Below are 114,756 nucleotides of genomic sequence, written 5' to 3'. Positions count from 1 at the left end.
TACAACAAAACAGTCCGGATTCCTGAGGACATTTTCTCTTCCAGATGCTTTCTAAATATAGCGCATGGCAACCCTTTACCTAGCACAGCATCCTTGCTCCTGCACTTAGGGAAATTCAAAGTCAAGCAGAAGAGGAGAAAAAAGGAGAGAGGCAAAGATAGGACAATCATAAGGGGGGAAAAAAAAGTTAAAAGAGCATCTAGTATTTAAAATCCACGTCTGCATTAAGGTCACCCGAACAGTGATAAAGGCCGTCTATTCGTATTTTAAAGCGCCTGTCTTTTCCACAGGGACTGTTGTTTGCCTCCTGACCCATCGACACCCTATTAATACAATTTAATTCTGCAGTTGCTTCTGTTTAAAGAGTGTTTGGGGTGAATTGTTTCTTTTGTTTATGATCAAACAAACGAGCTCTGGTAATCTTATGTTTTATCTCCCTAACATATGGAAAAGCTATTTATCCCAGCCAATCACAATAAAGTGAAGAAAACCCCATTTTATGGAAAGGTATATATCACAAGTTTGTTCATCATTAAAGATATGATTACCAGTGAAAACCCTCCGAAAGTGGCACATTTATGATTCCGGGAACAGATGGGGACATCCATTTTCCTTGCAAATACTTTTGAAATTGCTCTACTGGTAGCAGTATAAAAATGATATACAGATGCCAGTGCCAACGAAGCCGGGACAAGAGGTCCAGATTTACACAGTAAAAGCTTCACATGCGCTCTGTCAGTTTTGATTGATCTGTGCTATACCTCAGAAACTTGTTGACTGGGAAAGGAAACAGGGCAAATAATTCACCGCAACAAGGCAGATAATTCACCCGGCCAACCGCTCCGCGCCGCTTCCCCGGGCGGTGACATACGAGTCCTCATGCCGCACAAAGAAGCATCATTCTCCGGCGTGAGCAGCGGCCGGTGTCACAGGGAAAGGGGGGGGAGAAGAAAAAGGGGGAGGAAAAGAGAGAGGGAGAGGTGGGAGCAGCGCACACAAAAGGAGAGGCGAGAAAGGAGAAGTTGCTCCCGGGCAATGGGCACAGCCCATTTTCCGCGCGGAGCCCAGGCCGAGCCATTGAGCCCCAGTTGTCATTATCATATTGATTAAGTTCATCAGAGAGCAATTTTAGGTTTAACGCCAGCGGATTGGGAGAGGGAGCAAAGAATTATCTAAGAAAAGCACAACATTCTTACCGCAGGGACGTTTCCCTGTTCCAGTTCATTGAGGGAGTTGATTAAGTTTAAATGAAGCAGACACTGGATAAAAGTAAGGGTATTGACCACTGGGCAGCGCGGCCCGCGCTTGAAAAGGCCTGATACATGCAGAAAAGCAAGATTTGCTAAATGCTCTAATCTTCAATCAAATCTTACATCAATACAGACAAAGTTTGGTAATGAGAGATTCAATGAAGCATGCGGGAGAAAGAATTAATCCTCTTGGTCTAAACTGGGTTCAACTTTGAAGCCTGCTCCGAAGGAAAGACAGTTATCTAAATGCTAAATAAGAAACTTATTGTACTTTTCATGGCATGCTAATCTTTTGTCTATTTCATCTCTATTATTTGTATGCTCATAGGCGGCAGTTGTCATGGTGATTATATCAAACCACTTCTGTGCAGATGCCTGCGAGGAACCAGGGCCTCCCTCCAGCCCTCCGTCGGGGCCAGCCCGGCCCTCCCCTCCCTTCCGCGCCAGAGCTTCGCACCCGCGCACGGCCTCGCCGCTCGGCCGGGGCTGAAACCGGCTCCCCGGCTCCGGCAGCGTCTGGACGGCACCGGCCTCCTCCTCTTTCCCTTTTCACCCCGCCTCGCCCAAACCGGCGCACCATGAACAGATGTTTTTTTTTAACTCCCTCCCTTCTTTCTCTTTTTTTTTTCTTTGCGAGCTTGCCTTGATAAGCTTTTGATGTCACAAATCAAACACTCTCCAGGAGGTAGATAATGGGGAGTGTGATCTCCTCTATTTGTACATAGACAGCGTTTTTGCACAGGCGCTGCCTTGAACCGGTGTCAAACTCCCCGGGCTTTGCTGGACTCTGCCCGTCGCTCCCAGCCCGGGGAGCCCAGCATCGCAATGGGAGTGAGGGAGTGAGACCCACAGGGAGCCGCAGCTCCCCCGGGCTCGGGCAGCCCCTGAGAAGGGGAATTAAGATTCATGTTATGCAAATGCCGAGGTGAGCGCAGACACCTGATTGCGACAGGTTTGGAGGAAGAGAAGAAAGCGGGACGGGGAGAGAAAGAGCCCATTGGTGATCATCTATATATTTATTTACTTACTCTTAACCGCACGTCGTTAACACTTGCAGGCAGCCACCGGCATCAGGCACCGGGCTCTGGCCCACGGGCAGCGCTGCGGGGCAGGCTGGGTTGGGGGGGGGAGCGGCAACCCCAGTACCCCGCGGCTCAACGGAGCTACCGGGGTAAGGGCTCTAAATCCGCACGCTGTCCGTCAGACATCCTAATTTCTCCCCCTGAGGTACCCGGGGGTTTTGACACAGCTCCGGAGGGGAGGCAGGCAGCACAAATAGGTGGGTGAGGGAAAGAAGGAGCCTTCCCCTAGCTTGTTCCTGCGACATCATAATCTGAGCGCACAAGGGTGGCACCCGGGCTTTTATGTCTTTTACAAAAGTTGCCAAATTAAGGCCGGATTAGGGCTCCCTTCAGGATTTGTGGGCTCTTTAGAGGCTGGGAGCTGCCCATATAGCCCGCCAGTGCTTATGAAAAGCTTAAAAAGTAATAAAAAGGGGAGTGATCCCGAGAGAAAGTAACATGTATAACTCTTATTAAAGGAGCAGCGAGCGGGGCTGTGAACTTGAATAACTGTTTGAACTTTAATTTGTTCATTAACAGGATTTGCCCCTGACTGTGAATGTTATTACTTCTCTTAAAAGCGAGGTGCAAATGCAAAGCCATAATGAAAGAGTCTGGCAAAAAGTTAAACGCCTCGTAATTACACCAGCCTCATTGAAAACTTGAAGTAATAGAAACGTGAGGAAGACGGGAGCCGGGCTGATGGGCTTCCCGCTCCTCAGCCTCTGGCAGCGCGGCCAGATTCGGGCACCGGCTCCCATCCTTGAGCACTCCCGACAGCTCGCTATAGTCCAGTGCAAAACTGGGGTGCTTAAACAAGTTTAAAACACCTTTAAAACATTAAAAAAGGGGGCTGGGGAATCTATGTTTTCCTGAGTAGGGGAAGCCTGGTTTATCCTCTAAGTGTTGTAAGTGAAACACGGCGTCTGAAGCCTGATTTAATCTGCATGTCTGTATCCTAAACAGGGCACATTAGCTCCTCTCTCCCCATCACACCGACAGTAGATAAAACTCTGGAGAACCAGAATAAAACAAACTACTGCTCCTCTCAGAAGGTATATGACTTTGTACCAATGCGTTTGCCAGTTAGCTCCGCACTGCCTGCCGTTTCATCTGTCACTTATCGCTTTCCCGGGCTTGTCAACTGAGGCTTTTATAGATTCGCTTGTGATCTGCATCCTTCCTCAACAGGAACATGCAGCCAGGTCTCAATTAAATATACAGATACACGAGCTGTTAGCAAGGCTTCACCCTCCCATCCGGAGCGATGATTGCCCTGTCACTTCTTCTTTAGACTTAAACCGCCTTAAAACTCGCCTCTGGAGCGCAGCGTTTGTGAGCCGGGCGCTTGCTTTTGTCTGCCCCCCTCTTCCCAACGACGGCTTCTTTGAGGTATTAACTCCAGCGCTCTTTCTCTCCCGGGGGCCCTGAGCCAGCATCGCCCCACAGCCCTGCCGGGGCCCAGGCGGGCTCAGTAACGCACCGGGGATGCAGGGCAAGGCCCAGAGTTCGCCGGTACAGCAGCATCACCTCCCGAATGCACTTCCCAGCGCAGGGGGAAACGGAGACACCGCATCGAGCCGGGTCCTGCAGCCATGTGTCAGAGCAGAGGAAAAGCAAGAAGGGGCTTCTTAAAAACCGGGAGTGAAAACCCCTCTACTGGTTTAAAATGCTTTCCTGCTTCTACAGCGGCATTCACATTGGAGAAGTGATGTTATCGTAACACTATCAACTAGAAACGTTTCAGTTACACCATTATAAATAAAGATATGACCCGTTTTCTAGGTCTAATGATTTTCTTTTTATATTCTTTTCAGCATCATTAAACTCATTTGAAAACAAACAAACAAGTGTCGTCTCCTCCTCCCTCCCCCCTTTAATACGATTGGTATTCAGGGGAAAAAATTCAACATGTTACTCACAAAGTAATGATATTTCTTTAACCCTACTCGTCCGTTCCAGCGTGGCCAGTGTCAGCACTGTCACCCCAGGGAAGACCCGCAAAACCCATCTACCACCTGAGAAGCAATGAATGCAGCCTGGCCTTGAACAAGAAGACATCAGGCAGGAAGGGGATACCACTTTCTGTACGTTAAGTCATCAGAATCGTTTTTCTAACCCGGAACTGGAAAGAAGCTTCCTAAAATTACCAAGTCCCAAGACAGCAGATCTTGGAGCACACCTTCCTCTGCAGCCAGAGATGAAGTACAGGGAGAGCACGTTTCCTGCAAGGAACAGGACAAACATGGCTACATTTGGTGCCACATCAGGTGCCCCTTGGCTTCATCTCACAGAAACTCTGCCCACAGCAACTCTTTAACAGTGTCCCTGAAAGCAGAGTCCCAGCCTTCACACCAAGCAGAAACAGTGTTTCTGGCAAGTGCTGCCATGTGAGAGTGAACCCAAGCTATAAGGTGGTTGGTAAACAGCACGAAAGTGTCCTGAGAACATGATCCACACCATAGTCTTCGTCTTGTGATGACCACACACCAGTACAGGCTGTTCTGCTTACGTAGATGTGCTGTGACAGTGATTGCAGGATCAGGGCAGGAACTGCTACTAATTTGTTAGTTTCCCTCCGTCTAACCCCTAATGATTGCTTTAGATTTGAAGAGAATTACATCCAAGGCTTCATCAGACATGGATTGTTCAGCTTCACTGAGTGGACTTGATTAACTGCGAACTTGGAGCTGGACATCGCCTTCATGTGAGCACTGCAAGCCTACCTATTTCTGCTGGAGCCATTGAGATCCACAGGATGAAGGCCACTGAGGCTGCTCAGAAAGCAACTCGTTATGGGAAACACGAAAGCAACACCCTCGGCAGCTCATAGGCCCCGAGGATGTGTCACCTGGTGGTCAAGAGCACATAAGAGTCAGAAAAGATCTTTACAAATATGAGCAGGCATCTATTTGGTTTTCAGGAGGCATTTGTCACTCTTAGCAGGATGAGGTGCTTACCACTCCTAGCAGGGCCCCATGAGGACTGCTGAGTTAGGCCACAGGATTGTGTCACCAGAACACAGGAGGGTTTTGCGTCAGCTACAGCTTCTCCAGGCCAGGGGAGGTTTATGGTGCACCTTCAAGCTTCTGCTCCAGCACATCTCTGGTACCCTCACCTTTGAGGACAACAGGAGTTTTGCTTTAAGTTTACACTGGCAGATCAATCCTTTATGTATTTCTGATAATATAATGCATATGATCCGACCTGCAAGATATAGGGATTGTAACACTTTGATAAATCAGCATTTTACACAGCACATGCTGCTCCTGCGAGCTAACCCCAACTTCAGAGTTGATAATTGCCAACATCATAGCTTTGAAGCACTGTAATGGTGCAACAGCAATCTACTGAGCTAGAACATATTTATCAAAATAAGTATATAAATACCATACAGTGCATCTGAAGTTGATTTATTAAACAGTCACAAGTTAAAGCCCTAATATATTAGCAAAAACAACTAGACCTTTAAAGCCAAGAAGCCCTCAGGCTATTGTGAAAATCACTGATGTAGGAAAAGAATCTCTTTCGATGATAGTGCAATCACACACACACACAAAAATACCACCAAAATGTTTCTCCTTTCCTTTGATAAAAAACAAAAGCTACCTTGCAGCAGCTGCATGAAATGCTTCCTAGCGAAATGTTTGCATTTTAACTTTCGGTTGCTGGCGATTTAACTTTATATTGCTGCTTGAAACCGCCTGGTTCTTCACGGAGAAGATGCTACTGCTGCTAACGAACCCAAGCCCGCCGTCCATCCAGCGGGCTCCCGCAGGGGAAGGGAGAGAGCCTCTTGTGAGGGAGCTGCTCTGGAGCGTCTCCGTCGCCTCCTCCTGTTCTGCTTCCGAAGAAACGGGGAGATGGAGCCAGGGAATGCTTTCCCCGCGGAGCTCGGCGGGGCTGCCCGGCACCCACCGGCGCTGTCCCCGGGGGTGAAGCACCACCCGGGCTGCCCGGGGGTACCAGAGGGGACCCACATCACCGCGCTGCGGATTTATCCCAGCGCCCGCCCCAAATACAGCTGTTGCTTGTCAATTCATTTATTTCTAAATACAATTACTAACGCGCCCGGTTGCACCATTAAAAATAACATGGTTTTAATGGGAAAAAGCCGGAACCGCAGCCCGCAGATGACGGCAGCAACGCGGCGGTACCTGCGGTTATGTCCGCTGTCATCCGGGACCCCGGTCTAGCGCAGACAGAGATATTAATCTGTATTTGGTCGGTATAATGATATAGATCTCTATATGATTATCAAACCTTCGCAGCAGGTCCCGGAGGGGCAGCCTCGCCTCCTCGCCGAGCAGCGGAGCGGGGAAGGGCCCGGCCGGGGTGTGGCGGGCAGACGGCCCGGCTTCGAGACACGGGCAGGGCAATGCAGGGCCGGGCAGTGTATCGATATGGCTATCGGTATCGGTGCCGCTGCACAGCCCTGCGGAGGACGCGGAGCTGCCGCCGCGCGGGAGCGGCGCCCTCTGGCGGCAGCGGGAGGAGGAGCAGCCGTGCGTGCCCCCGCCCTGCCCGGTGCCCGACGAGGCGGGACCCGTCCCCAGCCCCGATGTCCTCTCCATGGGCGACGCTTGTGCCGCACCGTCCTGAGGCCGAAGCCATCAATTCACCTACAGGGAAGGGGGGGGAATCGGGCCTCCGGGAGGTGCGTCCGACCCCCGGAGCGGCACCGCGTCCGCCGAGCGCGCCCGACCCGGCCCACCCCTGCAGCCTGGCTGTGCTCTGCCCGAGCACGAAGCCACCCGCTTCCCCTCCCTCCCTCATCAAGAGCCCAATTTTGTCATTTGGAAACACTAATTATCTAATCACGCCACGCTGCCGAGTGTACTTGTCTGCCCAATTAGCTAGGACAATTATTAAGATTCGGAGGCCTAATTATGTCTCAATTTAATGCTGGCAAACTCATGGATAGAGCAGTAATTAAAATCCTCTCCTTGCCTCTGCCTTTAGGGCAGCAGCTGATGAGGACCTGTCAGGGGTTGTGCTGCACCGAACCAGCCAAGCGGATTGTGCAACATGACCCCGCATTGTTAAGTGTGTCAACATATTAACCTGAATTCCCTTCAGCTCCCATAATCACATTGGGTAGGAGGAAGAAAAGGGGCTAAAACATGAAGCATTTTATTAAAAAAACATAAATTCTTTTTAATTAATGCTGTAAGAGATCTGACGCTGCTTGAGCTACCAAATGCTGCAAGTCATATAAGGCTGGTGCTTCTAATTACCCAGCAAAGGAGAGTTTGCTCTTCTGTTAGAAAGGCTTCCCTCTCCTCTCATTTAAAGAAAACGATCTTTCTTTTGGGTAGTGTGTTTTTTAAAACCTAGCTAGTTGGCTCCCAGTGATGAAGTTGATTACCAGCTTTTTGTTTGATGATGGGACACAAGTGAATATTGACTTGTGCGAGAATCAAACAGACGACCGGAGGCGTAAATAAAACGGTCAGGATTTAACACTTGAAAGAAGTTGATAAAAGTTGAAAATTAAAAATCATAATATTGGGATAATTTCTAAATATTTATTTTTTTGCGCAGCTCTCAAGTTTGATGGGAAGTCAGCACCGAAACACCAGCCAGAACTAGAGTTATCCCTGGTGGCTGTGTTCCTGCTCCCATCATGGATGAGGAGCCCTGAGCCCAGCATCTCCCAGTGATGACCAGTGCAGGAAGAACGTTGGTCCTGCTGGATTTGTCAGCAGAATCATTCCCTTCTGGCATGTCCCTTTTGGGCTGGAAAAACACAGTGTTGAGTAAGGTGGTTCCTTTGTCTCCAGTTAGCGAGTTCTCCAGTGTTTGGGACTATTGAAACAAACCTTAATTCCTGGAGCAGGAAAGGAAAGGAGGGAGAAACAGGGCCTCATCTCCCACTGTGCGTGCCCTACATCTTGGCAATGGCCCTGCTCCCAGCCTCCTCAGATGGCAAACCAAAGTGTAAATCTGTGTTCTGGCTTGTTCCAGTGGCTGTCAGCGTGTTTTCCTCTTGTCAGCAGCAATTGACTGGTCAGGTTCACCCTTGTACAGCGATTGTAACAGCTCATTGACAGACTAGTGACCCAGCCGGACCCGATAATGGAAAACTATTGATTTCTGTGGGCTCAGCAGATCTAAAATGAATGCCCAATATAATGTCATCAGCTGTCTTGGACTCAGATATCCTTTAACTTGTCTAAAGAGACCAAGTATCAGAGACGTGCTGCCTACTCTGACAATTTACTTGATAAAAATAATACCGGATACAAACAAACATCGAAGTGGCCTCTCTCAGTCACCCCTTCACAAGCAACAAGCAATGAATGCCTGGGTAAAGGCTAAGAAGCCACAGCCTAGATGTGGCCAGGACTCCAACTGTCCCTTCAACTGAGGAGGCCCATAACAGCCCCTCCAGATTTTAAACACAGAAGAGTAAGCATGTAGGGGAGTGACACTAAACTCTGCACCCATCCACCAGCCTCCAGAGAGCACATAAAGCAGGAGGCAGAAAGGCTGCTTGTCATAAGCAATACCAGATATGAGTTTAAACAGCAAGAGAAGCAAGTGTGGCAGGTTCTGGGAAAATGCTTAACTTTGGGGGATAAAGCAGTAGTTCAGACATTGACTACTTTGGTCTTCAGGAGCCAAAGCATGGCTTGTGCTTCTCACGTAGATCACCCCACCTGTATGAAGCAGCTGTCACTTCTGTGTCCCTGTGGCTGATGGACAGGGCTGGAACCTCACTTAGGCACATCAGGAAGTCAGTGGGACATTTACTAGTGCAAGATCTATAGGAATCACAGTCAGCCTGGTGTTGGTTTTCTGTGGGATACCAAGTGCTTGCTGGAGAAGTTTCACTGTGCCCCAAACCCCTTCAGTAGGGCTTGGAGCCTTCCAAAGCTTATTAACAAGGTTTCCCATAAGGAAAACAGAGGAGGAGAAAACAGAGGTACCTACCCTGGCAGATGCCAGCACACATTTAATTCAAGCTCTAATACCAGTGGAGATTTGAACAGCTTTGTGATCCCCATGAAAAAATTCAAGTGACCTTGGGGAAACATTCCTTTTAATGATTAACAACTGGTCAGTTCTATCACAAAGATACCAGCCCTTCTTGAATGTGTTCTCATCTTTTGCAGCCTTCTGCTCAGTGCCTTCTCCCCATACGTGCCTTGTACCCCTCACATCATTGTTCTGTCCATGATATGCACACGCGTGTATTGTATTGCCTTTGCCTTCCCCTGACAACAGGCCCAGCACTGTGATGTGCTACATACACTTGTCAAGAGGGAATGACTGCACAGACTACATTAACATGACTGCAACTGAAGACATTTCAGTTTCTACATGCATTTCTTACACACTTCCTTGGCTCCCTCTCCTGCAGATGGCTCTGAACCCACCTCCCTCCACTCAAGCTTTTACTTCAATTTCCATATGTTGCTTTCAAGCATTTCTCTTCTTGGCATCCCCTCAAGGCCTGATCCTGTGAGAGTGAGTGTGCCGCACCAGAGCAAGGCTGTAAGAATTGGTGAATCCGCTTTGGGTTTTGCTTTTTTAATGATCATCTTGCATTAAATGAAATGTAAACTCTTGCAGCCATTGCTTTGTTTATCCAAAACAACCCTTCCAAACATTTCCCATTAGCTAGAATGAGGAGCTGAAATCCCTCCTCTCCGTCTCACGAAACTGTCACAGAGAGTCTTTCAAAGTCCTCTTGGGTGATGTTCAGACCCAGATGTCTTATCCCTGGAGAGGCTCACTTCAGTTTCTTGGAATCCCAAATCTTGTGTTAAGCCAAGCATAGATAACATCTCCACGCTATTCCCTGCCTAAGTACAATGAACATGTTCAGGCCTTTGGATAGCAAGTTCCTGAGGCAGGGATTATGCTCTGTAGTATTACTGTTGTCATATTTTCCCTGTTGCAATGTTCCATGTACATTTATGTCATTTATAAAATACAATTAACAGACATATTGAAATCCACAATGGCCCAAAGAAGGGAATAATAGAAGTAGAGTAACCATGTACATTTGCTTCCTACAACGATGCAGACTGTGGTGACCCACTCCCAACCAGCAGATGAGCAGTAGAAAAGAAACTCAAGCCTGAGTATTTAAAAAGTATGGCAAAGCTGTTCATCATTCCCTCTCACTTAGCAGAGACTTCACAACAGGGTTCAGCTTCTCTGTGCCTGAAGATGTGGACCCCCTCTGTCCTCACAGCACACCTCACCTCCTTCCAGTGAGTACCAACAACTAAGGTTTAGCACTTCTACAACCTGCTGGCTCAGTCACCAAGACAGCATCCAGACACAGACATCCAAAATGAGTCACTGGAAGGCTTGTACCAAGTAATTGTTCTTCACTGAGGGAGACCACTCTGACTTGTATGTAACTGCACTTCCCAAAGATACTCACCATAGGACTCGCTGCCCCTTGTTTTCAGTGAAAGGCATCAGTGAAACACAGACTGCCACTTTTTTATTAGTTCCTAAATCAATGTAAATATGTATTTTATAGCATTCCATATTTCAATAGTGTGTGCACATACTCTCAGGTCTAAGCCTCTTGTAGCACCTCAGTGTGTGTACAGTGTGTACAACTCTGCTGTACTGGGAGTTAACATCACTAGGAGGACTGTAGTTCACCAGTATGGGCTGAGATTTTATAAGCAATTGTCATCTGACAAAGCCTAAATTGTGGGTTTTAACATCTACAAATAGGTTTGGGCAAATAATTGATCCTGCTGTAAAGCAACTGAATAAAGCTAAAATAAAACACCCATGTTGAGAGAATCTGAAACATTTTCCAGTTTCCTTTACTGAAACAGAACAAATCCCCTAAATTTTTTAGTGAAGAAAGTGCTTTGTTTAATCAAAAATGTTGCATCTTGAGCATTTGCAACAGAAAATACCCCCTAACCCACAAAGGAAATAAGAGGTTGGATTTGCCCCAGCTGCTGTCATTCCCTTTTTATCCACTAACCCAGTAATTAGGGCAGTGACCCAGGATGTGGGAGATCCATGTTCAATCCCATCTCTGCCTGGAGGGATTTGAACCTCCATCTCTGAGGAGAGAATTAGAGCTGTGGTGCCTAGGGGGCCCTTCTCTGCTGTCTCTCCTGGACAGGTACTTTGTGTACAACATTATGTGTGACTCAGGTGTCCCATGCCACCCTGGTACTGCCCAGTTCCCAGCATTACTCCTCTACATCTGCATCACAGTGATGCTGTGTGACAGGTGGAGGGGTTTCAGTAGCTTAGATGACTCTCAGGTGCACTGGATGTTTAAGGTACACCCATGATCAGATCACAGAGGTGATCCCAGATCTGGGTATCAATTCCCTAACTGAGAATTTGGGTCTTCCTTCCCATATACATATTGTAATGCCAGGGCTTTCCCCCAGGAAGTAAGCAATATGCTTAAAAGAGGAAAAAAAGGTCTAGTTCAGATAAAAATCATATTTCTCTAAGCTGAAATCTCTTCCCACTTTTCTAACCACACTTTGCCACACTTTTCAACTACCCCCCTAAACAATGTTTGTCTATTATTGCAAATTGCCTGGGATGTTAGGAAGGACTGATGTTAAGAAGTATTTCCTAATATGATTATACTACTTTCTTGGTCTCTATTTTGTACCTTTCTACCTTAATTAGTTTCATAAGCAGCTTACATTAGCCCAGGAATTAGTTGTACCATATCGAGTATAGAACTGAACATGTCAAACCTTCAGCCTTGTGCATAGCTTTGCACACAGTAGTTCACTTGCATCATTTTCCTATCACCAGTGAAATCTGCCCAAGTACTTATTTTTAATTAGGAAATTTGGGACCTCAATGCTACATTTTTGCTAATTTTTAAACTATTTTCATTATTTTAATCGTGCTATTTAAAATTATTTTCTACTCCATATTTTTATTTAAAAGAATGAACTCCTTTACTCAGCATTTGCTTTCTTTTTTCTAGAAGGTAAATGAGTTGTCTGGCACTTCTCATGTGCAGACTCTGATTACTGAGAAGTCCACCATTTCTCGGTATTCCACAACCCTTTATTAGGGCTGACCTCTGGGGACTCTCCAGACAAGTGGCCACATGAAGTCACAGTCAGAGAAGGGGATTCACCTGCCCAAGTGTGAGGAGGGCTCCTTTGTAATGAACATTAAAAACCTCTCTACTTTCATCTTGCTTTAAGAGCCTCTAGCACAGCATATTTACAGAATAATAAAACAGGGCTTCAGGCCTTTTATTCCCATACATCAGTAACAGGATTCTCATGTCAAACTCATGTGCTCTGTATATGGTATAATTTACTGTATCTTGCTTCTCAAAGCTAATAGTCTCAAATATAACTAAATGAAGTAAATCTTCTGATACTGTTCTCAAACAAGAGTTAAATCCCCAGGCACATAACTGGCTGAAAATTTCCCAGTGACCACTTCTGTCACCTCCTCTACCCATGAGATAACCAGTCCCCCCTGGCATGCCACTTGTGCGACTCCTTTATTGTTACCTAGGACAAACCATCATTCTGATTATTACTACTTATTTGAATTACCAAGAAGAAACTTCAAAATGAAACCCCTATTACCAAAAGCTATGCATGTACAAAACTAAGAAGCTTCCCTTCTCAAAGAGCTAATACTCTAAAGAGACTGGAGGTGGGAGGAAAGAGCAGGGCATCCACAAGCACAGTCATCAGAGCTGACTGTGTGCACAAATCAAGGGAAACCACTACTTCCAGAATTAGCTTTACCTCTCCTCTGCACTGATTTTAGAAATGATAAAAAACCTGGAGTTACTGGGGTTAGAAATGAAAACAGAAAATGAATGGCTTGTTCTGGGGAATAACATGAATTGCAATCCATCAAGGTAACCTTAGACCTTCATCTGGAAAGTAATAAACATCTGGGATTTTTATACCCACTTCAGTCAGTGGGAAAATGCTGCTGTAAATTATCTGTATTTCATGGGCATGTGTGAATGGGCATGTAAGTGTGTGTATATAGAGGTATGCTCATTGTTCTATTTAATTTTTGTATCAATCAAAAATACATTAGATGGCACAGAAAAAGAAACAGCCTTTCTTCTCATGGTATTTTTAATCTGCAATTGTGCAAGAAAGGAAAAAAAACAAACCCCAAGGTCTCTTGCTATCCTGAGTCATAAAAAAATGTGAGGGTGGTTGGTAATGAAGGTTCACAAACAGATCCAGAAGGGAAGGAAAGCCACGCTCATCCCACTCCCTTACTTCTCCACCAGTTATCCCAAACGCAGTTTTGATGTGATTTGGGATCATGGCCCAGGAGTCCATCCATAGAATTATGGGCAATGCATTAGTGTGGTCCTATGGGCATCCTTCTTTGAAGCAAAGCATAAAATGTTAGTGCTTTCATTGGTTAGTGACAATCCCTGCTAAGAACTCCCCTATTCCTATCCCCACAAGGGGCACTCTTAATTTAGTCTCACTTTCAGCACCAGATGCTCTAATTACATCACCCTGATCTTCTGTGAGGTGTATAGGAGGAACAAATGCTACCTCTATAACAGTGAAAAGTAGTATTTTTAATCTCATTCATGATGGTTTCATTTCAAAGCTCAAGAATCCATTCTAGCAGGCCCATTTTATGTTTTTGCATGGCCCAAGAGCCTCAGTGAGGAACCCTTGAGATGTATTCACTCGAATCTGTTTACAAAAAGTCCCAGGCACATAAGGCCATGAACATTTCTTGCCCATCTGCTTCATAAATTTTTCTGTAAGGCTTATTGCAGAACACAGGGAATGAGTTATAGGTGGTCAGCTGTTGCCTTGTGGTTTTGCTGCAGTTGTTGCTCAGTGTGCTGCAGGTAGAGCTATACCTGCATCAGCCTGCTTGATACAGCCTCTGTCCCAATGCGACTGTTAGATCCAGCATCCAGATAACTGTATCTGCATCATCTTAACGATTCATCTACCCTGGTTATATAGAGGTGCAGGAAATGACCTTGAAGTCTGTAAGTTATTTTATTGGAACATTATAGAAACCAGATGTTTTCCCCTTAATCATGAAGCCATGTTTAAACAAAACCCAGGACAATTAGAAACCCAATGCCCCAGAGACTGATTATCTATCCCTGACAATTCTCAAGCTTCTCCTGTTTTGTTCTCATGGTTGATATTTTATCATTGCCTGCCTCCAACCTTCGGAGTATAGTGAAAACTCCTAAAATGCAGCTCCTACCAACCTGCTTTAACAGCAGCAGTAACATCCAACGTGACAAGTGACTGTTCAGCAATATCTGAACATCTCAGTCGCTCAGAGAGAGACAGAAAGCCCGTTACCTCCATCAGCTGAGACACACAGCTCTAACACACTCAGCGTCAGCCCTCATTATTTACTCCAGGTCATACACAGTAGAACCCAGAGAGCTAATCTGATTCCTGTCTTGATGCTACTCATTTCAGAATATCCATTATACCTGAAAATCAACGTATAAACCCAGTGAAATACAGGTTAAAGGAAAAAGAACAACCCAAATGAGGAAAACAAGCTCACATTCTCAGCAGCACCATTGCCACCCAGTCTCCACATTTGTCCAAGAACATTTCATAAACAGGATTTGGGGCAAACGAGAGGAGGACAAACAAGATGGGGTACCTTCTGCTCCACAAGCATCACCAGCCTTGCAGAACTTCAGGTCCTCTGCCTACTATTTCCTTAACAAAGGGGAATACATAGGTAGCCCTTAAGTGTGGGCACTGCTGAGGCTTTTAACCATTGACCTCATTAGACCAATTCACTTCCAAATTTCTTCATCATCGGAAGGTTACCTGTGACTAAGACTGATTTCCTTCAGGAATTTCACATGATGAAAACTTCTGCTACATCAGCCCAAGTGGGGCAGGAAACATGTTTTTACTTTTCTTGTGCTGTGAACAAGCAAGCAGAAGATACAAGTCAAACATATTTGGGTGGAGTAACTGTACTCAGAACAGAGTATTCACAGAAGAGCTGACAAGACCTTTCTAGAGAGCTCCAGCATTAGCTCGCATCTATTTTACTGACATATTTAGGCAGAACTTCTTTACTGTAAGAGTGACAGAGCACTGGAACAGGCTGCCCAGGGGGGTTGTGGAGTCTCCTACGTTGGAGGTATTCAAGGCCCACCTGGACAAGTTCCTGTGTGATGTACTCTAGGTTACCCTGCTCTTGCAGGGGGGTTGGACTAGATGATCTTTCGAGGTCCCTTCCAACCCTTGGGATTCTGTGATTCCTCTCTGTTCAGGTGAAATGTTAAGATTTCTGCAACTCAAGTATCTCATTTGCCTTTAAATTGTGCCTTTTGTCCCTGTAGTTTGTCCTTTACATGGGTGAGCAATCCAAAATCCACCTACATTTTTAAAACAAACCAACCCCCCAAAAAACCCCCCAACAAAACCAAAACCTCAATGAACGCCAACAACAACCACCCCAAACGCACAACCTTCATTTAAAAAATTAAACTGGAATTAAAACTATTTGACTTACAGAAGCTGTTTATAGAATTGTTATGTCTGTAAAGCATCCAGCTACTTGTTCACTTCACAGAATAATTCTGGCTACCAAAACTGCGCGGCCCAAACAGACCCTTACAAATACAGGCTATGTATTCATGCGAGGAAAAAAAAAAGCCTATTTTAAGCATGGTGCTGTCAGAAGGAGGGAGATGTAAGGGGACAATCCCCATCAGAGCCAAAACAAGGCTTGACACTAAAAGCAGAGAGAAAAGGGACTGAGATCCACTCCCAAAAAAGTTGCTTCCTAGAAGTCAGCTTGGGCTGGGACTTCAGCAGAAGAAGCTGACCTGCCTGCTGTTAGTGGTAGTCTCTGAGGACCAGCAAAAGGCATACAGATCCATTATGCTTTAAAGGACAGCAACAACCACACCAGACTTAGAGAACATTTAGTAGATGGCACAGGAAGTTTGGAAGTGAAAGCAAATAAACTGCCCCCCATTAGTTATGCACTGATGAGAAGAAACCAGACACCAAAAATACCAGAGTCAAAATATGGGCAACAGTAAAATAAAAGCCCTTAAAAGCAGAAGTACTCTTCAAAATGGAAGCTGTGGAGGAAAGAAAGCCTAGCTCATGCGTCCTTGCCATCACTGGGCTTCTGCAACTGTGCATGAGAAGTGCTGTATCTTCCTTGAGCCAGAGTGCAGTGCTTTGCCACAGCCCATGCCACCTAGCACATCCTTCACCCACTGCACTTGTGAACAGTGATATATGTGAAGGAAACTTATAGGCATGTGTCCAAAACACACTATATCTTAGGCTTTAATCTCTTTTAAATGACATACTCCCACATGAGACAGAATTAGGGCTGTATTCATGCCTTTGTTACAAGATGCTGTGCCTACCTTACAGCAAGTTCAGCACGTCCCACTGGACTTTGTGTCCCTCACTGCACTGCACTTGTGGCCGAGCCAGATGGCTGGGGTGGAAGCCTCTTCAGGAACACATCTCTATAGAGGAGGATGTCACACTGCACTGGGTGACCACGCTGTCACTGAATGCAACTCCGTCATGGTAATTAAATCACATTAAAGCTTCTTTTATTACATACCCCCTTGTGATTTTGCCTGACTACATTCTAATTACCAGTCTTGCTGCAGCACACCCGGGTTCCACAGCTCATTCCCCCTCCTGTTTTATGGGAAACGACTTACCTTGCACAATCCTAATGAAAATACTGCAGCAAGATAATTATCTCCTTTTTATCTTGCATTTTCCATTCTATAGTGTGTAAGCCATGTTTTGCATGGGAGAAAACAGAATGTTCAGGCTTACAGGCTTTGTTAGAAGCAGCAGATACATCTGTTAAGGCTCTCCAAAGTAGTTCAATCACATCTACTGTTTTCTTACCTAATACCTGATCTTGAAGCAAAGATACATTTTCCCATGTCAGATGCACTAGTTTCTCAAAGATACTATATTTGGCACTTCTTATTCTAATCCTATTAACTTCTCAAGGAGAGTTTTTTAAAGCAGGTGCATTTCACTAACATACTAGTATACTTACTAGCATAATAGTAAAATTATACTTTACTTGAATATACCAGAAAATACTTACACTAGTAGCTTCTGAGCAATGTTTCTAGCAGTAGGCACAATTCCTCTCTCCTATCCAATTAGCTCTCAGCACTAATCAGATCATCTGAACATTAACTGAGTACTTCAGGAGAGCTGAAGAAGTAGAATGTGGCTTCATTCGGTGTGTCCACAGCACCACCCTTGGCCCTGGCTTGTTTTCCAGTTACAGAACTAACGGTACCTAAACACCACAATGGTGCCAGGATAGCCATTTTCAGTCTGTTAAGGTAGGGAAGACATCTGAGATCTGGAAGACGACAGCAACTTAAGCACCTACTGCTTCAAAAGAGACTAAACCAAAAGACACTGTAATTCTGGCTGCCACAGTAGCAGGTATCATCCACATCTAGACTGTAGATACTTTCATGTAACATACCTGCTGCTTTTAACTCCTAAGGTAACACGAAGGAAATGTAGTCTGGGCCATCATACAACTTCCACAGCATAGCACACATAACATGTTACAGCAGGAGAACTGAAATGCAGGGCTCCCCTTTCCTTCCCATTTCTTGGGGGAATTCTGTGCCAGCTGCTGCATATTGCAGTGAATTATAGAAAACCTGTAGGCTGCTGATTTTGTTTGCTGCTGGCAGTGGAGGGGGCTATTCATGTACTCTTGGCTCATTTCTACACCTAAACCTGAAATCACAATTTCCTAAGAATTTCATGTTATCTACTACATTCACCACTTACTAGTAAATGAGCTAGGATTCTCCAACGTGATTTTACCAGTTTTTAATAGACATCCATGTTTTGCATTGCTCAAAGAAGCTAACCAGCTGCTTCTTAACAAAAATCATTCAAGCAAATGCTCAATTTTCTAAATACTTCTATAGTTTCAGAAAGGCTGTCAGGGAAAAAAACCCACAAAACAAAGAAAAAAAAAAAAGAAGGAAAACCCAAAAGAAAGCAAGTGAAGCAAAGCCAGGAATCCATGTTTATGCAGACAAACCAGAAAGAAAGTACAAAATGTTCCCTTTCCCAGATGGGCTTATGCCCATGGGCTGCAGAAGGAGATGAGGGAGTTGCAGAGCACTAGGTACACTGGGTTTTTCAGAGTACTCTCAGTCCAGATGGATGTGGAAGGCATTGCCCATGAGCAAAGTCATCGCCAGTCCTGGGCTGGTACCAACCCTATAACCTGGGACTTGTGTTCTGTGTAATTCTTCTTCCAAAAACCTAAACATCTTCTCCTCCCCCATCACTTAAGTACAGGCAGCTGCTGCCTCCATATAAAATAAATCAGAAATCAGGCCATTAGCTATGCTTTTAAGTATACTAAGCAGTACTCTATCTGTGTTCACAGTGATATAGCTTATGGAACTTTCAAAAAAAGCATCACTGGTAGCTAGAGGTAAAATAAAGTCCTAGAGAACAAGAGAGATGAAAAACGAAGAAGAAAAAGCAAATGTGGATATAAGCAAAAACTGAGGAAAAGGAAAACAGACCAAGCTAGGAATGAAGATAATGAAAACGGTCAGGTTAGCAGCCCAGTGAGACGCAGCTAAGTACTATCCCCAGATGGGAACTGAGGCCTGAGGGCAAAGACATGAGTTTGGGATCCTGGAAGAACACTCACATTCTGGGTCAAGGTCTTCAGTCATTCATTAGCACTCATGGTCAGCTGCAGCCAGAGAACACTGAGCTTAGTACTGGAGATTATTTCAATAAGAAGAGGATGTTACCAAATGATGGATGAAAAATAGTGATTTTTTTGGAGGCAGTGAATGGTAATTCCTGCATGAACAGAACCCAGAATATTCAGGTCTCAGCATCAAATTTGTGATGGAGGAAACATGGGGGAAGAGCAGCTCAAGCTCCTTCATGATTGGACCAAATGCCTATGAATTTGTAGCACTTAAAAAGCACCAGTAAATGTACTTCAGATAGCAAAGGGAATGGTGCACTTTCAACACAAGAAATGGGATTTAAAACCTCTTTTCCTTGTCACTACCCATTTCTTTAACAATTTGGTATTAACATATTCCTTGGCTGCTCACCTAAGAACCATATTTGCCCTAACCTCCCCTGTGCCAGGAACCCAAATGCACCCCTGAAGATTTGGAGGCACAGCAAATGCAGCCATCAGCTGGATTCCAGGGACTACAAAAACAAGTGCCAACCTCAGGCTTATACTGTCTTCTCCTGTTTGCAGCTTCTGTTTCAACCTATGGATTTTTTGTTTGTTTTTTAAAAACCCCCCATTTTTCCCTGCTGCTTTATCCAAATAAGGGCCTTTTCTTTCTCCTACTTTCACACAATAGTTTTATTCAGGAAAGAGACAGATGAAAGTATAATTACTTGTCAGCAAGACTTGTACCTGTATGACATGGAATTCCTTGTTTGGTTAAAACACAGGTTAATGGTGTTGGCTTGCTTGCTGCTTCGACAAGTCACTTCTGTTCTGAAGCTGTTTCAAAGAGCACAATGGGATTCAGAGCTTCAGCATTAGCTGCTGCAGCAGTGAGGATGGATTTGGAGGAGTTTCACAGAGAGCTACAAACATGATTCACAGCTGCTGCTGGCTTAAAGATACGTAAACAAAAGTTTAACTGTGAAGTTTCCAGTTTCCCAAAAATAAGCTGTTTAAGAAGTGGTATATATATTTAGGAATATTCACCATATATGTAATGTAAGCACAGTTCGTGTTGCAGGTCTTTGACACAAAAACCAGAGAGATTATAGAATCATAGGGTTGGAAATTACCTTAAGATCATCTAGTTCCAACCCTGAAATCATTTCTTGTTCATCCCTCAGATCTTATATGAGTTAAAAGTGTACTTTTAAGTGAAGATACAGGACAGCAGTGCTGTAGTTTATACAACATGTACAGTACAAGCACTTTGCAAGCTGTGAGAAGGCTCCAGGGCTCCCTCCGTTCCCCCACTGGACAGTAAGAGTTGTAATCATGAGGTCTCTGGGCTCAGTTACCACAGATGCTACTTGCTTGAGTTTTAATTGCAGTAAAAACAGCATGCAGAGCCTGCACAAGAAAGGTCTTTCAGGGCTTTTATAGCAAACTTTGCCTCCTGCTAGAGAAAAGCATCCCTACAGGGATGCATTTACTCCATTTATTTCTAGCCAAAATAGCAGCATGTCAGCCCTTAGGTAACATGTGCAAACCATCTTCATAACCAGCAATACAGACCCCTCCACCTCTGTTCTGGCAGGTTGGGGCAGCCTGTGCTTGGGTGCAGGCACGTGCCAACTACTTGGACCACAAGGTTCTTCTACCTGGTACACTTAATTTTATTAACAAGCTTTATAAAAGGCTGTTAGCTGACCTGTATTACAATTTTAATCATAGAATGATACAATCAACCAGGTTGGAAAAGACCTTTAAGATCATCAAGTCCAACCATTACCCCTGCCAAGTCCACCACTAAACCATGTCACTAGGGGCCTCATCTACATGGGTTTTGAACACTCCCAGGGGTGTTCGCCTCCCCCCTCCCAATAGGGGACCAGGGCACTAATGTTACAGGGATTTTCTGGTTTGCTTTTTTCAATACAAGTTCATCAGCCTATAGTGCAACTAGAAATAAGAATGAGCAGTGCCAGTATGTCAACCCTAGCAAGACAGTGTGGAGGGAACCCCCACTCCAGCCCTTGTTTAAACAAGTAAACAGAACTGCCAACATTCTTTCATGCCAAATTTGACCAACCCCCTGCATTTATGTTCTCTGTGTGTGAGAATGACTTCTCACTGACTTCTCAATGACTTCTTTCATGCTGTAGCAGAAGGTGCAGAGCATAAGGTAGGTTGGGTTCTTCCAAGTACACTGGGTCCAGGAGCACACAGAAGGCACTGTGCAGCTCGCACTGTAGGAACAAACTACTTTTAACTGGGAAAGAAGGTGAAAAAAATAGACTCTGCAGGGTGAGAAGTGGGAGGATATGTGCAGATGAGACCTTTGCCATTTGTTATCTGTCATCGGATTTGGGCTCCTGTCTTGGGCAATAGCCTACTTCCCCAATCCTCATTCTGATCCCCAACACTGCAATGCAAATAGCATCTCTCTGCCTCACCTCTGACTTCTCAGAAGGCTACAGCCAACAAACCTGGCCTCTTCGCCTCGCCATGCAACTATTCAGGTTAGGGTGGAAGTCCCCAGGTTAAGCCAGGCATGCTGTGCAGCTCAGCTCCAAACAACGGGAAGAACACCAAGAAGCCTGCAGTGTTAAAAAGGAACATTTTATTGCAAGAGATTACAGACCTGGCACTATGGCCACGTTTCCATTACACCAAAATTGCTACCCATGGATCAGGCAACAGCACCTACAAAGCACGGTGGATTGAAATATCTAAAATCATAATGCAGGCAGGATTTTTACGGAATTACCATCCTAAAAGGATTTAAAAAACAAAGTCAAAACTATATAAACCAATGTTATTTTAAATATTCAACTGGTGTTTAAGCATTCAGGGCATTAACTACCGCGACGAAAAGTGGAAAAGTCTGTTAACCATAGTGCTCAACTAAACAGCTTTTGCACGCAGCCCTTACCACTTAGTTAAAAGAAAGTACTTGATATTTGCTGTTCATTTGCCCCACATTTGTTTTTCAGAGTCAGGTAGAAGATTTAGTGAGAAACCCTGTTTTAAAGCACTAACAATACACAGGAAATCCAGAACCACAACTGGCCCAAAAAAAGGCATTGGAGTCAGAACAGCTCTGTAGGAAAAGATCTCCCCTTCTCAGTCCCATGATGCTGACCTTTTCAAACTTGGGATGGATGCACTTCTCTGAGCCCCAACTCGTAACTCGCATTCCTTCTGGGATCCACTTACCTCAGAGACCTTGGTGATTTCCCTGAATGTGGCTGAAAAGGCAGGACTTTGAACAGACATATAGCGCAAACACGGAAAGTCCGTCCCAGGACATAAGCCCCAACTGTTACAATCCCCATCTTTGGCTTGTTACAAGCTTGCTCTCCCTACCCAATGGCTATTGTCTGGTCTGTGCTTTTCCTCCCATAGAGTCAGCAGCTCACTTCCTGCACTAGGGCTGGAGATGAGCCCTGGGAATGTGAAAGTTGGATCTATGGGCTGAGCTGGACTGCCTCAACCTGTGGGAGCAGCCCGCCTAATACAGCTCACAGAGTGCACAGGAAGCAGTACATGGCAAACGGCAATAAGTGCCCATGGATCTTTGTGAACCAACATTTGTTAAGCACTTGCCTCCATCTCCAAGTTTCCACACATACAGCCTAAACACACTACCAAAAACTGCTACACCACTGCAGCCTTCATCCCAAAGCAACCTACCTAACGGGAACAGACCAACACTTGTGTTTGCATGTGCAGTTCTGTTAGTCCAGTCCTGTGGCACAGACTGCCACAGAGCCTCTCAAGCCACGCATCTCAAAACATGAGATTTGTATCACAAAGCAACTGATTTAATTAACTGGCTTCTACCTGATTATTTAGAATGTCTGTAACTCTGGAAAGGGGGATTTTTTCCCCCCTCTTTGTAGGTAGTGATAGAAGATCTGTATTTCTAAACAGAAAACAAGAAAACAGCTCCACAGAGGACTACAGGTTAAAGAAAGCTCAAGAGTAACTCAACTACCAGTAGTTTTTAAAGACCATTCAGTCCACATCAACCATATATGCAATTAATTTAATAATCAGAAGAGTTCTAGAACTTCTGTATCTATTTCAAATTAGATTGTCAAGGATCTGATGAAAGCCTGCCACTGAAAACTGCTGCTCCTCATCAAAAGAATCTCATTTGGAAACTAATCGGCTGTAAAGCTCCCTGTTCTTCAGACACAACCTTGCATTTTAGTGTTACACAAAACAGTTCATTATTGGGATTTAACGAATTAAGTAATTCAGAATTAACTAGGGGTTTTGTCATTATGAACCTAATGGAGATCTTTGCTAACGCAAAATTCCGCATGGTATGGCTTCACCTTACAAGCATTCTTAACAATACTAGATAAATATCATTTGCACTTAATTGATTTATCTGTTAAAGAGCCACAAAATATGGTGCTCTCATAAGCACCTTTTTTGGTGAGAAGGTAAACAAGCACTCTATTAAAGCATTATAAACATTCAAGGTGATTCGATACTTCCCTCTATCCTGTTTCCACACAGTGCTGTCAAACTTCCATTTTCACTGTGTATAAAAGAATCCCACAATCACCCACTGATTTTAAACTTGTATTAGTCTGCATACACATAATTTGTCTGCAACACACTTCAACATCCCAGTTACCTTTCCTAAAATCTCTAGTTTTTTCTCCAGTACTGATGCAGATCTTCCAGCTAAAAAAAAAAAAGGGAATAAATTTTGACAATAAAGCTAAAATTATCTGTAGCAACTTGTATGGTAAAACATCTGACAGCACTGATTTAATGAAAGCCATGACAGATCTCGGATGGCTTTGTCTCAAGACCCTGTCCTGCACAGCTGAGCAGTTTCAGCCCATGTATTTCACCAGAACATTCACAAGCCTTGTCTGTTAACTCTGAGCTGTGCACATACAGGAAGACAGACATTTCCCTTCACATTTTCCACCAATCCAATGTAATGTGTCTGTGAACAAGTCAGTTTATTGCAAGTAAATGTATTTTCATTTAAGATAATGAGAAGATTCTAATCTCAAGCAAGACAAATCAATTTCACAAACTTAATTCACACAATGCAAATAAATGCTTCACATTATAGACATTTAGATTTTCTTTAAACCTTTTTATTTAGAGATTTTTCTGGTAAGGAGATATACCATAGGAAAGCAATTTCACTGGCAGTGAGGTATGTATATACTCTACCAAAATACTCCTCTTGTTTTAACTGCTTTTAGCTTTATTTACATATAAAGAAAATATCAATGCATATCCTTGGCTTAACTACAGTATCTGTTACCCTATATGAGTAAAATGAAATGTTACTTGCATACAAAATTGATTTGTAGAGGAATCTAATTTGAACAAAAATCATGTTCTGAAGACAGTTTAAATGAACAAACACAATTTATCATGACCAAGACACCTGCACCATATTTCCATCCTCACAGCACATTTATTTCAGTAATTCTGTAAGTAGGTCCTTAGCATGAGCATAGTGTTACAGTTTTCATACATATAATCACATCCAAAACAAGCTCTAAATTTTAAGTTGTAAACATTCTCTTCATATGTAGAAACATTTCAACCTGTGTTCGAATTCTCTAAAATGATCAATCTTTTAAACAGAATTATAAATGAAAAGTCTACTCTAACCGTGTAGTGAGCAATGCTTATTAGTACATTTCTACAGTGTTAAATAAAATAGTAGAGAGGCAAACTTCTGTAAGCGAGTCAGACTTTAAGTAAATCATCATAAAGAAACAAACTTGTTAACAAAAAAAAATGCGTTGTAATAAAGAAAGTTGGACTGAATCTAGTATGTTACAAAAACATAAGGGTAAATACCATCTTTGTTGACAAGTAGGAGGTAGCATGGATGCACCACTTTATTGTCAGTGAGAAATGCAACTGAAGTAAAGAATATTTCCTTACCACAAATTTCCAGTATTATGTACATATTTCTCTTAGAAATTTGTTTAAACAAGTTTCCCTCCACTTTTTTAGTACAAAAAGCCTCATGTGATTTAAAAAAAACACTTACACACCTAGATAGAATAGTACTAATTGCCCTATTTGAATGAAACAGTCTCTTGAGCTATGAAGTACATGATATTTAATGCCCTAAGTTGAGTAAATTGTATTAGCAGTTCTTGGTATTATACAAAACACTACATACATACAAACAAAATATAATAATATCTTATTTTACTATGTAATTCTTTTTTGGAATAAACAGAGCCTTGATTTGGGTAACACTAAAGAGAACATGGATTCTGTGTTTTATTAAAATCTGTCTTTTAAGTACCCATGTGCAACAATTTAAAAATGGCTGTCGTACATGTAATGGTCTTGTATTGATAGTGAACACAGTAACCGACAAAAACATAATAAACCTTAAAAACACATCTTCCACCCTATATAAAATATAAAGACTACTTACTGTAACTGTTAAGTATTCAATTTCTTTTGATGTTACTGTAATCCACTTCCTCTATTTTTCTGTCTTTAGCATTTATAAACATAATTTAGTGTAGCAATTTATTTAAAAAAATGACAAAGTATTTCAAATTTACATCCAATTAAAATTTAAAATGTTTCCTTGTTCTATGATGCTGCTTCTGCCATCAGTAAAGAAAACGAAGTTTCAGTAATTGAAGCAGGCTTTTTAAGTAGTGATGTGACTTCAACCATGCCAGCTCCAGTCCGTGGAAGATTTGCGTTGACAATGTGTCGCTGCAAGTGCTTTATCCAGTCTTCTTGAACAGACAAAGGTCCTCGAAAGACCAGACCACAAAACCTATGCAGACATTAAAATTATTCCATCAAGATATATCTAGCTCTACTGAAAAACTATAAAGACAAGACATTTAAGTGGAAAGTCTTAATTTTCTTGAGGCTTGTTTCTGTGTGTTTTAGCTGAAAACATTAGTAATTGAGTTCATTTACAGTAACTCTGAGCACAAACCCCTGCAGTTTATACAGCTTACACTCTTACATTTTTAACACTAGCAATAACAGTCTGTCCTTACATAAGGTTTCTTTTGAAGGACCGAATATTACTCAGACATGACCAATAAGATTTTAGCTAGAGAAACAGCTGGCAACCTAATGCCTGAGTATGATTGATTCAAGTCCTCTTGCTTAAGTTAATTAAAATATGTGACTTTCCCCCCTCCCTTATTATCCAATTTAATACAAACACATTTACAGGATATAATCTTAAATTTTCTTATGACTAACTTAGTGAGCTCTAAAGATTATTTTATTCATTCAATAAAATAATCCTATGTACCTGCATCTGAGTATGTAAACTTCATCAGCACTATGAGGTAATGGCAGCATTTTTTTCTTGCTTCCAGATCTTGATCTTGACTTCTTTTGCTTACAGTCTAAAGCTAGGAAGAGAAATTTCCGTATGTGAAAGTGATACTTCAATAAGGGTTAACCAGATATTTAGTAACCAGATATTTAGTAAGCATCCCCTATAGCAGTAGCGAAAAGACATTTACCTCCTTGTTATTCTACATTTAATTATAATGTAAATTGAAAACAATTAGAGTGTGCTCTAAGAAATTTACTGGCAAAATACATGAAGATTTTTTAGCTTAGCATAGTGCTTGCTCTTTAGAAGACTAGGTAATTTGACATTTGACATTAAACTGTTGTTTTAGTATCAGCAAGCACCTACTACCCTATTAGAGAATGCAACAGAAGCAAAGCACCATTGGTAATTCCCTTTCATGCATAAAATGCTGACAGAATCTTGGAACTTGTTTTGTGTTTCAAGGACCATTGTAAGACCACTCATTTTCAACCAGCTACAACTTCATAAAGTTGCAGCTTTCAGCTAATACAATCAAGAATTTCTAGTTTGAATAAACCACCTGCTATTTGTTTTCAACATAAAGCAAAAGTTCATTATTTTAAGTTTCAAATGAAGCTTCCCTCACTCCTGTCTGAATTTGAATGCATCTTGTAAGAATTATGTGCTAATCCTTCACAGTGGGACAATCAACAGGGATGGCAAAGACACTTTTGAAATTCAGTCTAAGCACTTGAAACTATGTATGAAATTAATGTGTGTGAACACGAAACACACAGCCACTGTGTTCAGTTAGCATTGAGGTCTGTACCTCCCATAAACATGCGATGGAAATCTGTAACAAAAGCTAAGTTTTACTTTAAGCAGCAGCCAAAGTTAGGGGATGAGGGAATTAATATTGTTATGATGGAAAGAGCTGATAAATGTCAAGAAAAAATCAAGATGTTTGGGACTGCTTGAACTGAGAAGTAAATCTAACTCTACTTTAAGACACTGACACTGAAACTCCAGAGAAACCTGAAAGACAGTAACAAGTGGTATTCTTGATACCACAAAGGCAAAATGCTATGCTACTAGAGCATCTTAACAGTAAAAGAAAAATCAAGTAATTGCTACACTTGTCTAAGTTTTGATCCCTGTAATACAAAACAGAAGAATAAACCTCAGTATTCTGAAGCATAAGACATCATCTGGTGAGGCAAAACATGCTGATTTAAAGAACACACATCCTGCATTTGTTATGTCCCCCAAATGAACACCCCTCAAGCTTTTACCCTGTAGCCAAACTGCTAACTTGTAGATACTCTCGGTATTTCCCAGTTTCATATCCAGATCTGAAGATTTCTATATTACCTAGAAAACTCAGAATGAATTTCTGAGGTTTGAAGGTACCAGAGAACTAATCAAGTAGAAGTCAGATATCAACCTGAAGAGACTTCCTTCAGAGCCTGGGTTAAGCCATCATTAGGAAGATGAGGCTCAATGGCATATTTTCTGATAGCAACAATGAAAGTCTGGATATAAAGGCAGTAACCTGAGGTGGCAGGGGAGAGAGAGAAATAGAAACGGCCAAGATAACTTCTGGAAAAGTGAACAAGCAATAGGTTCTTAATGTTTTATGCTCTCATCAAAAGCTTATTCTTTATATAATTAGGAAGAAAAAAATCCAACTAACTTTCAGGCTATAGGAACTACCAAGTAGTATAAATACTTGACATACTGCAACATCAGTAACAACACTACCAGACATGTAAGCACATAAAATACTGAAACCCAGATACCCATTCTCAGAAGTGAAATACTTGCAGGAGGGGCAACATGTCTGAAGCAGTTATTACAGCAAGAGCTTTGCCATTACTGCTCATTTTTTTCAGAACACTGTGGGAAGGAGGGAACAGAAGTCAGTATCTGAATGCAAACACATCCATAGTTGCATCTGATGTCAGTTAGCTGATGTCAGCTGATATGAGTAAAAAAGAAGGGTAGTAGACAGCAGGCTCTTTCTACAGCAGCCTCCATGCATTTGAAACAAGAACTAGCTTATTTCCTTCACACTGGCAAATATAAGACATTAATTCCCATCAAGAAATTAGATTCTGCTCACATACACCCCAAGCATTCCACGGAGCTTTCACTTTCTTGCTAAACCTGAATTGGTCTTCTGCAACAGAGCTCCTGAAACGTAATGGATTTGTATGTATGTAATATTCTAAGAAAAAAACCCTGTAAAGGTACTGTGTAAGCAAACAGACAGTGACGCAAACAGAACTACCATATTGTTTGAGAGGTAGTTTCAACTTCCTTGAAAGGTACCTTTTCCAAGAACAATGAGAAAACAAGGAAAACAAAAGAATGGGCATCTTCTCTGAGCCATTTAGGACTGAAGCTCCAGATAAAGCAATCACAAAAACAAAGGACAGAAAATGTCACTGTAAAAGATATCAAGAAAAAAACATTCAGATCACTCAATGCACTCTCCCAGTAACTTCCGTAAGACTGTAAGTAGACTTTGCCTGAGCAAGAAGCTGTTACCAAAAGACAGCAAGTACTAAGAATACTAAACCTGTGTTCTGCAGGATTATTTTTTGTTCCCTTTTTCTTTTATATCTAGTGAACGTATTCCTTCACTTCTTAGGGGGCACGAAGCAGTGCAAGTACATTTTGAAGTTACTCCCATGAAGCAGGAAATTAAGTGAAGAAAAAGTAACAGCTGGGTAAAGCTGATTGAAAAATGTAATTCCAACACCAGTTACCAGAGACATGTACCAGTAACTGTCACATACATCCACTGTCTATCCAGTGAGTAACAAGTGAAGTCACATGCACACATTTAAGTACTCTGTTGATACGACGCTTACAAGCAAGCATCAAGTATGTCACGCTATTGCCTCACCTGTAAGAAAGCCATGTTCTGACCAAAAAGTTACTGTTCTTCCAATCCTTTACTGTAAAACAAAGCATGACCTTCTCAGAAAATATGTTTTTATCACTTTCAGGAAGAGCCCAAGGATATTCCATTCTAGTAAGCAGCATGGAAATTGCAGCAAATTGCCAGAGAGACACAGGAATGACCTACCATTAATGCCTACTTTGTGGCTATCAGAGCTCCTAAACTCTCCTCATTCTCCATAAAGGTTTCTTTTTGGAAGAAGTATCCAGTCTCCTTCCTTCAAGCTTGGCTGCCCAGTGTTTCCTAGTTGCTATTCCAAAAACTATTTGTAAACAACCAATTATACCACTTCATCAAACCTGCTCAAAAAAAAAACCACACGCCAAGTAAAAAGATTGCACATAAACCCCTTCTTTAACTCTGTGGCTGCTTATCAATAAAGACTACAAGCAGATGGAGATGGGAGGCTTAAATGAGCATGCCTAAGACAACATGAACTAGGAAAGTCACAATTATGGGTCCTTCATGTCGTAATATTTGGTTTGTAGTTCACAATTGAAGGGCATCTATGCTAAATTGCACAGAATCATGCTCCACTTCTTGATGTCCCCCAACACGGAACATTTCTCATTTCAGGAAGACTGAAGCTGGGTCTTTATCCAGACTTCATTACTTTTGCCACAGCATATGTAAGCTAACACAAGCAGAATAACTGCACACATAAATGGATCAATTAACCATTTAAAAACATTGCCAATTAAAAAGTAAATGAATAATGAATTATCAATCAGTTGCAATCTATTATCATCAATACTGCACAGTAAAATGTATTTGAAAAACCCCTCCAGTAATTTACTACCTGAAGGATTTTATGGGGTACTAAAAATCAGCTTATTGTGCTAGTTAATCAGTTGTAAGTGGAGCAGCACAGAATACAGACATGCAAAGCCAGTGGACCTCAGATCTCTGCTGTAGTTGCATATGCTTCCACGGTCAACTTTCCAAAGCTACACTTCTGACAAAGCAGTATTAGAAATTATCTGGAAGCATAACGGCTGCATGAACTGCTACCTCAGTCATACTATTGGCTCAAAGGCCAAATTCCTCGCTTCATATTCTGTTGTCCTCTCCCAAACTTCTGGAAAAGCAGTCTCCATCTACGGAAGCAAAGACTGAAGGAAAGAATGGTGATTCCCAGAAGACAACAGCTGGAAAGAAGAGACTTGAGAATGTGAAAATAGCCAGCAAAGAGAAGATGTAAAAAGCCAGGGTGCAAGAGAGTATCAAAAGACTCAAGGGAGAAGGGGAAGGGGCCACAGAGGCCTAGAGAGAAGAAAAGGAAGCCTGGATATACAACCGTACCAAGAAGAGTGAGATGCACTGTAAAAATCTTGCATAAAGTCTGCCAGTGCTCTAATCAGAAGAAAGAGGCAAATCTGCCACATCCTTTGAGAAACACTGATGTGCTGCTCTTAATCGAAACGGGTATACAAGACTGTCATCTACTAAAGACGAGCGATTTAATAATTATGTTGTTCAAAATTGGACCGCATAACAACAACAACAAATTCATGTTCCACTCATCTGAAGATATCTGAAGACCATGATGCAAGCAGATACACAGGTAACTATCCAAATGGACCTAGATAAGGATTTGCTATAAAGTGGATCCATACTGCGTAACTACAGGCATTAGTAGGCAAATTAAGTTTAATAAACACTAACGTAGGAAACGCCAACAGCCTAGAAAATTGCACATCTGGGATTTTTTCTTGAGTCCATTCTTAAGATCTTCCGTTATGCTTAACTATGTGTATTGTATCGCTAAAACTGTCAAGTTGTATTTGGAGTAAAAAGACACCCCCCCCAACTAAATGTGATCCGATTACTGACTGAAGAATCAGAGCATCTGCTAGGAAAGCAGTGTAATAGGCAACATCGAAACCATATGCAGACAAACTGCAAAACTGAGCAGAAGACTAGTACGTTAGCTAATGTAGTGCTGGGAAAGGTCTCCCTTTGGTGATGTGCAGAGATCACTGCACTTCTGTTACTAAACACTAGTGCCTAGACAGCTTCTGTAACAACTGCCAGTTAACAGAACTGCAGTTCATGTTTGCACACAATTACTGACCTACAGCAAGAAACTGAGATAACTATTCAACCAACATGATTTCTCTTTTTGGTATTTATGTTTACTTTAGAAGATATAACAAAGGCTTTGTGAAAGCAGAAGGAGCCTTCTGTATGAACATATCCTCATTGCCTCCATATAGGTTTCAGGCTGAAGCCAAACCAAAGACATCTTGTTCTCAACTCAAATAAACTTTTAATAAAAAAACCCTGAGATTCCCCAAGAGCAACACTCATAGCAAAGTTTAAAAGTAGTGTGTGCTAGTGAAATGTTGCATTAAAACATCTACCTTCACTAAAGTTTATAATATAAAGTGGAATATCAAATAAAACCATTTTTAAAAGCTTATTTTTCTGGTCTATGAGCCTTGCATTGAGCTCGCTCAAATGAAAAGTCAACAAGCAAAGCTTACAAACTTTGCAGAGTTATAGTAGTTTTAATAGTAATGACTAAGTTAACATTGGTTGCATGAAGTTATAGCTAGAGCTTAAGCCTAAGTCACTGGCTTCAGTGACAGGCCTTTAACCACATGATACAGGCTATTTATCTCCAAGTTTATCCACATTTATTTATCAGCTCCAGCTTCTGCAATCAAAAGATTTGGGTTGTTTTAAAGTCTTGTTTCTAACTTCTTTTTTTCAGCTTTGTTTCTAACCTCATTTTGCTTCTAACAAACTTCTAGGTCCAATGATACAAGCCTCAGGAGTTTTCTCTTAGTTCTTTTAAAGAAAGTGGCCACTGCTCCAATGACTATGCTACTACTTTGCTAGAAAAATACATTTCTTAAATAAAACAAATATCCATGAAAGCACCTTAACAAGCTTCCTTCACTTTTCCCATTTAGCAAAAGGGAAGCTGAGTCACAAGGAGCTCGCTCAGGATCCAGTTTCTGTGTATTATCCTGTGTGGCACAGTGTGTCCTCCACTGAAGATTTCAACATGCAGCTATTGGAAAGTATGTCACCAGTAGGTATATAAGCAAAGTAACTTACCACAGGGATAATATTAAATCACAGCAGTGGTAAATGATGTCCACTATCATCATCTTTCTACTGACTAAATATGAAAACTTTCAGAATCACTAACTAAAGGCATATACTCCAACACAGTGGATATTACTGCATCTGCTGACTTTCTTCTAAATCTATTACACTATATCATTAACTTGATGTAACATAAGACCTGGCAGCCACAGGCCCTGTCTGTATTTCTTTTACCTTTCTGCAGAGAAAGCCCCAAACTCATTTTATTTGTCATTCTTAGCATAATGAATTACATCTGCAGTTAAAATCTGTGCCTGTTGACACAGAAAACTTATGGTTGCCCTTCTTAATTACTGAATATCCCTGATTTCTTGCCTCCAAATCTTCCTCTCTGTATTCCACCTCTGCTCCACAATTTGCTATTGATCATACAAAGTCTCACTGATCTGAGCAATAATCCAACTGAACTCAGAAACTGCCTACACAGCCAACCAAACTGCAGGCCTCTGGAAATCAGGCAAAATATGCAGTATTCAAGCAATTTCAAAGTGAAGTGGTTTTTAATAAAAACCATTAATAGCAGTGCCAAATGCTGTACTGCACTCACTTCACGTCAGACCAGGTAATTTTGGGGTTGTGAGTCAAACAAGAAATAAAACCAGCTACATACAGTATGTTGCCAGAAAAACACAAACTGTAAAATTACTTGATTTTCTTCTCTGAACAACAGTATTTTAGTAATTTCATGTGCTAGATTGTAAAAATTGCTTGTTGGTTTGTTGTGGGGTTGGTTTTTAATTCCCCCCCTCTCATCAGTGAGGTACTTTTAAACACTTCATTAGAAGGCTGGTTTGGAAGTTGTGATATTGTAGGAGAATGAATTTAAGCAACCATCTCTCAGTTTTGCTTACGTACCTTAAGTGCTGGATCCAAAAGAAATGAATAAGAATGAAAATCAGGCATGAGAGTGGACAACAGCAACATACCTTTGCTTACAAGTTGCTGAAGTTTTATGGCAAATCAACTGTTTACCAGTAGAAGCTTCAAAATAATTCTGAATTAACATATGCTTTTGTCCAGTCTGATGAGGAAAATGTATCATAGACAGACTTGCTTTTACATCTGTAACAAAACATACCTGTCCCAGTCAAAAGTCCAGCACTCTTCTTTCGTGCATAAGCGCGTAAGTGGTTGGACAGGCTAACAGCACTTGTAAACGTCGTATTGCAATGCACACACGTTCTAAGCTTCACAGGCATACCTATCATTCAAAAGAAAACTATAATCCAGTTCTCTCTTCAAAAAATGAAATTCTCAAAGCGTTGTAAAAGATGTTCTGCAATACAGATGGTTTAAAATATATTCACTGCATTGACGCAATTGTTTAGTATATTAGAAGGATCCAAGTTAACTGTTATTAGTTTTCCATGTAGTGCTTTAAGCCAAACCATGTTATTTGAAAAAGAACAGAAAGGAGGCAACTTTAAGCCCAGTAGGCTACTCTGCAGTTAACACCTACTATCATGTTCCTACAGATCTCCACATTATGAAGCTCTAGTCCCAAAATACAATCCTGCAATTTGAACAGCACAATTCTTATGAGAAATTTCAGAGCTTGCAACATTTCTCATAAAGGGAATTTAAGCAGTCTCATTGACAAGGCAGTAATTAAAAGTGTTTTACCCACAAGACTGAAGGGCTCAACACTAGATTAGGCTGCTGTTGAAGGCTTGGAGGAAAAGGTGGTAAAACACAGCACTGAACAGCTGTTAAGACAGAACAATTTGTTCAGTGCATTTTCTGTTCATTACTTTAGCTGCACCATCAATAATGAAAGGTAATGATTTGAAGTTTTTTGCTAAAATCTTTGTGCTAAATAAATGATCAACAGAGTAACATGCTATTTATCACAGGAATGCAGTGAAACAATACTGAACTCCTCACTTACCAGACAAAGAAACCAAGAAACCATTACAGCTTAACCCCTGCTCACCTTCACGGTAATGTTTCTCGCTTTGTTTTACCAAAGATACATTGCATTGGTCAACTAACATTTCAAGTTCTCTACCAATAAATTATTAGAAGAATAAATAGAAAAAGCTAAAACTACTCAGCTGGAAACCCTGTGTTTGCAGGAAAGAAAGAATGCTATTCTCCAGCAGCCCACAGAAGACATGTGTTTTTTCAGGCAAGTTACAGAAGAGGAATATTTGGCTGGTAAAAACCTTTGTACAAACTAAAACCAGAATTAGAAATATTTGCCTTTTTTTAAGGAAAAACAGAAGAATTTCAACTTGATGTTAAGTATTTTCGTATTAACTCAACTGGCGCAGTGCATTAGTTGTCAAATTCTGTTACCTCAGCCAGAGATAACTACAGGGCCCCATTCATAACTGTTAGTACTATACAAGCACGTGTTTATTTTTACCTGGTTGTTCATCACAACCAAACAGGAACTAGCTAGTATTCAGCAGTAAATATTAAAACAGAAAGCAATACACAGTGTCAGGTTTGGCAAGCTATTCCTTTAGCATTGTTTTTCAAATCATTAAGCCTGTCAAAGATACACTTCCTTTATTAAGCAATTTCCTGTCTTAAAGGACAACCACGGATGTCCAGAAGACAAGAGATGTTATTCTGTTCCACCTTTACTATGTCATTTTAGAAAGCCACCTTTGTTAAGAAACTGACTGCCACACTTCTGCAGTCCCCTAGAAGAACTTCTAAGCATGTCAGATTGTTGTTGTGTTTATATGTTTAAGGGAAGACAAGAATACAGGTGAAAAAGTACTAGGCACTGCCAGTTTTACTAACCTGCACTGGGTAGCAACAAGAAAACCAACAGAACAAAAAATAATCAGGGGTATAAAAATAAGATCCTGCTCCTCAATCTAAAGATTCCTGCAGCACTATAAGGAGGTGTCCAAACAAGAAACGGGTAAATGCAAGCTCTACGTACATGTTAAAAAGGATGCTGTAAGAATTCCCCAAGACCAGAATGTCTACTATGCCAAGTAGATTAAAAATATCACTCTAAAAACCTGCTCTATTAGTATACCGAGTATCAAGGAAGTTGACTACAGAATTGTTTCATTAGCACAATTCTCAGTGGAGGGGCAATCTAGGTTCTTATGCATCAGGGGTTGTGCATTAGAAACCAGCACAGTCTTCACTCAGGACAGACAGTCCCTAAGCAAGCATCAGTTTCTCATAGCAGCCGCAACTGAAACAAACAAGAATTAACCTATGTTGTAAGAGTACATTTGCCTAAAACCATCAGAATTAGTTGACAGTGATTCACCATTTTGCAGTATTATGTGTTTATAACAGTACCAACAGTTCTGTTAGTTTGAGCAGATGTTGCTTTGCACAAACCTGAAAGACTTCAGTGAAGTAGCTCCCAAACCAGCTGTTTTAATGCCAGAAACAGGGTTAGAAGCCCAAACATTTCAGAACTGTTAAGTCTACCAAATATGCATGGACACTTCAACTTGGTATTGGAGGATGTGTCTCGTTCCTTATTGAGGCTCATTTTATGTCCACTTTGAGTTTGTATGCCCAGCCACATGCAGAACAGGAACTTTGTTCCATACAAAACCCCCTCAGCACTGCTGAGGGTTATTTTTCACTTTAGTAAAACCATGTCAGAATAATCTGCTGTGCTACTGCTCACAGTCAGTGTCCTCTGGAAATAAAATAAGAATGAACAGAATCCCAAATAAAATACTCTGTGCACTTGTACATTCTCTAGGAATTAACAGATTGTTTGGAAATGTTGTCAAGATGGCTAGAAACATCTTCTTACCTGACTGCATAGTCAAGTCCATTTTTTGTGGCTGATACATCAATGGACTGTCTTCATTTAATGGAAGAACACATTTCTGAACAAACCTCTTTCTTGCAGTTTGATTATGAATCTTTTGAGGAGAAATATCAGGATTCCTCTCTTCTCCTAACCTCTTGTTTTTCAGGAGTTCTATCAGTGTAAGTGACTGATTTTTTTTTTCATTATGTAGTACAGCTTTTGTTTCATCACATTCATTTAGGAAACTCAGCCCTTCTTCCTCTGACGCAGACACAGATGTATCTTCAGTCTTTAGGCCATTATGGTATGCTTCAAGAGGTATAACATTCTGAGATAAAAAGTCATCATTTGATGCAAATTTCTGAGCAACAAACGGTCTGGGAATAATGCGGCGACTGTTCAAAGCCTTTAGGATTTTTTCATACTTCTCTTCATTCTGCATCATCTCATTCAGAACACAGATTGGAGACTTGTGCGCATCCCACTTGGTTTTGCCAAGCCTCTTCAGGTGTCCTCGCACATGATTAGACAATCCAATTTTGGTATCAAACCAGCCTCCACAGAGCTGACACGTATGCTCAGAGGAAGTTTCAGACTTCTCAATCGCTACAAAGGAAACAATAATAATGTTTTTTGATAACTATAGGCAGTGAAACATCACAACAGCAAATCACAATGACAAGGGGCTTTACAACAAGATAAAGCAAGTCTTGCTTTGTGCTCAAGAAATCCCTTTGTCCCCTTTACTGTAAACCCAAATTAAAAACTGAAATAAAACACAGAACTCCCCCAAACTTACCTTTTCTAACACGTTTAACAGGAGTTCCTGTTCCAGTTCTTTTAAAATGCTGCATTTTGTCACTTGTGGCTATCTGTTCTGGTGAAACAACATGACGGGCTTCATAGCTTAGTCCAGCTCTGTGAAGATGTCCTCTGACATGATTGGACAATCCAACACCTGTTTCAAAGGTTGCTGGACAGTATGGGCAGGACTTCTTTTCAAGCGACAAATCAGTCCAATGGAAAACTGAATTATGCTTTGGTAATGCTGATCCTACGTTTTCTAAATTCTGAGGATCATGCAAATCATGCAGGAAGTTACTACCCTCAGCATCTTCATAATACTCAAAATAATAGCCATCATTCTGCTCATAACTAAGTGAAGATTTATCACCAGCTTCATGATCTTCCATTTTACCTTTGAATATGGGGAATAGGTTTACATGTTCCTGATTAATATCACTGTAAGATTCATCCTCCACAGACTGTGTAGTGTAATCACATAGTTCAACATTATCCCATGAACTTTCATCCTCCGTTTCATAGCTGTCTTTTTTTTCAGCAGAGTTAAGTTTCTGTAAAACAACAACAGTCATTTTATGCAGAAAATCTGGATAGCAATCCAAATCATCTCCTGTAACAGAGCCTTCCCTCTTGGATTCTTTAACCACTCTTTTTACAGCTACACGCCTATGAGCTTTACAGCCTTCTGCCCTTTTGCAATCAAGATTATTTGAATCCATGTCAAAATAATTATTATGGGGACTACTTGATGAGGAAAATAAATGTAAAGAACTGACAGAGTTGGACTCTTCCTTTTTTAAGTGCAAAGGATAAGAGCCACTAGATTTTTTAAACATCCTGTAGTTTTCGTATTTGTGCCTATACAAATTATTACCATGTGCTTTGACACTAGCTTTCTGCTTTGCTGCTTGATGAAAATACTTAGGTTTCTGGTCAATGCTATTTCTAATCAAAAAGGTCTTGTTTGTGGAATTTAGATTGCGCACACTTACAGAAGTCTGTGAAACGCTTTTCCGAGCCTTCTGTATCCTGTAGGGCCTCTTGTGAAGTTTTGCGAAGTTACCGGACTGTGAAGCAGAGCCAAATGATCTTTTCACATCCTGTTTTAAAACAGAGTTCTTTGGAAAAGTAGAAGATTGTTTGCTCAACTGTTTTGTTCTGCTACTGAAATCTAAAGATTCTTCTATGATGCTGCCTTTTCTTTTGTCTAGTCTAAGATGGCTACCAAAGGGATCAATGCATGACGCTGGGTGCAAATATTCCATGTGTTTTTTTAAAATGCTTCTAGTTGACGTAGAAAAAGGACACATCTTACATATATACGTTGATGACTTTTTTGAGGATCCTAAATAGGGATCTTTCAAGGACGCCTTTTTCTGTGTTTTCCTCTGGGACATGTCGCTACCGATAATAGAACATTTGACTACTGCTCCATGAGCAATCCCTCGATGGCATTCCAGTTCATTTTCTGTCACAGCCATGAAATTGCATTCCTCACAGCAATAGTATCTTTTATCTTTTTCATGGGTCTTTGCATGCTGCACAAACGTTTTGGGACAATTGGTACCAAATACACACTGTGGGCACTGTAACCGTGCGCTCCTACCCTCATCCTGAAGTTCTTTCAGCTCACGGATTTCTTCCATCAGTTTCTGCCTTCTTTCCTGGTGAATTATCATATGTTTAAGAAGTGAATTGCGGTCTCGAAATGTCCTTCCACATTCCCTACATGCGTAGGGCCTGGGGACATTGAGATGACGGAAATGACTGTTCCCATCTAAATGGTACATCATATGCCTATGCAGATGTTTCTTCTCCCTAAAATTCACATTGCACTTCGTACAGGGATAAAAGGATGGTTCATCAGTACTGAAAGTGGATGGTGATTCAGATTCATCCTGTTCACATTTATTTTGTAAAGTATTGGTAAGAAAAGTGCTAGTGTGAACAGGAGAAGCATCTTCTGCACAGTTACTAGTAGGACTGTAAATGAGCTGCTGGATAGCATCAACAGCATCCAGCTCTTCATCTGGGGATTCAGGCTTTACTTTACTCAATGAGTATTTTTGTGGTTCTACCATTTGTAGCTCCTCGTTCTGCTCTAAGAAGTCAACATTTAACAGTTTTGATTTACTAGGAATACAACTGGTATCACCAAAACAGTCCTCAGTATAGCGTGTTATTTTACTAACATCCATTTTCCTTTTCCGTTTTTTTTCTAAGCCCATTTTACAGTGAATGGGAGACTTCTCTATTGTGTCTTCATTTGTCATCAGAAACTGGATAAACTCTTTTTGTGGATCCCAGCTGGGATCACATCCCGATCTGAAACCACCTGTACCTGAGGAAATGCCTGTTAATGTATCGACACAATCATCTTTTACTAGTAAATTTTTATCATCCTCACAAACTTCTACTTGGCCTACTAAAGTGCTATCTACACTATTTCCTACTGATTTCTGTGAATCACAACCAATTGAAGCAGAGGTAGGTAGATTTTTAATGGAATGAGTCAGGTTCTTAGCATGTGCTACATCAGGTAACAAAAATAAAACTTGGTGCTGATTTGATTTCTGTGTTGTATTCTTTGCAGGCAGCTGAAGATCATGAACCACTGTCAAAGTTGAGCAGGAATCTGTGTGATGACCTACAGACTGTCCAGTGGTTAATGAAACACTACCTTTATTCATAATGGAAGTCTTAGCTGAGGTGGAGTGTGAAACTGGTCCATTAACAGCAGTTCCTCTAGATAAGATAAAGTTTTCGTTAGAAACAGTAGGAGCACCAGTGTGTATAAATAGAGAAGCCTGGCCTCCACTTAAGGCTTTTTCAGATCCGTCCCTTGACAGCTCCTCAGGCAGAGTCAACGTATTGTTCTGAAATGACGTGTCGCTCTCCTGTGGTTTAAGAATACCACCTTCTTCCTCAGATATGAAATTATCATCACAGAGGATTTCTTCTTCTTCTTTAGCACCAGTGACTTCAGTATTTATCTCTAAGTCATCCATATTGCTGGTCTGTCCATTAAGTACATTTACACTAAAAACCAAACAAGAACAGAATCAGGCAATCACAGAAATGAATACTGGTAATTTTAATTGACAGCCTTCTTTACACTGCAATCTAAAAATATGTTTTGAACTTGTTAGAAATGTATTTTTTCATTTAGGATATTCAAGATGTTTAAAATAAATCAACACTGCAATTATAAAAATTACATATACATATATTGTATTAATAACCATACAGCAAACTAGCGACTGCCCGGTACCCCAGTTCAAAAACACCTACATGCAAGCAAGATGGGGGAAATGAGACTGTCAAAGACTTGTGCAAATATATTCTACATATACATTAACATAAACAGAGTTTAGTTTAGTTCTAGAAGCAAAGCAAGTTAGGAGTAAGGGCTACTCAGATACCTACTTTAGTGTTTTGCTTGCTTGTTTGTTTGCTTTTTAAACATACTTCCCTTTAGCACCTACGAAACTAAAATAATCTCTAAGTATCTCAAAGTAGCACTTTTTTTCACAGTGCTTGTATACAACTGACCTGATGCTATACATAAGCCTGAGGAAGTGCTTGCTTTGGTATTAAAACAGAAAGCTAAGCTGACTTTGAACACCTGATTACTGATAGAGACATAGCAAAGGATCAAACTCACTGAAGAAATCAAATGTCTTCTTATTCCCTTCTTACGAAAGGGCTCTTCTTGCTTTAAAATAAGTCAAATCCTGCTTATAAGTCCATTTTAAATTATAATCAAATAAACCAGCACATTTTCAAAGGTGGAGCACTTCCTTTCCACACCCCCCCCAATTAGAATTATTTGATTAGGATTTACCTACCAGAAAAAATGTTGAATCTAGAGCATGACAATAACACCATCCATTAATACTGAGAACTACTACATATTAATTGCCTCTAGGAGACCTTGTGTACGTGTTTTCTACAAGTGACTTACATTCATACACAAAAGCATCTACCCAATGCTTAGTGAGCACAAAAGAACTGCCTACACATGAAAATCAGTATATAACAAAATGAAGCGTGAGCTTCAGTTTTCGCCTGGCATTTACCTCTTATATAGAACCTTAGAACACAGTAAGTATAAGGCATTAAAACATCCATCCAGGAGCCAGAAACATCCATATTTTACAGAAATCACATATTTTACCCTTAAAGAGTACTACTTGCTTTGATCTTCTGGGGGACTTGATTCCTGCCATCACATACTTAGTTTCAGTTACTAATTAACATTTTTAGTAGATTTCAGTTAAAAGGAGTCATTACCTAGACTCTCCGAATTAAGATGTTACAACTCACAAGTAATATCCATGGCTCCCTGCAATGGTCCTTCATCGAAATTAAGGATAATCACTCTTGACATTATTTTTTCCTAAGGAGAGAAAACAACCTGGTTAAACGACACCACTTTATACGTCACACTCTAAAATAAATCCAGCATTTGTATTAGTTTTTAAATTCAACATTATGACAGCTATTCGCGCAATTCAAACCTAGCTATGGCCTCATGGCAATTCTGTTATTGTACTTGCTTTGTTCACAACTGGTAAAAGGACAAAACAAATGCTTTAACCTCCTTTACTTTTGTAAAACCCAAGCCTAAATGTAATACAACTTATTTACTATTCTGAAGATAAAATATTGAGATGGGTCATTTTCCACCACAATAAAGACTTCCAATAAGATCACATTCAAAGCTATCACCCTAAAATGGTGATAATGCACCACTCAGCAGGAGTCTTTACATCACATACACAAGTTAAAAATGGGCAGTGCAAACGTGCACTAAGAATCAGTAATGCATAAGTCAAAAGAAGTGAAATCTCCAAGGATGCACAACAGCTCCATCAATTTTACAGCTGAACTGAGTGAGCTTCACACAGTTTCAGGCAGCAAAGTATAAACATGGTCACAGAAAATTTAGAAGAAATTTAGTAAGCCAGTTTTGCCTGAAAGATGTGTGTTTCCCTTGTTCTGTTACTGCACAGGTAGACAAATATATGCTCAGTCAATCTGAGAGCCTGTATTAGCTTTTCCCAACAGGAAGCAATGTTGCTAACGAAGTGGTAAATTCAGTGTTAATGAGTGGCTTCACTGTTACCACCTCTGAGGTAAAACCTTCCATGTTCCAAGTTCCACCCATCTGTTCTGGTGTGAGGGGTTCAGAGGAAGAACAGACGCTTCCCATTTAAAGCAAGTTCACTAGTATCCCCTGAACAGCAGGGAGGCAAACTGAGAATATCATGCCTGCTTGGAGACTGCAATCCTCATTATCAAAATGGCTCCTAAAAACTTCTCACAGGTTTATGTGATGAAGACAAAACCATGTTGCTCTTCATACAAAACCATACTGATGCTAAATATTAGTGCTAAAACTTCAATTAAAATGGTGGCTGGGGCACCATATGATCACCTTTAAACTGAGACTCTCTTCTGAGTTATCATGAGCAGTATCTAAAACATTACACTGTACAATCTTGTATGAGACTCGTTTCTATACTGTGTATTTATGGCAATTGTGAACTATTCCATATGGATCTGATTAGAAGTCTTCTCTGGTAATCAGCTGTTCCTACAAGATTTCAATCTTTGAATGAAGCCTGAAATGCTTACTGTATCAATAATATCACTAACATTTTATTAATTTTCTACTAATTGTCATACTTTTCCAGGTATCAGGGTGGTAAAATTCACTGTTTTACGTGCATGACAACAAGAAGAAAACAGTTTTAACAGTGTGGTACTAATGAAAGCACATAAAATGACAGTAATTTAGTCTTATGATGACACCGAGCCAAGACGCAATACTTCATTTACTTTATCTATTCCATGTGTAGAAATTCATGCAGGAACAATGATAGTGTAACTAAATACATATAAGAAAATATTTTGTATAATCCTGTAATTCTGGGGGAAACATTATGATCTAACTCATATCACTGACAAAGTACAACACCCAAACGGAAACACTACCTAACACAGTAATTAATCCTTCCTTAGTGTATTTGAAAAACTAAACATTGAGATCAAACTTTGAATTTGCTGTCAATAGTGTTTATTATATCCTCCACCAGGGCAAACATCATACAGTTATTTAGGCACTTTTGTGCTATATACCTAAGACATGTGAAGTGTAAAAGTGGTAATGGCTTAGAAAGCCAACACAAGCATACACAATCCCAGGTTCATATCTTTGAAACACACTTTATCTAAAAGGCCAGGCCAAATTCAATTCACTTATGTCAGGTAAACCTAGATAGTGCAGTTAACAGCATTATTCCTGGTTTACATGATACACTTTATTACACAGAAATGATTTCATATTAAAAACAGAAAACAATTATTCAGCCAAGACACATTCCACCCCATTTAATTAAGTACTTTTAAATTTACATAATATTTAATATTGGTTTTCTTCAAAAAATTATCAGTTTTTAAAATCATAATGAATTCTGCAGATATGACTGCCTGTGACCAGATAGTCTAAGCATCAAAAAAGTGTAAGGTCAGATCTATCTTCAAACTGACAGATCAGAATTTAAATGCCTTAAGCTGATCTTATTGTCTCAAAAATCTTGAACATCAGTATTTTTGCAAACTATCAGCACTTGCTATAACACCCTTACTACACCACATCTTGAGGTTACTACAGCAGAAATGAGGTGATAATTGCATATTAACATAATTATTCGGCAATTCCTCTGAGCAAGCTTCCTGGGTCACTCAGTAATTTAGATTAGATGCAACCTTCCTGTCATCAGATCTATGCTGTCCACTTTCTGTTCATTAAGAATTCTTTTTGATAGAAATGTACTTAATTCCATTGTTCTATGTACATTATTAACCGTATTTATTATCAGTAGGATTACAGCATCTCCAAGTTCTTATTTGAAAGTGTCAACATTTGCTACGTAACAGGGTCACACACCAAATTAAGAGTATTGCTTTCATGTAATACTAGTTCATTAAAGTTTACATTCCAGTGGTACACTGTTGCCTACAAGGAGTTGTAGTTAGACAACTGTCAGTTTCTGTTGCCAAAAAAAGCTTGCCTTATTTTACAAGGATTTAGAACAGATTTGAAAGCATACTGGAGCTGAAAAATTAACACAAGAAGTTGATTGAGTTTGTGAAAAGCATGAAGAGCTTTTATGTGTTTTGGTATCAGGGTTCTCATTAAATTCATAAAAACATGCAAATTAGTTAAAAGAGCAAGTATTAAGTAGGACAAAAATTCAGAAGCCATCTCCTAAATGGATTTAATTTAACCAATCTAGTTAAAATAATTAAGAAATACAGTCTTTCAGCACTGCTGTCATGAAGGCAAAAATATACTTATCTTTTGCTAAGTAACTCCTCATAAATCAAGTTCTTTAAGCAGATAGGTGAATGACCAGGACACTCAAGGGATTATTCAAATATTTAGGAATCAGGAAATGTGTTTCACATTTGTACTGCTCCCATTTAGATTTTTTTTTCCAAGACTTTGTTATGTAGTTAGAGAAAACCAACAAAATCTATAATTTTATCCACAAGCATTCCTGTAATAAAGCTTTCTCAAATGACATATATTAAAGGTGATGGAATCAAAGTCACAGATTTTTAGGCATCAAGCAGATGCCTAAAGCTTAAGCACATCACGGCACAGGACTAGAGAGGCATCTTCTTCCATTTTGCCCCATTACACAGTCTATTCTTTAGCAACTTCATGATGGCAAACATCAATCATGCAGCTTACTTCAAAGCTGAAATGTTTAAAAACCTTTGGAAAATGAAGGTAATAGAGGAACCAGTAGTGTATTAGCATAAACCAGCCACATCTTGAGAAAACCAAACAAGAAAACCAAGTTATTTAAAACACAGCTGCAAAATATTTTTGCCTCTTCCATACAGTAATGCACACAGCTCACACTACCTTAGTTTTGGGTGTTATCTGGCCATACGAATACCCAAAATCAATAAAATCACAATCCTTTGATCATTAGAACAATATCTATTACTTATTTTCCACTTTCTCTCTTTTCAAAAACTATCCAGATCCACGCTTCAGATGGAAATACAACCATAAAACCTGAAAGCTAGCGGAGTCAGTGACCACTGTGCCTTCCTCCAGCTTCTATTTGTGCCTGCAAATTGAGGTGTTGAAAATACACTCCCTTCTGCACATCAGAGACACTATTTGCAGACTGCCTTACTTAGCTTTGAAACCTACAAATTCACCTCAACACTTCTGAGGTTTCATGAAAACCTCTGTAGTAAAGAGACAGCTTAATACGGACAACACCATGACTACTGCCGTCCCACACCTACTTTCCATACAAGCATATGGTTATTAATGTAACTACAGTCTGAGGAGTTCCACTGAACTGAATTATCTTCAATTCACATCCACAGCTGTTTACATGAAAACATAAACTGGAAATTCTCATAGCTAATCAAGACTCTCATATGTTTAAAGCACCAAAAAAATTACTGATGCCACACTGAGAAGTTACATTATTCCTAAATAAAGAAACACAAAGTTATTGCCATCCTCAGTCTAACATTTTGCTATACCCTTGAAAGATTCCCTGACTTGTCTCAGCTATGTAAAAGAAATCAACTGAAGAGAAAGAAACTCTGAGTTACAGATGAGTCACTACACACAAGCACCCTTGTCTTTTCAGGAAGGTTATATTCAGGAACAGATCTGAAACACACTTCTTCTCAAAGTTCATTTACCTTCAAAAGCTGTGTATCTGGTACTAAGGAAACAAAATAAACTTCCCTTAAATTTCAGAAACTTTACTTCTGGTCTAAAATGTTGAAAGTGATACTTTAACAACTCACATGTGAAAGGAAGCAGTATGAGAAATAAAGAATGAAATTACAGGAGAGAATCCCATTACTGCCACCGACCATTCTTAATCTTATTTCTCTAATATTTATTTGCTTGGGAAAATAAACCAGTTTGTCACAACGGGGTGCATCATGCTAAAATTCAATACTGCAATCAATAGAATAAATTACAGTACAATTTAAGTGTCAAAAGAATCAGATGTATTACTTTAAAAAAATACTCTTGGAAGTGCTAACACAGCAGTTTATGGTGGTTTCATTAGCAGAGACTTTTCAATGTGAGTTAAGTAATTTCTAAAAGATGCCTACCCAGTACAAAAGAAGCATGACTTTGAATCTGGTAACTGAAGAACAGTCACACATTGTTTAGCAATTCACAGGTTTCCATAACTCCCTTCAGCACTCCAGAACCCTGTTCATAGAGGAAAGTCTGGTACTTAAATCTCCACATTCCTGCAGCCCTTTGTCTAGTTTGGATTTCTAGTAGTGTGATCTAGCTTGACTTGCAGTGCCATTAGTTTCTACTAACGATGAGAACTAGTCTAATACTGAGTTTTCCTCAACGCAGACACACATGACTTCGCAGCATTCCAGTAAGAGATATGGAAACGTAAAAAATACAGATTTAATGCTCTGTGATAAGACACACTATTTCTCCCCCAGAATGCACTTTTACATGCAGAGATGATTTATGTCAATCTCACATGCTCACATAATTTTTCTCTCTAAAGAAGCTAAATGTTTGAGAAAAAACTTTTCATCCCTTTCACCATTACCTGTGTTTTTCAGCCAAACGTCTTAAGTCCCAAGTATGGTACTAAAAATTGCTTTTATCCAGACATGATACAAGTAGTTTAGTTTATCAACCACCAGAACTACAAAACAAGGATTGTCCTCATTACAGTCTATAAAGAAAAATCCTTATTGTGAGACAGTTTTTTATCTGGCTGCCAAAAAATTAAGGGTTGTGATCAGCAGTACAAAGTATAGCTGGTGGCTAGCAACTGAAGCTATAAACTGGGGTCAGTACTGGTCCAACACTGTTCAGTATCTTCATTAATGACGTGCATGTCATGGTAGAAGGTACTCTGAGCAAGTCTGCTGATGACACAAGACTGAGTGGAGCGCCTGATTGGTCTGTGCTGCCATTCAGATGGACCTCAACAGGCTGGAGAAATGGGCTGACAGAAACCTCATGAGGTTCAACAAAGGAAAGTATGAAGTCCTATACCAGGAATAACTCCATGCACCAGTACATGCTAGCAAGCAGCACTGCAGAGAAGTATCTGGAGGTTCTGTTGGACAGCAAGCTGGACACAAGCCAGCAACATGCACAGGAGGCCAATAATATCCTGTGAGAAGTGCTGCCACCACACTGAGGGAGGTGAGCCTTCCTCTTTACTCAGCACTGGTAAAGCCACATCTGGAGTCATGTGACCAGCTCTGGGCTGCCCAGTCCAAGTGAAATATGGAAGCTATTGGACAGAGTCCAGAAAAGGACCAGTAAGACAATTAGGAGACTTGAGCATCTCAGATCAGGGGAGGTTGACTGAGTTCAGACTCTTCAGCCTGGAGAAGACAAGGCTCAGTATGATCTCATTAACACAGCATCACAGAATAGGTTGGGTTGAGGAGGTACCAAAAGACAGAGTTAGACTCTTTCCAGTGGTGTGCAGTGACAGGACAAGAAGTAATGGGTGCAAACTGAGATACCTGAGTTTCCATCTGAAAGCAAGGAAAACTTTTTTACTGTGACAGTGACTGGCACATGTCACTCAGAGAGGTTGTAGAGCCTCTGTCCTTTGAGACATTCAGAAGCTGTCCAGACATGGTCCTGGACATGGTCCTCCTTCTGCAAGTAATAGAGGAACCGACAAGGAGAGGTGTTGTGCTTGACCTTGTGCTCACCCACAGGTGAAGGGCTTGTTGGAAATGTGACGCTCCAGGGCAGCCTTGGATGCAGCGATCACGAGATGGTTGAATTTGAGGTCCTCGGGACAGTGAGAAGAGCATACAGCAAGCTCACTGCCCTGGACTGCAAGAGAGCAGACTTTGGACTCTGCAGGAACCTGCTTAGCAAGGTTCCATGGGATATAGCCCTAGAGGGCAGGGGGGGCCAAGACTCTTGGTTAATATTCAAGGATCACCTGCTACAAGTCAGGAGTGTTACATCCCAACTAGAAGAAAGTGCAGCAGGAGGGCCAGGAGACCTCCTTGGATGGATAAGGAGCTGCTGAGAAAAATTCAAAGGAAGAAAGAGGCTTATAAAAGGTGGAAGCAAGGACAGGTGGCCTGGGATGAATACAGGGATGTTGTCCAGGAAGCTAGGGACCAGGTTAGGAAAGCTAAGGCCCAGTTAGAGTTAAACCTGGCTAGGGACCGTTTTATAAGTATGTAGGGGCTAAAAAACAGACTAGGGACAACACAGGCCCTCTCCAGCAGCTTTTGGGAGAACTGGCTACACAGCATTTGGTGAAGGCTGAGGTTCTGAATGACTTCTTTGCCTCGGTCTTCACTAGCAAAGGCTCTGACTGCACCACCCAAGTCTTGGAAGGCGGACGCAGGGACGGTGAAAACCTAGACCTTGGGCCCACTGTACGAGAGGATGTGGTTTGAGACCATCTTAAGAACCTGAATGTACACAAGTCCATGGGACCTGATGAAATCGATTCTATGATTCTAAACTGCTCTAGGTCACCCATTTAAGGCAGGGGACTGGACAAGATCTCCATAGGTTCTTTCCCACCTCAACTATTCTCTGATTCTGTTTTAGTACACTTTAACACAAAGAATCCTAACACCTGCTTGCGTTACTCCTCTTCAGATTGCTCCATATAGAATCATAGAATAGTTAGGGTTGGAAAGGACCTTAAGATCATCTAGTTCCAACTCCCCTGCCATGGGCAGGGACACCTCACACTAAACCATGTCACCCAAGGCTTTGTCCAACCTGGCCTTGAACACTGCCAGGGATGGAGCATTCACAACCTCCCTGGGCAACCCATTCCAGTGCCTCACCACCCTTACAGTAAAGAATTTCTTCCTTAGGTCCAATCTAAACCTCCCTTGTTTAAGTTTCAACCCATTACCCCTTGTCACAGAATCACAGAATCCCAAGGGTTGGAAGGGACCTCAAAAGATCCTGTCACTACATTCTGAGTATGCTCAGACTATCCACTTTTTCCTTTCATTTCAAATACCAGCAATATAGCTACAAAAGTATTTTTATTTTTTTAAAGTTTTCAACCACCAACTTCTGATTTATCATTCAGCTTAAGAAAATGACACAAAAATAATTAAGCATATAACAGAAGCACATTCTCTCTATCCCAGCTTATATATAACACATTCACAGCAAAACTATAGCTTGATGCCCCTCAATCTTCTCCCTCTTCCAGTGCTGCTGTTTTTCAGAGCTGTCTCACTACATAAAATAATATTACCAGTAAGTAATATTATCACACTCAAACGTAAATACATGTGTTTTCCAAGTCAGGACTTTCCACAGGATGCATCATTCTTCTATGCCACAATTTATTTAGATGCCTTCTTGACATGTCACATCTTAGGGGGGCTCAAGGATGCTGGATTCTCAGCATCGTCTTTTCAGGCAAGACAGTAATACTTCCTCCTCACAGAACCCACTCCTACCAGCAATGCTCTGCTGTAGCTTCAGTCACAGTGAGAGACATGTTTCACAAACAGCACATGTTCAGTGCATTCTTCCAGGCTCATACAGTCCTTACATGGGGGATAATACTAAAATGAAAGACTTGCTGTCATTGCAAGATTCTGGTTTAAAGAAAGTGCAAGTAGTCTCAACATGGAGCCAAATGCTGTCAAATTACTGTGCTATACACTGGAATCATGATTTTCTTTGCAGCAAAGCCAATTTAAAGTATTCCTGCCTTCCTCCACTCCCCCAGGTTCCTTCTTGACACTTTCAACTATTTCATTACCCAGTTAAAAAACCTGGGACCCACACGCTGCTGAATTGGCACAACCAAGAGGCAACAACTGTGAGTAACAGCACAAACTTTTAGCAGCTTTCTTGACAGAAAAATCTTCTGGGGAATCTTTTCCTAAAACTTATATTAAATGAAAAAGTGAAAATGCAGAGAACATTTCAGAAGGCAAAAAAAGCTCTGGTAGTCCTCTGTTTAACTGCAAAACACATCCTTATGAAGAACACTACCATGAAGCAAATTTTATGTTCTAAAATTACTTTAAGTACACTACTCAATCAAAGTAAAATGCTAGAAGTAAATGCTAGAATAATTCAAGTGGGGAATATTAAATACATCACTTGAGAATAGTATTAACTCAAGAAATAGGCTTAAATTACATATTAGGCACGATAGCTTGGTTTTCCATAGAGACTTATAAACACAAATCCTTCCAGTAAGTTAAATAAAAAGTATTCTGATTTCTACAACACATCACTAACTTTTAGAAATTTTACAACAAATCTACTCCCCCTTAACCTATAGTTGTACAGGATCAGTCACTTCATATGCTCAGAAACAAGTCCTTTTGAAGCCAGGTACTGCCACCAAGTGGTGGTGAAAGTCTGTATGTAAATCTGATTACTCCCCACGTGCAGGACACACAGAACCGAAAACACTCCCCTGGCCACCAAGTGTGAGCAATGCTGTATTTAATGTATTTAAAATTCATCAACCAAAGCAAAACCTACAGAATTTTCATATCCAAATCTAAAACTGACTTTCAGTTTAAAACAAAGGTTTTTCCTGCAATTTGGTCTTCTTGTTCAGGCACCTTTTTTGAGAAGCTGGGTAAAGAACTATTTCTTCCAATACAAATCCAATATATAGCAACAAACTGACTCTAATAATTAGCTGTTTTCTGTAACTGTACAAATCCCCAGTCAACTACAACGTCATAGAAGTCTTATTTTCACCACAGATCCAAATTTCAGAGAAAGGTGAATTCAGTAACTGAGCAAAAGACCAGCTTATTATTTGGACAAGCTACTCTATGCACTTCTGTTAGCTTGCAAAGATCACAACAGATTGAGAAGGATTTTAGTCAGGTATATTTGACTATTTTTTTTTTACAGGAATATTTCTCAATTCATTATATTGTTAGTTACCTGCATGAACTAGTGTCAGTCCTACAGACCACAGATGAAAACTTGCATGACAACAAAATGATGCTGCACAATGGATTTACAGTACAGCTTTCTTAAAGACAACATTAAGAACAGTTTAACTTGATTTTATTGAGGCAGATCTTTGAAAACCTTTAAACTTTGGAAATATTCATCTTATTTCCTATTATAGTAGATAAAAGTTGAAATAATTTTCATCCAGCACAATTTGAAACACATTTAAGCAATTTCTCATGCTTTTTGGCTGGCAACTATTTGCTGTCCATATTTGAATAGCATCACAAATATTAAGACTTCTTAACTCCTAAAGCATGCTATCCTTCCCAAATATAAAAAGACTACCTGAAATGAACACTGTTTTCACTCATTTAATTTAGAACTTTAGTGTAATTAATTATATTAGTGATATTCACTCATCCTTACCAGCAAAGCAGCTCTCATACTCCTCTATACTCTTTCAGCAATCAAGGGTTAAAAACCCAGTAAGACTGAAAGGAGCAGTGCCAGGTTAAGGCCAAAAAACTATCTTGTACCTTTTTAGTTTAAGAACAAAGAATTCTGCCAACTTGGAGAAAGTTATCACTTTTACCGACAAACATGAAATAGTTTTTAGAAGACCCTAAGCTATATAATTCTGTACATCATCAGATGAGCAGAGAAAACTTGCAATTCCATGTGACAAAAAAAGATAATGTCACCCCCCTCATAAACGTTTTTTGTTTGTTTTAAAAGTCATCACCATAAGTGATTTAAAGGCAGAAAACTCAACTTGATGTTACCAGGACAATACAAACAAGGTGAAAATTGTCTGAGATCCATTGTACGAGCCAAAGAAACACACATTCCACATACTCAAATTTATCCTGTGCAGAATTCTGTATATAACCTATCTTTCTTCAGCACCCATGGTACTATTATTAATTTATTACATCCTCTACTTTTAGGTACAGCAATACTTAATACATTCAAGACACTTTCTGGAAGCAAGTGTTTTCCCCTGATACCTCAGACGCTTAAAATCTGACCTCGCTTTACACACTGTTACAAGGAAAGTCAGCTCAAGCACCTATCTTCTGTCACCTTCTGGTTACTCAGAAGCGCAACGCACTCTTCTATTAACACACTGAGACCAAGATTATTTTTTCCTTACTTTTCCCCATATTTAATACAAGATAGGTCCTCATATGGAGCTCCGGAGATACAGCCTGGAAGTCAGAAACCTAAAGAATAAAAACTATGGTAATCCCGATAAAGTACATTCACTGCATATAGTATTTTACACTTGTGTGTTTTAAATAGCAAAAGGTTATTAATTTCCAAAAGCCAGGATATAATATTTTTTGCATTTGTATTAGAGAACAAAAACCCCAGATCCTTTACTCAAAGAAAACCTACATGGAAACCACACTGTCAGTCATTAAGAAATACATTCTGGTCAACTGTACAAGAAAAATGTCTGAGCAAATCATTAAATCCCATTTTCAACTATTGGTTTAAATTACATAAGCTTATGCAAAAGGACAAGTTTGCACTGAATCGTGGGAGCTGACTGTTTAGAAGTCTAGAAGATGCTGCTGTCTACAAGATGCTTCTGTCTCCATTCATCAGTGGAGACAGAAGACAGAAGCACTTGGGAAATGCAGGTTGTTCTTTAACATTAAGTCTTTCAGTGATCCTTCCTGCCCTTCTCTGAACGTTCTGTCAGTTTTCAGTCCTAGAACCAGACCAGTATTCAAGAAGCAATACATACAGCAATGCAATGTACCTGTGGTACAGATTTGTATAACCAGATCTGGTTTTTGTTTTGTTCCCTGATAAGCACGTAATATTTGCATTGATTTACTGACTATTCAGTTGTCATCTTTACAAAACTGTCAGAACCTCAAGATCTCCTCCAAGCAATAACAACACTGATCAAATGCCATGACACTGTTTCCATGTATTCTTTTACACATTTCTTCTGTCCTCTTGTTATGTATGCAAGAGCAGAGGCTTTCCCCTCAGAGACCAGCTTTTTTCTGTTATACACAGACAACCACCATTAAGATGAAAGGTCTTTGGAGTTTCATTCAGATGATCTCATGCTTAAAGAACATACTCAGTTATTTATATAGACTTCTTAACTAATTTTCCACATTTAAACCAGTAATGAGATAACACATAAATTAAGAAGAGACAGAACATAAACTGTAAGCATGTACTGAAAGGATTGGAAGGCAGAGGGAACAATCTAAATCTTACTGAGAATACAAGTCCCTTCTGTAGCCATGATTTTTGTTTTGCACTCATCCTCAGATAAAGTATTTTCTTTTGCAGAGTTGTATTTACTCCTTTTCTCAAAGCAGCACATTCTAGAAACTTGCAAAGTCAAGCTAAGGCAGTAAACATTGTCTACATCTGATTATATGCATGCTACAGCAGTACAGCTTACTTCTAATTGTTCATAGTTCAGACAACAATCCATAATCGAAAGTCCTGAATCAGTTGTACATTATACAAAGGAACAACATTGAACAAAGTGTTGTTTTAAACTCCCCACAAAGCATTCTGCTGTAATCAGCATTTTAAAGTGGACAGCAGTAGCAATAAGAAAAGTCTTAGCAGAGCAGAAGACACAACAGACACATCTATTTTAAAATGCACATACTACATTTTGGGAGTTGGAACTGGATGATCCTAAGGACTTTTCCAACCCTAAACATTCTATGATTTTTGAAACTACATCTACAGCTAAAGAACAAGGCCATCTGAGCAAATGGGATCTTACTCTTACTCTCACCTCTTCAAAATACCAGGTCACCACAAGAAGCTGTATGAAAGATGGCATATTGGTCAAGCAGCAAGCAGGAAACTTGAGGAGCCAGCTTTTGTTTGGTATGGAAGCCTGTGTACACAAGTTCATCATGCCCTGTCTCCACAGCAGAGAATTTACTGAACTGTGGGGCCCTACCTAAAGATACTCTTGAACGACTCAAGCTAAAACAGACTAAAGCAAATTGGTCCCTGTTAAATTTCACAAAATTGAATGGAGAAGAGACTAATATTACAGTTCGAAGTTTTCCTGAAGTAGAATATCAAGTAACATGAAGAGAAACAAAATCTGGGCTAAGTTCTTTTTTTCCTCAAAATAAGAGGGGGTGGGACAAATGCCAAAGTTACAGAATGATTTTCGCAGACTGACACTTTGCATTTGCAAATAGACACCTCAGTTCTACAGCTCATGAGCACCAGCAGTAAATCTTCATAGACTTTTGTTTTTCAAATAGCACCCAGAAGTACCCCTGAGGGAAAAAAAAACCCAACAAAACCCAAACCCAAACTCAAGAGAATTTCAGCATTAAAGATCTGAGATGCTATTCTGGTAGCCGGTCAAGTTTCCCACACAGTTATTTATTAATCGAGTAAGTGCAAGTTTAACAGCTGCTTTCACAATGCAAAGTTCACTTTCAGTACTTTGAAACCAGATGGAGAATGTGTAGAGGATGAAATTAATTTGAAGTACTCATCATTTTGGTTCTCAATAACTAGCAGAATTCCTTGACAGCTTTTTGAATGTTTAGCATTATATGCTAATGGACCTAAGGAATCTGGGGTACAGGGGGAAAGAACACCCATACCCCCCACTCCCCCAAGAAAAGCAGCACCCACAAAACTCCTACTCACCTTTGTTTGATTTACATGAAGCTGTGAGATCCACTTCCACATTAAAACAAACCTGCAAAATAAAACAAGAACTTACTGTACAAATAGCACTGTTTCCTGATCGTGTTCTAGACTATGAGACAAGACAGAAAAAGCACGAAGATAAGAAATTCACAGCTAAACAAGTATTCCATCAGTTTTGTCTCAGGGTAGAAATATCAAAGTTCCAGTGGCCTTCATCCAAATACACATGAAATCTTCAAATAACACAGATGTTGATACTTTAATTAAAGATCCACCAAGAAATCCTGGCAAATACACACGGGCTGTTAGACTAAGTGAGCAGGACAGGAGAAAAAGAGTTACAGACCAGAAAAGCTCTGCTGCATTTTCTACTAGTGCCTTCAAGATCTCTGGATTGGGAATGAAACACATAAAGGTACTGGTTACAAATGTTTTTTAAATCTTTCAAGGAAAAATGACGAACATATCCAAGATTAAGTGTTGAATAATTTTAAGCCTGGGCCTCATTACTTCCTTGCCTTTCCTAGGACAAAACTGTGCTTATTGTTTTAAGGCTTGCTGGTCCATTTTAAAATCATTACTTACTTTGCCTTTATGAAAGATAATTAAGATTAAATGCTCTAATCTCAGTTTTGCTCATGGACCTCTAACTATAGAGGAAGTACTTTACTTCCTAGTTGGAGATTATCAGAGTATGTAACATTTGGAAGAGACCCCAAAAGTCACTGAATCTGCAAAAAAAGCAAGAATGGATTCGGATGCAGCATCTCTGGGTCTACTTCTAACGAAGACACAAGAACCAGCATAGAGCTTTACAGGGAAGGTTATGTGTATCTAAATTGATGTATCTATCACCAAAAGGAAGTCTGAAAGAGATACCCATCCTCAAATACTGCCTAAGATTCTTCCCCTCAATTCGATCACACACAGCTTTATAACTTCAAGTTCCCCAGTTAACCTGTAACTGTGTCAAGGCCACCTCCCCAAATTACAAAGAGTAAGAAAAGACAGACCTTTCAAAGAAGTCTTGTGGGCAATATAAAGCAAGAAAAGACAAGTCTCCGAACTCCTTTCCCTAGCCCCAGGATCATTTCTTAAGTACTACACAAACCTGTTGCCTTTGTGCATTATTGTTATTCAAAATACGCGCTCATTTCTCAAGTAAGATGTATTACAGAAAAAAGTCAAAAATTCTTTAGTCAGGTTTCAGAGTAATGTTCATGTGCCTGGAGAAGCAGAAGTGTTATTTGCAAACAGTAACGGAGCCCTGCTGTGCGTTACAGAAGGTAAATGTAAAGCTACAGTTAAAAACACCCACAAAATATCATGCATGTTTGAAGAGCTGTAACACCTTTCAAGAAATGGGATCCAAAGTCTTTACAGGCTTGAACATTATCAAACACTAGTATCAGCACTAAACCAGACACCTCAGTAAACCTGTGTGTGCACTTTGGCTGGGCAGAGTCAATCCCAGTCAAACACTTCTCTCACTGCAAGTAAGAACTACGTCATCTTCCCCCCTGCAAAATGATCTCACACTAGCAATTCTCACATCTTCTGAATACTGCAATTAGCTGAACATCAGCAATAACTGTTCTCAACATAGATTTCATGGTTTTTGATTCAAGTGCAGACAGAATCTTTGCATCAAAGGATTTAGCCCAGACAACTGTAGATCAGTGCGGTAATACAGTTACTCATTGTAACAGCTTTTTCATGAAAACACGTTAATTTTGAGCAATCTATTACTCTGTTGACATAAGATGGGACGTCTTACATTACTCTACACTGCCTATCTCGAGGGTATGTACTACTCTTGTACTCACTGGATGTGCTCTTCGGAGAAAACTCAAATGCAGTACCCTTTAGTTCATAGGGAGCTCACAGAGCACTTGTGGGATAAATCTGGGGGTAGTCTACAATTGGCACAGAGCGAAAGAGGAGTGAAGAGAGAAGATAGGCCACTGTAATTGGGATATTGCCTGGCTGAAGGAAAGGTGACAGAAGTCTCACCAAGAAAATGATCAGCAAGCAAACTGCTGAAGAGCCAAAGGGCTGGCCACTACAGCACTGTGCTACAAACTTCAAAGGGCCCTGCAGAATTAACTCCCCTTTCTGGGATTTCAAACCCGCTAGTGTTCAACGCTCCACCCTATGGGTGACAGGTCATGCCATGGCATGCAAACATCTTAATGAAGTCAATGCAATCCACAGAAAGACGCCAGATTTTAGCCCGGACTACTGACAGCACTGAGACTCTCACTGTTTAAAGCAATCCAACCTACAGTACTTAACCAACACTCAACACTCAAAGGTCATTCGGCTGTCAGAGAAGATTCCTCTCATGCCAATACAATCAAACTCTAACACCTACCACTCATTTCAAGGGTGTTGACATTTGGAATAACTGAGCACCTGAAATTCTTTACCATCAGATCCAGGAGTGGTAGTTCTCAAAGACTCCTTAGGCAAAGGTGAAGATTTCAAAATCACAAATGCTTTCATTCTGATTTTTCTGTCTTAATTCTCATTATCGGAAAAGGAAGCGAGAATGAAAGCCAGACTCCCTCACCAGTAATAAAGACAGCATCAAGAGACTCAAAAGCAGGTAGGAAATGTAGCTACAGAGCATTCACCTTGAGGCCTTGCCACTCAAAAGGGGCCCACAGCAGGTACAAGGACTGCTGTGCAATGGTGAGGCTTCTGATCACTGATAAGCAGCAGCCTGTTCTGATAAGGGCAGAGAACAGGGAGTGAAAGAAAACTGCAGCGGTGGAGACAGGAAATATCTCAAGTGTACCCCCAGTGGTATGAAAGAAACACGGATTCTCACAAGTGAGAATGATTAAAGAAGCACAAGCATTTCTCACTCATTGGTAAATGTGAACCAAGATCGGTTCAATGCTAACTATGATCACCTTGCCTAGTGACAAAGCATACCAATGATATTTCTTTTCATGCAACACATGAAAAAGGCCGAAGTAGACACAAGAAGTTCTCCAGTCTATATGCAATGACAGAGTCACATTGGTGAGTACTGCTCAGAGACAGAACAACCCCTCAAGTGTATCTGAGCTACAAAGACACAAAGAGATTCTCAAAAAGCATTTGAGGAATCATTTAAAAGGCTGTATACACAGGCTGCAAAATAACTGATACAGATAATCAGAGTTTTCAATCTTTCTGGCTAGCTAGAGAGCAGCTACAAAAGCTCCCATGATGCTGCTTTCCCAAGTAAGCAACAGTTACAGCTGCTACTTACTTACAAATTCAGGTTCCTAAAGAACAACTAAAGTAACTGCTTTCACATCAGCAGTTCACATTGCAGAACAGATGTTATTCATGACTTGCATCAAGTTCGTAACCATTCACAACACAAGGTTATATAAAGATAATTTGAGTTCAAATGTGAGTTACTGCACAAAACTTGCCCAAGTACTCCTCTTGTTGTTAGGATTGGATCTTATGTCAACACTAAATTTACTTCTATTCACTTTGTATTTATGTTATTAGGGCTCTATCAGCTATAGTGAAATATCTCCTACAGCATGCCCCTCTACGGGGCAAACAGCTGAGAAACACTAGAATGCAAAGGTGTACAATGGGTAAATAAAATCTGAAGTAATCCCAACAGAAGTTTTATCCATTTACCTACTATTTAGTTCTTATTTCCTAACAGATGTCTGCTAACTGACACATCTACACCTATCTGGGAAAAGACACTTAACCATCTTCAACCACCATGTTCCCCTGGAATGGCTGAGGTCAGGAATGTAATTCATAGAAAAGTTTTTTTTGGCATGGTGGGTTTTTTCTTTTGCTGGTTGGTTGCTTTTAAAGAGACCTATAATGTAATACAAAACCAGCTTTTGACCCTACAGATGACTATGCTTGTGGGAGAAGGCCAGAAGAGGAAGAAACAAAGGGTAGAATAAACTACACCATGCAAACTACTTTTACTGTGGCTAAACAGTGCATTTCACCAGCTTAACATAAAAACAGCAAAAAGCTTGCAACTGTAGGCTTGATTTTCAAGTGCTTTCTAGGACTTACAAACTTTGATTAGTTGGTTGAGACACATCATTTACATTTATTATGATATTGCCATGCCAGCATTAAAATCTGCTAAATGAAAAATGGGGGGAGGGGGGAGAATGGGATGATTTCATTCTAATATCTGATGCAGCTCTGATAAATGTCCATAATCTTACAGAAATCTAACAATTCTAAGAATCAATGCAGGAAAAATTAGCCAGCAGAAAGCAGAGATTACTATAAGAAAAGGCTATCACAAGAAACCCAGAAGAAGCTCCAGCTAAAATTGTACACACAACTATGAAGAATAAAATCACTTCAGAAAAGGCTTGAAAAAGCAAAAAGCTTATTTGACAATAGTCTCCTAAATCAGTTAATACAGCTGAAAAGCTCTTTAAATACAAGATACACTGCCATTTTCTCAACAAGTAGTCAGCAGTGACCTTGTCTGTACAAAATGTAGCTTCCCTCTTTATGTTTGCAGAAGCTTTGATGCTCCTTGATTTCTATTAAACAGTATAAAAATAACTTCATCTACATTCAGTACCCACAAATACCTAGAACTAACATTCAGTGTAGCTCCATTTAAATCATCACTCAAATGTAAACATGAGGTTTTCTAATACCACAAAATTAACTCCCTTTGAGGATTTGTAGAAGTTCTCTCCATTTATGCTATTCAAACTTCAGCTTAACCAACTGAATTACAAATGCTACAAGGAAATTTACCTAAATTAAATTTGAAAAGGAAAAAATAGAGATCATTCTTCTTACAACAGTTAATGAAATGCAATCTTTAAGTGCAGGATAACCTACTGAAGCCTGAATTATCCAGAAGTCAAATTAAGCAACAACTTAATACTTCACAATAGGAAGAGATAAAATTTAAGTCCTTTTAATGGAGATGCTTCTGACTTCAAAGAATCTGCAGTGAGTGAACAAAAGCAAGCAAGGGACTGCAGGAAAGAAGACAGCCTCCTGCATTTTGAATTTCCTGCCAGATTTTGAGAGCTATCTGAAATCAGTTCAAAAAAGTTACAGCTCTTCCTTTGTGGATTCATCACAGTAAAAGCCACATGCACAGTTCCCAAAGCGGGGGGGGCGGGGAGGGGGCTTTCACGTGGAAGTGTTGAAATCTCTTTCTACTTGGAGAAAGTTGTGCTTTTTGACAACACTCCGTATGGGACGGGGAAGCACTTCAGGGAGAACTGTGACAGTGTAAGGAATGAACACAACTGATCACACCTCAGGCTGTGAAGCTGCTTCAGTCTGAACAAAATTACAACTAGAAGAACACAACATTAACAGGAGTATCACTATAGGGATAAAAACAGTCAGAGAGAGTAGCTTGAATGGAAAAAAAAAAAGAACTTGTGTTTTTACCACAAGTCAAAAAACAGATTTCATTATTATTTAGAAAATATGTATTATGCAAATGGAAACAACTGAAAAGGCCATCAGAGGGAAAAATATCCTATGAAGAGTGTGGTTTGCACTAATGAAACATACACTGACCAAAAAGGTTACTTTTCCTCTCCATCACTAAACAGACAAAGAAGCAAGCATTTAAAGATGTACACAACAGGCCTGCAATAAAGATGTCTGGAGAGAGGCAACGGAAAAGTAACAGAAGAGCTGTGTACTTTAATACATTGTTTAGTAAGCAAACATGTAACTATCAACATAAAAATGAAAGCATAATAAAAGCACTGAACTGAAGCATCAGTTTGAAGATGGAGTTCTGCAAACATCTGGAAATTCAAGGCCTTAAGAGAACATACTAAGTTGTTTCTGAAGGTTATTTATCAATGCAGTTTCTCCCTCAGCTAAGATTAAGTGTAACACTCTAATTATCACTGATACTTAATAAATAACTTTACAGTCCATCAATATCCAACTAAATTGACTCGCATTCTTCACAATGAGAATTACCATAAGTAATAAGCTGCAGAGAAATAATTCATCTTCATTATCATTTCTCTACCAGTTTAAGCTACAGATCAACACACCACTTGCATAACAAATACTTGCACATTTTCAGCCACCCTTCAGCCTGTTTTTGTTGACCACACAAGCTCTTCATTGGCTGCATTTACATACCTTAAATATAACAGCTTCTCTGAAATAAGGAAAGCTTAAAGCACAGAATGACATAATTCCACTCCATACTAATGGCACTGTACGTAACCTTGGCATCATCCTTGACATGAACACTCCTCCTTTCATTCCGCAGTCAGCAAAACCTCGTCAATACATCACCTGTGCAGGAACTGCCTCTACCCTTCAGCTACAGAATCACTCTCTCCATCAGTCCGAATTACTACATATTCTTTCACCATATCATCACACAAGCTTTACATAAGGCACACCAAAATACACTGGCACACCCTCTTACTTAAGTCCCACATGAATGCAATTCAGAATACAGCTACATGAGATCTTGCCCACCTCACAGAAACTGATGATGGCTCCTGACAAATTCCTAGTCAAGTTTGCACACCCATTTTCTCAGCTGAAACCAAGTAATCCAAAATCCAAACCAGTAAGTTTCTTCACTGAAGTGCTTCTCTAAGGAACCAGATACCTTGCATAAAAAACCATGCATTTTGTGTCTAAATAAAAACCAAAAACCACAAAGCAAAACAAAGCTTTTGGAAACATCTGAGGCAGCACCTTCCATGTGCTCATGGTAAGAAAACAGCCTGTTACATTTCAAGGTTTGTTTTCAAATACCAATCTGTACAGTGGTGTTAAGACCTGTATAGTGTTATTACACTGCAAAACCCACTGAATTTTAATAAAAACATGAAGGAGGCAAAGCTAACCATAATAAAAAAATCAAGTTAAGGTTGTGTACATTGAATCAGTGCATACCCTTTTGTGTACCACCAAGCAGCAACATTCTGTTGTCCAAATTACTGTCTTTACATATTATGCATTGTTCTAGAACTTGAAACTTGCATTTTATGTATAGGGTACAGATGCCTGTAAATGAGGCAGGATTCCAATGAAATCAGTCAGAAGACTGTTTTGTACAAGATACTGGAGGACACCATGAAATAAGACTGTGCCATAAAAATACTACATAGGTACAATCAAAGTAAATAAAACATATGTGCTATTTGAGAAACACCATGTTCTAACTACAGATACCTGCATTCGAAGTCATACACAAGCATGTATTTTAGATGCATAGTTTTAAGTAAACGCCTCCTTAATTTTGACCACTGAATAAGCCTTTGTAAGTCTCCTGAATAGAAAAAAGTTTATCAGCTTCATCTCTGCTGAATGAATCCCATGCCTTTTCGTTTGGGAAGTCTGACAGAGAACTCCACCAACCTTCCTCCCAGAAAACTACAGAAAAATGGGGTCTGCTACAGGTATACAGAACACAGCACACAGATGGGACCTTAATGAAGAGCACACGGTTTATTGTCAGTCCATACCTGCCATCAAATCTGCCACCTGTGGAATCCTGACACACAGAGAAATAGATCAGTTGATCTTCACACATTCACTGCACTTCACTTTTTCCTTTCTTGATGTACTGAATTATACACCTCTGAAATTCTTCAACGTAACTACACTCTTTTCTATTAATAAAAACAAACAACTGCAAAGAGCTTACTCTGCAATATATACACTTGCATCCTTATGAAGGAAAATACAGCACAGATCCCTGAGTAGATTTCACTCTAAAATCTCATTTTTATTTATAAATCTTCAACCAGGAATTAGATCAGCCATATTTTTCTTATTTTGAACCCAAAATATAATAATATCTTAAACAAAACCATTGCTGCATAAAAAATACCCACAAATATTACAGACTTCATTTCTTTACACCAGAATTATGTTCCCAGATACCACATCTCTTGTGAAACATTATCAGGCTGTTTGTTTTTACAAATTATTATGAGAAGTGATCAATTCTCTGTACTGTTTCGTATCTGGGGGTTTGGTTTCAGTTTTTCACCACCACCCCCCTCCCCAAGCTGTTTTAGGGTTAGGGTTAGGTTAGACACTGTGTTTGGTTAAAACCATTAAGCTATTTTTTGGGGTACAAAAAGCAGTAATAAGGTTTCAAAAATATTTACTATAAATTATTTTTTCCAATAAATAGATTCTAAACCAAGAAGCCTGATGATATCCGTTAATATCTAAATGGATTTACGTCTCTGCTCCCATTAAGGACACCTTTACCTAAAAGCAGTACCTCACACAATTTTTCTTAGAGTAGTTAAAGCAGCACATTAATAGTCAAGCCATGTTGTTACTCTAGCAACAATGATTTCTGGTAGCCATTTTCTCTTCAGCTTTAACACTGTTTCAAAGCCAACAGTCCTTACTGCAATCTCTGTTTAAACCCAAAGGCGGCAAACTGCTCAGCAGTTTCCTCTCTGCCTGCATACTTCAGATACCTCCCTCGAGTCTCACTTCAGCCTAATGTACTTACCTAACACTCTTCCCTAATGCTGGACTCCCCACAGTCTCAGCTTACAATGAAAATGGAACAGTATGGCAGTCCATTAAAAAACAAACAACCTATCTATGTTTGGGAGACTAAACAGTCTGCAGGACACTCCGAAGAGCAGAACAGTGATGCAATTCATTATGTTAAACTGCAAGCTCTAAGAATGCAGCTCAAGACAAGAACACCAGGTAACAGGCTTTATAGCCATGGTCACAGCACTACCAGCAGTCACAGAGAGCCCCTTCTCAGATCACAGATTAGAAAATCAAAACAAGTGCTGCAGCCGAAAGCAGTATCTTGGTGGACTGACGTATCTCTGATTTTTCTGTTTCTGGAAAACCAGTTTAAGACAAAACTAACATACACATTAATTTCTAACCCCTCCTCTACATTTCTGCAGTCTTAAAATCACAACACCTGAAACACTTTCCAGGCTTGCTTAATACTGCAATGCAGTTCTGAAAAACAGGTTAAATCTAAAGTTCTCCAGCTCAAAATCAGTGCTAAATGACACTATTTTCACTTCTTTCTTGAAAAAAAAATATAAAATCTCCCCATCTTGTATCATGACAGTTTGAAAGAAAGCAATGTGGCAGCAGGGCACTAACAAGAATGTGAAGTACATAAATATTCGTAACAGCAATGGGAGGAAGTAGTGAGCTGATATTATTAGCATCCTACAGAACAGGATCCCAAGTCCAAATTCAGTTCCTCACAAGTTTGTTCCAGTTGAACAGGTAGCTATGCTGGGGATCACGAGCTCTAATGCCCACTGTTGTCTGTCTAGACAGTGCTTTTGACTCTTGCTGTAGACTGTGTCAGGAAAGGGATTCTCCTTGTTCATAGCCCCAGCAAAGTGTATTTTCTATGCATGTGAAAATGTAAACTCTAACATAAATTTCCTAGAGCTTTCATGCACACTTTTATTTCCAAAAGTATTTGTAAACCCCTGCTTATAAAGTAGCAAGAAATATCTCATACGTAAAGGCTTAAACTTAAAATGAAGACAGGTTTACATTTAACTCTGAACTGGTGTGGCTGAGATGATATTCTGATATCCCTATGACACTAACCTCCAGGAGAGGACAGAACAGACACTCTGGAGTATTAGCATCTGTAAATAGCACTGCTAACTCCCAAAGAGCCTGCTTGCTCATCATCAGAGGACTAAGCTATCATTACAGGGAATGTTCTAATATGACAAAATAACCATATAAAATAATCACCTAAAAATAAAAAAATCCACTGGTATTCTCACTGCAATAGTTTTGTCCAAATATACATAGATTTTATGCAATAAGATTCAACTCCTGTTTACCAGATTTAAAGTGAAGCTACAAAATACTCTGTTTCTAATTGGGTTCATATACATGCTATTATTTATCATCCATTAAAGATCACTTTGGGGAGTCACATATACATAACTAGTAACATAAAGCCTGTCCTTCATTTTGCAGAACCCTGCTTACTGATGACAAAGGATTGGTTTTGGTGAAGGAGTAAAGTTAAAATACGCTCTCTATTGATAGCTATTGAAAACAGGTTTTTTTTTAGGTAAGTAAAAATCCATTCCTCACTGAGCTACTTAGTGTTCACTCTTGGTCTGGTGGCACTTTAAGCTTCCAACATTGTCCATCATCTACTTAAGTAGGAAAGAACTATGCCCTACTTTATAAGCTGTAGCAATGCAACATAATTAAATCAATTGTGTTTTATTATTACATCTTTATACTACATAGCTGCATTAGTGCGTCTGTGTCACCCCCCCCCCCCCTTTTTTCAATAGGAACAACCCACGTCTTACAACCCAGGTCATACTACCTGGTGATGCCTCCACACACCTCTCTGAAATGCAATCTGAGATCAACAGTTACCATTTTGAACATTCCATTGAACCACCACGATAATTGGAGATCAGCTCTGACACAACATCTATGTCTCATTACCAAGCTCCTATTCATGGTCCTTGTGTCTAGTTTTATTACTAACACATTTAAATAACTCCCATACAGGGCTGTTTCCTGTAACACCATTTCCAAGTGTTTTGCAAAGTTACTAAGCCTTTGCTTAAAATTATTCCATGAAAAGAATTTTACTATGAAGGCAGATATTCTCAAGGTCTACCCCAAGGTCTCTCTACCCAGGTTACTCAGTACCTTGTGGTCTCTTTCTACATAGTATAATAAACTTCTATGGAGCCTCCATGTCAGATTGCAAGACAGTATAGCGTAGCAGTCCTAGGCAGGCTTCACTTCAAGGTTAGGGCTTCAATATTCTTTTTCTCTTCAAACTCGAATGCTTTAAATGCTTGTGGATTTTGTATCACTGTTTGCTTCCTTTTGCTTAGCCATCAGAAGATTTCTCTCTTTGATTCTTTTACTATTTAAAGTAATTCTTCCAAACATGTAACAGCCAATGGACAAGCTCAGTCCTTCCAATTTGCAGTTTTTAGTAATAAGATGTCTGGGATTTCAGGTGTAAGTGTGCAGCATTTCTTGCAGAGACTTATCTCTGTTCATATGGATACAGGCAGCAAAGTATCTTGGTTTTTCCTACCCTGTCGTACCTGCAAATACATAACTACTGGCCTGCTTTTCACTAGCCAGCTGTAGTGACACACAACCAATAAACTGAGGCAGGGCATACAGCTTCTAACAAATACATGTAAGGGTCACAACGTAACTTCCACACAACAAAACAAGAAAAATCCATTACCTCAGATGTGTTTGGCCACTTCATCATCACCATTTTGGCCATGCAACATAACACATTTCATACAAAATACTGACCTCATGCTAAAAATGCTGATGTCTTCATCATATGATAAACGAGAGCAGTGAATACTACTGCTCTGGCTACAGGAAAGCACCCTTCTGGTACATCCCCAAAGAAGCTGTTAAGATTTTTAGGAATGACAACAGCAACAAGCATGTTGGTTATCGTCACCTGTACACATCCAGCCAACTGGCTGTCCTGAGGCACCTCATCTGGTTAGGGATTAAAAACAATATATACACTTGTTTTGTCAATTTTCCTGACCAAAACTGACTTCCCAATCAAACTTTCAAAAGTGGCTCAAGAAACAAGACATATAGTCTAAGTCTGTTTCATATGCTTTACACTGGATTACAGGGGTACTGCAGAAGAACCAGATCTGCATGGGCTGAAGTTGCATAAAATCAAGAGTATAAAATTAATACACACACAGCTGGCACAAGGCATTTGCATTATTACTCAGTTTTGGAATACAGATACAAATGACAGGGGTTTTAACTGATGCAAAGCAACCTGTATGTTTCCCATGCCTCCCTTGCACCCTAAAAAGCACATAACCGTGAGACACAAATATTTTCTTCTAGCAAGTAATCAGCTTTTGTTACTTGCACTAACAGCAAAGCTTCTTAAAACAAATGGAAGCAAGCCCCCAACATAAAGGAAACTTTGCCGCTGTCCTGGATACCCAGTTTCAATGACCACCAAAATACCTCTTGCAAAGACTTCATAAGCTCACATAGATACTGCCTATGTCCCAAAAACTTAAGTCATCCATATCAACAGAGGTTCTGTGAGTGCTTTTTATGTTTATGCTCAACATAAAGAGTTGACTATTTGCCTGCTGACTGGCCTCCGAGCTACCATCTTAACCCAGTATTGGTGATTTTCTCAACAAACAAGTTCAGATTTTCAAGGTTAGCATTTTGTGTTTGTTTTCAGCTGGAGCACCAAAGAAATTCTGATCAACACTAAATGCTTAGACAATATATATGAATGTGAAATCTTCTGGTTTAAATGGCTTAAAGAAGAAAGGAACTTTTCCTTAAGTTCACGGACAACACATAGAAACACAGTTAATTAGGGCAATTCTGATACAAATGCTCAAAACTTACCCAATTCCTACTTCATGAATGTTAAACAGCTTCCAAGAAAATAAAAGACAGGAATTACTCTCCAGAACTCTGTTAAAAGTGCAGAAATACATAAAGTATTCCTACAAATTCAAGAAATAACATGTTTAGCCCCAGATTCACAAAAGAATTCAGAGAACAAATAAAACAGAAAACAAAATAAGTTACAGCACAGAACAGGTCAACTTCTCCCCAGCTAGGCTTCAGAATACCCTAACCAAAGGTATCCCTCGCCTATATTTAAGCCTAACAGAAAATTGCTGGGAATTTACAGTATCTAGAAGAAAACAGTGTGACATTTGTGTCTTTAATTTTTTATGAGGTATAGGCAGTCATAAAACTCTTAGATTTTTACTGAAGGTGAAACTAAAGGGAAGGGGAGAGGCATTTCGTAGTAGGGTGTTCTGTTGTTTTCTGGTTTGGTGTTTGGTTTTTTACCTTAATAGTGTTGCCCTATTAAAAAACAAAGTGTGAATTTCTGAAGAGCACTGGTAACAAAAGGTAACACTTTATGTTTATGCTCTTTCAAATAAGCTGTTGATTAATATCACACAGCTTTGTTTCTTATTTCTGAATGCTAAAATCTCCTTTGAGGTTAGGAAGAAATGCTAATGAAGATACAGTGACAGAAAACAGGAAGGAAAAAGACATCATCAGGAATGTAAAAAACAATGCTCTTTCTCCTGCTGAAAAAAAGAGTGAAAGGAAAGTTAAGGTAAAACTGTTGGCCAGAATGAAAGTGAAGTCACAGAAAGATTACTGTGTACAAAATCACCCTAGATCCTAGCATTAATGTTACTAAATTGGAAGATGACTTTGAGATCATCATTGAAACCACAATGAATGGATCACTAATTAATTTGCTCTCCCTTATTTTTACATCCTTTGAAAAATAGAATGCATTAGCATGCTTCAGGACCAGCTTATTAAACAGACCTTAAGCCAAGTTACTTGAACTATATTAAGCAGAACTTCATTTATATCAGCACTCAACATCCTAAACATCAAAATGATCACTCTGCAGAAGTCAAACAAATCCACTTTTCTCTAAATGGTTTAACAGACAAAAAACACTCAACTTAACTTTAATGCTCCAAATGACATGAAAAAATGTTCTGTTGGGATATGGGAGTACTTTCCATGCAAAAGTATAACCCTCTACAGTTCCCTAATGGACATTGCTGGACTACCCAAAGAGACTGCAGAACACGGATGTCGTCACAATTTTAGTAAATGTCAATATGTTACCCTCAGTATAGCCTTAATTTAGAACTTAGTATTTTGTTCCCTAACACAATACTCTTACATTGGACAACAATAAAGAAGATTTAGCTTGTTTCTGCATAACTAGTTCTGGTGTCCTCAACATAAGGACATGGAGCCGTTGGAGCAAGTTCAGAGGAGGCCACGAGGATGATCAGGGGCTGGAGCACCTCCCACATGAAAACGGGCTGAGAAAGTTGGGGCTCTTCAGCCTGGAGAAGAGAAGCTGCATGGAGACCTCAGTGCAGTTTCCATTATCTGAAGGGGGCTGCAAGTATGCTGGAGAGGGACTCTTCATCAGGGACTGTAGCCATAGGGGAAGGGGTAATGGATTTAAACTTAAAGCAGGGGAAGTTCAGGTTAGATATAAGGAGGAAGTTCCTTTACTGTGAGAGTGGTGAGGCATTGGAACAGACTGCCCAAGGATGCTGTAAAGACCCATCCCTGGCAGTGTTCCAGGCCAGGCTGGACAGAGCCTTGGGCAATATCGTCTAGTGGGAGGCATCCCTGCCCACGGCAGGGGGTTGGAACTGGATGATCTTAAGGTCCTTTCCAACATAAACCATTCTGTGATTATATCATTCTATGAAATGTTTATAAATATCTGTCTGGATAGCTGGGAAGGGAACACACATAAACTGTGCACACACAAAACTCCTGCAATTATAAAAAAAAAACAACAACAAACTCTCTCCCACTATAATACTGCAATATTTTGTTTATTTTTGACGTAAATTCTTGCTTGTCTGCCTCTTGCACATCATTGTCTCTGGTAACCTCTGCTAGAACTTCACTGGATTCAAAACTGGAAGGCAAATTCCAAAGTTCTTTTTAGCGTCTAGAAAACATTTCTAAGAATGAATTATCACAGTACCTGTATGGCATTTTTAGAAAGAGTCTGACACTGCGGTTGCATAGGAACCTGAACGGTTTCTCCCAAGTCTCATTTCTATTTTGGTTCTCTCCCTTGTGCAGAAATAAGTTATGCCTGCTAATGCACATTACTGCTGGTAAAATTGTGACAAGCAAGAGTAGCCTTACAGTTGCAATAAAAGTACACTTAGGGAACAGTTTTTTCCTGGACAAACTGTTTCACTTCCTATCCAAGCCTCACAAAGGCCAGGAAAGAAGCTCTCTTATGTACCACCACTTTCACTCACAGGTAACAGCAATGACAATCACAGTGAAATTAGCCAAAAAGTCTCACCAGGAACATGGCACTGAATGTTAGTGATGTACCTACCTACCTTCAAAACACTAACAAAAGAAAGGTCTGTGAGAAACCATGCTAAAGTAGGTCCTCAGTAAGCCTACCACTTCTCAGCACAACACGTGTCACTATTGACCAATACATTCAAGTCTTTCTAAGGACACAGAAAAAGACAATCACTATCCCAAAGCACCAAAGAAAGCAAGTCAGGTAAAGCAAACCTTCAGAGCTTTTCCCAAAGGAAGAATGCAGAAAGAATATACAGTAATATCTACAGTCTTCTTTAGTTTATGTAACACACAAGCAACATTTCCACCTCAACTCCATCAGCATTTCAGTTCAGTCTGCATACCAGACATGCGAGTTCTACTCCCTCACATTCTGTAATTGCTCCAAAGCCTCTAATTTTTTCCACTGCAGCTTATCTAAGCTAATTCACCATCATGTGTCTCTTCCAACTTATCTTCTCCCTTATTCCCCGGAAGAAAACTGCCAAAATATATCTTTTCCATTTATAAGTACCCTAATAGGGAACGCTAAGTGCTATTACTTTCTCAACTTCCCAGAAGACAAAAAACTGCTTTAAAAATTCACTTCAGAGTTCTAACATTCATTATAATTTCCATACAATGCAGTTATTTTCATTAGATGCCACAGGTTCTAGGTTTTAAGTATTTCTCAAAAACAGATTAGGCAATTTCACTTATGTCAATACATATATATATTAAAGAAGGAAAAAGGAAGCAAGAGAGGACAGAGTACCCACTTCACTCTGTGAGAGAGCTAGGAAAAGCCAGCTGCAGAACTGTCACTTTCCACTCCCTGTGACAGCACATACAATCAAGACTTTCTCATAGAAGATATACTCAAAACAACTATGGTATTAAACCAACAAAAAGCAGCACTTCTGTGTGAAGAAACAGATTTATTTATATTGGAATTTTCCAGGCAAAGGTTGTCCTCTTGAAAATATAATTTCTAATACCAAACCAATTAAAAGTAACAACAAAAACTTTCCCTTTCTCCTTCCTCCCCCCCAGTTATCATAAGGAAACACAGAATCTGGTGTCTCTGGTGAAGGCTCCTAAGAACATCTGTAAGAATACAGTTTCTTTGCAAACTAAATCATCATAAACACAATGAACACTTCAATAACTACAAACACTGTTTTGCTGGAGCCTAATTTTAAGATACAAATTCTATGAAGTTCCTGACTCTTCTGAATGAAAAAGAGAAATATGGAAAACAAAGTTAATATTAAGAGACAATTTTTGAAACTCTACAGCCACAAAACTGTTGTACAAGTCTACATTTGAAGATTGAGAAAGTATCAGCAACAAGTATTACAAACATTAAGGGCTTTCTCAAAAAGTAGTTATGAAGAATTACATTTCACAGGGCTCCTAGGAGAGCTGAGCAACATCAGAAGCAAGCAGGAGAACTATTCAGAAGACAGCCACTCAAGACAACAAAACCTGAACTATAATAAATTATAATAACAACAACAATAATAATAATAATAATATGAACCTACCAGCCAGAATACTCAATGAAAAGGAGCAAAACAAACCAAACCATAACCACCACCCATCACTCCCTGACTGCAGCCAGACAAGAAACAGGTATCTACCATTTCCTACCAGCAGCAGCAAGGAGCAGCTTCAGAGCTGCCATGCTTTAGAAGCAGATGTAACAGTTTTCCAGCGGTAGTCCCCTGACCTACTGTTATCTGCCTTTTCTGGAAGCAAATCTTGGGTGGAAAACCCATCCCTGTCCCTGTGAGAGTCACACTGGGAAAGTACATGGGGTAAAACACAACTCATGCTATCAACACACCAAATTACTGTTCTGTAAACAGGCATGCAGGAGGAATTCATCACTACTTTTCAGTATTAGAATGATTACACTTGTTAATGAATTCCTCTTTTTTTTCCACTCAAACTAAAAAAGGATACATCAGGTAAAAGCCTGTAAATAAGGTTAATTATACAAGACATATACCTTACACCTTATTTTTCTTATGTTCCCTTGCTTTGCTGTGTAAAGTATATTTACAAGGGATGTTAACAGCTGGCCCAAGAAAGTTACAATGATCTCACTCCTTGTCTTCAGACGCAATTGGGCAAATCATTAAGGCACCTGCAATTCCCTCCATCCTGTTTCCCAAGATGTATCCTTTCCCCTGCTCCAGCTGCTTTGAGGAGACTGTAACATTATTAAGTACTCATTTAAGGCAAGCAAAACCTATAATCATTCAAATACTAACAAAATCATGTCCCTTTATCTATATAAAACTTATGATTGCAAATATCTCAGACTGCAACTTCTACCTTTTTTATTTTCACTCAGAATAGAGTAAGACTGTACTCTACACAGAATGGCAAGTATCTAACAACTTGAAATGATCGGCATAATGAAAAGTTACCACACACTAACAGTAGGCCTGAAATATTCCAAAGCCCAGCAATCTGACCTTTATTCTGATTTGAGCATGAACTTTGCATCTTCTGGATTAAGTCTGAAGAAATAATGAATTACTAAATATTCCATCATCCTTCAACCAGTCACTCATATGTAAGATTAAGCACTCAGTATCAATCAATAAATGTCAACTAAAGATTAACCATTTCCAGTAGCTGGATTTAGTCACATCTGAAACCAGCAGTTCCCACGCCAGAAGTATCTACTGGACTGAGAGTTGTCTGTATTACCAAGTTCACTCAGAAATACTGAGTTAAGATTTAGTGCAACAAAAACCAAAAAATGCATACTCACTTTTAAGACCCTTTCTCCCTCTTTAACCTCATTGGCAACACATAATGTTGCTGCAACGCTTTGTCAATGTAACAGCTGCTGAGTTGAACAACAGAAATGAAGCACAACCCGCTTCTGGATTTTTTAGTTCTTTACATGTAAAAAAGCTTGCTCTCCTTCAGTGAGGTGACTCCAATTACGAGAAAAATCCCAAGGAACCCAGGCAGCTTTCATATTAAGACACAATACTCATTACCGCATCCCAAGCTAGGTAATGTGACTGACCCCATGACTATCATGTCCTTTCCCATAGTCAGGAAAAAACGCACCTCAGAAGTTTATGCAAACTCATGACACGGTCTTTCCTGACAGGCAGCTATGATTTGAGCATCAATCAGACTACAGCTCACAGTATGACTGTACTGTAGAGATGCACTGTGTTTGTGTCCATCTTTACATCACCAGGGAAGCCTTAGCGACCACTGCACACCCCTGCCTATCAAAGAGAAGCTTTTCTACAGTTCTGTGGACAATATGGGCAGGATTTTTACACCATCACTGCTTGTGTGAAGAGTTCTCATTAACACCAGTTTTGATTTAAGGGACACAATGTATACAGGCATGAAAGTGTATGAGATTTGTTTGGCTGGGTTTTAATTAAGCATGAAAAGGATACTATTTCCTGATACTACCAACTACATGAAATTCTTTAACCTAGACAGTATCTTTATGTATGTCATCCAGAATGACCAACATTCACAGTTTCCTTGGGTAGCTTATGCTTTTTTTCCAGTAGCTATATGAAGTTTGCCTCTACACGGGGGGGGGGGGGGAGGAAAAGAAGCATCAAGGAAAAATGTTAACTATCAAAAATCAGTTTATATTTAGAGTGCTCAAGAAGATAAACCGACATATTTTTAGAGAAGACAGACATGTTTTGGTTTATTTCACCAGGGATTTCTTTACACTTTTAAGTTGGGTGGACGCTATTTTCATCTGACGGAATTGAGCTTTGGAGGCTATGCCAACTGAAATCAGTCTCAAAGTCAACTGAAGTGAGTGCAAAATTGTTCAGATGTAACCTAATTTTATTAAATGATTTTCCTCCCCATCTCTGAATACATAGTGCAGTACACTCACAAACCAGAGCACACAGGGAACTAATTCAATCAGCCTTAAAATAACTGTAACATTAGTGAGGTGCACTTGGTATTACAATAATGGAATAAAACGAGTATCTTAAGGCAGTCCTCTAAAAGCTGCATCACTGGAACTGTGTTGATGACAAAAAGCTGGTTTTAAATGTAAAAACTTGTGGAAAGTGAGTTATTGCCTACCCAAACACACACAGCCAGTCAGCAACTGTTCAGAGACCTTTAATTCAAACCAACTTCACGTGAAACTTCACAGCAAGTGACACTAGTCTGTGTTTCTTCCAGTCTGGAGTTCTCAGATCTTTTGCAGATTGGTACAAAGCCTGAAAGCATTTGAAATCAGTAACAGTGTGAGCATGTGTGTGTTTTATTACCATGGAGAATTTCGCTCTCTTTTGCAGTGCTATTTTCTCCAGAAGTGACTTAAAAAGGTGTGAATAAAAAAAAGAAAACAGCATACGTGCTAGTAGGTTCTGCTAATACTTGCAAGTATAAGCACCAACTATTCCACAAGAAAACCCACTGACAAACCTTGAATTCAGTGTCCATACTGAATTTCAGCCTGCACTGTTACTTTAAAGTGGAAGGCATTGCCTGTTGTTTAACTAATTGCTGATACTCCCATTTCAATCAATTGTTGCTGTAGTAAATAACCTCACAAGGATGCTCCCAGTGATCTGTGCTTTTTCCTCCCACCAGCCAGGTCACCTGTTGAGATTTCAAGACAACAATACTCCTTTAGCACTCACTCAGGAACTTTCATACATGTTTTGTTAGGCACATCCCTTCTAGTGCTGTTCAGTATGAAACAGATTCTGGACTTCATTGCACTTTGGGAGGGAAAAAAAAAAGGGTCAGAGTAGTACATCTTAGCTCTGATTTTGATATAATAATACTGGCCAAAGATATTGTTTTAATTATATATACACAAGATACCATACAGATTAGAGAAAACAAATGTATCTCTAAAAGGCAAATTTTCTTTGGTGACATGAACAACTTTTTACTCCACAGAACTCCTGCTCCTTGGATAGATTTTATTATTAAATCTATTTGAATAAATGCCTGACAGCAGAAGAAACTGTTTTAAGATAATACATTGAGGATTATTAATTTCAATTCTTGTTGCAATTCTTGTATAACTCTGCACCACATCCCCTGCAGTTACAATGGACAGGTTTGCAGCATCAGCTCTGACTGTAAGTCAGCGTAATAGGATTGTCACACTGCACTGCTCCTCCATGCACTCTACTTAAACTCCTCTCAAGTAAGAAAACTGCTGCATTTTCTCTGCATATAAGTGACCCACTAAAAGCTTTCTAGATCTATTTTACATTACCTAATCAGTCCATTTATTCTGCCCTCAAATCACCTGTCTTGCACCAGGCAGGTAATGAAGAATTCTATGCAGAAGAATCACATTAAGTTACCAGAAATCTGAAGCAATTCACACTCAACTGTGAGGAATCTTCAACTTAAAGATCTGTTTTATAATGGGAATTAAAAATTATTTTGCCACTTACACAAAAAACCCAACAATATATTGCTGGAGCTCTCAGTAAAAAGTACAATTCCAAAGATGCTTATCAGTCTTGTAAGTGCCTTTGTCCCATGTGTTCATTCAGTAGTTCATACAATGTGAAATGGCTTCTTACTCTAAAATCTGGTGCACATTCATTCCCCATATGTGTCTGAAATCTAAGTTCCATGACACAATCTTCATAATTAAATTATGTGCTAGAAAGGGAGGGAGGGGAGGCAGGAATCAGGATATCACTTCCAATGAGATTTTGCTTAAAGGGACAGAGTTATGTACATTGAGAGAAACCTATTTTGATATAACATGCTCGGTTTTCATTACAACCTTGTCAGTTTACAGCCCACACTACCGCGACACAAGTATTTCCAGCACACTAAAGGTTACATATAAGCTGTAAAAAGAAGGAAAAAACTTTACAGATTTCAGATAAATGATATTGGTCATTACTGCAACCTAGTGTAACACAAACTTTGTCAGAAAACCCGCCAGACCCTGAAGCAGATGGGAGCCCGAACAAACGGCTTCGGATACCTGAACAGTTAACTTTTCCTTCGCTGTTTTAAAGCACCTCGGCACCGAGAGTCCCGCGCCCTACAGGCAGCAGCACTGCCCCGGTGCGTAGGGCACACCGGCCAGCCCTACGGCGGGAGAGGAGCTTGCCAGCCGTTTTTAACACCACCATGCACTTCAGAGCCATCCTATTTCATGCCAAGAAGGAAGGGAACGAAGGGGGAGGGAGAACACCGCACGTTTCCCCTGCCCAAGAACAGCAGCAGGCAGCCTTTCCCGAGGGGACCGTGAGCCCGAGTTGGCATTGTGAGTGACGACCAGCTCTAGCGACGCGAACGGCAGCAAAGCGGCGAGGAGCAGATCACAGGTCCGCCCAGGAGGACCCGTCGTGCCATCCTGACACACCGGGGCAGACGACGGGAGGGGACCGACGCCTCCCGGAGCCCCCCAGGGTAACCCCGGCCATCATCCTGGGGCAACGGCATCCTCCTGCCGCGGCGACAGGCGCGGCATTACCTGGGTCCCCGCTGCCCCGCGCTGCTGGCGGCCCGGCCCCGGGCCTCCCCGCGCCCTAGGCCCCTCCGCGGCGGCACCGGACTACCCAACAACTCCGCGCCTGGCAATGGCGGCGGCCCCGCTTCCCCCTCCCAACTCCGCGCTCACTGGCTGCGCCGTTTCATGTGACCGAACAAAAACCTCCTCGGCACGGCCCTTTGTGTCCTGCACGGACGGGGCACCGGGAAGGCCGCTCGTCGGCTTGGGGAGAGGGCGACGGACGACGACGAGTACGAAGGGAGTCAATGAGGAGTGCCGGGGCGGGGATGGCAGCGGTGGCGCGAAGCGCCTCGTTCTCTCTCTCTTATCCATTCTACCCTCGGCCGCGCCGCCACATCCCGGCCACTTACCGCGGCGCGGGCGGCTGCGGCCGAGCGGCGGTGCCGCAGAGGGTCGGTAGGCGGCCGCCATGTTCCCCGGTGCGGCAGGATGGAGGCCTTGAACCGCCCTCCCCGACTATCGCCGCTAGGGCGGCCCAGGCCCGCCCCTCCCGCAAACAGCCCCCGCCGCCGCCGCGCGCCGCGGCGCCGCTCGCGCCCCCCGTCCTTCCTTCTCTCCCCCCCCCACTCCCGGCGTCCGGCAGGGGGAGGAGGGGAGGGGTGTAAAAATAATAGAAGCAGCGTAACGGGAAACTCACGGGGCTCACGGGTATGCGTCACGCCGGGGTTACGTCTTGCGCGCAGCGGCGTGACGTCACCGCGCACGCTGTCCGCCCCACACTGCTAACACACACAGAGAATCCCGCACGCACACGCGTTCCGGGAAAGGGGAGGGTGCGTAGCACGCATGCGTGAGTTCTTTCCGCGCCGGTGGCGGGTGGCTGTCACAGCTGCGCGCCTGCGCCCACAGCACGGTCCCCGGCGGGTCGGAACCGGCACGGCGCCGGGGGAGAGGGAAGTGCCGCCCTGCGGGGCCTGGCCTGCCCTCCCCTCCCCTCCTGTCCCCGCTCCTGCGCGGTAGGGAGCTGGCTGCCGGAGCGTCCCTCGGCAGTGCCTTTCCCACACAGTGGGCAGAACTAGGTCAGGTGCCGCGGGAGCTGTGCAGAGGCCGCGGAGAGAGGCGGGCTGCCCGGAAAGCCGTGCGGGAGGGGAACAGGGAACCGGAGAGCGGAGAGGAGGCGAGATGGACACTCGGTCCGCTCGGAGGGGGAAGCCATAAGGGGACACTGGAGAAGGAGAAGCGTTCGATGCATTTTTTATTAACGTTACTGACGGCAAACCCCGACTGAGGGAAAAAATGTGTAGAAACTGCTCTGATAAACTGTATACTTTTTCTAGATTTGCTGAGCCCGAAGGATTTCACACTAGAGTTAGCGGTATGAGCAATCATCACCAAGATCTCAAAGACAACTGAGATTTCAGGAGAACGGAAAAGGAGAAACACAGCACATAGAATTCAAAAGGGGGGAATAGGTAGAGCCAAGAGCTGTCAATCATTCCAGCCTCTACTCCCAGAAAAGTAATGAAGCAAATAATCACACATCTTTAAGTACATGGTAGCTAATGAACTGGTAAGTCACAGCCAACATGTATTTGTCAAGAAAAGCATATCAAGCCACACTCATCCTGTTACACTGTGACAGTGTAACGAGCCTTGGATGGAAGTAGCAGTGTTATGTGTTGTGACTTGACTTAGGTAAGGCTTTTGACACCATCTCAGAGAACTCTTAATTGAGCAAGCAAATGAAATAGCATAATGAAATGACTGCAAAACTACATCAGCCGTGCTTCATTGTGATGAACAATAGGATACAGCAAATACAGTTCCTTGTAAGTGGGTATGTCTGGAGTTTGGTACCAAGTCTAATAGTGTGAATGACAGAGTACAGTTTACATTGAAGGGATCTGCCAGGAATTCCAGACCGGCAGAGCTGGAAGCATGTGACAAGACAAGAAAAGAATTCAAAATGCTCCTGACAAACTGGTTGCAGAAACAGGATGTAATGGAATAACTACAAGTGCCAACTTCAACATTTAAGCAGGAAAGTAAGAACTGCACAATGGCAAGACTTTGAACAGACAAACACTGGGTCTTCAGAAAAGGGGATGGGAATCAGAGAACGTAACAAACTGAATATGCATCAACAATGTCACACCATTGTGGGAAAAAGCTGCAGTACAGGAGAGATGTGTAAACAGCTGTTATATCTAGGCCATACGGAGAAGTTCTTCTCTTACTTAATACTGGTAAGGCCTTATCTGTAAGACTCTATTTGGGCTCTGCATTTCAAGAAAAACTGTTTTCATAAAAGTCCAACAGAAGGGAATACAAGGCAGGGGAAAAAAATAACAATGTTTTTAGAAGACATGACCCTAATTGAGAATAGGAATGCTTGAGATTTTTTAGTCCAGAGAAGGAAAGACTATGGGGAGAGTAAGACCTTGTTCTCAAAGCACTGCAGACGGGGCAAAAATTAACTGAAAGAAATTTAGGTTAGACATAAGGAAAAGTTTTTGTATGACATAGGTAAGTGGAGGGGGTATATCCTCTAGAGGGTTCTGGAAACATCATTAATGTATTTTTAAGACTAAGTTAAATATCCCTAAGAAAAGTTTAGAAACATTTGCTCTGCTGTGAGGTAATGGAGGCAGAGCAGGTAATCACTGTTTCCAACGTCATTTCTATAACTGCAGTTACTATCCAGATAGCTGTTCTGATCCTGGTTTTTCCTGATAGACATAAATCCCAGAGACATTTAAACATTTCATGTGTTTGTGTGATCTCAGGCACAGGTGTAGATATCTCCTTTGGGAGTCCCTGTCATGATACATTCTGAATAGCTGTATGGCAACATATGTCACATGCTCAGCTAATTTGTTAACTTATAAACTTTATATTGCACTATAAATTCCACATTGAAAAGTAACATCTTTGTTAGTTTGAATCACAGCTTTTGCTTTTCTTTGTTTCTTGGTTCATTTATTTTCATGGTACCAGATACTAATTTTCCCCACAATTCATGAAATATTTGGGTTTCTCTGGAGAGCTTTCTAGTTAGAAAAAGGTGATGTGAGTGGTTTATGTAATGTGACTGAGACCCACCAAACTCATCTCATTAGAGATGACTAAAAGGCCATTAAATAGGCCAATTTTTAATCTCCACTGAGTTTGACTGAATTCAAACTGATAGCCCATAGGCAAAAGGCTATGAATTTCATTAACAGTACCCTAACACACTCAATCCCCTAATGAGTGCTAATGTTATTCTTCTGAGAATTAAGCTTGTTTTCTGAAAAGATACATTTATAAAATCAAGTTCTGGTATTCTGGAGCACATATGGACAGTTTTGCACAGCACTTAATTAAACACAAGAAACATTATCACTTCGTGCAATGCACAGATTTCTTCTAAGGTTTTTGATCATATGTTAGCCAAAATACAAACAATAGAAACATGAAAAAGCAAGTATTCACTCTACCCCTATACTTCTTCCTGAATATCATGCATTTTACTATACCAAATAAGTTTAAAGCTCATCACGCTTACACATATTTTGTCCCTCAGAAGATCATTTTTATGCAACAATTCTTCAATTCTGCAATAGTTGAAGGAAACCACCAAATTCTATAAAAGCATTAACTTACAGAAGAAGATGCAGTGTTTTACTATATTTCACATCTGTTTGTAAACAAATAAAAAAGTAAAATGCTCAGCATAAAGAAATCTGAACTTTACTTCTAATGCTGCCAAATCTCACAATCTTATTAAGAGTTTAAAGATACCTTAGTTTAATCCCTCACCTTACTACTTGAGCTAAAAGGCCCAGTTCCATAAGCAGTAGTAGACTTCAAAAAATGCTTATGATCCACAGAGTATGTGGATCCAAAGAAAAAGCCACATTTGGTGTTAATTCATGGAGCACATAGCTGCAGCTTTCCATCAAAATGACATTGTGGTAAAAGATTACATCTAGTGGTGTCAGAACTCATTTTGATTCAAATTCCACCAGTTTTGCCATTTAAGATTACAATGTGTGAAAGCTGGTAGACAATCTTAAAGGCTGCATGTTGGATTGGGAAGACTTGAGAAATACATACAAAATTACACAAAATTGGAGTGCATGAAATCGAAGATTGTGAAAGGAAGTGTGTGACCAGTAAAGGACGATACAACATGAGTTCTGAAAATGAAGCCAGATACTGCTCAGCTGGCTTTTTGTTTCCAGGAATTCTAGCTGTGTCCTGTATTCCACCAATGTCCTGTCTCCACCAATGCAGACAAGGCCTAATAATGATTACAACAGCATTTGAAAACCTCTTGAGAAAACGTTAGTACCCAGTTCCTCTTGGTCTTCAACATGGTTATAAAAAGCTTAAACCAAGGCAGGCTCTTTCATGTTGGCAGCAAAATATGATTAACTGAAACCCATTTAGAAACGGTTTCTTCATATAAACATTTTTGTAGCTGAAGCTGCAGAGGGAGAGTTGGAGCAGGTCTAAGCTGAAGCATTTGGAATGAAAGACTGCAAATGCCTCCTTGTAACACAGCAAAATCCCAAATGCCTGGAGGGAAGAACTTTTTAATGATAATCTCTTACATTTATATAGCACCTTTTATTCCCTAGGACCCCAAGCACTTCATTAGCTCTATGCTAAAAGCTTCACTGCGGAAATACAGCCAATATATGCATGATTTTCTGAACGTTTCATTTCCAGGTGACACATTTCTTTCAATAACAAAATATTCTGCTTATCCCATATATAGCAACTGAAACACCAACATATAAGAGATTAAATTGTATAGTTCTGAGCTGTAGAATAATTTAAGCCTGATCTCCATTTATTATTTTGATCTCATCTTTGTATTGTAGCCTTTGGTAGAAAATTGTGTCTTCCGTAACACTTGCAAAATTGAAATGATCCTTAATGTCTGAATTTCAGACAAAAATGGGGTTTATAGGAAAAAGTAACATTTTTTTCTTAAATCCACTATTAGAAATTGAGAAAGCAGAGGCATTTTTGAGTACACAAGATGTAATGCTTTCTTTTTCCAGCTAAGATGGTTGTTTGAATAAAACATCTTGCCTTTACCTATAAAGTTAATCTTGTCCTTGCCCTTAGACTCTCATAACTACAAAAACAATGGTCCATAAACATGAGGTGAAAGGTATCTGTGTGTTGTTGCTCAACTTGCCACAGAGTTTTTATTTCCATCCTACAGAGATATTTTGGTTTCTTGGCCTTTCCTACAAAGATACAGTACTCATGCCACAAGTTTCAACAAATTTAGGAACTCAGTGCACTGTTTCAACAAACAGTAACTAACATTATTTCCATTTAAATTTTAGAAGAATAATGGAATTAATTGGAGCAGCTTGATTTATTTCAACACTAAAAATCTAAAAGAAGAAAAATTACTTTTATTAACTCTTTGTTGTTTGAGCTGTTGATTCATGGTTTTTGGCTTGTTTCACAGGCTCTTTTGAATTACAGTTGTCAGTGATACTTAAAGAGGATTCTCTAGTGTTGTCTTTCAGGCAGAACAAAAGTGTATTTTATGTATAATATGAATTTAGTCTCTGCCACAAATCAAGACATTCCACTCATCTTTGTCAGTGTCAACGAAACTTTTAGAATTGCCAATAAAACAGTAAGATGACAGTAAGAATATAGATAAAATTAAACCCATTAGCCATTAAAACCTATTGCTGTTTTAACAGTAAACCCAAAGTAATGTTGAGTCCCGAGATAAAATATTTTGCAACAGAAGGATATTCAGAAGGTCTCCCTGGCTAAATATTGTCACTTGCCCCCCTGCCTCTAGAACTGTTGCTCTGTTACAAGTTCTTTAAATCTTCCAGCTACGAGAATTTCCCACGTTACATGATGAAGACGACTGTTTTCCTATTGCTAAGCTTCTGTCCACAGGCACCAGGATGAAAACACCCACGTTTGTTGCTTAGTCCTGCTCTCCTTGGCCAGGCCTGCGCCAGCAGTTACAACACAGCTTCTGTCAGAAGAAAGCAGCTTCTTACCCAGCCTCCCACAGTTGTCCCCTGTTTGCGGTCTCACCACTAAGGAGTGTTATTGTCATCTGCCATGGAAGCAGAGAGAGGCAGCTGTTGGGGTAGCACTATCTGCCTGGCACATGAGTCTCCATTCTTAGCTGCTCCTCAGGTAACCACCATAATAAATGTTATCAATTAACAAATACTGGATTGATTGTCAGTAGTAATTAATTAACCTTGCTCTTTATGCTTGTATTTTATCTTGCATTAGTCTAATTCATCTCACAATAAAAAGATGATAGTCAAGCCTATATCTTTGTTCCCTTCAGGAGGATCTGACATCTCTCTTCTCATGTCTGTGTTACTGAGCTTAAGTCTCACAGAATTAAAAAATAAGAAGTAAGCAGATTAGTATAGGAAAACATCACCATGTATTATAGCACTGACCTTCTTAAGAACAATGTATTGCCTTGGAGGGTTGCCATCTGCATCACACACAGGAAGTATTAATATATGAAAATATGCTATGAGCAACAAAACCATAACAGATTTCTTCCTTAGTCTGGTGATGAATTGTAATTTAGTGGAAGAGGAAGAAATCTGTAGCAATAACCTGGCCTTCAGCAGATGATGGAAAGGATCTACATACAACAGACATAAATTATCATAGCTCTGCTTAACCCAGACTGATGATTCAGTTCACATTATAGTGCCAAAATGACAGAGAGAAGACCAAGATAGTAATTTCAAGTTCCCTGTTCCAGGTATTACCCTGGTAACCTTAGTGTATCCCTGTAGAGGAGAGGGCATAGAAAAGCCTAGCTACGACTATCAACCAATGTGCCTGTCCTGTGCTGGCAAAGAGTTACCGATGAGTGGGATATGGCACTAGACTTGTAGAGTGCCATGTTCTGGTCTCCTAGCTGTGTCACACCCTGCTTGTCCTTATCACCTCTGTGACTAGCATCAAGCTCACACCCACATCTACAGCACATTATTAGAGACCTGAGCAATGTTTATGTGGGGAATTAGTGACAATAATCCTTTCGGGCATACTCCATCTTCAAATTTGTGACTCCCGTGTTCTAGGGAGGGACACAGGTAGCATAACATGGGGAAAGTCACCTTCCTCAACTGAACACCGTTTCAGCATCCTCACAAAAAGGAAAAGGTTTCAGTAGCCAACTCTCACCACTTCTGTGTTTCAAAGTCATCTGGCCATGTGGAAGTCAGTACAAAGGTCCAAGTGAAGACATCTTCACCAAAAACCTTTGCAATGAAAAGCAAATACACTTGAAAAATGAACAGCATCTCTCAGTTGTCAATGTCATTGCCATTGTGTAAGTACATAACTACATACCAGGCAGGATTTCTAACTGCCTTCCCTTCCCCACAACCCCTTACTGTTCTGCCTGGTAGGCAATTGCTACCTCAGCAGTTATAAGTTCATTAAGTCAGATGGACATACATCCCCTTGTCCATATACTTGACACAAACAGTTATGTAAAACTTTGTCAATGTTGGTTTGTAAATCACCAGAGGTTTGTGTACAGGAAAATATAATAACATTTTAAAAACAAGCAAAGAAAGCAAAAGAGCACTTTATTACTATTAATGTAGAAGTACTGAGGAGCTTGTATTTAGGTAAGATCACAGCAGCAGAAAGTCTGTTTGATATGCCATACCTTCTGTTTGTTTCTTAATTGTAAAGAGTTTGGGTTTGATCAAGACAATTAATTATGAATATAGCTGAGTTTTCTCACATCAGAGATAAAGCTTAAAAAACTACAAAAGCTTTTTTTTTGGAGTATATTGTACTATATAGATAAGTATGTATCTTCAGGGCATGCAAATAGACATCTTTGTAATTGAATCCTGAAAACGAGGTGAAAAAGCCCTGTATAAAAACCATGGCAACTTTATGAAGTCTTCAAGTTAATATGCAATGTTGAGAAGTTATTTATCAGATTCTGTGACTGTACAGACTCACTATATGGGAAGTTGACAAAAATTAAAAGAGCAAGTTACAGCCTGGGCTTATTACAATGTGACTTCTGTTACATTCCTCTTTACAACCTCCCTCCTGGTCCCTCTCTATGCCAACAGAGGAGAAGCCTCCTAGGCCACATCCATTACCACAGCTGCCAAAATGTATCTTCAGTGCAATGATCAGAGTTATATTAAAACTTCTGCTACTCTCTTGTTTATCCAGTATTTCCGGATCATATCCTGCCTAAACTCTCAGCTGAATTATTTTGAACAGCAGTTCATTTGCTATTACCCCATTCAGGAAATACTGTCTTAGGTTTGGGATTTGCAGGCAGATCTTGTATTATAATACTACTGCTTTTAGTGTGAAGTTCAGAGGAACATAAAGTGCCTCATTATAAACTCAGTGAAATAGCTGCAAAGACTTTAATGAGCTTTCAACCAGGCTCAAAGAAAATTCTAGCCCTAATTTTCCTAGTAATAGAAATCTACATATTTAAAATAACTAAGATGGCTATTTCAGTATTCTGAAATGCATGCTGAGTAGAGGGCTCTCAGACAAAAAAAAAGAATGAAGTAACTTAGAACAACTGTAATGTTCACTTTTAAAACTTGTCCCAGTTTCACAGCCCTTGGCTCTGGTTTCCAACAATGTGTTCATAGGTCACTATGTGGAAATGGACTCAGGGAAGGCTTTAGAAGTGTATTTATAGTTACAAGATGGACATAATTCATAAAGTAAAAAAGGGGTATCTGTAAGAGCAGAAATAGTTGGCAGAGTAGTTTCATTTTTGGAATTTCAGCAAAAGCAGCAATATTTGAACAGTCTCAGGAAGCACTCCAGTCTATCTACTAATGTATCAGATGTGTCTAATTCCATCCCAAGCATATTAAAATTCCTTTTTTCAGAAGTTATGTGTGAATTATCATTCAAACATACCTCTGGCTTTGAGTTACTATGTTTATATTCTGCTTTAAAACAGCAGAATGGCTGTTACTTACTCTGTGCAGAATTCTGACTCTTGACAGGAGACAGATAATGGTGGTTTAATATTTCATGTAGATGTCTTAATCAGCAAGTCATTTAACCCAATCAATGTAAGACTGAGAGTACTTTTAAAAGTATTCCACTTATAAATAGCAATAACCATGTTTTGTCATATTTATCAATTATGATTTCTAAAGAGGAGGGTGTCATTCTATTTGTGATAGTATATTAAGAAGCATGGCTTTCACAATGACTGTTAAAATAGCACATGCTGTGGGAAACAGTGCTTTAATAAGGATTCAAGACAACAGGTACTCACTAAGTATGAACTGTATACTATCACATCATTCATCTGTTACAGTTTATCAAGGTAGCTGCACAGGGGCTGCCCCTACATACTGTTTGGTCCCCAGGTCTCTTGGACACATCTGCATGGCAAAGCAAATAAGGCACATTTTCCCCCCAGCATCAGCAGAATATCATGTGAAGCTTTTCTAGTCCTCGTGTGACATCAGCACATTTGTACCACATATAACCCACAACCTACACACCTCTACCTACCCGACATCACTGGTTACCACCCTTCTGATCATGCTGCAGCAGACTGTTGAACTATTCCCTGGGAATAGCCAGCACCCCTGTGCCCTCACAGTCCATTCTGAGATGACCCATTCAGGCCTTCACTTGAAAACAGACTCTGTAGTGCTCTCCTTTTACTTTCCAGACAATATGGAGAACAGGGTCACTCTTCCTTCTGGGAAGCAAGGTGGCTGATCCTCCTGGTTAACAGAAGCAAGAAAGGCTTGGCTTGTAGCTGTGGCCTCCCAAGTGTGGAGGAAGACTGTGACAAGGCCAAACTGTTTACAGATGGCATCCCAGGGCCAGGTGGAGGGACTGGGCTGGGAGGCGATGAGGGTATGTCACTGTAAACCAGAGGGCAGCATGGCCAGATGGTACTGAACGGGTCTGGGCAGGTATGGCACACACACAGGTGCAGAGTTGTGGTGCAAGGGCCAAGCCATATGGCTCTGTTGGACAAGTACAGGGGTGGTCCAAGGAAAGGAGTGGAGATGGTCCAGGCTATCCATGGGGGCTGGGAGGCACAGAGAAGGTTTCAGAGGAGCTTTCCTGCAGCATCCTAGCTCCTGAGGAGCCCCAGAGCACATATGATGCTCAGGCAGTAGGGCCCAAATGGTAGCACAGGAGCACTTCCACTAGACAGAAGGACAAAGCTAGCTGGCCTACCTACATTTGGCAGTTCGTTTGTTCTGAGCAGAATGAGGATATTTTACTTGCAGGAAGGGGAGGCCATTTCCCAAACAGAGCAGTAAAACTAAATGGGTTGGGGAGATGCTCACTGCTAATTTGGAAATGCAATGTGACTACCTGTGCACCTAGAAGGAAAAATAACAATATAAAATGCAGTGAACTGCAATGCATCCTGACCATGGGATAGCTTCTCTCAAAGGTTATGAGATTCCAAAAATATGCCTTTGAGGCAGAGAATGAAATATCAAGTCCCATGTATAATTTAATCTAGAAATTACAATTATTTTTAAATACTGGGCTGGGATTGAAAAGAGACTGTGGAAATAGTAATTATCATGAAACAGCTTGTAGAAGAATCCAAAATTTCTTCTTATTTCTGATTTAAATTCAGTGGAACTATAAGTGTAACAGTGCTTGGTCCAGATTTGATCATTCTCTTCTAGAGCCTGGGAGACTTGCAGAAGGAGAGCCTGTGCTTTACATTTTGCTTTACGTAAATACTATTGTGATTTTTATCTTACAGATATTTAAAAGCACTCACTAGAAGTTCCTGCAGCTGTTTGCTCACATAATAACAGACAGACATTGATTTCTCATGCATGCACTTAGCATGGTGTATCAGAAAAAAGGCCCCAAACCTGCTCCTGCATTCTCATAATTGTGTGTGTCACTTTGTAGGATATCAGAATCCTGCCCAAATTCCACAAAGTCTAACAGGACAACAGTTGCCAAATGACAAAAGCTATCAGAAGAAACAGAGTAAAAAGGCACATCTTTGTTTCTGATCTTCACAGCTTCAGTATTGGCAAGAGAAATGTCAAGGTTTCCAAAATAAAGCCAGTTAACCACTGTAACTGCTATTAAATATAAACAAGGACATAAAAATAGAGATGTTGGAAGCCAGGATATGAACATTTGAAACAGTAGTTATGTATACAATCACAGTTTTGTTACCATCGTCTCCTCCCAGGGCTGTGCAGTGCCACTGGCTGCATCTGTGCTGGGAACAGAGGCACAGATCTTTATAAGGGGCCTGTACCATCTAACCAGCAATGGGGAATCCCAAAAGCAGAATGGTTGTGCAGCCATGCTGTGCTGTGCTGTGGGAGGAGAAAAGAGACTGCAGAGAGAGCCAGCTTCTTCCCCTTTACTGTCATGCAGGACATGCATTACACAAGGAAGCAGCAAGAGTACCTTCACTGTCCTCCTCCCCAGTAACTCTCCTCATCTTAGTAAAGGCAAACAAAATAAATTCATAACAGCAGCTAGTTGTTGTAAAGGCTCTACCACAGTGGCAGACACATGCACTAGCATCCTAAACTGGGTAAAATCACTTGGAAGATAATATAAAGTGAGACCTTAATGGGCATTAGTTAAGTGTGTTAAAAGTATCACTGTTTTTCTTGCACAGACACAGCTGTTGAGTAAATGCACTCCACAGCATTGATCATCCAGATGACATGGTAAATTAAGATGGCATCTTCCTAAGTAAGAATTATAGTCTTCTCTGTACACAAAAACTGCATCCATTTGATTTAATCAGTAAAGAAATGGATGCAACACAGCCAATGTGTAGACAAAATGCAGGGGGTAAAATGACACTGTATGCATCTATTCAAGACATACAATTTTAGCAGCCTTGTTTTCTGCAGGTACAATGCTGGCATTTTTTGTCTGAGCACAGATATAATGATCCGGATTCTGGATGTGAGAAAGAAGAGTAATAAGACAGTGATCCACATGATTCATGCTGGTCTTTCAGGGAACTGCTAAAAGAAGCCAAACAGGATTGTTCACCTGCAGAACTGCACTGAACTGTGATCTGAAACATGGCCATTATTGGACTATTCCTTGTGCTTCAGTTATACCCTAAAATAATTAACTGATGTCATTAAACTGCTGTGGCATTGAACACGTATTGCACTTAAACATAATTAATGTTGACAATTAATTATTTCAGGTTTTATGACAATACCTCTTGTGATAATTATCTCTAAAAATCAGATACAGGAAGGAGGAGTCTGCACACTAGAAACTGCCACAAAACTGAAGACTTGTCAAACCAAAATGAGCTATAAAAACAGTAATATTCAGGCATCGTCACTCTCATTAAATACCTAATGATGCCACAGGCATATTAGGGGGGAAATGCTCATGAGGCTCACAAGGAATTAGAAGGGAAAAAAGCAAATAAACCCCCTGCCCCTAAAACCGCTTGCCAAGCTGTTTGTACATTCTGCCGCAGGCAGTTGCTTGGAAAAGATGGAGATATGAATGGAGACAGTCAGTGACTATTAGATGGTGATGATGGTGAGGGCAAGCAGAAGAACTGATGTTAGAGATTAAGGGCTGCCTTTTGCTTTCAGTTATGTCTCGCCTGTCTCAACATTTCATAGTATTTAAATGAATCTGTTGCATAAGGCATTTCTCCTGTCTATGCTGTTCAGCAGCCATATTCTACTCTCTGGTATGGATTGTCTTGGGAAACTTGCCAAGCTGTGACAGAGCAGTGCATAAAAAGAAATCATGCTCATAAGGTGGGGGTGGGGAGAGCTTCAGGTGAATAGACTCAGTGCAGCAACATTCATATAGCCTGCTGGCTCGAAACCTCAGCATTACAATGAGATGGCAGCCAAAATAAATAGTGCGTAGGGCTGCTAGAGACCCCAGACCATCCTGTTCATTTGCCCCAGGGAGGGTGTGAGCACAGTACAGTATAATTGCTCAACACTGCACTGGCTGCTGCTCTAAGAGATTGGAGAACAAACAAGTATTTCCTCTAAAGATGCCAGAAAAGCCCCATCCAGTTTTGGAACCCATTCTTGCCAGATGCTGAATACTTCCTTTACACTTAGGAAGGATCTGGACCTTTTAATTAAAGACAGTGGGAACCAAGGGTGGACCCAGCCTCTTGTAGGAATAAGCTATTACCTGCCTGCCAGGACCTGTCCGAAAGGTCTGGCATTTCCTATAGAATCCAGGGAATGTACTCACTGTTGTTAATATTCATTAATTTATTTATTAATAGCCAAGCTCCCAGGCAGTTGTTGGCTTTTCATCTCTAGACCTCAAAGTGCTTTACAAAGGAGATCATTATCAACAAAGGAACAGAGACATCTACATTTGGGCTTTGGCCCAATGTAAAGAGCATCTCGGATCACCTGTAAAGCAACTTTGCCAGTTGAGCTTTACCCTGGCCCCCTGCCCTGGAAACAATCTCCAAATCTTAAATGATTGGGGGTAGGAGGAGGGATTTTCAGCTGTAGTTCAGTAACACAAACATCTACAGGGGATTAGGCAATCCTGCACAATGTTGTGCCTGGCTGGAAGATGTGGAGGTCAAGGAGACTCTCAGCTAGAAGTCTATGACACTGGAGTAACCTTCAGGCATTCTCCAGATCAGACCAGGATACCTTACTACCCAGTGCTGCTGTGGATTACAGCACTGAACACTTTCAATTGCCCCATCCCTGAAGACAAGATTTACTGTCCTTTCTCCATCTTTGGTTGTTGCAGTAAAAGACAGGTGAAGAAATGTGCTTGGGCTGCTAATTTTCTTTTGCATTTTTGCCCTGCACACAGACTGGGATTTTCCATCTTAATGACCTGCAGCTGAAACAGATGTTTTGTTTTAGTGTTTTAAAGCACTTCACAAAACTTAACACTAATTTATTCTTTTGCAGTGCTGGGAAAAAAAAAAAAGAAAGATGTTTGATTTTGTTACATAACAGAACAATGTGAAAAATGGAAACAGATGTTTCTCATTTAAGCATGAATAAGAAGGAAGTGAAAGAAAAAAGATGATGTAGTAGATGTAGATTAAGAGAAATATGATGGCTTGGTTAAGTCAAGACAATTTCTTATGGATCTCCAGTCAGTCCTGAAAGATCTAACAACTTGGTTCCCTGATTCAGCAAGCACGTGGAAGTGCTTAACTCCAGCTGTGGAGATTGTCTCACATGCTTCATTTATAGTATTTTTTAAAGCTGTATAGCTAAATCAATGCTTTACAGTTAGGAGCTGAAGGATCAACGGCATTGTTCCTGTAGACAGTAAAGCACTGACTGTTTTCACAAAGTACAGACATCTAAATTTAAATATCAGAGTAGAAATAAAGTCAAACTGAAAATACATTGTTTCCCGAAACATAAAGAAGGGCTTTGATATTACTGCAGAACAGAGCAAGCATTGTGAGACCCAGAAGCAGCAAACCTGGGACGCACTGAGAGCCTTGGCTCCCCCACAGGGAGCAGCACTGGCAGGGGGACCTGCTCTGCTTTGGCAATTGCCTCTCACCTTCTCCTTGTCCCTGCAGAAGTAAAGGTCCAACCTCAGTTGCAGGGCCTTTCCCAGTAAAAATCTTTCTGACCATCAGGCTTAGACAAGATTGTTCCTCTTCTTCCCTCCCACCTGAGTAAGGCCAGGAGACATCTCCCTGCCCCAGAGCCACCCTCCACAGCTCCCACAGGCCTCCAAGGTGCTGGTAGGGTTCACCTCTGTGGAAGACAGGACAGCACTACCCTGCCGATGCTTGCAGCCCGGAGAGAGCTGCAGAGGTCTTCCCTATTACAGGAGAATCCTCCTGGCAATTCTGTCTCACCAAGCACCTGCTCAGACAGTTTTCACTCTTTGTTACTCCTGAGAAAATTAACCTCACCAGCATATTCTGCCCATTCCAAGACAACCTAGCCCCAACTGGCAGAAGTATAGCTACTCCTGATGTTCCCAATAAGGAGGAAAGGCAAAGGGTATGTTCCGATTCCCCATGGATTACAGCACTGTCAAAAAAAAAAAAAATCCAAAAATAAAGCAGACCAACAAATCACTTTGTTTCCAGGCTCTACTAATCTATTACGAACCACTGGGCAGAAAAACAGTGTAAAATTCCTTTTGTAGTGGAATTCTTAGGAGGAAAAATTAAAAACTAAGCTTCAAATCCTCTTGTTTGAGTTTTAAGGATAATACTTCAGTTGTAGGAAACTGTCACTTTCCACTCAGAACCTGTAATACCACAATAATGTTTCTGAAATTGTCACTGCTTTCAGCACACTTGCTGAGATTTGGCCCTGTATGCAGTCCACAGGCTGTGCATGCAGAATTCATAATCTTCTTAACATTACTATATGCAAATGCTCCCAGGATGCAAAGAGAGATCTGTATTTCACATTAATATTTTATGGGAATTTTGTGTGTACATGATAAATGAATAAATGGAGGGACAAAAGGGGACACAGAACATGTGCATTGTGTGTGAGAACTTCATTAATTCTTAAATGTTTGCAATGGCCACAAGATGGTTAAGGAACAAAAAGATTTATTATTGTAATTACATAGGAGGAGAGAATAAGAGAAGAAAAATGAGCGATCAAGGGAGCAGTTTCATGTTACAGTTTCTCCAGCTGCAGAGCTTGTTTAAGAGGTTCTCCAGACCCTCCTGCCCTCATCCTTTCCACCCTGGCTGCAGATTACCATCCCTTTAATTCTGCCAATTCAACCATTTGCATGTTCAAGATTTAAACCAGTTCTTCATTACAACATGGAGTCACACCCTTAATCTACTTGGTCTCTCTTTCAGTTTCAGATGCTATATAATGAGGGGGCAATTCCATATAAAATCTCAGCACTAACAGTGCTGTGGATATGAAAAAGAGGCACATCAAGGAGACTGAGAACAGGTCTCAGAATCTGAAGTTTAAAAGGAGTTATTCAGACAGAACCATCACTGGTTTCCGACTGTTTCAGCTTCTGGGTCACCCCCTTCCTCACCTTTCCAGTTGCCCTTATTCTATTGAAGTTTTATTGCTACTCTGGAAAGACATGAGGCTCTCTCATGCTTTAACTATAAGAAATGTAATATTGTATTTGTCCAAAAGCCTACATGAGTAAAAGAAGATCACTGAGGGGATATTATTAACTGCCTGCTACTTATCATTGATGGTTATTCTCTGAGACAACTCTTCTGTTTAATCTTTATGCTCTCGACAATAACCCTTCTCTCTTTTTGATCAAGTGTTAATTTTCTTGAAAGATTTTCTCTGACTTTAGTTATTATTGAAGGGGATTTTAATTTTACCCCAACTCTTTAATGGCTAAATCTTGCATATCCACTATTTCAAATATGGGTATTTCAGTTACTCTAAGCAAATAGTTCAAGGATTTGGCCTTGATAGGTAGCTGGAAAATTTCAAATCAAAACAAAATTGAAATTGCAGTTTCTTTGCCACTTCATAATAGAGTTCTTAGTCTCCCTGAGTGACCTGTCAGTGTATTGGAATAAGAAATGGATACTGCTAGAATGCTATGGAGCATACTCCCATGTCACTGAGTTTCATCAGCATGAGTGGCAGCCCTGCATGAGAAATCTGTTAGCTGGTTATTTCATCTGCAGCTGATCAAAGATAAACATGATAAAAAAGACAAACAAAGGGAAGTGGTGATGTAGAATGTATTCTTACTTTCCTAGTCTCCACAGGCAATATTATTGCAAAGTTTCCTCTAATTGTTTATAGTAGAACTTTAAAGCATTACAAGGAGAGAAAAAAAGAAAAAAACCAGTAGAGGTTCAGCAGAGAGTAATGCCCAGAAACCCTTGAAACTCTTCTTACAAGCATCCTCACTCCTTCCCTATTGTCACTGCATCTCCACAGCCACACTGGAGATATTTAAACTTAATTTATTTAAATATTTAATTTAATATTAATTATTTAAATATTAAATATTTATTTAAATTTATTTAAACTTAATCTGGAAGTCCAGATGATGGGTAAATATCTAATAATATAATAGTTACATTTAGGGCAGTTCATATTTCAGGGAAAGATTGCAACATAGGACTGTTTTTTTTGGGAGGCTTGTTTTGTTTTGTCATACTGGGCACTCCTGTTTCCAATGACCTTGTTGTCCATGATAATTACAACAGTTTACAATAGTCTCCTGTTCCTTTGAGCCAATATATTTTAGACTGAGCCCATGGTTTTGCAATTCCAGTTTGTCTTCCCAGTATTGGTTTATTGTCTTTGCTTCTCTGATCTGAACGTGTGTGAGTGGAAGCAGAGAGCCTCAGGCTGCTCCTTCCCATTCAGCCACTCTGTGTTTCTGGTTCCCAGGTTCAACATGGGAGCTCAGCATACCCTTCTTACAGCCTCAAGCAAGACACTTGTTCACTCATCTTCCTCACCCTTTTCCACAATAACCTGTCTTCAAAGCTACTCTACCTTCCAGCATGGACTTGCTCACAGGATGCAGAGAGGTAACCAGGAGCTGCATAGAACACAGCTGCTCCATGACCAGGAATGCAGATGAGGAAAAGACTTGAGTGAGAATAAGCAGGGCCAAATGCCTATCAGTAGACACTAGAATATGCAAATCTAAATCTATACATCTGAGCCTTAAGTTTTCCCATCTGTAAAAACAACGTTGAAATACTCCCCCATTTCTCAAGAAAGGTACTAGGGTACTAGTTAAGTTCAATAGATTAATTAACACTTACAGAACACCAGATGTCAGAAAAATCTTTTTCCTAAATCAACATGGTTTTGAGTATTTCAGTTGATGACAAATTAATGTTACAAACAGGTACAACACAGACTATAAACACTGGCTAATAATGTGAAGATGGTCCCCTTAAGATTAATCTAATATTACAGTCTGTCAGAGTATTTATTTCCCATTGCAGTCCTGTTGAGGCTGTTGGACTCAGCAGCCCCACTTGCTTTCTTAGCATTTGACACCAGAGTACACAACAGCACAGGTGGAAAGAACACATCACGAGGGAGATGTAATCACCAAAGAAATGGAGCAACAGACTTAAAAAGAGCATGGTTCTCACAGCAGGTCAGCTGAACTGGCAGCTGTGGATTTCTGGACTAGTACCAAGTGCCCACTACCACCTCATAACAGCCTTTTGGCTTTAGATTTTATCCCCGTTTAAATACATAATTATTTTCCTAACAGTAGCATTGCTTTTCAGAAAGTACTGCTTCAGCCCCAGCAAACAACAAACTTTCTCCACTACCTCAGTTTTCTGATCTCCAAGGCTCAAACAAGAGATGTGTGGAGAATCTTTGTGTGCTGCCTTCACACTTGCATTCAAATTTTTCCTGCTTAATGAGCCATGGGTTGTTGTTCAGAAACAGAAGACATTAATGGTTCAGAAAAAAATAACCTCCTGCAGATTAATCACCTGGCTTCTTCATGGGCCCAAGCCCAATCACCAGACAATTTGAAAGCAGAATATACACTGCCTGACCGATAAGCATATTAGCTGATTGCTACGCCTGGCTTTGACAAGCATGTAGAATATGAGTCTTTTTTTTATTTCAAACGAATACCAGAGGTGTCTAAATGTCACTATATTCACAGAAAAGAACAACTGTGCAGCCATTACATGATGCTCCCAGCATCCCCCCCTTCTCTGGGCCAGTGAAATACTATCTATTTCATGCTTCTTGATTTTTAAAGTGAATGTTTCACTGCTTTCTGAACAGCACTTAACTGCTAGGTATTACTTCTGAGTCTGCCATGCAGCAATCCTTCCAAAGACAAGGATCTCAATTCACCTTGAGAACTACACTTTGCTAGAGGCTGGCCACTAATGGTATTCCTGCTCCTTGGTAAACCACTGGCAGCTTTCTTGTTACACAGCCTGACCACTCGATTTTAGTACAGGAGGGATAGTATGAAAAAGAAACAGGATTAAGTGTGGCCAAAAGGATCACAAATCCATCAAAAGCTGTCCTGGGTTCAGCTGTAACAGCTATTTTTCTCCTTAGTAGCTGGTGGAGTGCTGTGTTTTGGATTTAGCCCAAGAACAATGCTGATAATACACTGATCTTTTAGTTGCCGCTCAGTAGTGATTATCCTGATCAAGTACTTTTCGGTCTCAATGCTCTGCAAGTACGGAAAGGCACAAGAAGCCAGGAGGAATCAGAGACAGGACACCTGACCCAAACTAGCCAAAGGGGTATTCCATACCACTGTTATAGCTGAACCCAGGACAAGGCCTTGCCAAACCTTGAAAAGAACACTGGCAGGCCACAGTGCGTAATTTTCTGGAAACACAGAGGAAGGGAACAGCCAAACAACCAGTTGTAGTGTCAGCATGATTTCCCCCATCCCACAGCAAAGTAAGCTCAAAAAAAACTACAACCGGGATATGGCATTAAACACATAAACAGACCTGAACTGTTCCAATTTATGTAATGGCAATACCCGTCCTTCCCTGCAACCCACCTCTTCACCCCTGCCCACTCTAGCTCTCTATGATTCAAGAGACTTTTTGAACAGAGTGATTCTAGTATAACATGAAGGAAATACCAGCTCTACCTTTTGATCGCTTCTTACTCATCTGCTTTCTCTTGTTAGGTCAAATCTCAGTCTCACTGAACTCCTGATTTAGTCTATTAGCAGGGAACAGTGAACCCCCATCCTCATTTCTTCCCTTCACATATCTAATAGCTTGCTTCCCATGTTCCCATTTTTACGGCCCTTAGAAGCTTCAGGAGTGCACTGCTTTGATTACCTTTACCTTATCCTTCCTACAGGTCATAGAGGTCAGTGACATACCTGGAATAAACTGGGACTGTTATTTCAACCATCAGACATGCTTCAGCTGGAAGGCAAAGTCCTGCCAGCAAGGAGACTGAAGTGCTGCAGAGCAACCCAGAGGACAGTAGTATCTTCGATGGCAACTGTGTGCTTCAGCTCCTGCTTGCTAACAGGTATCCATGGGCACCGCTGTTCCCCTGACTCTCTTTCCCTTTGATCATGTCGTGTTGCTATTGGAGCATTTCAGTAAACTGAGCCCAGAGCAGGGTGTATGTGCCTCTGTGAATATGTACCACAGGCTAGATCCTTCACAGATTAAAAGTCAAAAAAAGTTGTGGTGGTTTCCTGAACTGAGGATTTGCCCCTGTATTATTAATATTCCTCTGCCACCAAGGAGGGTCTCATCAGGCAAGATGCTGAGCATCTTTTGATTAAGACCAGTGTGAATGAATGGAGCACGCACAGCACCACACACTCCCCAGAAACAGTCCTTTACAAAGAATCGCCTGGATGCTACAAAATGAGCCACATAAGGAGACCTCATAAACACAATGGTATTCCAAACTGGACATCGTTGTAAACCACCAGCCTCTGCTGGGGTCACAAACCCTGGGTTTGGGCACATTAACTCATTACTTCTTCAAATAGGAAAAAAAAACAAAACTGCAGAGAGGGATGCAAACATGTTCGCTTTATGACGACATATAAAGACTCTGCTTGGAGTCTCTTGAACAAGCCTTCCTTTTCCTTTAGTGGCATGCAAACAGTGCACACTACATGCATTAAATGGGATTCAAGTCACTTTTTTCATTACTACTAGAGCAGGTACTGCTGGAGATAAAAGCAACTGTCTCAGAAGAGCAGGTATGACATCTGGTACATCGCACCAAAAATAAATCTTTAACTTCCTCTCATACCTGCCAAACCTGCTCCAAGGAAATAAACCTGGGAAACATTACAAATACACACTTCTCTCTGATTTCAAAGGAAGAACTGACCTATTTTTTCTTTGCCTGTTTTAAACATTTCCTATGACAAGATCAGTTTGCTAAAACAATGGTTTCTGTTCAGAATAACCACAATCATAAAAGAAAATTGCATGCATATGAAGAAGGCGAGTGGCCTGATGTTTGCACTGGAGGTAATTCACACTAATACAGCTATTTATAGTGCAGCAGCACCTTAGGGACCCAGTCATGCTCAGCACACCTACTTGGTAAGCACTATACAAACATGACATCTGATAGTCTCTCCCCTGTAGTGCACTCATAGTTATGATTTATGGCAACTGGTTGGTAACACCATATAATTTGGGAGTGGTCCTTTGTTAAATTATTTTCTCTGGTCATGTTTATGTAATAAGTATTTTCCATATCCTTTCAATAGCTGACCTGGCTTACAAGACGACTAGAGATTTGTGTATTGGTGAAGATGACCTACTTAAATCAAGAACAATTAAAGACCTAGTTCCTATTTACAAGCTTGACTAAGAAACCACACACACACAAAAATCAAGCTGAAGCAGCCAGGAAATGATTCTTAGTGCTACAATTCTGGTCATATGGGAGGGTTTGGTGGTAGGGGGAGAATCAAAAAAGGAAGTGCTTGTGATTCATTATTAGCAATGTAAATAGGACACATTTGGAGGCTGTCACCATCCTGATCACTCATCTGCTTTTATTAGTCCTCATTCTTTATTCTTATTGTCTTTGGTTTTCTGCGCTTGTCGTTAAAGTTAGTTATGTCATAAGCATCTGTTTAGCATATTCTATATGAAAATGCAAATAGAGATGATAAACAGTAAAATAAATATATGCAGCTTCCCTGTCATGTATATATTTGACTGTAACACATCAAATATAAAAGAATTATCACTTTGAAAGTCTGCTTGTTCATTATGTGCATTACATTTTTACCAGCAGATGGCAGTTCACCATTATTTTAAATAGGTTCTTTTGTTACTATCAGATGTTTTAAAGTTCAGTAAGTAGTTGGGGAAAAGCTGTAGGGCTCATTTCAAAGTTAATTTTTAATTCAATTTCCTTCCGCCTCATCCCCCTTAGAAAACGTAATCAGGACTGAGGTATTTGTTTCACTTTACTGTTGGCCAAGGCTGAACATCTTCTATACAGAGTTAGTTCATGAAGCCTCAAACACCCACTGCTGCTAACCCGCCTCCTGAGGCACACTTTACACTCCCCAGTGGCCAGTCTGTGCTTGGGAAGTTGCACATAACATTATTAACACTAATAGCAGGGGCAACATGAAAGATGCGACTCTGTACAAAGGAGCCAGTGGCTTATTTACTGTTGTGTTGCTTAGACGCTGTCTTAATTCTGGGTAACAAAGAGTTAAAACAACCATCCTGGCAATGCTGTGGAGGCAGCCAAGGAGGACCAAGGGTGCAGGGAGTCTGTGCCAGGAGATGCCGCCTGCAAGAGTGCTTGCAGAAATTCTGCAAGTACCCAAGGCCATGCTTTAACCCTGTCAGAGGCACAACTACGAGTCCACCTTCCCTGGACACCTTCCACTGGGATGACAATGAGAGCTTTCCCAGTGAAAAACTCCAGCACGGAGCACAAATGAAGGGATGGGTCTGTTAGTCCAGCTTTAACACTTTGGCATTACCTGACCTGTGCAGCCCTCTTGGGCACAGTACCACCCACAGCCTAGGACCAGGCACTCAGAAGAGATGCACCAAGAACCTCCCTCTGCACTATGGTGACACTGCTCAGTCTGCATGAGCCCATCTTCCCTTAACACCCTAACAACTCCCTCCTTTGTGTCAATATCACCATTCACACACCCAATGAAGCAACACAGTTGCTTGCAGTTGGATTTGTTCCCTCATCCAACTCTGCCACCCATCATAGCACACAAATGCTCCTCTTGGCAGCACTGGGCACAGATTTTTGCTGGATTAAAACAATCACATGGCTCCTGCCTTTTCACAGGAGCAGCACCAAAACAGCAACAAGAGTAGAACTCCGCTCACCGTACACCACAGGTGTGCCAGTTCTGCCTTTCACTTGTGAGATGGGACTCACACATATCCCCTTCTGCCACCTCTCCAGCCACATAGCACAGTGGTGGGTTGAAGCAGACTGAGAGCCAGGAGGAAAGGCCTTCCCTCACCTGCTCACATGCTGGGGGCAGACTGGTTTTGTGGCTGGGCTTGGATTTCGCTCATTTGAGTTTCTGTTTTGCTTATATGGCAAACTGCCTTTTCCCTAGGGCTGCATAGGTCTTTTCAAGTCCCACGAGTTTTGAATTTGTTCCTGGTAGTTTCACACTGAAGCAGCAAACAAGAGATCCAGAGATCATTTTGCATCTGTTAAAGAACTAAACAAAGGTAAATGTTCCAAAACAATGATCATTGCTATACACCAGCCTGTGACCTATCTTGGGAATGCAGTGTTTTCTTTCACATGCAGTCCCACATAGCCTCTTTTTAATGATCTGCAGAGACTGATAAATTCACCAGCGGTATTAAATTAGAAGCTGAAAACAACAGAAAGCAGTTGTGTTATACAAATGGACAAAGAGAGATGAAAAACACAGGAAGAAAGGAAACGTGACAACATTTGGGAAAAGCAGAAGAGCATTACAGTGTGGGGAGCAACAGAACACATGTATACAATGGCATCAGGTGTGGACTGACCAGGGGAGATCAAAAATGTGCCAAGGGGAACAATCCAGAAGTAGTGGGGGACAGACTGAGTAACAGGTCATTTCTAATGTTGAAGATGCAGAATGTTGGTTACCCACTGTGGTGAAGGCCTCACGGGCAGAGCTGTGCTTATAAAATAACCCTGATTCAGTTCCAACAGCTTTCTGTTGGGACAAATAGCAAATGGAAGTATTTCTGAATCACATAATGATTTTTTTAGCTTTTGATAGTTCCCAATCACACAGTCAGAAAATACATGCTGATCAACCTTTCTTCCTTACGTGGGCAACTGCATAAGCAAAACATATTCCAAGCAAACCTGACACCATCCTATCAACTTGTGTTTCCATCTGAGGAGTATTTTAAATAACATTCAAAGCAGGTTTAACATCAGTTATTACTCTGTTTGACTACTGCATTCCTAAGATAATGGATTTCAAAACTGTATTTTCCAGTTGAAGATGAAAGAGCTACTTCTAGGCTTCCTATCTTCTTTAATAAAGCAAGATTCAAACTAGTCTCAAAAGTTGAACATTAATATAAAGGAGATTTGCTGTTATCTTACTAAGTGTTACCAGCAATCACTTAGCATTCCCATTACTTTCCCACCCAAACCTCACCTACAAGAAACAAACTGGATTTCTTATACCCATACACCCCCTTCATCTCGCAGATACTCGGGGATACCTGCCACTGTAGGACTTCAGGCTTTCCACTCTGCTTCACTGAGTGGAAGCAGGTTTGTGCCTCCGGGCAGAAAGAGGGCAGCTTTTCACGCCTATGACGCACAGGTACCCCCCTGACCTTCTGAGCAGCCTGCTCCCCCTCCAGGGAGCCTGCTGCAAGCAGGGGAGAACGCTGCTGACTCACCTCATGGTCAGTGTGCAAATAGCACGTAGTCATGTTTTATGCAGCGCTATTTACTTGGTATTGGAAAGCAACACACATTCCTTCAGAGTGCAAGGCAGGAGGGAATCTTTTAATTGTCAGGTCATGCACATCAGCAAGCAATGGAAATACATTTGGCCAGCCCTACATTTCCTGTGCACACATCATAACCTCCATATTGCAGGCACAGAGCCCCAGCACTTGCCTATGATTACAGCATGCATCCCCAGAAACACAGGTAGAGGGACGAGTTGAGACATATCCCTTGGCAGAGTGGGCCCTGTCAATCTCACCCTGCAGAGCCAAGAACAGGTTAGCTCCTGGCCCTGCTGCTCAATAAAACAAAGGGAAAATCTCACATCCCATTGAGAATCTGGAGCAAAATTATGCTCCATGGCTTTTGTCTGAGAGACAGCATTACTTAGATCAGGTCCAACTGCCACACAATAGAGGATAGAGAATCTCTTAATTACCCCAGAATCCACCTCAAAGGCTAAGCACTCTTAGCATCCTCATAATCTTGTGCAAATCAGTAGCTGGACTCTGCCCAGGTTTGCCACTCTATGAATGCGCACTACACTGGGAGGAAGGAAGAGTTGCAATCTGAGCCTAAAAGCCAGGGTATGCATTCCCTCCCCCTGCCCTCCCCCAGCTTTACACCAAAAGCAGAGCAGCAACCAGGTGACTTAACTGCTGTCAGCACCTTCTATTTTTTCTAAGTTTCACATAAGGGCACAGAGAAACCATAACACTGAAGAACTATGTTAGCTCATCAGATTTTACACCTCCCTCTATGACTTGTCATACCAAAATCTTTGCCATTTGAGTGATAAGAAGAAAATGAAGGCTCAAACCCTGCCATTTTACCTCAAATATGCAGCAGATGTATAACTATAAATTAGTACTTATGAGCTAAGCTCCTCTACTTTAACTTGTTCTACCCCAAAGTATCATTACAGTGTCACTTAGAAGACAGTAAGGGTGGAGGTGAGATCACTATTAACAGAAATACAGCAGAGTACCATGTGGGAAGCAGAAGCAGATTGGAAGCTGACAGTACTGGGCTTTACAGAGACACTAGCCTGCAGGACAGGAACAGAGAAGCCCACGGATAGAAGAGCTTTGAGACATTAAATACCTGGTGGCTGAGAGCTGATGCAGCTGCAGCAACCAAGAAGGATTTGTCTTCATCTGCTCAGCAGGGCTGTGGGCTCCTTCCCGGTGGAGGCGGACGTGCTGGGTCACGTGCAGCTGTGTCCCTAGAGTCCAGCTTCCTGCAGCGTGCTCTGCAGAGGGCAGCAGCTCAGTCAGACAGGAACTGAAGCCAGGGAAAAAAACCTGATTGTCTCACAAGGCGTCTTACTGTGAGGCTGTCCCTGAGCAACACCTTTGCCTTTGTCCCTTGGTTTCTGGGTACAACCAAGTCCTAGGAATGAGTGTCTCAAACCTGGCACCCCAAAATGGAGTTCTAAATAACTGGATGCTTAAAAATACTGCACTGCAATGTGTTTTAACAAAGGTGGGAGTGAACCATAAAGCAGAAATTCATAATCTTATTATGTGTGTAAAGGAGGCCATGTCCCATCAGAAGCCAACCTGTGATTACAACCAGGAACAAAGCAAGGCCTGAGCACCTGCAGAATAGAGAATACCCTCAAATGAGGCAAACAGCTGAAACTAAGAACCATTAGAGTCAAATTCCCTCTCACCTCTTAGCAACTGTAAACATGTGGAAGCTAAACATAGGCAGGACTGTTGGTTTTGTGGCAAGTTTTCTCTGACTTAAGAACTTGTGGTTTTAGTCCAGCACGTGAGGAGATCTTTGGACAAGTTGCACACTGCTACATAACCTGCAGATCTACCTGGCTGGGGTGCGGGACTAATTCTTCAGCCACAACTCACCTACTGTGGCAAATACAATGAATTAAGAATACACTAAGTCAGTGAGCTCTGTAAACAGCAAGTGTTGCAAAGGTTACTAACAAAAGAAATTGCAGGATATACCGTATCTCATATGCAGCCTGCATACTGAAAGTAAGGATCTGTACCCAGGAGTGAATTTTGCTCAGTGAAACTCAAAAGTTTAAGTAAATGCAAATAGCCTACACTGAAACTGTGAAAAATAAACAAAGTATCATTTAATTTAATTTGAGCACCCAAGCAAGTCATTTGCAAGTCTGTTTAATGTTTAGGAAGAAAAAGCCTTAGTTCAGTCTCTACAAATGGTTTTAGTTACTTCTGTGACTTTCCATCTCTTGAGGATAATCTACTCCTAATAAGGACAATTGCTTAGATTTATAACCCCACTGAGGTCTTGTTAAAGATCTAACAAAACTATTTAAATGAAAAGGACAATAGAATCTTTAAAGTCCATGTAGAGTTCAATTAAAACCTGAAACATAACCCATGTCTTTATGCATAACAAAAGCAAAACCAGATTTCAAAGCTGTTAAACTACATGTATTTGGCATAACCTATCCATTCAGACAGAGTTAAAAAAAAAGGCTATCATATAGAAATTGGAGTCTTAATAAATAACAACCCTGATACATGTGCACAGAACCATATTTTTGCATGCATTTTTTAATTTCCTTAATTTGCTGGGCATATCCAAGAGCAAATATGAGACATGCTGTTAAGTTGAACAAATCCAAATGGGACAAAAAAAGATTGACTGAAACCAGTGCATTTACATGCACCAGCATTTAAAAACATTTCATAACGTTCCCAAAGAGAGCATGTAAACTGCTGCAGTCTCACTGCAAAACTGCTGTAATCTGTGCTCCTATGTAGTCATTATTCATACACGGGAGTATTCAATTCCTACAGTCATTTTTCATGCATGGTTTAAAACCCCAAATCACTGACATAAATACAGAAGGGGGGGAGGTCCCTTTTTAAAGTTAATGTCTTATGAACTCTGAAAGGGAATGCGAAGCCAGATACCAGTCGAGGTGATGACATAGCTCTCCTGTAGATAGAAGCGAAGGGGCTGGTTACAGCTCCCCTACAGCCGCAACCAAGCCTTTCCCAGGCTAAGAGTCACCGTGAACCAGCCACTCACCCTCAGCTGTGGAACCAACTCCATCACGGTCAGGACAGCACAGAGCAGAGCAAAGCAAAGTCTTACCATGTCTCCCTTTCCCCCACCAGCATGCAACTGGGGCCACACATGCAGAGAAGGGAGGTAAGCCCAACAGCTGCTTTGGGCGTGCAGTTTCCTTCTCAAGAGACGAACGAAATCCCGTAACCTATTCCTGCATTAAATAAAGGGCGAAAGGGCACTTCTCCTGTTTTCCACATGATAAAGGATGATCAGCTGGCTGGGGGCAGGCAGACACACAGATGGGCTCTGTGCAGAGAGGAAACACACATGAAGGCAGACACCAAAACGGCTTGGTGCAGCAGTGGCTGGAAAAGAGGGTGACAGAATGGTGCCCCTCCCCTCCTGCCTGGCACAATGACGGTGCAGAACAGCCATTAGGGAACTCCAGCTCTGAGGTAGGTCACCTCATCTGGAAATACCCGGAGAGGATGGTATGTTAACCATCCCCTTGCAGCATGTCAGCCCCTCGTTTAATGATTTAATCAATTTTCTTAGAATACATTTCAAGCCCATGCTACATAGCCAGCCGTTCTATTACTTAAGGCTTTACCCCTTTTAAAATCCTTTTGCTGCTGCTGCTGTGGTAAGTTGGCAACTTGACTTTTAAATTGCGTTTTTGTACGAGCTTTGAATATTTAGGGCCACCTCTTTCCACTTCATAAAAACCTGCCTCAGGCCAGCTGCATGCCCAGGAGCGGGTCCTTCCGAGGGCCCTGCGGCGAGTGGCTGTGGAGAGCTTCCTGCCCAGAGCTCTGCCGCCTCGTCCTACGGTGACCTGACAGCCAAAACCACCATGGTTCAATTCCAGCACCAGCTTTGCACCGCCTCCAACTCACCTGGCACCCAGTGCTACTACCACCGAGGCGAGGAGACTGGGAACACGCGAGCGCCATACCCCATACAGCCCACCCCAGGTCGACCACCCGCTGACAGGCAGCGGGCAAGATGGCGGAAGCCCCGCGCCCCGCCCTCCCGAGCCCGCCCGTCTCCATGGCGACGGCCGCGCTAGATGGAGGCTGAAGGAGACGAGCAGCGGCCCTGCCTCAGTCGAGCGGCCTCCGCCGGGCCCTGCCTGCCAAGGGCCGCGGGAGCAACAAGCTCACGAACCCCGCCACGCTGGCACCCGCGGGTGTGCGGGTAGGGGCCGCGCGGCACCGCCCCAGTCAGCGGTGGCTCGTTTCCGCGCAGTGTGCCCCAGGCCGGCCAGTGTAATCACTGCATTTAATCCTTAATCAAGGAGGAGCAACATCCAGTATGAGGCCTGTGTGAAAGACAAGTTAAAACACTCGTGTGCGGTGCATCCTGGGGGTTGTATTCCTCAGTGACCCTTTAAAACGTTCTGGAAGCTCCTGTCGGAGTGTGTGGAAAGGCACAGCTGTTTACAGATGTTAATCAGTACTTGGAATTACATTATGGATTCCACTTGGTGGCAAAGGGCTCATTTCCCATTCCATCCACATAGCAACTGGGAATGTAAATCTAATGCCGTTCTTGTTTGTTTTCAAGAGAGACAAACCCCAGCCCACTTTGAAGGCAGTGTGGAAGGCTGTGAAGCTGGGAGCATCTTGGAGCATCCCAACCACTTTCAAACTCCTCCAAAGCTAACAAGCAGAACTACATCGTGGTGGATTATTGCTAAACTACAAATAACAAATAGAGTTGAAAACACGTTAACAGCTGCCAATGGCAATTCCAAGTAGGATTTAGGATCTCCTTTTTTTTGATGTTACATAGTTCACTTGCCCTATACATGCAGCTATTTTCCAGTTTGAAACTGTAGAAGATAACGATTTAGTCTGCTTTGCTCTGCACACACACACACACTTCTTTCTAGCAGTAACAGCATTGCCAGGAGGTAAGACATGAGCTTCTCAACAGGAGATGCGGGGTGGTGGTTACTCATGCATTTGTTTTAGCTAATTTCACACAACCACCCTATAGAACAACTGGGTTGTCACAACAGCTGGGTGGCACAGGGCAGGAGCCAGCCTGCATGCTTAACACAGAATCACACTCAGTGAGTACTTTCATAACAGATCTCCACAAGCATGTTTCAATCATACTGACTTCCAAAAAAGCCTGATCAGGCAGCACAACCTTGTCTAGCCATGTGAAATATAGCATCTGTGTAACAGATATCCATAGGAGAGACAGGGCAAAGTACAGGCAATGAAGGTGAGGCTTCATATAACCAAGGGGTGGTTCCTAAAACTGGGCCTCTGAAAGAGAAAATTAAAATACTTTGACCTGTTCTTTTTCCTCCCTTTTTAAAGTTAGAAGATTAACTAAGTTAAAGTCTTGAGCCAGATGCCCCACTCCCACCTTAGAAGTTATGGGAGGGGCTTTTTCATGAAGGCACATCTGTGAGAGAAGCTTCTTTAGTGATTTTGCTTTGTTGCGGGAATGGATTGCAGTCCTTGTCCCATGGCAAGCTGATGTGAGGAGGCTGACACTGGCCAAATGGCTGCTCTGTGTGCCTTCCCTGATCCAGAGCCCTGTGACTCTCCTTGCAGACCTGAATCATGTTTCCATGTCTGACACCAGCTCCACCTATAGCTGCAGTCACAGGCTTTACATTGTGCGCTTACACAGCTACAGCACCTGACCCTGGATCAGCCTAGCACTTCTTCCTGATACTTATAAAGGGTATGGAGGAATACAGATAAAGTTCCTCCTTCTGTACATCATCCTACCCCAGAAAAATAAATTATTTTTTACAGAGCTTCAAGTAAGCAAAAGGTGTGGCCTACAATTAACTGGGGCCACAAATACAAATGTTTTGATAATCAGCTCAATGAACAGGTAAACATTTCAGTGATAACACCTGCAACCTTGACATGGCATGACACATTTTCAAAGTCAGCCTCAGAGTGACAAACAACATAAAGGAAAATACATACCTACTCTGGAAAGCATTAATGCAGATTAAATCCAGTCAATAGCAAAAGTCAAGAGTTACCCATAAATTCTTGTGCTCCTCAGATCTACTCTTCCAGAAGAAAAGCACTTGAAGAACATGACACACACTTTACTTTTGAGCATGTTCCAGCAGACCTCAGTGGAGCACATATGGGAGTGAGCACTCAAGTGAGTGAACAGGACTGTTCCACATGTGTTTCAACTTACCCACTTGCAGCACCAGCACCCCCTGACCTGTGTAAAGCTAAACTCGACCAACCAAAACCAGAGATAAACAAGGTTTAAGAGTAGTTAGTTCTTTTTAATCTTACCTGCAGGGACCCTGAATTAACAACTGTAGTTAGGTAGAAGCTTTTCCTTCTGACAAGCACATCCACAGAATCTAGATTTCTAAGAACAGGCATTATTAGAATGACAAGACAGAATTATTTTTTAAAACGTGAGAAGTCTGATGTGTTGGAGAGCAAGATTAAATAGAAATACTTCAAAATTACTCTCCCTGTAGCATCACTGCAGGGTAAATCCTTCCCTCCAGTTTTACTTCCAGCCTGAAAATTTCCAAATGTTTCAGAGAGCACCACAGACATCACCAGCCTGCTCTAGGGAACTCTCCATCCTCCCATTGCTTACAAAGCTTTGCTCTGTCTCCCAAGAAAACCCGCATCTCCTCCACAGTATTGCCTACAAGATCTTAGCTCACTGCATTTCCCCCTTCTCTACCCCACTTGGGAGTGTCAGATGCCCCACCCCTGAGCACTGCTCCATTTCTCTCAGATGAGACATCTGTCTCTTCCCCCAGTAACCCAGAAGTCAAACAGGCACATTCCCTGCAGCCACCTTCATGCCATGCAGAAGTACCAGCAACAGGGTGTAACAGATAGTACTTCTGCAGTGAACTAGAAGTTCATCACACACACAAGCAGGGAAAATCCAGGACATTGCTTAACATGAGAAACAGCTGAAGAGGGACTCAGGGTTTTCTTTGAGATAATTTTTATTTACACAGACTGCAGCAAAATCCTGTTTTCTTCATCAGAGTTGTTTATAAAAGCAGGAGGTATTTTCTTTGCTCAAAATTCAAAGGGACACTCGAATAATATAAACATGCTTTTAGCATTTTATTAGGTAAACTTTTTCTACTGTCACTATGACTAATCCTATCTTACTGTCACCTTTCCCTTGTTACTTAGTGTTGCATTTCAACCCATGTATATGCAGATACACTCACCCACTAAACTAAAATGCAACAAAGCCTCTACCCAACTGTGGATCTGCTTTAACTATCAATGAAGCCACATGGCACAATAGGAAGTACCTGGAATTATTCTCAAGACAATAGACTTAAATAAAACAGCACCACTAGGAAAAAAAAATCATATCAGGTCCTACAAAAACATTCAGAAAAGAATTTAAAGTGATGCCTCCTTTCTTTTCAGGTTACTGCTTGGTTTGCACTACATTTTAATCTCAGAATGCTGGCAGGAAAACTGTCATTGCTGTTACTCTCCTGGTGTTCCTCTAGGCACCATAAGACAGTCACTCCCCAGCAAAACTTTTGCAGAAGTAGGCTCTCGTGATAGAATGCATTGGGAAGTGATGGCCAGATGGTGGCACAGCAAACGCTCCTCTTTTGAAGGGCTGTATGTGTCTATTAGAAATATTCCTTGTTCTATATGCATATCACAGTAGATTAGACACATACAGTCCTCACACAGAACAATCGCTTCCCAAAACACATCAGCAGAGTATTTACTACTGAATCTAGAAGGACTTTGTGATTCAAACATTGTCCCCATTAATGTGAAAAATGTCAGTATACAAAAGCTCTTTTTTCTTTTTTCTTCTTCTTCTGAGATCCTTCAAACAGCTGATAACTGCCTTTTATAGATTGGAGAGTCAGAGAGACTTTGGAATCTATTACTTTACTAAAACCCCAGGGGTCAACTTATCACCTGAAAACCATTTTACATGGACAATTTGACTTTCATGTGGAGTGTCAGAACATACCCTGGATGGAAATCTAAAATAAATTATATGGAATGCTGCCTGCTTTGTGCTGAAATTTATTGCTCCCACACTACTATAATTTTGCAAATTGTATTCCTTAAGCTCCAGTGCCAAGATATTATTAACTGCTTGAACTGAAAGAGCAGTTCTGACTGGCTGCTATCATGTCTATAGACAGAGACTAATTTCTATTGAAGCACATGCTTATCCGAAGCTGTTTTCCACCATTCCAAGCTGCCAACTTTATTTTCTTCCACAACACACTGCCCGTTTTATTACTGTCATTCTCTGTAGACACTGTCACTTTGGCAAATCTGTTCCAGAAGCTAAAAATGAGTCTAAGCTTCTGCTAATATGGTTGCCTGAGACAATCACACCCAAGAGAGTGGGAGGAAGGGATATCCACTTTTACCTCTTATCTTCCTAATACAGGTTATTTTCCTCACTAAGCAGACCTCCAGTCTGAAATGCATCTCTGCAACATACCACAAGATAAGCAGATCTATTTCATAGCCCACACTTTCTTAATCACTTCTACTGCCATATGCTTGAAATAGAACTATTTGATAATGTGTTGATGGTTTGGTGAATGCTCTTTTTACATCTATTACTAGAATTTTTAGAAACCACCCAACTGACCTCAGAGCCTAAAATCTTTAGAATTGAGAAGACACTGAAAATGTTAATGATCCAGCTCCTGGATGACTATTATTTGAGTAGACATTCCTATCTAGACAGAGAAACCTCCACTAGGCATAACATGTAAGACACAATAATGGAGCTCTGGGATAAGAGAAGTTTATTCCTCCACCCAGTAACCTAACAAGTCTGGATTACAACAGCTAAAATACTACACCACGAGGAAAAAAAAAACCACAGCCCAACAGAGTCCTAGTACTGAACTCTACTGCCCTATTTTTATTCAGATAAACTAATAGCCTTTATAAACTGAAACTGCTAAAAAGGAAGTTGTGACCTGCACATCCAAGCTTCTAGACAGCACTACCTTCACTTTTTCTTAACAGTATCTAGTGTCTCCAAGGGGCATTCAGACTAATGATAATTCACCGTGGTCAATCACTCACTCTCAGTAGACAGCTATTGTTTCTGGGAACGGCATTCAGTTCAGTAAGGCCTTTGCCAAGCAGGGATTGAAAACAAAGGTTTTGCAGGTCTCTTCCAAACCTTTACAGCCTGGCTGTCCAACATCTTATGTATCTAAGTAGAAGCAGAAGGCTGTTGGTAAATTAACAGTACATTGCAAAATCACAATCACAGGCTTTCAGGGAGGGAAGTGGCTAGTTGACTGGAACCCTGTGTCTCTTACACTGTCTGGGTTGCCCAGGGAGGTTGTGAATGCTCCATCCCTGGCAGTGTTCAAGGCCAGGTTGGATGAAGCCTTGGGTGATATGGTTTAGTGTGAGGTGTCCCTGCCCATGGCAGGGGGGTTGGAACTAGATGATCTTAAGGTCCTTTCAAACCCTAACTATTCTATGATTCTATGACTTCCCAAGGGTATTCCTCAAGGGTCTGGGAGAGCTCCGCCAGCTTGCCTGGGAGCAGTATTGGCCTGTTGTGTGCTGGTACCTAAGCTCTGTAATTCAGTACTGGTCCTGAAGCCATGTTGGATAGTGCAACATCCAAGATTAGCAATTAGATGACTACTACAGTTTATTATTAAAATCCTCTAGAGTTACACTTCTACTGAAATATTGCATTTTAGAGAATCTGTGAACTGAAAAAAAACTGGGATAAAATGGTATAATATAGCTTTGAAACAGTTACTTTCTGTTTTGGCCACGCATCTCAGTTGGTCAGTGGTGGTCTACATAAGGAAAAAGTTTTAGAAGTATGAATTTATCTTTAATAGAAAAGATAACCTGAGGAAAATATTTGGGACAGTAAAAGTAATATCCATGTGTCTGCTTTAATTACATCCTACCTGTAGGAAAGTGACTAGAGCCAGTTAGCAGGACTGTCTTACCCAAACAACAGGAATCCCTTGCCTCACAAATTCACAGTACTGAAGATAAGGAAAAGTGCAAATTATGAAGTTGTCCGCTTGTATTAATAAATATTCTGAACAGTTTTAAGTGCTTAATCTGTTGAGATAAATGCTTTGGAATCTGTTTCTACAGACGACAGCTTAATTAGCTCAAAAGAAGAAATTCGCAATTTCATAGTGGACACGACTGATAGAGCCTGAATCAAGCTGGAAGTGTGGTCAGGTATCAACATGCAGCAGCTTAAAACAAGTTACACAAGATGACCTTAATATGCGTGACTATCAGCTTTTCACTGTAGAAATATATATATTTCAATATCCTTTTCTGAGCAGAAATCATGTCATTTATATGCAAATCAGACTATATTCTGCAGCTGTTTCTTTTGTGCTGAAGCCATGGGAATTATTTGCACTTAATAAAGCCTCATAAATAGGTTTTGTCTCTAAGTGGGTGGGGGAGCAGCAAATATATCACAGCCATTTACAGTTACAAGCATCTTCTTATTTTGAAAGTTATATGCATCCTTTAATAGGAAGTTTCACAGCTGCAAAAGAAACATTGTTTAATTTATATAAACAAAATACCCATACAGCCTTCAAAGCAAAATGTTTTGCATTTTTTCCCTATGCTCAACTATCTAAAATGCAGAAATTGCCATGTAGCATCAATCAAAAGGACAATCTAGATCATCATTACATGCTAGTTCCATTTATTATAACTTAAATAGAGGAAGAAATTCCTTGCTATTGGGTCTAGGTACTTTTATTACATTTGAAGGAAATATACCTTCTTTATACAAAGTATGTCCACCCCATATAATCTACTGCATTTCTGCGGAACGTGTGATATTTTCACACACCACCAATAAGATGTGCCCCTGAAGTCCTGGCACATGGTAACAATCCATCTAAAAACCACAGGATGACAGTACACTCAAAGACGTCCCACAAGACTAGAATGAAAGAAGAATGGAAGTGTGGAAGTGTACTGTTTAGTGTGGTAGGTAGCATACTAAAGTGAATTGGGGAACAATTTCCCCCAGCTGCTATAAACTTTTGGGTTGAGACCTGTTGTTAAGAACAGGACGTGGAGTGCAGGCCTGCACGTTAACAGCAGCACAGCTTTCCCAGTCACTTCACAACCATAGGAGAGAGCAACAGTGATCAGCACCACTGAAAGGCAGCAGACAAAAGGGCCCCAAAGGCTCTATGACTTACAAGGGAGCAGTCCTTACCCCAGCCCACCCCATCTGAAATATCTGTCAAGAGCACACAGAGACTAAGAGTTACATACAAGACTGGGGAAAAAAGCAAGGGTTTGGACAGGTACAATTTTCTCTCATTCAGGTTTCTAGAACAAATACAGAAACATGGTTCAGCCAGCGTGGCCCTTACGTTAGACAAAAAGTGGCAGCCAATAAACCACTGCCCATTTTCTATCTGACTTTTTTCAGTCGAGCTGATCATCAGTGCAAACTATCAGCACACTGTGTGTGCCTCAACTTATTCTCATCTAAGCCTTCAATAAATTCCATGTGTTGGTAATCCTCTGCAGGAAGTTAATTTTACCCTGACTAGCACCTCCTTTTCCTTGTCAAGCAAAGAAGTTAGGAAAGACCCCTAAAACCCAACAGGCATTCATGGGTCTCATTTCATGGATATAATTTAAAGAATCTTTTGGTAAAATAATTGACATGATAATGCTCTCCTCCATAAAAAGCAGGAGTGACATAAAGAGGTAAGGCAAAAGAGCCTTTCTTTTAGAAGGGATACCAGTTATTCTATCATAATGACGACTTAGATGTATTATTTGTGCTTTACAAAATGACAGATTTTAACTTTTTCAGGGGTATATTGGTTCCATACAGTGACTTCTGTTCACTCCTTATCGTTATGCTGACTGCCTTTAAGGGCACCAACTTTTATATCTCACATAACTATTCTGTGAAGGTATATCCAAGTAAAAACACATCCAAATAACAAGAGTCTGACTTGTAACCACTATCATTATTTTAGTAATTACTGTAATGTTTAACCCATTAAAGTCTTCAAATACATGAATAAGGTCTACATAGTCAAAATGATCACGAGACATGCTGCAAACAGTTATACTGATGTCACATTTACAGTATTCCATATGCTGTGAAAGTACCTTAAACACAAATGCATCTGGCAACATGTTTAAACACTATACTTATTTTCCTGATAACAATAAGATCACGGGGTTTGAGGGGATATTGCATTTTCTTCAGGTACAGATATGGTTGACCTCAGTTTATATTTTGAAACCAATATAAGTGATAGGACAACGAAGTATATAAGGAAGTTGAAGTTAAATTAAAAGCAGGTATAAGCATGTATTTTATTACAGAAAATCAGACAAGTAAGATAGTAAAGTCTGACTTCTTGTCACATTGAATTTTCTTTCACTACTCCATTATGGGAAACAGTATTTTTATAATGTAAATTTTAAAGAATCATCCCCAGACTAAAGTCTGTGGCATTCTGCTGTATCCCCAAATAATTACTTACACAATCCCACTGATTGAAAATCAAGCCACTCATTTAATGTTACAACTCTATGCAGAATTAAAAACAAGGATCCTTTCAGACTTTAACAATGTTTTTATGTATTTTAGTCTGTATTTTACCTATTGGTAGTAGCTTAGTGAAATTGTCTGATGTTGTCCTGTTGAATTTAATCAGTATGTTTTATCATCTGAACAGCAACTGAAAGGAAGCTGCATGCAGCAACATCAGTGGAGCACAACCATCTTTTGCTGTACAGAAATAAGACTACTCAACTTAGGAAAGTTGAATCCTTATGTGGATAAAAGAACTTTGGCACCTCATGTGCACAAGAAAGGCATTACTCAGTGAGCCTGGCTGTGAAATTACAGCACACCAGCTTCTCCATGCTAACTGTATGTGGTCACTGTCATCATAGCTAATTTGGTGAGTTCCACCTGAACTGAGAGCAATTCAGCCCTCTTTTAATCTGAATTATCTTCTGACAGTATCTGCCTCTTTCTAATGACTAAACAGGGAGCTCAGGTGAACTAGGTTATCACCTAATGTGACTTAGTTAAATGACTAAAATTACAGCTCTTGGTAGCTATGTCTGTACTTAAGTTTCAGCGCATAAGATGGGATTTTGGTCCCTGGTCATTCATATAAAGCATCTGTGGAGAAACACCACAGTTCCTGCTTGGAAGCCATCTGACTGCCATGGAAGTCAGAAGATGGAGGTAAACTCTGCATTCTTAAGCCTTATCATGACATGGAACTGGGAAGTGACTAGGATGTACATGAGTAGGACTCAGTAGTATCATCATAACTCTGAGCTACCTTAGTTTGGAAATTGGATTAAAAAAATAATTCATATTTTACTAGATTTTTCTAATTTTGTAGTCAGTTTGCTTTTTCTGCCTGTATTTGTTTTGAAGTATAGTCATTCTGTATCTGCAAGTAATTGTTGCCATAGAGACCTACTATGATTATCACTTTTGATCTTTGAATTACTCTGATTTGGTAACTGGAACAATAACAAATGCTGCCATATGTACAGTCATTCCTTTTCCTGAGATAAAGAATGCTTAAGCATTTATGTACTTCCAAACTGGTTTTCTGAAAATGAATTAGACTTTAAGAGTCATAGAGCTAATATGAATAATGAAGAGAAACAACAGTGCCCAATAAAGCCCTTATCTCTAGAAAAATGTTTTTGCACCAGAGGTTCAGTGTTCCTGTAAAGACATAGCAGTATTGAAAGATTTATAGTCTGAAATCTGTGAAATGCTGTCAGCAGCAACAGCAGAAGTTTGTAATTTTCCAAGGATTATATACAGGATGTGGATTTCTTGTGAAAAACAGAAACAGGAAACAACCCGATATATCATCTGCAAAGTGCTCTGAATAGTCTCAGAAGTACTGAAATGCTTCTGTTATCATGTGTTCTGACTATGGGTCAAATTTAAAATTAAAGCCTTTTAAAATATGGTATCAGAAGCTTTGTCAGTCTGAATCTTGAAGTACCCCAGTAATAACTTCTGAACTCCTGTACTGGGGAAAAATAAGAGGAAAATAAAATACCTGCCTGCAAGAATCATTTTCTTTGGAGTAGTAGTCTAGATATAAACCTATTCCTATAAAGTAACTAAAGCCAAGTAATTATATTTAGACTACACCAAAAAATAAAAAATTTTAAAAAAAGAAGCCAAAAATGGCAATAATATCAGTTAGTTTTTAGACATTATATAAACTACAAAACTACCTCAGAAAAATGGAAATACACCTTCAGTGTAGTAATGGGGCCCAAAAAAACCCTCAAAAAGATGCTTCCTTAGTACAGAGAAATACATGAAGTTTACCTTACTAATTTTTATGAAGACCTAAGCACAACCAACTTCCACTAGTTTCTGCCTCACAGCTCAA

At 40.7% G+C, this 114,756-nt stretch overlaps 1 protein-coding gene and 1 long non-coding RNA gene across 7 annotated transcripts; one reads left to right on the top strand and one right to left on the bottom strand.

Annotated features, from left to right (window-relative positions):
- Positions 1–24,085: 24,085 nt before the first annotated feature.
- Positions 24,086–101,503, bottom strand: ZNF644 (zinc finger protein 644). Of its 6 annotated transcripts, XM_031053519.2 has the most exons (8): positions 76,625–76,682; positions 54,585–54,636; positions 41,219–41,324; positions 37,918–39,964; positions 36,921–37,476; positions 36,122–36,727; positions 26,280–26,382; positions 24,086–25,784 (listed from the first exon to the last, which is right to left on the bottom strand). In XM_031053519.2, exons 4-8 carry the CDS (start codon positions 39,931–39,933, stop codon positions 25,592–25,594), a joined length of 3,474 nt encoding a protein of 1,157 aa, XP_030909379.2. In that variant the 5' UTR covers positions 39,934–39,964; positions 41,219–41,324; positions 54,585–54,636; positions 76,625–76,682; the 3' UTR covers positions 24,086–25,591. The 6 variants fall into 6 exon arrangements, with proteins under 6 accessions (XP_030909379.2, XP_030909377.2, XP_030909375.2 ...); XM_031053517.2 differs by lacking the exon at positions 76,625–76,682 and adding an exon at positions 101,424–101,503 and having other exon boundaries at positions 36,921–39,964; XM_031053515.2 differs by having other exon boundaries at positions 36,921–39,964.
- Positions 76,708–82,170, top strand: LOC115947301 (uncharacterized). The gene is made up of 3 exons (XR_004081247.2): positions 76,708–76,760; positions 77,265–78,173; positions 81,856–82,170. It is a non-coding gene; the product is annotated as an uncharacterized lncRNA (long non-coding RNA).
- Positions 101,504–114,756: the final 13,253 nt, after the last annotated feature.

Source organism: Melopsittacus undulatus, chromosome 6 (genome assembly GCF_012275295.1).
Source record: "Melopsittacus undulatus isolate bMelUnd1 chromosome 6, bMelUnd1.mat.Z, whole genome shotgun sequence".
NCBI classification, from domain to species: domain Eukaryota; kingdom Metazoa; phylum Chordata; class Aves; order Psittaciformes; family Psittaculidae; genus Melopsittacus; species Melopsittacus undulatus.
This window is presented reverse-complemented; position numbering and strand designations above follow the sequence as displayed.

Coding starts and splice junctions, on each gene's coding strand:
- ZNF644 (XM_031053517.2), bottom strand. CDS start 39,933: ATGGATGACTTAGAGATAAATACTGAAGTCACTGGTGCTAAAGAAGAA. Junction 36,728..36,920: donor TGTTAAACGTGTTAGAAAAG/GTAAGTTTGGGG, acceptor TTTCCTTTGTAG/CGATTGAGAAGTCTGAAACT. Junction 26,383..36,121: donor GGACTTGACTATGCAGTCAG/GTAAGAAGATGT, acceptor TTCTCTTCCTAG/CTTTAGACTGTAAGCAAAAG.